Below are 144,179 nucleotides of genomic sequence, written 5' to 3'. Positions count from 1 at the left end.
AATTCTGGTTTGTGCCTTTGCGGATTACTTAATTGGTTTAGGTTTTGCGTTTGTACCCTTCCAGGATTAATGTATTGTTTGCAGGCAAAGCTGTTGGAAAAGCTAGCTTGGATCTTTTATAGCAGCTTGGAGGGTGATGGGTGAGTCGAAAGACCAACGAAGCGAGCTTGCCATATACTCTCTCCTCCGTTGAACAAAAGTATTTATTCTCTCATCCACTAATCTCAACCAATCGTACTATTCTCTATTTAATTTCTTAGCATACTTCCGCCGTGTTCGGCAGCTCGGGCAAGTTATCCAAATATCCTCGTTTTTCGCGCGTACACTTCCTAAACTGCTAAACCATGTATTTTGTGAAATTTTCTATAGAAAAGTTGTTTTAAAAATCATATTAATCTATTAATACGTTTTCACATTGACTTGTTAAACAATAGCAAGATTTTTTTAATCATCTTCACCTATTTTCTTAATCTCCATATTCAACTCTAAAAGTAGTAAAATTTTAGGACTACGTGAGTATTAGGTTTCAAACAAAGAGATTTACATTTACATACAAGGAGAACCGGGTTTACGGTTTTTGGGAAGAAATGATGGCCACGTGGAACATATACATTTTCTATGTACTGATATATTGTTACCACAAGGATAATGTCACGAAGTATTTATCTTAGTGGTATAAAGGAAATCATTAGGTTTCGGGTGGCTAAAATTTCTAAAGATCTCATTGGTGACGGCAACTCTGTGGTGATGATGACAATGTCCTTCCATGGTGATGGTGATGGTGTTAATACTCATGAAAAAAAACGATGATTTTAAGTTTCAACGTGGGGAGAGAGTTGAGATGGGAAGAGGGATAGAGGAGGAAGAGAGAGTTTTGATGAGCTTAGGGATAGCCTTGGGCAGCATGATGGGTGGTGGACGGGGTAACCAGAGGGGGCAAGGGAGGCCATGGGATTAGGATGGATGGATGGTGGTGGCATGAACAATGGTGATGGAGATAATGGTGTCATGGGAAAATGGCACCGCTGCCTAACTTGGAGCAAAGAGGGTGAGTGTAGGGGTGGAGGAGGTCGGTCGGAGGGAAGGGTCATTCGCACCGCAAGTTAGGGACATCGTGAGGGTGGGGAGGGCGGCTGCAGTGACCTCCATCGATGGATCTAGACAAGCTCATCGATCTCGGCTACGGTTTTGGAGAAAAAGAAGATCGCGGAAATTATCGTTCACACACAAATCTTGTTGCATTCGTATTTATCAAAAAGATGCCTAAAGTTTAAGATATTTTCAAATGATTGAAAACAAGATAGGCCCAAGTACAAATGATTTTATTTTTCTCGTACGGTTTCATGCAAGGGATAATGGTGAATTTTATGTCACAAAAGATAACATTTGCTCTACTGTACTATATTATGTATAGAGTTTGTTAGACCATTTCCACACACATGATTTTTCAGCTTGAAGTTTATATGCTCCCATGGAGAGTAACCTTTTCTTAACACACCTCTGTTGAACACATATGTAATTTAAATGGTTTTATGTGTACATAAATGAAAGGTTAATTTGTGTCGTGTGTGATCATGGTCGATGGTCGCACGTGTGGATATTGTCTCTCTATACATGAAAAAAAAAAGAGAAAAAGGGAAGGAATAAAGCTGTGTGAAAGAAATTAGAAACTTTCAGTATATAAAACAACAGTTCAATATAGTGAAAAAGTCTCTTCATTCCAATGAACATTAAATTGCCGCACATTGACATGCGATTCGGGTGGTAATATGCTCTTACTGTACAAAATCTAAACTTTGGACTTTAAAAAATGAGTTAAATTTATAGATTTGGATGCTTTTATGGCACATTCCACTTGTCTTGGCAGCAGTGTAGTAGAATCAAATCTAACCATTAATTTGGATGTCTATTTCAAATCTAACTATGTATTTTTATAATATATTAAATATTTTATTTAAAACTTCAATAAGATATATTTACTAATCCATCTATCTTAATATGATATATGGCACATAAATTTATCGTAAAGTTATATAGTTTAGTTTTAATTTTAACTTTATAATTTTTTTAATTACTGTGCATCAGTATTATAAAAAAATTAGATCCTTTAGATTCAAAGTAACGGACTGCATACCTAAAAAAGTCCTAGACTTTTGAGCTGAAAAAATAGCGTTGGACTGTGAAATAACATTACCATCTTGCCCCTTTATCATCCACGATTGGACGGACGAATCACAAATGCAAATCAAGTAGTGTAATCGATAGATAGTTATAGTTTGCAAAAGGAGGGCATAAATTTGAGAGATGCTATACGTACGATTTTACCGTACGTTCTCATACGAATACGTTTCACGTCAACACAGCAGACGCTATTGTTTTGCTTAAAGCATTCACGATTGCTGACGATCTCGTAGTTGTCCGGCGGTCCGACCGGCCGGCTATGAATCGTACTCTACGCATCATATGTATAGCATTTTTGCATAAATTTATCTTGTTATTGTGTCAGCTAGAAGGACGAGAATGAGACGATATATACTCATCTCTTTTTTATTTAACAACGTTGATTTTCGCATTTATATCTGATCATTTATTTTATTAAAAAATTATACTAAATAATTATTTTATTATAATTCATTATTATTAAAGGATTTTAATAATAATTTATAATTTTTTATATTTGTATAAAAAATTGAATAACACGAATGATTAAACGTAGATTTGACTGCTAAAATAAAAAAAATAAGATAGAGTAAGTTTTTTAATACTCAGGTAGAATATAATTAATGGTGTACCGGTGTACTATCAAAAAGTGAATGGTTAGTTTCTTTGTTGGTTTGGTCACGAGTTCACGGCCATTAATAATCATTATAGTAGTACTAATTTGTTTTCCACGCGAGTAGTATAGTAATAACTGGGGTGATGGCATGGACTGACGACTGGCCAAGTCCAGGTGGATGGTACGTTCCACACAAAAACTTTTTAAATAAGTTTTTTCTTTACAAATAAACAATATATACACTTATAAAGTTTGTAATACTTAAAATTAATTTATTATTCACTAATAACATGTCTCGTTTCGGGTGTCACGATCAGCTGGTTAGCTACAGTTGATTTGATTGAATGGACAAAAGCAAATTTGCCACTGTTTTAAAACTGACATTAGAAAATTACAAAAGTGCTACTATAAGTGTCATTCGAGTGATATCCTTGTAATTTAATAAAAACTAGTGGCAAAAGCCCCTTGATTTAAATACAGCCTTTGACCATGTTTGGCATAGCTCTCGACCTATTATCTCATAGAAGTTTTTATGTTAAATTAAAGTGGTTTCGAATTATATTTTAAAAAAATAGAGACAAAATGATTCCATATGTTTTTTTATGTAATCGTTGGTCCGAATTCGTGAATGTATGTAGCTATGACTACCGAGCTCTAAAGCATCTCATATCTGGAGCTATACCAAATATGACATTAGAAACCATGGTACATACGTAACAAACCATGGGGTACAAGACTCGATTTTTTTTGTCATTTGCATTTGTCGCACCAGAACTTTGGCTCTCATCGTTCGCCTTACAAGTCAAAAGTTAAATTTTAAAACTTAATTTTAAAGTTGACCATGTGGTTTTTTTCTTCATATCTATGGACATGCATATAAAAGTTTTAGCCATAAATTATTTTTATTGATAATAAGCCATATGGCTAATTCTTCTAATAAGTGGAATAATTGTATTAGAATTTGCTAAAGTGGGAGGCGAAAATTTACTAGAGTTCAAAAGGTGGAGGACAAATGCATTGGAGTTAACTAAAGTAAATGCAGAGTACTATTTTTAATTGTTTAGACTTGTGTTAGTATTTATCAGATCTGCTCTAAACTTAGGCCTTTTTAGATGGACGGAGTAGTGTTGTTAATGTGGTATAAAATCAATAATATTTGTTTGAAATTTTCTTCGGTTTCATCTTTGTTGTATGTTATTCTAAGTGTGATCATTTATCTACCTCTAATTATAAGTCGTAATGTTTATTAGCAACAAAATATAATATATATGTAATATGTATGTTCAGATACTTAAAGTCTTCTGACGCAAAATAAATTACGATAAAAAACATCTAAATTAAAATTTAAAATTTAGATATTGGATATGGCTAATAAGTTGAACAAGAAAAAAGATGAAGCCACTATAGTGAGATTACCACATGAGTGGGGACAACATGTGTTACCGTTAAGACAAAATGACACGACATGATATGCTTGTGCCGCCGTCCAAAGAAGCAATCGATGATATATATGGGTTATTGTATTCACATACTAGCATTTTTTTAAGTTGCATGTAATATTCAAAATGCCTCCATGACCAAACTAGATATAGATTGAGCTTTAGTCCTCCTAGAAATAAAGCAGAAATATTGTAAACATTTGTGAGAGATTTATAGAAATCCATGCGATCCCATGTGAATTAAAAAAAAAGGAACGTTGTGTGCTCTAAGATTGCTTAGATAAACCAGATGATATGGCTGAATGTAAATTCTATACCGACCAGCTTTGGCACAATGGAAATATGGACCACATGGGTGGTACCTATGATGTTGCAAGGTACATATGCCATTAGGTGATCTACATTTCTATAAAGTGAGTGGTCATGTCCAATGATTTGCATGGGCTAACAAGCAAGTAATCACTGGTGTATATGGCCCAAAATATGGAGGTGAGAAAAGTAAACGAATACATCTTTTGTTGTTTCCATATTTCGTAATAGATTTACTATTTATCAGTTGTCTAAGATCGTTGTCCATTGATCTCAATCTAACAGCTAGGGTTTAATTTATTTTTATCTTTAACTAAGATCCTAAACATACAAGAAACGGAGGAGGCTGCCCCGAAGGTGCTAGGTAGCTAAGAAGCTCACCATTAATATGGTGATGGGCTTTAAGCTTAGAAAGAAAGTACGATTTGATTTCCAAGCATTAGGTGAAGGTACGAAGGGGTTGGGATAGGACAACTATGGAGATGGACAAGGTGACATAGAGCCTACAACACAATATGATGCAGCACAAGGATCTAGAGATCTAACTATGGTGCACAGCAATGCCAAACTCAACCGCAAGGCAATATGAGGACATTGGACATGGTTGGAAACAACAATAAAAAATATCAGCGGTAGAGATAACAATGTAGCAGCGACAAATCTAATGGTGTAAACCATGACATTTGGAGAAAGAAGGCTACATCATTAAAGACAAAGAAGAAACGTGTGACCGACAATGATATGAAATGATAAAAGAAGCGGCGCATAGGACGAGAGAGGATGTGGCCTGGTTTAGTAGAGGTAATGCAACAACGACAAATCTAATGATGTAAACCATGAGGTAGGACATATGTTGGCAAGTGATGAAAGGGGCTCGTTAGTGAAAATAGAGTAGAAAAGAGCGAACAACAACCATGACGAAATGACAAAGAAAAGCGGTGCACAGAATAGGAAAGTGCGTGGCCTAGTTTCAAAGACATAGAAATCAAATTGAATCACATATATGAGCTACCAATAACCCCAAAGAGAGCCTTAGCATTTTATTAAAATAGAAATGGATCGAAATATCAATTCCCTTAAGCCTTCATATATATATCAATTAATATGAGGGCCAACACTAAAGGATCTTTTCAATTAAGAATTTGCTTTGTTATACATAGAGCAAAACAATCATATATATTTTGCAACCATTCAACAATGGATGGATAGACACAAAGTAAATACATGTAAATTTTATTTATTTATATACTAAAAATGCTTATGTGTTGCAACGGGTGAAGGAAATTTAAATGGTATAAATTAAATCGTTTGTTGCAACTAATTAGTGCTTTTAATTGTAAATTTTGGGGGAGTTTCTAAACACTTTTGTTCCATAAGCTATCTCATGAAGAGCTATGATCAACCTTCAAAAGTTTTGATATCATGAGATTGCAAAACATTCCAATGTCTTCTCCATACAGGAAAGATGATAGAATTTATACCTCCAAGAAATTGTGGTGTGCTATGCTTATTTAGATGATTAAGCGGAAGCCGGCCAATTAGTCAAGCTATGCAACTATTCACACCCATTACCTCGCTGGGCACTATGTGTGTAGACGAAAAGTGTATGTGCAAAGAATAGACTGCCAGCTTATGTGTTCAACTCTAACTAGGTGTTACGCACAGTGGGGCATCATGGAATGAACAATAACTTGTTCGTACCAATTAGGCTAGACCAAAAGCCCTAAAGGCTAGGATACACATTACGCATCGGAATCATTTGACGATGTAGCCAAGGGCATATGACGGCATGTGCGGCAACTGAACAACAATAGATATGACTTCAATTGGGCGAGACAGGCATTCATAGACCAACATGAAGATGTTTGTCAGAGCTTAAACCCCTTGAGTGAGAGATTGATGAACCATTTTTTGTGTTCAATCCCTTGAGTGCAGAAGAAATCAAAACTTTGAATTCAACGAGTGCTCTTGTGAAGATGTGGAGAAATCACACATGTAAATCATTTATACAGGTTCGAGCCACACATAGACGTAATACCCTACTCTTGTGGATGTTCTTGTGTTTTTTCATACAAATTGGCTGACTACCTGCTAAAGTGTTTAGTCTCTAGGGTTTTGATCGAACCGAATCTAACTTTGGAGATTCTTTCTTCTATTATGCTAGTTATTCTTTTATAGTGTCAAGGGGATGCCACAATAGCCCTCGAGGAGAGTATGACTACATGAGCCTTTTACTGCTAATAGGATATGATATGTGTCTGGTAACCCAGAAGTCGGTGGGTGACCCATAGGGCCCTGTCAACTCTCCACATGCCATGTACCTGAGATGGAGACCGAGTAGGTAGTCTCTCATTAACATTGTCGAATCTTTGATCAGTGTGACAGGAGGTGGTGTGTAGCCATCAATCGGCCTAACGCCGCACGTTGATCATCATGATCTAGGGTGATGATGGCGAATGGATTGAGGAGACCACATAGGGGTGTCCTATTTTTTTACGCATGCCTAAAAAATGACAAACATATTCGCATGTCTTTTAACACTGTTTTATGGAGCGAAAAGTGCTAGGGGCCACATGTTGTTGACACCACATGTGCCAAACATTATATGTGGTAATTGAGGGATCTTTCGCCTTAAGACATTCTCTTGCCCATACCCCCCACCCCCCGTGGCCATCAATAGTGTGCCATGTTGGTGGGAGGAGGGTGTTGGGCATTCCCAACGTCTGCTTGCTCCTCGAGGAAAGGACCACAACAGCTCGACCCCTCCCAATTGGGATGCCAATAGGCCTTAGGGCACTGTGAACCAACTAGTGAAGAAACCCTAGTTCCCATATCACTAGGAATGCTCCATACCATTTTTTTAAAAAAAACATCATCAATTGTCATAACAGTATAGAATAGTATAGATATATTCAATTGTAATTTTTCTTTAAGAAAAGAGGAATACCACGTCATGTAGTATGTGCTTGTGACTCATATCACTTGTATCACGTGGGGTTAATGTGCATGTGCTAAACTTGTCTCACGTCCTTTCTATCATGTGAAGTCCTATACGTGTCTTCACAATGAATCACAACATTGCAGTTTTCTAGAAAAAAGAGGCGTATAGAAGAACAACATAGCACTAAGTGAATAGATATTATTTGTGCATGCTAGTATACGGTATCATTGCTCTATTGCTTGTACTTGATGCCCATAACCTATAGGTATCACCAATGATACATGTATATTTGTATTTAATAATTATAGGTATCATCGATGGTACATGTATGTATCAAGTATCATCACTAGTACCTCGTACCTACATGTATCATCTTTGGTATATGATACTACCTCCGTTTCATAATGTAAGATTTTCTAGCGTATCCTAAATTCATATAGATATCAATGAATCTAGACATATATATAAACAATATACATTGGTTAATAGATGAATCTAAACATAGCTAAAACTTCTTACATTATCAAACGGAGGAAGTAGTAGATATCAGGTATGATTGTTGGTTCTTGCAAGTATTATCATTTGTTATATGGTAACCACATGTGTCATATTTGTACTTGTACGTATAAGGTATTATTGCTGATACCTAACATGTATCATCATGGTACCTGTAAAAGTATCATACTCATATCTAAGGTATCATATGGTACCATCTTTCGTATTAAAATTACAAATGTTTAGATTTCATACTAATACATATGTAGTATACATATATAGTATGTTACAAATATTAGGTGTCATATGGTACCATCTTAAGATTAGAAACATAATGAATTTATTGTGGTTATGCCAACCAACTAGCTAGATTAGTTCACATGTGGCCCAAAGACATAGCTATAGGTGTGGGCCCCACCTCATGGATTAGGCTCTAGTTGAAAGTGCATCTAAACCCCTAAGTGGGTTTTGGATAACTAATGAGCATGCTAGTTAAAGAACTAATGAGCTAATAAGATCTTGGGCATATTTAGTGCTCCAAAACTCAATATACATGTACGATCAACTTGTATGCGCATCGCAAAGACTTAGGAGTTGCAAATGTTTGTCTTATGTATACCATAGTATTAAAAGGGGTTGCAAATGTTTGTCTTGCATCCATATTTGCTCAAGATTGATAGGTGAGTTGGGTTCTATTGTTTTTAGTCCGTTTGGACCGGATGATTTGGTGGTAAGTTGGACAGTCCAATCATCTCCCTTGTAGAAATCCTAAGTGTTGGCCAGACAGTCCAGCTGAGCTGGTTAGACAGTGCGGTTTCTGCAACTTTCCAATAGAAACATGACGCAATGCAACTTTTATTTAAACCCACCTATGCCTTTAGCCATTGGTTGGCCACTCACTTCTAGCTAGAGGAGTTGTTCTAGGGTTTTCCTAAGACATTTTTGCTCCTCTCACCTAGTTCCTTGGTCATATGAGTGATTCTTGAGTGAATCTATGGATGTTGGGTTGACTGTTTCATGTGAGAGTCTTAGGAAAGTCTTGAGCAAATTTGTGGATGATGTTGGGCTAGTCTATGGAGCTTATTATTCTTGGAGATTCATCTCCTGGACAATTAGGTGTCGCCCATTAGCTTCTAAAACTCATTGTGGTTGACTCAAGAAGCTTGTGAATGTTTCACCTTGTCTCAAGAAGAAAAAGGCGGTAACCCCGTGATAGTTGAATTCCTTGATCTCTCCTCGAAAGTTGTTGGCTAGAGAAAATCGCACCTAGGATTGGAGTGATGGCTTGACCTTGATCTTGGTGGTCGGTTTAGGATCAATCAATTTAGAGGTATTGATCTGAAGACCCTTATTGACTTCGTGGCTAAGAGGTAGGTCAGGGAAAGGATTGAAAAGGATCCAACTCTCAGGAGCACCTCAACGGAGAGTAGGATTCTTGGATCCAAAACTTCGAGAAAACATGTGTGTGCCATTCCCTTGTGATTTCACTTATCTACTGTTTTGTACAAGTTCTTGTCTTATTACTACATAAATCTTCTCACCACCTCCATAGGATCTTCACATGAAAAGGGGTTCCCTGAATCCACTCTTTCCAAAGTTAGACGGTCTGGTGTTCTAGACTGGACAGCCTGACCAGCTCGCTCGGTCTTACCTAAGAGAGCCAAGCGGATAGTCTTGCCTATCTGACTGAACCGTTCAGTAGTTTTAACCGTGATTGTTTTGTGTTTTTTTAGGAACACCTATTCACCATCCATAGACGAATTCTCAGGGACACTAGTATACTCCATGCAATAGGTTGTGGCATGAGGCACAACTCCATATAGCAACATGTAGGTGTGGGGCCTAAGTTATATGGTAGATACGATTAGGCATAGAATTCTTCACTCGGTTATCGTGCGCGAGGACTCTGACACATGTAGTGTTCATCCGAAAAGCCTAATCCCCACGCATGCGTCGACGCCACACGTGACACTTTTTCTTTTTTCTTATTGTTTTACTTTACGAAATATGTTTTTTACTTTATATGTATAAAGTTTGAATGTATATTTATATGTATAAATATTTTTATATATCAAGTTTATACCTATAATATTTTATCTATATATAATATTTGTATATATGTAGATTTTCGTATGTATGCATGTATGTATGTATGTATACGTAAAAGTTTATGCGTATAAAGTTTGCATGTATAAAATTTGTATATCTAAAGTTTATTTGTATAAAGTTTGTATGTCCTAAAGGGTGCGTGTCCATATATAGGTGTGTACGTGTATATGTACTGTATACGACAGGAAACGATTGCATTAGACCCACCCACGTTCATAATCTATTCCGTGGTAGAACTAAGAGCCCATTCGGTAGATTTTCCGTTTAAAATAATATGAGTTCTCCTGGCTAACCTGAAAATGAACAGTAAAATGTACTATCTTCGTTGTATATGGTAAAACTTTCCAACTTTATCAAAATTCATTCATTAATAAATATATATATATAATTTATATATGTGTCTAGATTTATTATTATCCATATGAATATAGATAATACTAGAAAGTCTTACATTATAAAATAGTTGGAGTACTTTTTTTCTTTGAAACTTGAAAATATTCTAGGACCTTACTATGTAGCCGGAATTCTCTACTGTATCAGAATGTGTTTGGTTACACGTATGAATCGATTGGATTGGGTCACAGCCTTCATATTTTTTTTGAGTTTATTTGGTTCGTAGATTATGTGCGTTGGGTCAGACCATCTATGTAGGAATATACCCTATAGATACTGGTAAAGGCAAGTTGGTGATGCAACGATGTTATCTTCAGTCCAAGCACCGCTAAAGTGTTAAGTCGGCAATACCAAAACAAGCGGGCATCACATTATCTGTGTGCCATATTATATGCCACGTACCCATGCATGCTGCCACTTAATTGCTCTCTCCCCTTCTAGAAGCTTGATCGTATCATTGCCTTCTAGAAGATGACATATTAGTGGAGCAGATGATTAATTAACGGTCGAGATGGGTAATTGATTAATTCGAGGCCTCGTGGAGCAATGTCGTCGTACTATGTTAGTAATTTAATTTGTGAGCCAGCCGTGAAGCCATTCGAATTTGAAAGAAGAAGAAGTCATAAAAGGACGGATATTTACTCAAAGTTTGTGACCAATAAATGGAACTCGAAGCTATTGGTTTTTACTTACGCTTATAAGTCAAAATTTAAATTTTTAACCTTAAATTTAAAGTTTATTTTGATGTTTTTTATTGCAGTTTATTTTCCAGTCTTGCTTTTTAGATTGTTATAAGCAGCATATCAAAATTTTATTCATAAATTATTTTTCATTTACCAATATGTCGTTTGACTTTTTATGTACAGAAGCCAAAAGATGACCTCCATGGTAGCATATATAGCGTGCATAAGTTAGTGGCCGGCCACTGCATGCCAAGAGGAAACTGAAGAATAAAAGTTTGATCTCTAATTAAATTAATTAAGGCGAGAGAAATTGTGATGGTGTGTTTCTCATGGATCGATCGATCGTGCCGTCAAAATCACGGTGACCTAACAGCTGGCGTCGCTTTGATTATTGCCCATGGTTTGTCTCCACGGGAGGACACCGTGATGCTCAAGTAATTACTAATAATTAATTAGTACAACAATGAATTAATGGCCGGTGCGAGCAAATTGATACGTAGTAGCATCTTGTTTTCTTTTATCTATTGTCTTCTCTCTCTCTTTTTTTTCTTATTTCACCTTATGTTCCATATGCGTGTTTAAGCATGATAATTATAGTCAAATCCAATATGTTCCATCTGCAATTTTCCTCTTCTTCATTCTATCAGTTCTCGTGTTCCATCTTGCAAAATTAATGAATGATGAGGTAGATATATACAGACTCGTCGTACGCGTGTGGTATCACTTGCTCCCTCATTTTTGAGGCTTTTAATTTTTTACCACTATTTGCCACAAGCATTTAACCTCTCTCACAGCTACCGTGAGGGGAGAGTGGTAAATCTATTGCCAATTGGCCTGTAAAAGTAACAAATAGTTAAATTTCCTCTCATTTTTATGTGTTGCCATTGTCAGGCTCTGATAGCTCTAAAAGCATCAACTCCTTTGCCCTCACATGATCCAGACTGCAGCGGAGGAAAACGAAGAAGAGATATTGAGATCGGAGAAAAAATATATAATTTTTTTACCATAGTTATGAAGGTACGTATTTTTGAGATATTATATTTTTTGAATATAAAAATAATAGTACATCCGGATACTATCTTAAAAAACCGAATAATATACATGCGACGCATGGAAGCCAAGCGTTGGTACGTTTCCACGACGGAGCTGAGCTAGGCACCCAGCTGTTCAAGCCAATGTTGACTTTGTTCTTGCAAGTCAGAGGATCAAGTTTGCCCAAAACTTGCATTAGGTCAGAGGCAACATTATGCAAGGTGCAAAACACCAGGATTAATTATTGCAAATATATGTACGTATATTCGTTTTTTAAATGGTCTGAATCACAAGGTCAACCGTCGTATCTGTCACAAGCTGTTTCAACGCGCATATATACGGCACCGCAAGAAAAGAAAAGAAATAAATAAAAAATAGTATGCGAATCCAAGCGCGTGGCGTGCGCCCTCCTTTTTCTTGCAAATCCGCTGCGAATTGTTGCTTTCTCCCATACGAATTTTGGCCAAGTTGATGCCATATATCCACCGGGAGATTTAAATATATTTCGTTTCTGTCTCTTCCTCCTTCCGTTCCACGCCGTGCCACTTGTGCGTGCAAGTGCAAGGCCAGCGTGCCATCACTGTGCTCAAGTGTGGGCATGCACTCGGCCGGCCCGAACAGTACAGTCCAGTCCCTGCCAGAAACACATGGCGGAAAAGGGTTTTGAGATGCACCGCCACACCGCTACTCCTTGAGTTAATTAACCCGCAGCAGTACCCGGTCGAAGGCTCGAAGCCAGAGATTTAGTTTATCGGAATCACCACGGACATAATATACTAATCTTATTTATAATATTATTTAATTTTTAGTATTATTTTAGTTGCCTAAACAATATAACAATAGATTTTATCAGAGTTCGTTGGGTCAACTAACCCCCGACAACTGACTCTAGCCTTGCCCTGCGCCTAACGATCACATGAGCCAGGAGGAGTCCCCTGAGAAATATGATCAGAAGTTATGTTACCTTTATAGTGATTAATTTTATTATTTATAACATTAACCACTATTAATGAAATAAATAATATTTCATCTTGTAGTAACCTGACTCTAAAGAATCCTACTCCTTCATCCTAAAAAAGAAGATTTCTAGGTTTTATATAGTTTGAGCATTTGACAATCCGTCTTATTTGAAAAATTTATTAAAAAATTGAAAAAATTAGTCGCATGTAAAGTACTATTCATGTTTTATCATATAGTAACAATAAAAATATAATCATAAAAAAAATTTCAAATAAGACGATGAATTAAAAATTATATCAAAAACTTAGAAATTTATTTATTTTGGGACAAAGGTCGTACATGTTTTGAACAGAGGAAACAAAGAGGACATCTCTAGCGAGTAAGAGCAAGTTTTATAATAGAATTAGATGTCACTTTATGTCTACATTAATTAGCCAATCTACTATTTTATATTAATAATTTATTAATTAAGAGATGACACATATATCACATCATGTCTACATTATCTCTATTTAACCATTAATTAGCCAATCTACTAATTTTTGGTAACTCCGGCCCTGTTTAATTCTCAATATTTTTTTAAAAACATCACATCGAATGTTTGATAGAGTATTAAATATAGATGAAACAAAAAAAACTAATTGCACAGTTATGGAAAAAATCGTGAGACGAATCTTTTGAGCCTTAGTTCATGATTATCCATAAGAGCTACAGTAACATATATTTGCTAATGATTGATTAATTAAACTCAAAAGATTCGTCTCATGGTTTCTAAGCGAGCCGTGAAATTCGTTTTTTCATTCATGTCCGAAAACCCTCCCGACATCCGGTTAAACGTCTGATATGACACCCAAAAATTTTCTTTTCCCTAACTAAAGACCAATTCATTCCCTCTCTCGTTCCTTCTCTCCTGCATCTCACCATTTAATCCTACGTGGCATTTTGGGGTTTGTGCTAAGAGGCTTCACTTGCTCTAAGTGAACCCTGCCATAAGATTTATAACCTTATCTTTTCGCTTTTCTTTTGCTCATTAGGCAATTTAAATTTTCAACCTTAAATTTAGAGTTGATTTTTATGAATTTTTTCATCGTAATTTTTAACATTAATTTTAGATAGCTAAAAACAGGTATATAAAAATCTTATTCATAAATTATTTTATATTTATAATACGCCGCTTTGCTTTTTGAGGTTTTTTCCCTTACAAAAAGTCAAACAATGGCTCCATTACTTTGCTTGAGCCTGACTAATCTACATGCACAACTTCATCAGTTGCCTGCACATGATGAGGAGCATGTACAGCAGTACTAAACTATGTGCATCCACAATAATCATGGGATCTTAAAGATTCTTTTAGAGCATGTACAGTACATATACTGATGCTTGTTAATTTGTCCTGCCTCGATCTGATTTTCATGCCCTGTCATGTCGGAGCCCTTCTTCCCTCCTGACTAATCGGTGCGTGGTGGGGCCGTCGTGTTTGTGCGATTCAGGGCTATATATGATGTGCATGTGATCGGTCGAAAGGATTCTACGAGCGGCTATCTCATCCATCATCTGCTGCTTGCATTGGCTTATTATGCATTCTCTTTATCCCATCTTATTAGGAGTTGTTTAATTATATCTATAGCTAGCTAGAAAAATCTTTGGTTGACTTGTAATAAAATCTTTAACTCTAAAATTAAGTTGATTTTAGGATTTTCTAAGTAGTCTATTTTCCGAACCTTTCAAATCGGTAATAAACAGCGTTACATGTCACTTTGTTTTGTGCAATATTTTATCGGTTTATTAGCAACGGGTCAACCAATCTGAACCAAAACTAACATGGAATTAGGGCATGTTCGGATATTGGGGCCGACTCCGGTACATTCTACTTGGAGTAGAATTTAATCTACACCATCGATCTATTTTATACGACAGTAGTGATTAAATTATACTAGAAATTTGATGAGGTAATATCGTCCGTTTTATTGTGATCTCTATTGCCAAAAACAAAATTACAAAATACTATTAATAAATTAATTAACAAAGTAAAAAATATCATTTTAAATCAACGGATGAGATTAGTTCTACTGTTAGTATAATACTACCAGTAAAATACACCGGAGAGATATCCTCGGATATTGCATCCGCTCTAAGACAATTGCAGCCCATTGTTTAATTGTCCTTTTCGTGGAAAAAAAATCAAATGGTATATTTGTAAACGAAAAATAATTTACGAATAAAACTTTTATTTACGAGTTTCTTAGCTATTTGCTCTTGATTTCGAGCGGCCCCAGCATAGAGGATGCACCTGTCTCGCCTAGTGTACCTAGCTAGGTCAAGCCACGTTGAGCTGGAACATTTTGTAGAAGCTAAGCTAAGCAACAAAGGATCAGACATGAATGTGTGATGCACCCGTGGCACCAGCTCAGATGTTGACTCATGCATGGGGATAAAGGCGAGGAAGGAAGGACAAATATAGCGGAAAAAAGTGTCAACAAAGTGATGCTGATGCTGTGGAAGAGTGCAGCTTAGATGAGCTAATTAAAGACAATAATGAGTGGGTGTGTCCTCAAAATTAGGCAATTTCGATTAGTTAGTATCACGACACTGTCCACAGTTAATGTCTAGGTTAGTTTTAGAGGATCATAGGGTTGTGTTCTTTTATGAATAAAAATAAAAGATTATCTAATCTTTTGTTAGATATTTAATGATGTAAATGATAGAATTAACTATTATAAGATTAAAATATACTTTAGAAATATGAAATGATCATATATATATAAACATTTTATAGAAATCCCACAGTTCAGAAGTTAAGCAAAGATGTCCGTAAAAACTGAAAAATATTCTGCACTATAGCGCGACAAAAGAACGAAACCATGTGCAATATTGCTTGATCATACTTACTAAAATGTCTGAATAATAGTATGTGCTCAATAAATACTCCCACACCTCCGTTTTATAACGTAAGATATTTGACTTTTTTAATTATAAGGTTTAAACATTCGTCTTATTCAAAAATTTAGTACAAATATAAAAAATAACAAGTTGTGATTAAAGTTCTTTTGATATTAAAGTAAGTCACAAGCAAAATAAATAATATTTTCATACTTTTTAAATAAGACAAATGGTCCAATATTACAAGTAAAAAAGTAAAACGTCTTATATTATAAAATAAATAATATAAAACGAAGGGAGTATCTCCATTCGAAAAATATAAGTATTCGTTTGTTATTTGGCAAAAAAAAGTAAAGTTGAGAAGAAAATAATATATTTTCCCTCAATAGATAATAAATAGATAGAGGTGGTATTTTTTCTCAATAAATAAGAAATAGATGAAGATGGAGGGTACGTAAGGACAAAATAGGAAAAAATAAATAAAAAATTGATTGACCAATCATTACTACCAAAAATATTTATATTATAATATAAAATTTAAGTTACCTTTTGTTTATATTTTAAAACAGATCAAGTATGTGACATGGCAACTAAAAGATACTACTCTGCTTAGGAGTTAGGACATATTCAAAGGTAAAGCTCACTATAAACTCTTATCTGATCCATCTCAGTAATAAGAAACTATTTTATTAATATAAAAAATATTTTTATTATACTAATTTTCTTTATATTCACTTTTATACAACAAAGTTTCATTTAATAAATACATAACAATGATTTAATAATATTTTTATTATACTAATTTTCTTTATATTCCCAAATCGAAAGTACTATGCTTTGATGCTTCAAATGTGGAAAGAGAGAAAATTTACACATCTTAACACATCCATCAATCTTACTCCCTAACCCTTGTCGTCTTCGCTGTCTGTCTCCTCCCTTTGAACACTTTTCTTTACGGGTCCTTTCTTTACGTGCATTATCTTCGTACAAAATAATTCAAAAACCAAAAATTCCAAACAAAGTTGATGGATACTGATACTCCAGTTACGCAAGGACGACCGAGAGCTGTCCTACGTGGACGGATCGGAACGGCTGAGCTGGACACAGGTGTGGGGCCCACCACACCCCCAAACCTTTTTTCACCGTACATGGAGAACAACAGTAGGTTTGAAAGCTCACTCCAGTGACTCTACTGAAGTGGTGGGGCCCGCGATTGGGGCGAGGTGGGGCCCACCGGCGACCTTTGCACACAACGTGAGAGGCGAGCCCACCTGCCGGCTGCTGCCCATGTGGGCTGGGGCCCACCCTCGGAGGTTCGCGTTCTCCATTTTTTTTTTAAATTTTGTCCTTACCCGGTTTCGGATTCTATCGCTGATTAAGATTTTTATTTTTACCCTGTTTTTAACTGAACCAATCTGTCCCTCTTTTGGATGTAGGGACATAACAGTGTTAACTTGAGGGTTAAAAGTATTATTTTACCCTTTCTCGAGAATTTTATTTTTAGCCTTGTTTTTTGTCACTTGTTATTTTGTCCTCCGTTGTAAATCACAACAGTATATATAAAAAATAGGACAAAAGCAAATAACAAAAAACGTGGCTAAAACTAAAATTCCCGAGAGAGGGTAAAAGAGTACTTTTAACCTGTAAGTTAACACCGTTAGGTCACTATATCCAAAAGAGGGGTAAACTGTTGGTTCGGTTTAAAAATACAGGGATAAAAATGAAAACTTAAAAAAAGGGTAAAATCAGAATTAGAATCCAAAATAGGGGTAAGAACAAAATTATCCCTTTTTTCTCTTCCTTTGTTTTTACATTTCTTTTGATTTTAAAGGAATTTGTTAAGATGGTTGCCACAATCAACCATTCGAAAAATTAGTGTACAATTTTTTTATAAGTACTCCCTCTGTTTTGTAACGTAAGATGTTTGACTTTTTTGCTTGCAATGTTTGATCATTTGTCTTATTCAAAAAATTATGAAAATATCATTTATTTTGCTGGTGACTTACTTTATTATAAAAAGAACTTTAAGCACGACTTGTTATTTTTATTTGTACTAATTTTTATTTTTTTTAATAAGACGAATGGTCAAATATTATAACATAAAAGGTCAAACATCTTATATTATAAAACGGAGGTAGTAATAAGCTAAACTAAACCTTATCAATATAACATTACCAATATTGGGTAATTCAACAACTTATAATCATATAAGTATTTCAAAAATTAGTAAAATATCGAACTAAATATACCCTACGGATCTTAAGTTTGCCAAATTCTAGATTTGCTTTGTCCGGGCAACGTAGTGAACATGCCCCCAGACAAGCCAGTCATTTTCTTGCTGAAAAAAAATGTGATCCTATCCAACGTGTACTCCTAAAATTATGGAGGAAAATATTACTATATTACAGTTGACTTCACTTATATGTGCTCTAAGTCAACTGCTAATTAACCTTCACTGGTTCGCCCTGCCCCCAAGCCCACAATTGCAATTAATATCCTGCACATTTCACAACAAAATGAACAATTTTTCTCATTTTGCAAGAAACAATATTTGGAAAACAAAAGTAAAATAAGACATTACAATGATTGCGTAAATAAGTAGACGCAAGTGAATGCGGATTACTTAGGGCAATTATAAGAATATAAGGCAATTACAAGCGAAAGCACGTGGACACACGAGTGAAAGTGTTAAAATTATACTAGATTCAGTTCTATATATATTCCAAGATAAATACATTAAATATATATGAGAAAGTGAATGAAAAAAAATAGTAGGATCATTCTTACCGTTAATACATTATACAAGTTAGCTATAGTATAAACTTATAACTAGGTTAGTCCTACTGCTCCATCCGTCTCATGCTATAAGACTTTTTAAGTTTATTTAGATTTATTCATATATCAATATACGTGTGTTTATTAGTACACATATAAATTTAAACCAGACTAAAAAAATCTTAAAAACTAAAAGCGGATGGATCATTATATTATAAACATTCGAGAAAAGGACTTTTTGCTTGTTTAGTGGAAACCGGTGCATGGAACCGGGAGCGCTAACCAGAAACGAGCGCCCACCTTTTTCCTCTCTTTTCCTTCTGCTCATCACCCAACTTGCTGCAAGTTGCATATCCATATTGTTAGTTTATTTATTGCGTTCAATCCGAGCTTTACTGATTGATCAAGGTCCATTGGTCAAATTCATCGATGATCTACGAAAACAGCATAAATATCTTGTGTGACAGTAGAGTTACATGTAAATAATCATATCTGCAACAGGTTAAACCATAAAGCGGTTTTGTACATCCGGAAAATATAGAGGCTAGATTTATCTCACTTAGAAAAAAATAGTTTAAATCATGAAGCGTTTTCGTATCCATTCAAATCATATTTTCGCTTCTGCTTATATTTATAAGATAAAAATTAAATTTTTAACTTTAAATTTGAACTTGATTTTGTGATTTTTTATCAAAATTTATTTTACAGTATTGGTTTTTAGATAATTATAAATGAAAATACTTATATAAAATTTTTATTTATAAATTATTTCTTATTTATAAATATGCTAAACAATCACCCAAATAAAAATATCTCCATGGATCCAAATCTAGAACCGTCGTATGATGCATGCAGCCATAAGGATGGATGGACTTTTGTATAGCAAATTGCCTTTTCTACTATTTTTCCGAGCTGGATTCGTTTTCATGATGCCAGCCAGCCAGCAACCGCTATGGAAGTTGTCCATCTGCCATGATAATACAAAATGTTGCCGCAGTAGAGATCAAAGTCGTGACATGGCTATACAAACTACGATACAAATAATTAACCAACTGTTGTTATGGGTGATCTAACTTAGATATTTTTTTTAAATTATTATAAATATAATATATTACTATATATAATGAAAAGAGTAAAGTACACCAGCGGTCTTTTAACTTGTGTGCATGTGTCATTTAAGTACCCGAACTTTTAAAATGCATTTTTGGGTCCTCGAACTTGTCTGGTGTGTCATATAGGTCCAAACGGGCTCCGACCCGCTCCATTCGCTGACGTTGCATACCACGGTGGCGCCTACTGTTGGTGGGGCCACGTAGGTCCCACATATCAATATCTCCAGCGACGATGTCACCGTGTGGGACCCACATGGCCCCATCAACATGTAGGCGTCACCGTGGCATGCCACGTCAGCGGATGGAGCGGGTCGGAGCCCGTTTAGACCTATATGACACGCCAAATAAGTTCGGGGACCCAAAAATGCATTTTGAGAGTTCAGGAACCCAAAAATATATTTTGAAAGTTCGGAGACCTAGATGACACATGCAAACAAGTTTAGGGACCACTGGTGTACTTCACTCTAATGAAAATATAGAACTGATCAAAACTGCAATTTTTACGTATGCTAAAAAATAATAGTTTTTTTTCTCTTTTTTGACGGTTAAGCTCATTAATCATAACAATTGTACTTTAATTAGTATGATTGTGTCTCTCCCTCCAAGATACTCTACGATCCACAGTACAATATATACCCACCTTGCGTCCAATTAAACCTCTGTTTATATATACTATATGCTCTAACCGCTGATCGAGGGTACAGGAATGAAACTGTCACCAGCTGAGGATCAACTTAATTAAATTAATTAATTAACATGTTGGTGAAAGGCCACACTAGACCTTTTTCCATCTCCATCTCAAGAGGATGACAGCATATGATCAATGTTTTTGCTTGGGACAAGATGTAAAAAGTGCAGCACAACGGACACACTCGAAATATCTATCTATCAATCTATCTGTCTGTCTGTGTGCTCCTCTTATACATCTGTGTGCTATATTTAAAACCACCCAATGTGAGGATGGCTTCTGGAAGCTTGATCCCATCATGTCGTTGCCCTCTTTGCAAAGCATGGGTTTTCTTGAGGGTATCATCTTAGAGCATTCAGAGCATATTTAATAGTGCTTACCAGAGAAAACCGGATTTTTTTTCTTCCTCAAACCTAATCAAGGAGACACTAATCGTGTAGAGCCGATGCTTCCACAGGCATCGATGCCACAAAGTGATTAAATCATCAATGTGTTTGCTGCTGGAATTGGTTGCTATGACAAACCAAAAAATTTAGCATCCACTATGCCCCTCTCTATTGAGAGAAGAAACTCTTTAGTAAACTGCTTGATTTTTTCTCTATCTGTAAGCACTCGTACCAGTACTAACAGGTGAAGGTGCCCTTGTGGGGATGGCATTAAGGCGGCAATTGATTAACTAACTAGATGATGATATTCAAAATAGGGACAAGTTTCACTAGAGTTTTTAAGAGCGCAACCATACGGAGATGTCCCATGTACGGCGGAAAGGCTATTTAGCGAATGTTCGAGTGAAAGGTTTTCGTGCGAAGAGTTTATACATGTAAAGTTTATATCATTAATGTTTATATATATAAAGTTTATATATTTGACTCCAATTCAAACTAGGATTAGATTTGTAAGTTTAAATCCATATGTTTATATGTCTAGATTAGACAATATATGTACAAATATTAACTTGGAAAATCATTACATACTAGCAATATACGTAATCAAATGCAGCCGTATAGATGCTGGGATTTGAAAGACAGGTATTGGGAGGCACGGTTGCTGACTTGGGGTTCTCTTGTCTCCAACTATACGGCAGAATTATTTATTTTCTACAAGAAAGCGTCCTTTGAATTGTCACAATACCGTGAACTAATTAAGGTACCGTGAAGCCTACTTTTGTCGTGGAAGTTCGATTTTACATTTAGTTTGGACTAAAAGAATATTCCCTCTATTACTTTGAAATCCATCCATTCCATATTACAAGAAAAATTTCTAGTTTTATCTTGATGAATTAATTTATTTACTTTGTATATATGTCTAGATTCATTAGCAAATGTAAAAAAAAATCTTAAAATGTGAAATGAAAAGTGTAATACTTATTAGCAAGCATTATTCATACTTTAGCAATTTTTTTAACTTTTAAAATACTCAAAAAGATATTGTATTACCAAAATATGTTATTACTTTTGCTTCTATGACTGTTTAGTATTGATCAATGTTTATCATTTGTCGTGATCTAACTATTTAAAAATTATTAGGCGAAGTTGTAACAGTCTCGATGTGGCAATAGCCAACGGGTTAAAAGTAATCGGAGGAAGTAAATGAAAAAGGGAAATTTTATTATATTGTCTCTTTAAAATAGAGTTTTAATTTTATAATATCTATTTTTTATTATTTACACTATTAAATAGCTATGAAACAATCCGAAATTTTTTCGTCTTTCCTCAAAATTCTTCAAAAGAACGCAGCCACATCTGCAGATGCGGCATCAACCAGCAAACCAAACCTTCTGGTCCTTTGCACTTGCAGTGTCTGGAAATGCAAATTTAAGCTGGTGTGTGTGTGTTGTGCATGCTTGCTTGCTTCTGGAGACACTCACTCTCTCATGGTCACTACTGGTACTGATCTGAAAACGAAGTGGCAACAGCTCCAAAAGGTAAGGTAGGCGACAACTCACACCTCACTGCTGCCCTACTTGTGAGCTTCTAGAAGCGGTGCCTTTTGCTTTGCTGACAATCAGCTACTAGCTAGCTAACTGATGATAATCCGTTCATCCATTCATGCCCTTGGTGTGATCCATCCACTGATCACTGGTGACTGATGAGCAACTCCATCCGACCGATGATGAGCTAACGCTCCTTTTAGATCTGCCTGGTGTGGCCCACACGCGGCAAAAGGGCAAAGAGTGTCGTCTTTTCGTTTCTGCTTATTATTATAAGTTAAAATTTAATTCTTTTAATTTATATTCAAAGTTGATTTCGATGTTTTCTTGTTATATTTTATTTTCGAGCGTTTAAATTTAGATCGTCAAGAACACATATGTAAAAACTTATTTATACATTATATTTTACTTGCAAATATGCAGTTTGGCTTTTCCGCCGGTAGAGCCACACAGTGAGGCTGGAAAAGAACTGATCCGATTTTGTTCTAGGACTGATGTATTAGGACTGATGACAAAAATATTAGGACTGATGTATTCATATTAGGTGGTTTTGATACGATTGTTGTTAAGAATTATGTAAGTTGTGTGTATGTATATATATATATGTATGTATTAATTTTGATCAACATACAGTTATGAAACAATTATCATATTGACCATATCGATTCCGTAAGAAATAAATTCTTTTTTAGAGAGAGGGGCATTAAAACAAGAGCTAATGGAGTGGGATGCAGATGAAAGAATGAATGCCTGACAAAGAGGAGCACCCTCTAAACAGCTGAACAAAACCTGATAACCTCAACACTGAAGCAGTTGATGCCGACCATTCTCCTTCCACCTCCTCACATGAGCTGTCCTTGTTCTTGTCCAGGCTCCTCCTCCTCATCCTTATCCTAATCCAAATCCACCACCTCCCAGTGTTCATCTCAAGCCCCTCTCTCTCTCAGCCCCACCACTCTCCCCAGAAGCCTCATCACAGCCAATTGACTGCCAAATAACAAAATAAACCAGGGATAATCCTGGTTCAGATCACTGTCAGTGAACTGATCCTTGCATCAGGAGGTTCTTTAATTTTGTCATGGACTAAGGCCGTGTTTGTTTGATTTAGGTTGGGGGTTAGTTATCCGGTACGAAAAACGTAGTAATTGATTAGTACATGATTAATTAATTTTTAAATATAAAAATATTAAAAATAGATTAATATGATATTTTAAAGCAACTTTTCTATAAAATTTTTTCGTGAAAACACAACGTTTAGCAGTTTGAAAAGCGTGGACATACAAGAAAAAGAGTGGAATCTGAGTTAACTAGCTGCTCTGCCGAACACGGGGTGGAAAATTGGGGGTTCTCTGGGGTTTTCAAGATCAAGAAAGAGAAGCAAGTTGGAGAAAAAGAATAGGTCTTGGGCCATCTTTAGTCAAATTAGGGATAAGAATTTAGAAACATTGTGCTCTGCTGGTCTATATAGTGACAGCATGTGATTAATTAAATTAATTAGCTTTTGTTACGGGGAGGCAAGATTCGGATGCTCCGATGCTGGTCTGGACCTCATTTTAGGCGCGCTCAAGATTTATATCAGTGGAGTACCAAATGGAATTTTTCAGGTAGGAGAATACAGACTTGTTAATCTGAAGGGAATCATTATTGTTTTCATGCCAGGATGGACTAGCTAGTCTATCTAATTATTAATTAAAGTCATGGCAATTAATTTTGGAAATTTGATTTGCCTAGCTTGGGGGTTCACTTGTTCTCCAGCAGGCACACCCATTTATTACTTACAACAATTAATGAAAGTATCTTTTTTTTTCTTAAATTTAATGGTAAGAGAGTTTCCCAATAGTTAATTTAATTTACAGTTAATTAATTATAAGAGGAACAAAATGACATAAAGGACGCATGTAAAATAAAATGGAGGTGAAAACACTGAGAAAACAACACCCTCATCACAGGCATTGCAATAATTCATCACAAGAGTACAAGAACTTGTCATTGATTTTTTTCTAGTATTATTATTGCAAGGCACAGTGAAGTCTTTCTTTGGCCATAAAAAAAATAATTTGGACAGCAACTAATTTTTCAGGCAAAAAGACACTTACCTGTCAGCCTCACCTTTTCTATAGTTCCATCATCAAGCACACAAGATCAAGTTTTCCAGCTCACTCTTTTCCCTGTTTCTCTGTTCTGATCCACCCACAAGTCGCAGGCTCACCGCTCATCCTTGTAGCCAAAAAACAAAACAAAACAAATAAAAACAAAACCAAACAAGAAATCAATTCCATATGATTATCATTACTGTAATTCAACTCCCTCTTTATGCAACAAAACAAACTTTCTTAGAGCAGGTTATTATAAGCCAGCTATAAACATATTTTAAGGCTTCTTTTGATTTAAAGGAATTTCATAGGAATTTTAGAGGATTTCATTCTTATAGAAATTTTTCCTACAAAGTCCTTCGAATCAAAGGAATGAATTCTATAAAATTCCTATGGAATACATCTTTCTATGTAAGTTTTGGAGGAAATTTAACAAGAGGTTAAACCTCATAAAAAAAATCTTTTGAGTCTATATCTCTTCTGAAATTTCTGTGTTTTTCCTGTGGTCCAATAAATGGTCATTCCTACGTTTTTCCTGTGTTTTGCAATCCACTATTTTACATCTACGTTCCTGTCAGAATCCTATGTTTTTTCTATTACTCCGTTTTTCTATTCCTATAATTGAAAGGGGCCCTAAAAAGATAAGAGAGAAAGAAGATTAGTTAGCTACAGAGCTCTAACCAAATGCAGCATAGATTCCAAGACATAACATGTACGATAGATGTGACATGATAATATATTTTGTAGATACCTACTCCCTTTGTTTTGTAATATAAGTCTTTCTATCATTGCCTAGATTCATCTCGTTTCGTAATATAAGTCTTTCTATCATTGCCTAGATTCATATAGATGATAATGAATCTAGACACGCATATAAAGTATATACATTCATCTATCAATTAATTTAGGCAAAAGTTAAAAAGACTTATAATATAAAACGGACATAGTATTATATAAATCGGAGATTGATTACGATTTACGGCTATACTGGAGTATTATCGAACTTGTTCTCGAGGGACTGCAAGACTGCAGGATGAACCGGCAGAAAAACAGCAGCTTTTCAATTTTTTTAAATCAAACTTTTTAATTAAATTTTCGCTTAGCGGTGGAGATCCACCAATGACACGGCGCCACGTAGCGCGTAGTGAGCTCTATTAAAGCACCCCCTCTCCACTGAGAGGGGCGACCCATCCGTTCACAAGAAGAGGGAAAAAAAAAGGAAGAGGAGAAAAAAAAATTCGTGGAGATGAGGAGCCCGAGGAGCCGTGCGCTGGAGCGCGACGCCGCCGCCGTCGAGCACGTCGAGCTCATCCCCGGGATGCCCGACGACGTCGCCGTGGACTGCCTGGCGCGCGTGCCGCACGGGTCGTACAGGGCGATGCGGCGGGTGTGCCGCGGGTGGAGGAGCGCGGCCTCGGCGCCGGCGTTCGCGGTGGCGCGCGCCGAGGCGGGCGCCAACGAGGACCTGGTGTACCTGCTGCAGTTCGCGAACCCGGCGGCGGGGGCGGGGGGCGAGGGGCCGAAGGAGGACGGGGACGCGCCGGCGAACTCGCCGGCGTACGGGGTGGCGGTGTACAACGTGACGACGGGGGAGTGGAGGCGGGAGAAGGCGCCGCCGGTGCCGATGTTCGCGCAGTGCGCGGCGGTGGGGACGCGGCTGGCGGTGCTGGGAGGGTGGGACCCCGAGACGTTCGAGCCGGTGGCGGATGTCCACGTGCTCGACGCCGCCACCGGCGTGTGGCGGCGCGCGCCGCCGATGCGGTCGGCGCGGTCCTTCTTCGCGTGCGCGGAGGCCGGGGGCAAGATCTACGTGGCGGGCGGGCACGACAAGCACAAGAACGCGCTGAAGACGGCGGAGGCGTACGACGCCGTGGCGGACGCGTGGGACCCGCTCCCGGACATGTCGGAGGAGCGGGACGAATGCGACGGCATGGCGACCATCGCCGGCGATCGGTTCCTGGCGGTCAGCGGGTACCGCACGGCGCGGCAGGGCGGGTTCGAGCGCGACGCCGAGTGGTTCGACCCGGCGTCGCGCGAGTGGCGCCGCCTGGACCGCGTCCGCGCGCCCCCCTCCGCCGCCCACGTCGTCGTCCGCGGCCGCGTCTGGTGCATCGAGGGCGCCGCCGTGATGGAGTGGCTCGGCGACCGCCGCGGCTGGCGCGAGGTCGGCCCCTCCCCTCCCGGCCTCAAGGCCGGCACCGCCCGCGCCGTCTGCGTCGCCGGCGGCGAGCGCGTCGTCGTGACCGGCGCCGTCGAGGACGCCGACGGCGGCTCCGGCCGCCACGCCCTCTGGGTGTTCGACGTCAAGACCAAGAACTGGACCGTCGTGCGCCCGCCTCCCGAGTTCGCCGGCTTCGCCTTCTCCGTCGCCGCCGTCCGCGTCTGAAGACCCGAGACACTCCCCCACCTGCTCCGCCATTGACAGATCCTCTCCGCCTCCGGAGATCTACTACACAACCAGTACTACTCTACTAGTATGTGCCAAGAAAGAAGAATCCAGGTGAGAAGAGAGAACCGGAATGGGGAGAGCTCGTGAGCTTGTGGTGAGATGTGAAGCTTCTCTCCTCCTCTCTCTCGCCTCCTCTGTTGTTGTGAGGTTGATGATGATGAGTGTGGTGTTTTTGTCGCAAGAAAACCATGGAGGAGGAGGACGACGATCTGTTCTTGGATCTCCTCCTCCTCCATCGTTTAGCAATAATCCATTGTACATATTATCCCCTCCGCAGTGAGATGCAGATTGCACATCATCCTGTCTCCAAAACCATCCCCATCTCATCTCGATTTCTTGGATCTTGGCCGGCGCCGAGCGGTTGGCAATGGCGGTGGATCTGGAGCTACCCGTGTACTTGGGGATCAAATTTAATTTAATTTAATTTTATGGTTCGCAAATTGGGCGATGCGGGAAGCACGTCGCCGTCGGAGGCGAGCTGGCCGATGAAGGAAGAAGATAAGGTCGGCAGCGAGCTGAGGATGGCGGCCATGGTGGCGTGATTTGCGTGCGCCCCCCGGATTGGAGTGAGTGGGATGGCCGCCATTCTTGCGTCACACAACTCCCAAGCCCTCCTTGCTTTCTTCTCCTCCTCTCAAAAGAGTTGATTTTTTTTTTCTAAATTTTTTTGTCGCAGCAAAGGAGAGAAGAGAGAGATCTCTCGTAGCGTTTACTTTCGTTTTTTTTAAAGGAATGCTACTGTACAGTATACCGTTTATACCGAAAGGTACGGCGTTACTTTGTTTAAGTAACATATTACTTTTATGGTAATATGTTAATTATCAGGTAACATGATATCACAAATGTACGAGGCATGTACCATATCCAGGTAACATGGTATCTCATATGTATCGTGTATGATATTTCAAGGTAACATGTTCAAGTAACATGGTACCTTCCAAGTAATATGGTATCTCGCATGTCCTATGTATGATACCTGAAAAGTAACATATCTGGTACCAGTGGTATCATGAACAATATCATATCATCGGTAACGAATCCTCATCGTCGTCATCATCGTCGCCGTCGCAGCTACCGTTGACCGCCACTAGCAACTCCTGGCCACCGTCGCCGCCAGTCATGAGGCCGTCATCATAGTCGTCGAAGGAGCGGGCGTCATTAGGGTCGGCCACGTCGGTGAGGTCGACGGCGGAGACACGGTGGCTGGGAACCTAGGGGTGGTGACGATTATCACGACCGGTGTGCTGTTTAATGGTCCATGTGTTCGCTTCCATTAGCATTTCTTTGTTGTGATGATGTTAATTAAAGTTTTGGATTTGGACGTCGATGCGGAAGCTAGCCAGCTACGGGATCGAAGCAGAAAATGTCGCGCCAGCCAAACGTGGATCCAGGCCACCGCCATCGCCGTTGTTGCCGTAGTCGTCGTCGTCGCGGTAGTTGCTGCCATCGCCATTGTTGCTGCAGTCGTCGCCGTCGCCTTCGCCGTCGTCGTCGTCGTCGCCCGCACTAGGGTGCTCGATGGGGAGGCAGCGGAGCCCCGGTTGCCCAAGGTATCCTGCCTCGACAGCGTCTGGTCATAGGCGTAATAGCAACCATCGTGTCGTCCCACTGGCGTAGGAGCAGCATTGTGTCGTCCTATCAGCGTAGGAGCAGCAGCAGGAGGGAGGCGTCGCTGGTGGCCGCGGTCACGCGCGCAGCGGTGAAGCTCAAGGGGAGGTAGCAATCACTAGTTGGATCCCGTTTCAACGGGATCCCGTAGTGTAGTTTTTCCTTTTTTTTTAAACAAGTTTAGGGATGTATGTGGACATCCACTTGTCCGGAATCGTTCTCGAAACTTGTTGACTGAGATAATATGGACTATGGTTTTCCTCTAAAATACGTGGGGTTCTAAACAGGGTTTAGGATTTCATTCTGAGATAGACCTCGTTTAGTTCTAAGGGTCCCTTTGAATCATATGAATGAAAAAAACGAAGAAATAGAAAAAACATAGGATTCTGACAGGAATGTAGATGTAAAACAGAGGATTGCAAAATACAAAAAAAAATATAGGAATGACCGTTTGATTGGACCATAGGAAAAATACAGGAATTTGAGGAGAGATATAGACTCAAAGGATTTTTTTCATGAGGTTCCACCTCTTACTAAATTTCCTCCAAAAACTTGTATAGGAAGATGCATTCCATATAAATTTCATAGGGTTTATTTATTTGATTCAAAGGACTTTGTAGGAAACATTCATATAGGAATAAAATCCTCTAAAATTTCTATGAAATTCCTTTGAATCAAAGGGGCCCTGAAATTTTTTTCCCAAAAATATCACATCGAATCTTGAGACATCTAAATAGAGCATTAAACATAGATGAAACAAAAAACTAATTATACAGCTATGAAAGAAATCTTGAGATGAATCTTTTAAGCCTAATTAGTCTATGATTAGTCATAAGTACTACAGTAATCCACCTATGGTAATGACGGATTAATTTGGCTCAAAAGATTCGTCTCGCGGTTTCTAGGCTAGCCGTGAAATTTGTTTTTTCATTTGTATCAGATAACCCCTTTCGATATCCTATGTCACCTGATCACAATACCATAGCGTGTTTGCAGTCAATTCCATAACAATCTTCTCTGCTCCTCTTATTCTCTTCTATTCTCTTTGTTATAATAATTTTGGTTATCTCTAAATTTATATGGATGCTAACAAATCTAAATATATACTCCTTGGTTGATGGCATTGATTTTTAAATTTATATTTGACTATTATGATATGATTTAGTACTCGAAGAGCTTTCAGCATTACTTAATAGTTTTGCATATTTAAAAAATATAAATTGGACAAACCATTGAACATCAGTATGAAAGCCAACGATATCAAATAAAAACCAGAGACGGCATCAAATAAAAAAACTAAAGAGAGTATAGACCATATACATTAATCAACGAATCTGAGTAGAGTTAAAACATCTTGAAACTGAAAGAGTAGATAATTTAAGAGAGTCATCTTTTCACTTTTGTATTTGCTTATAAACCAAAATTTAAGTTAACACCCTTAAATTTGTAGTTGATTTTATGAATTTTATATCATAGTTTTATTTATAAATTATTTTTTGTTTGTAAATATATTATTTGACTTAAAAAAAAAGCTAAACAAGGACCATATAAGTTGGCCAAACGGTTAAGCTTTGCTAGCTGCTGAATAATTCAGAATAAAATCACTACATGCATTGCTTATGCCAATAATTTAGAGAAAAACCACCACATACATATTGCACCAAAGTACAAAAACCAGAGGGCAAAGGTAGTGAATAGATAGGTACACAAATCACAAATCAATAGTTCTTCAATCATTCAACCAACAATCACACACAAATCAAGCATGGCCACAGAATGCAGCATGCATGGAAGGCCTTCTGAATAACCTCACCAGGCAAATGAAGGAAAATCTGCTTGATGGTGACGGCCTGACGGCACAGTACCAGACGTCAAAAAGTGTTTTAGATACGAATGAAAAAACGAATTTCACGCGTCGACTAAAAACCGAACCGTGAGACGATGAATCTTTTGAGTCTAATTAATGTCATTAGAGTATGTGGGTTACTGTAGTACTTATGGCTAATCATAGACTAATTATAGTCAAAAGATTCATCTCATGATTTCTCAAATAACTGTGCAGTTAGTTTTTCATTTCATCTATGTTTAATGCTCTATTTAGGTGTCTAGAGATTTGATGTGATGTTTTTAGAGGAAAATTTTTAGCAACTAAACAGGGCCAGAGAGACTGCTCTCGGATGGGAGTATAATGTTCTCAGATAACATATCGAAAAAGTTTCCCTAATTATTTTATTTATTTGGAAATGAGAAAAATGCTAGATAAGTACAAATATGTATGGAGTGTATCCGATAAGTATATATATGTTGGCATATTTAGGCCGTGTTCGGCCAGGTGGAGGGGAGGGGTTAGTTATCCGGCGTAGAAAAAATAGTAAAAGATTAGTACATGATTAATTAATTGTTAATTATAAAAAAATATAAAATAGATTAATATGGTTTTTAAAACAACTTTTATATAGAATTTTTTTAAAAAATACACCGTTTAGCAGTTCGGGAAGCGTGCACGTGAAAAACGAGTAAATCGAAGGTTAGGAGGAGGTGTGCCGAATGCGGCCTTAGGCTACGTTCGTTTCTCCTTTGAGCTAGAACACATGAATTAAAGATTTTTTGATCTTTATAATAACTATTTAGTGGTATAAATAATTGAATTAACTATGGGCCTCATCGGATGATCTATGCTGAAAATACGCCAGACGGTACATTATTAGAAGAAAATAACTCATAGCTAAAACTTAACATTTGAGTTCTTAATGACTTAAACACTGATGCTAAAAAGAAACTAGGATGACAAAACATTGAATTTTAAAGTTCAAGTTTTGGCAATGCCACACACGTATTAGGCCAAAAGATGGGAGCACCGACACGTTTTCCACCTACGGAGGAAGAAATCATCAAAATATCCTCCTCCTCCAAAGGGCCTACTATAAATTTGAAATTCTTCTTTAGAAAAAATAAGATAATAAATTTATCGATGATTTTTTTTCATAAAACGTAGTATTTCATAGTTCAAAAAGTGGACATATAAAAGCTAAGGAAAAAACGGATAAAAAACCAGAAAAAACCTCTGAGTGATCGATGAATGCAAGCTCACGAGGTGATGAATTCTGCGAGATTTTGTGTAATTATACACGACCTTAGCATGTTTGGGCATCCAAGTTTGGGTGATAAAATCTTGATGAAATCATGAAACACTCGCTCCGAAGATTCTTACAAACCATTTTTTTTTAGGCTGCAATGAAAATTACATCGTTTTAAAATGTAACTGTATAACTTTTCAGAGAGACAATTATTTGAGCTACATCATATAAGCCACGGACAGTTTTAAAATTTAATGTTAATGCTATGTTTTTTTTCCCCATATTTCCTTGTAAACTTCTACTACTAGCAATAACATATACTCTCTCTATCTCTAAATATTTGACGTCGTTAACTTTTTTTATACACGTTTAACTATTCGTTTTATTTAAAAAATACATAACTATTAATTATTTTTATATCATTTTATTTATTGTTAAATATATTTTTATGCATATATATAGCTTTATATATTTTTAAAAAAGACGAATAGTCAAACGTATATAAAAAATATTGACGGTGTCAAACATTTAGGGATAAAGGGAATACAATTTTTTGCCTAAACTATTTTTCGTTATCCTGATCAAGTCAAGGGCTGTAGGAGGATGAGTTTTTCCTTCTGGTCCGAACAGATGTCGATAGACATGTACCGCTATCGAGCTAAGCAGTTAACCAACGAGAAGTAATCCAATGCTAGCTCTGCTTTAGGTGATAAGATATTTTAGGTACCCTTAAATTCATGAAATTTATGTGTATGATATTAAATTTAAACACATACAAAATTCTTTTATAGATACAAGAATAAATCTAAATATAACAAAACTATCCTGCAATATAGACCGGGGTGAATCACACTGTTTGTCCTTTTGCATATACCTAGGAATCAAAATTTGAATTTTTAACCTTATATTTAGAGTTGATTTTTTAGTTTTTTTATCATAATTTATTTTCGGACTTTTGTTTTTAGATCGCTAATACATGTATATAAAATTTTTATTTATAAAATATTTTTCGTTTGTAAAAATACCATTCCTATTTTCCAACAAAAAAACTAAAAGATTGGCAACCAATATTTAGTACGGGAGCTCGTGCTGTCTGTACTCTGTACGAGCCAACCGCTTCCCATCGAACTATCGCTTGGAAACGCAAGGAATTGAAGAGAATCTATTAAAAGGCCCTGCAAATAGCCAAGTGTCGCATTCCATGACATCAATGTGCTTCCTTCCTTCATTGACAAGTTCGTAATATCAACCATGATACCGCTTGTATGGTACGATCTCTCTTTGAATTATTCAGCCCCCTTTAGGGTGGGTTTGGGACCAGGGACTTGTCCCATCGAATATTTGGATATTTATTATAAATAGTAAATATAGACTATTAATAAAATCCATCTATAATTTTAAACTAATTCGCGTGACGAATCTATTGAGCTTATGTGATGTTATAGTAAACATGCTCTAATTATGAACTGATTAGGCTTAAGAAATTTGTCACGCAAATTAGCTCTCATTTCTGTAATTAATTTTATAATTAGTCTACGTTTAATATTTATAATAAGTGTCCAAATAGCCGATGTGACATAGGGTTAAAAAGTTTAGCCCCATCTAAACACCTATTAGTTCCTAATTATTTTCCAAAACATCACATCAAATCTTTGAACACCTAAACAGAGCATTAAACATCAACAAAAAACTAATTACACAGTAAGGAGAGAAATTGTGAGACGAATCTTTTGAGTCTAATTAGTATATGATTAGCCATAAGTGCTACAGTAACCCATATATGCTAATGACGGATTAATTAGGCCTAAAAGATTCGTCTCGCGGTTTCCAGGCGAGCTATAAAATTTATCTTTTTTCATTCATGTCCAAAAACTCCTTCTGCCATCCGGTCAATCGTCCGACGTCAAAAAAAAAATTTCTTTTCACGGAACTAAATAGGCCTCAATAACGAAGGCAAGCTGCTGTTGCTGATGATGGTCAGTGTGACGGTTCTTGTGGGGGTGGAGGATCGCGTTCATGGTTGACTTACCCTACTTACCGAGATCCCCACGAGTTTTATTTGGAAGGGTATAACTCAGGACGTACACGAACACACACTACAACACACGCACATACGTGTGCGCATCCTTACCACACGTTTAGGATTTTAGGGTGCGTATGCGTGTGAGGAAAAAATCTCCGTGTGAGACGCGCGAGTTGCGATCTGGATCGAACTCGCGTGGGCTGCTCGTGGGCCCACGCGGCTAGCCACTCGAGCAACGCTCGGTTCTCCGCGCGAGTTTTTGCAGTTCCGAAGGATGCCTGAATGGGTTGGAACAACGGATTTTTGGTTTTGTTCTTTACGACAGAAGAAGAAGACGAGAGATTATATGATTTTGTGATAGCTATTTAATAGTGTAAACGATAGAATTAGTAAATATAGAGTTAAAAGTTTATTTTAAAAAGATGAGACGACGATGAATTTCTATACATAAAATTTTTAAAATAAAATACACCGTCTATCTGTTCGGAAAATGTGTACTAACAAGCCGAGAAAAAGTTAAAGAATTGGATTATTGGAGGATAAGAACACAACCAAATGTGGGGGATCATCGCAATTTGTGAATGAGCACGACTACACGTACGACTATTTTTGTACGATGTTTGCATGATAAAACGTTTCTCTACTAAAGGGCTTATGAGCGCCATTACGTTAATCCCGTGCCCTTCGAGCCACTATGTTTGATCATACCAATATTGAAAGAAAATATCATATGCATAGCGTTTTTCATTCGTGAACCGTGATGTCACGGTGTTTAAATTTTAGCGCTTGGAACATTCCATCGTCGGAACGGGTCTTGGATTTCAGAGAATTTAGGCTCGTTTACACGCTTAACTAGTTTAGACCGGGCGAAAGTTTTAGTAGCACCTAAGGTTTTAGATTCGACTCCTGGTTGAAGCAAATTTTCTAGGATTTTCTAACGGCTTTATGCTTTCAGGGTAGGCGCCGTTCTCTAGAAAAAAACTAGTGTAGACTGGGATTAAACTCATGAGGACGAAAGGCTAAAGGGCGTGGTCACCATCACGCCGTTAATTTTGCTGCTCTTTTTGTATTGCCATGACTGGTCCAAGGAATTTTAATTTTCTCCCATTCCATGCTTGGTCCCAAAGAAAAAAACTCTGAATTTGTGATCTACCGGAGGATGAAATGAACCTTCTTGCCAAGAAAATGGAAAAGAAAGAAGGAAAAGCCAAGGATAAGAACGACAAGCACGACGGCTTCCATAAATTTTGGCAGCTGATGCTGAGGCACGCAGTTTTGGTTTGTAGCGTCCAGAGAGAAGCGACGACTTGGCTGCGAGGAATCGATGCTTGGTTTGCTGACGGCAGCTAGGGATTTAATTTGTTGAAAGCTCCGTGGAACAGACTGGATTGATGATATGAGCAGGTTCCCCTTACCGTTTTTACCGGAAAACCGCGGTACAGCGCTCCCGTGGATCCCGCAAGATAACTGCAAAAACCGTAAAAACCGCAACGAATTTGAAAACAAAAAATTTGAATTCAAAACCGCGCGGTAAACGCGGTTACCGCGCGGTTTTGCACGGTTACACCGCGGCGCGGTGAGTACGTGCTGAAACAACACACCAGAACGGCGGAAACTGTGATTTCCCACACGGTTTTTTAGCCGAAATCGTGGTTACCACGAGGAAATCGCAGGTGTTGATGTCAAATACAAAAATACATTAAAAAAATCTTAAAAAATACATGAAAAACAGGAAAATATTTTGTGACTATATTTGTGAGTTGTGACATAGAAAAAAAAGGAAAATAGAACATGTTTTAGGAAAAATAAGAAAATTTTTACATGACTTTTTCTAAATTCTTGATATTGCAACATACAAACATACACCGTCGTATGACTCATATCGTCCTTCACCACATAACTCACACCAATAACAAGTAACAACTTCATTTTGATTGATACATCACAACTATACCTACTACCAATTATTATTAAAGTGCACGTATAATTTTTTTCTATACATATTTTCCATATATCTATCGTTGTATATTTGTATTTTAACATTACGTACCCTAGTGTCTAGTGTAAATTAATAATGACTTAATAACAAAATATTCTTAACCATCTTCCTATGAAATATTATTTGCAATAGGCTATTTTTTGTTTTGTTTCTCGAAATTCTCGTTTATGATTTTTAATTACGCCAGAAATACATTTTTTTCATGAATTTCTTTGACAAAACTACATTATATATCCACATATACAACATATATTTTTTTATTAAATTTTCTCAAATTTTTTAAATTTTTCTCAAATTTAAATTTGATTACCGCGGCTTACCGATCCCATCTCCCTGTGGACCCTGCGAAAACCGCGGTTACCGCCGCGGTAACCGCGGTTTTGCCAACCCTGGATATGAGGACCAAGGGAACAATGTCGTCCGCATCGTTGGGCTTTTTTTTAAAAAAAAGAACTAAATGATATATTTATAAACAAAAAATAATTTGTAAATATAATTTTTTTAATGTTCTTTAATGATCTAAAAGTAAAGACTGAAAAATAAACAATGGTGAAAAAGCATTAAATACCTCCAAATTTAAGATTGAAAATTTAATTTTTGGCTTATAGACAAATGCAAATATAAGTTTATGTGGCTGAGCTAATCCTTGGCATGCCAAGCGAGGGGAGTTATTAAATACAATTAATTATGTATAAATTATTACAAACATGAAAATTTAAAAGTTCTGCTGGAAACATATTATGCTTAAATAGTTTGGAAAGCATGGCCACGAAAAATAGGGAACCGACTTAGCCATTCGGTATATTCGAACGCACCTGAATTTGAGAGGACCAAAAAGAATAACAATATTACAATAATAAAGGCAAATTAAGGTGATCCGTTAGAAAATAATCATTAGTTTTTTTAACTTAATAAATATGATTTTTGAAAGCAGTTTTTATAGAGTTTTTCAAAAATAAAACAAGAAATGTACCCACAGGAGATGAGGGACTTTTTTCCACCTAAACCCTCTATGCCAAACACTGCCTAAGAACAAGATAAATAATATAGCTAACTATTGGCTCTAAAAATTAACACATTATTTATAACCAATCTAATAGTTAATTTATATAATAGTTGCATATCGATTCTGTATAATATTTGTACATGACTCATAGCTCTTTTCCATAGTATGTTGGACCTTGTGTGGTACAGATGGCTATAAATCCTCTCCATTTTTCCTCTGTACTTTCATCTCTCCTTTCATTACCCATTTTGTTTCACTTGTGTAGTATTCAGAAAAATTCATGTGTGTGGTGAGGCTCACCGGACTTGCAGGTTAAGTGGCTGTTTGGTCTGTTGTCACACTAATGAAACAAATGAAACCTGAGTTGAACTTTCACCATTACCAAACACAGGGGAAGTTAGAATCTGGTTAAAAGTTCAGTTGGAGTTGAAACTTGAGAGGAGCATTTTCTTCACTCCATGAAAACTGCATCGAACTGAAAAAGTCCATAATTGTTGATCCAAAAAAGAGTACATGTTCATCAAGCCGTATAATCTAATGGCTTCCGTTTCTGTTTTCTCCTCGACACATTGGCATGGGAGTTGCAACAAACATTGATTGAAAGCACAAAGCAGCACGCATCCTCATGTACAGTTTTCTTTTTTAATTTTCTCCTTTGAAAAACTAAATAATGTTATCGAGACCAACTAACGGTAGCTATCAAATTATTTCAGTTTGTTCAGCATTCCAAAAACACATTATGTATTGCATGTTTTCGCAGCAGGTGGCATTAATTAATCGGATCCTCTATAAATTTGTGTATCTCCAAAGTATACTATTAGTGATAGTGAGTTGCACCCAGCCATCTTCCTAATTACCTGCATGCAAGTTCCAAATCAAGCTAACAAGCAAATTAATCATCCACCCCATGCAATCTCATTATTCTGCTCCAGCTTATAAAAAAATAAGCTTATATCAATCTAACCAAATGAACTTAAATTATAATAATTCTAAGCAGAAACAAACATCGCGTAATTTACCAACAAGTTCCAAATTAAGCCAACAAGCAAGCAATCATCCACCCATGCACTGCACCCTGCTGATCAGTAGGCAGCTGCTCACTGTAATCGGTTGCTAGGCAGGTAAGCCTGCATTAAAGTTGCAATTAAGCTCATTAATTTCGTATAGTAGCTAGTTAAAGGGGAAATTTAGTGGTTCCTGTACAAGCAGTACTAGCCCGTAGTGGTAGTGAACATTTCCAGAGCCTTTCTTGAAAGCTCCACGGAACAAACTTGGCCGCGTTCGGCAGAGAGGGGAGGTAAGTTAATTTACCCGGTATGAAAAACGTAGTAATAAATTAGTATATAATTAATTAATTATTAAAAATATAAAATAAGTTAATATGATTTTTAAAACAACTTTCCGATAGAACTACTTTGGAAAAAATACACCGTTTAGCAGTTCGAAAAACGTGCACGCGGAAACCGAGGGAGGCTTAGTGAACTTATCCCCATGACCGAACACGGCTTTAATACAAATAATTGTTGTACCTCTTATGGATGACACCAGGACGAAAAACATGAGATTCACCTGATGATGACACTGCTACATAACCTCAAATCTCTGACAAATCGTACATGACAGCTCAAAGAGACCTGCCATAAAGGATTATTCACAAAATTTGGATTGCTTCATGCATTTGGAATGGCTCAACAACTTTGTCAAGCGAAAACCTTGGTGTTTGTTTGGTTTGTAGCCATACGAAGCATGTGAAACACTTAAACCTAACCTGACCTTTGGCATTACCAAAATCAAAATGATTGAGAAAGCCATGTTCGAAAAGTCTGTTAGAAGTTAGCAAAATGGAGGCGTAAAGAAGCATAATATTTCGGAAATTATTGCATCATGTTAAAATGGACATGAAACAGAGCAATATATGATTTTCTCTGGAACTAGACATAGAGCCATAGTTGCTATTGGTTGTTGAGTTAGAGCAATTGGAACTAAACAACAGTAAAATTTCTGTAGCCACTAAATTTGTATTGCCTTGGTCAACTAATATAATGGATTCTATATTTCTTTTAGACCGAGGATAAAAAAAGGGCCATAGTGTATCTTATTAGAACAAACTGTTAGGAACGAGAGAGTGATTGGGAATAATTTCATATGACAATACAATAAGAGATGGTTGGATGAATAAAGTAGTACTCTCGTATGTATTACATTTACAGATAACATTTCAATAATCTCTTATATTTATGGACAGAGACAGTGACAGACGTAACAATTCTGCCTTGTAGGTTTAGCAGCTGCCTACATGGAACCCTAGATGTGCATGGGCTGGTCCCTGCAATTGCTAGGCTCTGGGTCTGGGTGGGCCTCCTTGCTGCCCAAGTTAGATACGGCTAGCCCAAATTGATGGTCCATGCCAGTGTGATAAATCATCTGAAAGCAACTCTTCACCCTTTTTTTCAGGTTCTTGTCCCTATTTTTGGCAGTTGATGAACTCATCAGATTAGACCTTCGTTAAGGTTCTTGATGGTGTCCCTATTCGATCTGGATGATGAGGTAGAGGATGAAAGGAACAAACATGCATAGAGTTTCACCTCTTGTGTTTGTTAGTACCTAGCTAGGGTTTATAGGATTTAGGTTGCTACCTTAGCTTCACGCATGTAGGAAGGCTCATCGACTCGTGGTTTTAGAGGTTGTTTGGTTGGTTGTCACACGTAAAGTATAGGAAACACATGAAACCAGAGTTCAATTGTACTATTATGTTAGCAAAGTCAAGGGCAACGAAAAGTTTGTTAAGGGCTCGATTAGAGTTTGAGAACAAGAGTATTTCCATCAATCCATGAAAGCTGTGTCAAACTAAAAAGTCATTAAGTTCGGTTAGGTGATGAACAAAACAAGAGTTCATGCTCTCTATGTTTTCTACTCGACAGATGGGTGCATGATGGAAGTTGGCGCCAACATTGAATGAAAATATGCACTATTTTTTAGTTTCTCCTTCGAAAAACTAATAATGTTATCGAAACTAACTAACGGTAGCTATAAAATTATTTCAGTTTATTCAGCATTACGGAAACATATACTCCCTCCGTTACATAATATAATATAAGATGTTTGACTTTTTTACTTGTAATATTTGACCATTTGTCTTATTCAAAAATTATGAAAATATAATTTATTTTACTTGTGACTTACTTTAATATAAAAAGACTTTAAGCACGACTTGTCATTTTTTATATTTTTACTATTTTTTTAAAAAGACAAATGGTCAAACTTTACAATAAAAAGTCGAACATCTTACATTATAAAACGAAAAACGAAGGTAGTAATATGTATTGGATGTTTGCACAGCAGCTTGCATTAATCAGATCCTAGCATATGTCTGTATCCTTCGTTCCAAATTTAAAATAAAATCCATTGTACAAGTTTTCTTGTTTAAAATTTGAGCTTATATTTTTAGATAATGGATTAAAATCTAGCCTTGACTTAAAACAAGCTAAAATCACTTATTACAAAGTTTAAAGTTACCGAACAATCTTGGCCCATACATAAAGGCAAAAAATCCACTAAACAAGAGAGAAACAACAGTCATTTATTCAATTATATTGCTAAATCTCCAACCAAAGTGCCCAAACACTTGCATAGCCAAAATCTCCATGTTCTGACAAGCAATATAGATGACTTCCTTGTTCTCATCATGCTTTTATAGGATCATCCAAAACCGCAGCCAATACGTCACTACGAAAAGAACCTGCAAATATAATTTTGGATGGGATTTGTCAAACACCGCCTCATTCATACTTAGCTAAAGAGCTCAGCAAATTATAGATATTCCTATTAACATCAGATTTTTAACCTTCACCCTCTTTCCATCCAACCAACTTCCTCCTAAATCATCCAACCTATAAGGTACTCTCACCCAAAGCTATGAAAACACATCTCCATATAAATTAAGATAATGACAATCAAAGAACAGATGTCGTATAGTTTTATTATGCATAAAAAACAACACTTCAAACTACCATCTCAGTTCCTCTTAGCTAAATTGTCTTTTGTCAAAACTACACCCTTAAATAAGTACCATAAAAAACCTTTATCTTGAGGGGTATTCTCAACTTTCATATTCCTTTATTCCTAAAAGAATGACCTCAGGTTTTATTCTACTAGTTCTGTGTACCTGTATCACAAATTCGCAATGCTAAGATGCATATGACAAGGCTATTAGGAGAACTATGGTGCGTTTACTTGGTTTTTTCATTAAAAAAAGATAAACAACATATTTGTAAATAAAAAATAATTTATGAATAAAATTTTTATATACGTATCATAGCGATTTAAAAGCCAAAGATAAAAAAATAAAGTTCAGTGAAAAAAATCATAAAATCAACTCCTAATTTAAGATTGAAAATTCAAATTTTGGTTTATAAGCATAAGCAAAAGAGATAGTGGTGCTATTGCATATATGATGGTTGGTAAGACATGTTAGGCCTGGATTAATCACCTACGTGTTCCAAATTAAGCTAGCTAGCAATCAACCACCCAATCTAGACATGAATTCCATGTCCATACCTGCAGATAATCAGTTGGCAGCTGCTCCCTGCAATTGAGTGGTTAGGCAGGTAAGCTTGCTGCAGAGTTGCAATTAAGCTCATCTCATAATAGTAAAGAGAATTTGGCAGCAATAGAGTTGTTTCAGGGCCCTGTCTAGAAAGCTCCACGAAACAAACTTGATTGTGAAACTCTATGGATGACACCAATGGATGAACAGTAACCAGCCCCCATTAATTTCACCTAAATACATTTGTCATCTAGTATTCACAAATTTTGGATTGCTTCTTGCATTTGGCAAGGCTCAACAGCTTTTGTCTTGTGAAAGCTCTTGGTGTATATGTTGTCTGGTCCGTGCAGCAAATGAAACCTGACCTGAACTTTGGCATTATCAAAACTGGCTGCTAAAAATGCCTAAAAGTGGGCTAGAAGGTTGAATTGGAGACGTAAGGATGCAGAATATTTCCAAAATGTTAGCACCATGTTAATATGGTCATCAAGCGGAGTAATATATGAATTAGAGACAGCCAAAGTAGCAAGACATGAAGTTAAACGAACACAACACGTCCAAGTTTTTCTATTTCTCTTCGAAAACTAAATAACTTTTATCGATACTAACTAATGAACTAATGTTGTCAAAGCTATTTCATTGTCAGCAATCCAGGAACGCATCCTTGTATTGTACTAGCGTGTTTTTGCAGCTAGTATCACTAATCAGACCCTAAGTGGGAACCAACATGAATTGAAGTATATATCTCTGAATTAACTGGGAGACAGATGTACCTGCTCTTACGGGCAAGGATATTTTATGGTATTTTATCAGGTCGAAGAGGAACAAACCATACATAATACTAGGAAGTACCAACGAATGTTATTAGCTGCCTTGGCACCGTCAAGAGATGCCACCTTGGTAGGTTTGTGGATAAAGCTGGATATGAAGGTATAGAAAGATAATATTCTATAAATATGTTGGATGAGTGTATCAGGCCAAATTAGTCCAATGAGCTCATCCACCTTCACTAACTATGATCACTAGCGATTGTTTAGTGATATTTAAGTATATTTTGTCACTAATTAGTAATTAACAACTTTAAATTAGTGTTAATGAGTGATTATTGATTTATTTTTTTATTAATTATACTAGTTATGCTAAGATCTATAAAAAATAATTTATATTATTATGTACTAGTAATTTAATGTTCATCCATCCTTACTCATCCATCCAACCAAACAAAAAAATTGGATCATCCTATCCATCCAACTAAACATAAAATTAGATCATCATATCCTTATAAATATGAATCGTCATTTCCCATCTCACCTTGACCGCCAACCAAACGTACCGTAAGTTATTCAGATTCCCTCGTTTTTCGCATACACGTTTCTTAAACCACTAAACGATATATTTTTTGTGAAAATTTTCTATAGAAAGTTGCTTTAAAATATCATATTAATTTATTTTTAATTTTCTATAACTAACAATTAATTAATCATGTTACGTTTTTTCGCACCGGGTAACATCCTCCCAGCCAAACGTACAAGGCCTAAGTTGAACACCAAGGCCTGGAGTTTAGCTGCCACATCTATCAGCGTCTTCGAGATCTCAGTAAGCCATTTGCAAATGTCGGCGATCTTGAAGCCCATGGGCACGGAACCAGGGACACTCTAATACCAAGATCTTGTTCAATTTTGTTACCAAAATCAACCATTTCAAATATTGACAGTGTCAAAATTTTGGCAAGTAACAAACTAAATTAGACCTTGGCATCATAACCTTACCAATATTTGGTAGTTCTAGAAATTTTTACTCACAAAAGTATGCCAAAAATTAGAAAGGTATTAAACGTAAACATAGCCTACATATGATGACCTTGTCAAAATTTTGGAATAGATGGTAAGGTTTATTTAGGCAACAAAGATAACGTAGCCCAAGTTATCACGGGCAACCATATTTTGGGATTTTTTTTGGGAGGTAGGGGTAGAGACACAAGAGAATAACTCAAATCTAATGTCTACCGTGGCCGGGACGGTGATTCCTAATCACATCCTAACAAACTCTATCCTAACCAATTGAGCTGCAAATTCTATCCTAAGAGATTCTATCCAACTGAGCGTGCACCAAAACGACCGTACCGTTTCAGGGTACCTACCATTCCCGGACTAGGGCTCTCGAACCATGAATACCCCATTTTAGCACTCCTGCAATAACAGATCACATATTCTTGCGTCCAATCAAAAGTTCACATATTCTTTCTTTCTTTAGACATGCAACCTTCTGCAGAACAATAGCAATGAGCCAATGGCAATAACAAGTTAATTACAACCTGTACAGTCGTGTGATGCATTTTTCTATAAACTGATTCAATTGGAAAGTTGGAAAGGCACCTCATGCAGCAGACATATGGCTCTGATGTTCAATTTATATACTGAATGGATGCAAAACGCCTGCATCCCATCCCTTCGCAACACGCTTGAAGCATTGTACTCCACCGTAATGTCACCCATTCACGATCCATGAAGAAAGTTGACCTGCAGAAAAATAAAACCATGCCTTTTTTCTGCAGCAAAAACTACAATTATCACCATGCTATTACTGGATTCTGGAACTGTCAAGGAGATCTCTGAAACTAGACATGATGCACAATACCAGGAACTTTTAGGACTGATGCTGAAAGATGAAACTTCAATTGTACGTCATGAACAATGTCTTTATGAAATTAGCAGCAGCACAACTCATTTTACCCTTAAATTTCGATTAAACAACCAGTACATACAATACAAATACCCCAAGAAACCAAAAATCAAAGAGTGCCAAACCACAAACAGCATGCGGCAGATTGTCCATCCTGTAGCTTCCTCGGGTAAGTGGCTATCCCATCTGTATCTGACAGGACCGAAACAGCACAATGTTAATAAAACTAGAACTAAATTAATTAGATATCTAAACACATGGAGAACATGATGTTTTTAGTGAATATTTTTTTACTTTAATAGCACAAATAGAGGGGCAGCTATATGTGCTATGAGAAACTAATTTGTTGATCAAACACTAAATAACAGAACCATTTATTTACTTCATGTTTTATTGGAATTACATCCGGATGCTTTTACTATCAATATTATTTTCGATAATATGCTTACACGAATAAATTTCTCAATAAAATAATAGTGAAACATAGAATATTATTATTCTGTGCTTTGAATACATATCAGTATACACATACTCCCTCCAGGCAAATTTATTTGAAATTGGGAGAACTTAGTTTATTTCCCTCATCATCCAATACTTTTTACTAGAGGGAGCATGCATTTAGAGTAATTAATTTGAAATTTATGTGTAGGAAATACATGTCTGAATTAATTGGCTAGCCTACAGAACTAGACATTCTGAAGTTGTTATTACTTCTGGAATTTGGAGCTTCTTTAATGAGATCACTGATTTGAAATCAATGGTCAGAAAATTGTACTTGAAAATGACTAAGGAGCGTTAATAACTGCAAAATTCACACAATTTCTGGCATGGTAATTCATAAATTCGCAATCAGCAGTTATGTTGTTACGATTGAACTATTCTGGAAAACAATTGATTCTCCAGTAAGTTACAAGACCATAAGGCTTCATTTATCATTTTCTGGTAAACATGCTCAGTTATATCTCCTCAGTTTTAAATCTACAGCAATTTTACTGTCCTTGAGAAGGTACCAGGAGGTAATAAAATTTTAGTCTTGGTACCTAGGTACTAGGAGATACTAAATTTTACACTAAAATTTTGGTACCTCACAGTACCTACTCAACGACTGTAAAATTGCTCTTAAATCTAACGTACACACATGACACATAACAGTGAGACATTTACACACATAACAGTGAGGCATCTACTATTTAGGAATGATCTGAAACATAACTGTTGCAGCTATAAATGAATTGTAACTTACAATGAATGACATTCCCGCATTGCTATTGGACAACTCAAACACCTTCCAATGGATGTGCTCAACCTTTCGCCAGTTTTCTCCATTAGGTACCTGGCAGGTTCTTTTCAAGCACTCGCAGCCTCGCACTTCAATTTGCTGGAGGGAACTAGGGAAAACTGGTAAACATGATAAGTTCGTGCATTGGATGAATGCAATTCTCTCCAGACAGGACAAGTTCTCCAGACATAACTTTAGAGTCACTGAACTCTGGAGACTTGATAGACGTCAAATTTGTGGAGCTTTCAAATTAAATCGATGGCTCATCGTAATGTTTAGACCAGAGTTTCTCTGGGGAGCGTACTTCCCATCCTTGAGTAGGTAAGGTATCAAAAACAGTGGTACCTCCTGATACCTTCTCAAGGATGGGAAAAATGCTCTTCTCTAGAAGCTTGAAATCCTTTATAGAGAGCATAAGACTGAGCATTGCAGAGCTACTAATAGCAAGTGATTTCCATGCATGGTGCTGATAGAAGGACTCCATAGTAAGCTTCGGAACATTTATCAGATGTACGTCTCAGAGATGTGGGCATGATAAACCTTCAATGACACACAGATCTGGCATGTTATTCATTGAGAGCTTTTGTACAGAGGATGGCATGGTGGCTACTCCATTTCCCTCCACCAACTCTAAAGAAACACATGAATCTATCTCAATTTCAGAAAGGGAGGTTGCCTACTTGCCTCTCGTAAGCTACCCAAGGCACCAGCAAGAATGAATATCCAAGTTAAGTGCTGTTAAGCACTGCAGCACCTGTGGTGACCGAAATGAAGTTAAGCTCATGATCTATGCTATAGACAACCGTTTCAGTGAGTCAAGTCCTTGAAGGCAACAGCTAAAGCTCCATTTCTGAGACTGCAGGAAGAAAAAGTGAGATAGCGAAGTGATGACGGGAGAAGCAACATATTCTCAGGCCTTGCTTATATGAGTTCTCTTCTCTGCTCCATGGTATTTTCATCCACCAATGCCTTGCCTTTTTCACTTTGTATAGCACTTTCCATGGTTTGGAGTTGTGCTGAAATGTCATCATTTATCGATGCCATCAATTTCTTCATCGATCCCTAACATTTTATCTATAATTGTTTGATCCTCTGTTTCTCTCAGATCTGACAAATTGTCCGCTTTCATCGAATTTGCATGCTGTACGTGCAGTTCAAGATCTTTGTTAGAAATACCCAAGCACCTCCCGGTAAGTGTGGTAGCATCTTCAGGTTTGGGATGTTCTAGAGGACTATTGTATTGAAATGCTTGATGAGCTGTACACCGGATGGTAAACCTTCCAGGGTGATGCAATTCCTGAGATAAAGAGAGTTTGAATTAGCAATACGAGAATTTTCGAGAAACCAGCTTGGATATACAGGTGATCTATAGCCTATAATTCCAAGGCTACATGCAAGTTCACGAGTGGCTTCAGACCTTGTCAAACGTCCAAATGCAGACTGACATCTACATGCAAGTTGTCCATGCAACTCCAGATAAGTTACAGAGACTGAAGATGACTTCTATTATGCAGCCTCATCCGTATTTCTGGCATTCTCGAGATTTTTAATTTCTAAGCAGAGCAAAGATGGCGTCGCAGGTCCTTAGCGAATTGGCAGGCCCTCACTATCACAAATATTCATAACATTAGAGAACATAAAATTCAACTTGTTTCGTTTGACTGAACCATTTATGAGAATATGAGCATGCATTTCCTAGGGAGAAATTGTGATTTTGTTGCCCCCAATAAAATATCATCCAGGGAAAAAAACGATTTTTATATTGCCGACTTGCGGCACGCAATGTAGGCAGCAGTATACAATCCAAGACGAAAAGAGTGTTGTTAGGAACTAGGTTGGGCTGTAACAGGGCGGATTGCCATGTTTCAAGTCAGGCCATGCTAGCACAGGGAGGATAACAATATATAGACAGCATAATCAAGCACAGGAGCCATCGAACAGATCAATTGGAGCTAAAGCTCTCGGCGGTGGCGTCCTGGTTTCTGGCTTGGAACCTTGGCGATCTCTTCCTACATCCAGCCGCCACCTTTGCTTAAAGAACCTTATAGAGCTTGTATTCTCCTGCTTTATTTCACCTCAGAACAGCTGGTGTATTCATGAACTGCTTGAGGAGTTCGGTAGTTTGAGTTGAGTGAATTGGGTTGTTAACAAAGAGATGTACCTCTGTTACAGTTTTTCCAAAGTGGCATTTGTGATGAGGTTTTAGATACTCAGTGATTCTTGCAGCGTTTATCACAAGGATTCATTACCAGTGTTTGATTATTCATTGAACACTGATACACAATTACTTGGTTTGTGCTTTGCACGGACAACAGTACCACACACAGAGTATATACATTATAGTTTGTATTGGTTCAGCACTGCAACTAGAGAATATACTGGCCAGTGAATTCTTATAACATGATAAAGGAATATATTTACCTATATTTCACATAATTCCTACGTGATCGCACATAACAAAATAAGCCTTTCTCTCATACCAAGAGATATCACAAGTGCTGAATGACAAACTTACCAGGAGACAGATTGTCCAGGCTGTAGCTTCTTAGGTAGGCAGCTATTCCAAGTTTCCATCTCTATCATACCTGTGTCTGATAGGACCAGAACAATAAAATCTTAATGGAATGAATAAAAATTCTCATAGCAAATTAATTAGATACTACCTTCGTCCCACAAAGATTTCATTTTTAGTTTCCCTCGTTTGTCCTAATAAGACTTCACTTTTTGAGCAATATTGCATTGGAGTTTGGTATGAGGGACAAATGCATTGAAATTTAAAATTATGAAGGACATTATAGTCTTTTGGTTTTGTATTGATTTGTATGAGATAGATTAAAAATGAAGTCTTGTGAGGACAGAGGGAGTACTATTTTCTTCGTCCCAAAATAAAATCAACTTTGTCCCCTCATGTTTGTTCCAAAATAAATTCATTGTTAGCAATCATTGCATTAAAGTTTATGAAAGTAAGGCATATGTATTGAAAGTAGATAAGTAGAGGACAATTTCATTGAGATTTGATAATGTAGAGGGTATTTTAGTCTTTTCGCTTTTGTATTGGTATGTCCGATATGGGTAAAGTATAAAGTTATCTTGAGATGGAAGGAGCACTGGTCATTAAACCATATCAGCATTCACATGGAATATTAATATTGCAAAATTTGCATAATTATTTCAGGAATAACCGTGTCCATTAAACATTCATTAGTGTCACTATGCAAGCATCAGTAATTGGAATTAATAGTCATAAAAATTGAACTTGATAAGGAGTGTTGAAATTATTTCTAGCATAGTAATCCAGAAAATAGCAATTACCGATTTCATTGTTATAACTGAACTCGTCCAGAAAACCCATGATTAGTCCTCCGGTGAATATTATCAGTTATATCCTCCCAATTTCAATCAACCATTTGCGCATAGTATTGAGGCCTTAAGTTTTTTAGGACTGATCCAAAACGTAACTATTGCAGACATAAATGTACTGTAACTTACATTGCACCACATTATGCTTTCGTTGTGTTTGGAAAACTCGATCAGCTTCCCAACGGATGTGCTCAATCTTTGGCCAGTTTTCTCCATTAGGTGCCTGACAGCTTATTTTCAAGCACTCGCAGTCTTGTATTTCCATTTTCTGGACAGAAAGAGGGAGATCTGGTAAAGATGATAAGTCGGGGCATTTGATGAATTTGATTCCCTCCAGACAGGACATGTTCCTCAAACTGCTTGGCAGGGACATGACTTCTGAGTTACTGAACTCTAGAAATTTGATAGATGCAAATTTTGCAGAGATTTCAAATGTAATGGATGGCTCATTGTATTGTTCAAAGCAGAGTTTCTCCGGAAGCATGATATTATCTGTAGAGAGTATGAGACTGAGCATAGCAGAGCTACTAATAGCAAGTGATGTCCATGCATGATGCTGGGAAAAAGACTGTGCGGTAAGCTTTGGAACATTTATCAGATGTATGTCCTGGAGATGTGGGCAGGATAAGCCTTCAAGGAAACACAGATCCGGCATGTTATTCAATGAGAGTGATTCCAGGGAATGCAGATGACCAATGGAAAATGATGAAGAGCTTCTACAGGATGTGATGGAAATGCTTCGCAGTCGTGGGAATTCAGTAGTGAGGAAATCAGCTCCCAGCACACACCCAGATATAGAGAGCTTTTCAATAAAAGATGGAATAGTGTCTATTTCATTTCCATCCACCAACTCTAAAGAAACACATGAATCTATCGTAACTCTTGAAAGGGACGTTACCTTTCGCAAGCCACCCAACGATCTGATGCACCAGCAAGAACGAATATACAATGTTTGAAGGGCTGTCAAGCACTGCATCACCTCTGATGATGGCAATGAAGTTAAGCTCATAATTTTCTCTATACGCAAACCATACCAGTGAGGTGAGTCCTTGAAGGCAAACAGCTAAAGCTCCATCTGTGAGACTGCAGGAAGAAAGAGTAAAAAGTCGAAGTGATGATGGGAGAAACAATAGATTCTCAGTGGGCCTTGCATAGATGAGTTTTATCCTCTGCTCTTGGCAATACAGCCATGCTTTCATGGTATCTTCCTGCACCAATACTTCGTCTCTTTCACTTTCTGAAGCATTTTTCATGGTTCGGAGTTGTACTGATATATCATCATCCATCAATGCCATCAATTGTTCCAGAGATGAATACTCAGACTTCAGCGTGTCCCTGATATTGTATCTATATATCTGTGATCCTCTCTCTGTCTCCCACATCATTGAAAGCTTGGATGACAAATTGCCTGCTTTCAACAAATTTATATGTTGTTCATGCTTTCCAAGCTCCTCGCTAGAAACAAATCTAAGCAGCGGGCAACCCATAATATCTAAGGATTCGAGGCCTCCTGGAATGAGTAGTGGTGTCTTCAGGTTTGGGATATTGTGGAGGCTTATACGAATAAATTGCTTGACGGGCTGTACCATGGATGGTAAATTTTCCAGGGCGGTGCAGCTGCTAAGGTAAAGAGATCTTAAATTAACTAAATGAGAATCTTCGAACAACCAGCTAGGATATGTGGGAGATCTGTAGCCTTCAATTGAAAGTTCATGAGGTGGCTTCAGACCTTCGAGAACATCCAAATGCAGACTGTTGTCCATATATGCAAATCATCTGTGCAACTCCAGCCAAGATGCAAAGAATGGAGCCGACCTTTATCATGCAGCATTGCTTCCTGAACCTCATCCTTGGTTCTGACATTCTCTAGATTTAAAATATTCAAAGTGAAGCTAAGCTCTCTCATATCCCTTAACTGCTGTACTTCATGTCCCTTCTGCTTTGCTACTAAGAACTCCAACAAACGTTGGACTGTGGTCAACTTGCCTATATAAGGAATTTGAGGCACGGGTAGTTGACCAATGAACCCAGATGAGCTTCTAGAACGAGCACATCTTTCAAGATGTCGCAATTTAATTAAGTTGCAGATTTTTAACATCTTGATGTACTCGAAGGAACTGTAGATGGTAAAGAGTACACAATTCTCCAGGTAATTCACTTATTGAAGTTTTGTGGATGTTCAAATACCTTAGGTGCTTGAATTCACCAATAGATTGAGGCAACTTGCTACTGTTGTGAAAGCACAAAAGCAAGATGCGCAACTTTTTCTGGTTACGTAGTACCTCATGAAATAGTTTATTTGCATCATCCATTACTGGCTCCATGCAGATAACAGTGCGCAAATGAATCAACCTGCATATGCTTTGTTTATGATGATCCATTGTATCAACATAAACAGACAAATGCCGAACAGTGTGGGGGTATTTCTCTTATACCATCTTCAAATAATCTGAAACAGTCACCTCTGGAAAGTGCTTCTGCTAAGTCATGAATAGTATCATGCATATAGTATGATGTATTCTTAGAATTTGTACAAACTTCCTGGAAGAAAGAAGCATGTACCAACTCCCTGAAGTAGACCCTGCCAATATCTTCTAATTGTAAGATCATAAGCATGATTAATATTTTCTGATGAACAATTGGCTTGTGATTTGGTTTATAAATTGAATTTGGTCTGGAAACAATTAAGGTGTTGGTGCGAGTGTGTGTAACTAATGTGAGTCAGGTTGCGATATCTGTGCTCGGAAACGGTTGGTTTGTCTCTAGTTGTGCAGGTGACTTGAGATCAATATCGGTCAATGACGGTGGGATCGTGACTAGGCTCAGGGAGGAGCTGAGGTCCGGACGATCGAGGATGACAGGTGACGATATTGAATACGAGTTGGCACATGGTGGAGCAACACCGTGTGGGATGGAATCGTAACGGGCTTCACATGTTGTGTGTGTAAGCACCGAAAAAATCAGGAAGTAAATCGGATCAAAACTGGATGAGAAAAGGAAGGGAATTTGCTACAGGTTCGGAAACTGTAGCAGCGTCGGATACTGTAGCAACTGGATTACTGTAGCGCGCGGCACTGTAGCAACCGGATCGGATTACTGTAGCGCGGCGGGTACTGTAGCAGTCGGACTACTGTAGCACGTCTGATTTTGGCATGTTGGATTTGATTAGGAAAACTAAGAGATGAGCCATATTAGTATAAGGAGTTCTACTCCTATTTGGTGATAGACTTTTCGATATAAATAGAGACCGAGGGGTATGCCCCCGGTGTGTTTTTGTGAGACTTAGTTGTTGATTCTAGATCGACGATTTTGATAGGAATGCTGTTGGTGCACTTTGTAAATACCAGTTGATGCAATAAAGTCAAGATCATTCAATCTACGTTTTCGACTTTCATCTACTGATGATTTTTTGGATTCCGACGATCCGATCGACGTCATAGGAGTGGCGCGATTCGATGATCTGCTCGGCGGCACATGAGCGGCGCTCAAGATAGCGGCGACACAGGAGCGACGCGATCAAGGTAGCAAGCCTGCGTCAATTTCTTCGACAGAGGTAATCTTTTATTCCGTGAAAGATTTTTGGGTTTTGTTTTTCCCTACCATTCACCCCCCCTCTGGTAGGTTTGTTTGATCTTGTTCGATCCTACACTAATGTCCTACTCTGATTAGACGAATCAGCAACAAACCCCTTTGCCACCCAGAGATGAACCAACTCGGCGACTTCATACATATGACCTTTTCGAAATAAGCTGCAATACATAAAGCACCTCTGTATGTTAGGATCTAGATTCTGATAACTCCACAAAAGAGCTCCCCTGGGCTCACCTAAGTTATCACTCTTGAGAGAATCTTCCCAAGCAGAGACATTCATGTTCCTGCTCAACTGGGAACCCACAACTTTTGCTGCCAGAGGAGACTTGCAAAGCTTCTGAGCTATTCGTCCTGCAAAATCTTGTAGTTTCTCATGTTTGTGCTGCTGCTCTCCTGCAAATGCAAGGTATTTGAAGAGTGCCAAGAAATCAGTGTCCTCCATATTCTGCAAAGGAAAAACTTGTTTACAGCGAAGAGGAGCTGGGAGTCTCCTCGATCGACAAGTTACGAGAACTTGGCTTCTAGGATGTTGAGAAACTAGTGGAGCTAGCAGTTTTGCCCATTCCTCTTCATCCTGAAAATTGTCAAACCACACATCATCCAGCACAAGCAGGAACCTCTGTGATTCCTGTAGGACGCCCCTCAGTGCACAATGGAGATTGTTAAGGTTGTTAAGGTTAGGAAACTGCACACCTTGATTCTTCATTGTGGCAGACTCCACCACACCTTGATCCTCGGTTGTATGGCGATGCACATCGAGTTTACGAGAGATGCAGATCCACATCCTGACATCGAAACGATCCACCACACGCTTGTCATTGTATACATACTGTGGCAGTGTGGTTTTCCCTGCTCCATGTCCAACAATGGCTGAGGTAGAGTAGATTATGTCACCACTAGCCTCGGTGTCATCTGGATTGCAGAGTGTTAGGAATAATAGATCAAGACATAGGATTTAACGTGGAAAAACCCCTCTAAAGTAGAGAGGAAAAAACCACGGGAGACAAATCCACTAATAAAGGTACGGGATTACATGTACAAAGGTGGCCTATATTTATAGGCATGGAATAAGACTAGCACTAGGACTAGAACTAGTACTACGACTAGGATTAGGATTAGATTATTTGAGTCATAACCCAACAAACCTCCCCTTGAATCAAAATCCCTATAAATATGAACTAGAAGAAAATGTCTCCAAAACCCCAAAGGGTAGCTAAGCACCATGAATACCTACTAAGTCCAGGCAATGCTTGAACTTAGTATTGGAAAGTGACTTCGTGAGCATATCTGCAGGATTGTTCTCAATGTGTATCTTCCCCACAGTAACTTGCCCTTAAGCAACAATATCACGAATAAAGTAGTGCTTAATATCAATGTGCTTGGTCTTGGCATGAAACATTTCGTTCTTGGTCAAACAAATAGCACTCTGGCTATCACAATAAACAACATTAGTACCCTGTCGAATACCAAGTTCAGAAACCAAACCTCGCAACCAAATAGCCTCCTTGACACCTTCAGTAGCTGAAATATATTCTGCTTTAGTAGTAGAAAGAGCAGTAACAGACTGGAGTGAAAGCTTTCCAACTGACAGTTGAACCACACAAAGAAAAGATATATCTAGAAATAGACCTCCGTTTATCAAGATCTCCAGCATAATCAGAATCAACAAACCCAATAACATTATTTGTCTTCACTCTATTCTTATCAAACATCAAGCCAAAATGAGAAGTACCTTTCAAATAACGAAGAATCCACTTTACAGAATTCCAATGTTCTTTGCCAAGATTATGCATGAATCTGCTAACCACACTAACAGCATGAGCCAAATCGGGTCGAGTGTAAATCATAGCATACATAAGATTGCCAACGGCACTAGCATAAGGAACACGGGACATGTAATCTTTGCCATCTTCATTAATAGGACACTGACTTGAAGATAATTTAAAGTGTGAAGTAAACAGTGTTGCAACAGGTTTGCAATTACCAAGATTAAATTTCGCAAGTATCTTTTCAATGTAACTTTTCTAAGAAAGAAACAGTGTACCAACCTTACGGTCAGGCTGAATTTCCATGCCAAGGATTTTCTTCGCAGGACCAAGATCCTTCATCTCAAATTCATGACTAAGTTGAGCCTTCAACTGATCAATCAGTGACTTGTCATGAGAAGCAATGAACATATCATCCACATAAAGCAGCAAATAAACAAAAGACCCATTAGAAAATTGTTTAAAGTAGACACAACTGTCATAATTACTGCGTGAATATTGTTGTGCAATCATAAAAGACTCAAACCTTTTATACCACTGCCTAGGAGCTTGTTTAAGACCATAAAGATACTTCTTCAAATGACAAACTAAATGCTCTTCACCAGGAACAGCAAAACCCTCAGGTTGTGTCATATAAATCTCCTCATCTAAATCTCCATGTAAGAAAGCAGTTTTAACATCAAGTTGCTCTAACTCTAAGTCAAATAAAGCAACAAAAGCAAGCATAACCCGAATCGAAGAATGGCGCACAACAGGAGAGAAAACTTCATTGAAGTGAATACCTTCCCTTTGGTCGAAACCTTTTACCACTAAACGGGCTTTCCATCTTGCAAGTTCAACTCCAGAAATACCCTCCTTCTTATAAATTCATTTGCACTTCAATGGTTTTTTATCTGATGGAAGCTTTGTCAACTCCCATGTATGATTTTTATAAAGGCACTCAATTTCTTCATTCATGGTAGTCAACCACTTAGAAGAATTTGCACATGAAATAGCTTCAGAATAAGAAGAAGGTTCAACGGTATCATGAACATCTTGGGCAGCAAGAAGAGCAAAACATGTCATACCATCAGTGTGACGATATCTATTAGGAATAGAAGCATTCCTTCTAGGTCTGTCTCGAGCAATACAATGATCATTGTTACTAGAAGATGTAGAACCAGAAGCTTGTTCTGTAGCAGGGGAACTGAAGAATCAGAATCAACATCAACAGTAGGTAAAACTATCTCAAATTTTGAATTCCTTGCAACAGCTTCATCAATTTCAGTTTCAACTGGGGGAGTATGACTCCCCGATGAAAGGAAAACATCTTCATGAAAAGTAACATCACGACTAACGATCAATTTGTGAGCTTCAGGACACCATAGACAATATCCTTTGACACCAGAACCATAACCAACAAATATACACTTTCTTGCTCTAGGCTCCAATTTTCCAGTGTGTTAACATGAGCATAGGCAGGACAACCAAAAATTCTCAATTTAGAGTAATCAACTGGTTTACCTGACCAAACCTCTTCAGGAATTTGAAAATTTATGGCAGAATTTGGAGAACGATTAATCAGATAAGATGTAGTAGAAATCGTCTCAGCCCACAAAGCACGCTTATTCCACAAGCCTGCATTAGAAAGCATGCAACGAGCTCTTTCCAGAAGAGTGCGATTCATACGCTCTGCCACACCGTTCTGTTGAGGACTTCCCGGAACAGTCAAGTGTCTTGCAATACCATGATTAGCACAGAAAGTATCAAACTCACCACTACAAAATTTCAATCCATTATCAGTTCTAAGCTTCTTTATTTTCCTGCCAGTTTGGTTTTCAAACAACACTTTCCACTTCTGAAACACCGAAGAACTTCATCTTTATGTTTCAAGAAGTAAACCCAAACTTTACGAGAAAAATCATCTGTGAATGTAATAAAGTACTCACATCCACCAAGAGAACGAAACTTAGATTTACCCCAAAGATCAGAATGAACGTAGTCAAGAATTCCTTCAGTCTGATGAGTAGCAGTACTAAAACTAACCCTCTTCTATTTGCCAAAGACACAATGCTCACAGAAATCAAGTTTGCCAATGTTGCTCAAATGACCTTTCTTGCAAAATAAATGTATACATTTCTCACTCATGTGACCCAAGCGCATGTGCCAAAGCTTGGTGGTGTGAGAATCTAATGCAATACTAGAAACAGCTGCAACACCTGTAACTTTAGATCCTTGCAAGAAATAAAGACTGTCAATTCTGTTGCCTTTTAGAACAACAAGATTGCCTTTTGAAATCTTAAGAACACCATTGTCACCGACATATTTATATCCCAACGACTCCAAAGTGCCCAGAGAAATAAGATTTCGTTTCATTCGAGGAACATGGCGAACATTTGAAAGGGTCCTAACAATGCCATCATGGGTTTTAATTTGCACAGAACCAATACCAGCAATTTCAAGAGGAGAACCATCACCAATCACAACTTCACCAGTATCAACAGAATCATAAGTAGAAAACCAATCCTTATATTGACATATATGAAAGGTGCAAGCCGAATCAATAAACCAAGCAGTTTGATTCTCAATACTAGTAGTACTGATTAGAACCTCCCCATCAGAATCAATGGTAACAAAACTAGCCTGAGCAGGTTTCTCCTGAATTCTACTCGTTTTCTCTTCCTTCCTTTTCACTTTAGGGCATTCAGAGATATCATGACTATTTTACTTGCAATAGCGACAAAATAATCTAGACTTACTATCTCTTGATTTAGATCTGGACTTTGATCTAGAAGAATCACCCTTTTGAAAAGATCTACATCTAACAATTAATCCCTCAGCTTGATATCATGATTACCATAAATCATAATCTCTTTGAAATGTTTAAAGGTAGCAGGTAACGAGACAACGAGTAAAATAGCCTTATCCTCATCATCAATTTTCACATCTAATTTCTCAAGATCAATGATGAGAGAATTAAACTCATTAAGATGAGATCGAATAGAGGTACCTTCTGCCATGCGAATTGTGGACAGACGTTTTTTCAAACGTAATTTGTTTGCGAGACTCTTTTTCATATAAAGCGCCTCCAATTTCTTCCACAAAGAGAACACAGACGTCTCGTTAATAACTTCACGCAAAACATCTGTAGACAAACTGAGTTGCATGGCAGACAACGCCTTTTGATCTAAATCCTCCCACTTGTCATCAGTCATACCATCTGGTCTAGTCCCCAATGCCTTCCGAACACCAACTTGGGTGAGAATAGCTTTCATCTGAATCTGCCATATGTTGAAACTGATCTTGCCATCAAATTTCTCGATATCAAATTTGGACAACATATTGAAGAGAAAAAATATGGTAGATTAAAAAATATACGGTAGATCTGAAGAAAGAGAAAAAAATTCCCTGGTATGAAAGTTGTGTGCACGTAGCTGAAAAATCTCCAAAGAAATTGAAAAATAAACGGGTGCTGGTACGATGGTTGGTGGGAGCGTAGCAAATTCCGCGGGAAAGTCACAGATCAGAACAAAAATTGATGCTTGTTCCTTTTCTTTCTCGTGAAACGTGCGGCAAGCTGCTGTTGCTTCACCGAGAGGTGGCCGTAGTACAGGCTACGGAGGGAGGGAGGTGCTTATCGCCGCTGCCGCGCCCGTACGCACGGGTGCGACGAGATGACGCCGAGTCGCCGAGACGCAGTCGGCAAAAAAACGCGCGAAGGACGAACGCCGCAGCCGGAGTAGATCACGAACGCCGCGGCCGGAGCAGATGGGATTGGTCTGATACTATTTGTTAGGAATAATAGATCAAGACACAGGATTTAACGTGAAAAACATCTCTAAAGTAGAGAGGAAAAAAACCACGGAAGACAAATCCACTAATAAATGTACGGGATTACATGTACAAGGTGGCCTATATTTAGTACAAGGGAGACAAATCCACTAATAAAATTTAGTATAAATATAAAAAATGACAAGTCATGCTTAAAGTTCTTTTGATAATAAAGTAAGTCACAAGTAAAATAAATGATATTTTCATATTTTTTTAAGACAAATGGTCAAACTTTGCAAACAAAAAAGTCAAACATTTTATGTTATGAACGGAGGGAGTAAAAATAATCAAATGGCCAGCATGTGTATCAAGAAACAATTATGTTATAATGACAAAGTTTCTATTTCCACCTGAGGTCATCTTTTTTTTTGAGGGGAAGCATAAATATATTAAATATGGTCTATATCCTCTATCACTGGTTGTGATATAAGGTTACAAGAGTTGTCGCTCTAAAACATACAAATATCCTGAGTTCTAGCATAATTGGCGAGCTCATGGCTCACTCTATTCTGGGAGCGATTAATCTTCCGAGTACTATTTCCCTGTCTCCATCCAGGATGCATTTGGCTTCCTGAATTACAAACGCTAGTTGCGACCTATCAAACTCCCTAGAGGTCATCAAGCTAACCACCATAGAACAATCAGATTCCACCACCAAGGGAAGCAAGGTCCATTGGAGGGCCTTGGTAATTCCTTCCTTGAAAGCAAGAATTTCAGACTCAAGAGCACTACTACTCTGATGAATGGACTGGCAGGCTGTGAAGATCGGCATGCCAGAAGAATCACACAGGATCATTCCTATTCCTGCCCGCTTATCTCAATCAGCGAATGAACCGTCAATATTAAGCTTCATCCATCCTTGATTTGGCTTAATCCATTTAGGTCCTGACTTCACCAAACTAGCTACCCTCGGCTTACTCCTTTTCCATTTCTGTGGGTAGTAGTTTATAATTTGCTTCCCATTTTGTATAGAAACATTGGGAAATTGCTTGATTAGGAGCAAGCTGTCAACATATGCCGATAAAAATCTGCAAGAAGATACAATTGGGCACGCCTCCTTGCCATGTGTTAGTTCATTTCGGATAAACCATATTAGCCAAAGGAGCATCAGGGTCAAGGTAAATTGAGTTTCAGAAAGTTCCTGTAGATAAACTAACAACCATTCCGAGCCTACATTTCATGGCCTAGTTCTTGGTAAAGCTCCCCACTCCTTCTCCATTGCTGCCCACAAACTATGCCCATGATCACACTTACACAAGGCATGAAAAGCATCTTCATCCTCAATGCCACACAAAGAACAACGTCCAGTCTGTAGAAGGCCTCGACGTTGTTTATTAACATTTGTAGGCAAGCTATCAGTGGCAATTTTCCATGCAAAAGTCCGTACTTTATGAGGTACATGACACTTCCATATTGCATCCCACACCTTCCGTTGACCATCACTGGATATCGACGATGAAGCACCTCCCAACTCTAACTCACGGAGATTAACAGCAAGCCTATATGCACTTCGTACAGTAAACTGCCCGCTCTCCTCTGGATGCCAAGCCAAACAATCATCATCTCCTCTATTTGAGATTCTGATCTGCAAGATTTCAGAAGCATCTACTGGCAAGAAGGTGGTATTAATCTTGTCAACATCCCAAGCACCATCTACACCAATCAACTCTGACACCTATTTCAACCTACATCTCCCTCTCATACCAATCAAACTTCTTGAATGATCTCTAGGAATCCATGGATCCCTCCAAATTCTAATGGCTTTACCATTACCCACTCGCCAAATTAAGCCTTTCTTCAGTAATTGAAGGCCATGTTCTATACCTTTCCATCCCGGTGACACATTTCCAGTAAAAGATGTATCACCAAGACAACCATTAGGACAGTATTTTGCCTTCAAGACACGAGCACAGAGGCTATTCGGGCAAGATATTAGCCGCCAAGCCTGACGAGCCAACAAGGCCTGATTAAATAATCTCATATCTCTAAAACCCAAACCTCCACTTCCCTTCGGCAAGGTGAGTTTATCCCAAGATACCCAATGAATTCGACGCTAACCTTTAAAGTGAAACGTGCATTAAAAAGTCAATAGCGTCAAACATTTAGGGACAGAGGTAGTAAAATACCACTGGGGTTATTAATTATTTTATTTAGAGTGAAGTGCACCAGCAATCCTCAAACTTGTCGAGGTGTGTCATCTAGGTCCATATACTCTCAAATTGCACTTTAGCGTCCCTAACTCTATTATGTGCCCATTAGTGGTCCAAACTAGCGTCAGGATAACTTTTTAGCCAATATGGCATCGTGACGTGGATGGTGGTAGACAGCTGCGGGGATAATATTGCAAAGGGGCCCTCTAATATTTTTAATCGTCACACACATCTCCCCTATGTCTCCTCGAGTTCTTCGCATCAGAGAGAAGTGGCGGCGAGGCAGGCGATGCAAGGTGGCGGTCACCGGTGAATCTCAGCCCTTGCTCCTTGCTGCTGTCGAATCCCTAGCCAAATCATGCAGCCCCAGTAGGACCTTTCGTTGCCGCCATGGATGGGGGATATACTGCATCGGTGTCATCTCGATGGATGGGGAAGCCAACGCTCCCTCTGATTCAATGCCCTCAATGTGAGTTGAAGATGATCGTTCGGCGTAAGGCGAATAAGTCTGAGAACTACGAACGCATCTTTTACACCTGCCCAAGTTACCAGATCTGCCAATTAGGTTTCATTTTGTTCAATTGGGTGCAGCGGGATGGTACTAGATGTGATTTTTGGTATTGGGAGGAACTGTAGGTCACAGAACAAACTTCCTGAGACCAAGTACACCATCACCGAGATCGATGGTACTTGAACACCTGTAACACCTAAAGCCGCGACGAAGAAGTTTGCTAGTATTTGCGACATTCTAGGCCAACAGTACTTTAGCGTAATCCACAAACACGTGGACCAGGTGACTCTGGCGAAGAAAAATAAGGCCTGGGAAAGGTTCAAGGGATGTTATGACTTTCCCCAAGAAGCGGAGAGGGCCCTAAAGGAAAGAGCAACGTAGAAGATGTGTATGGCGGAAGAACCTAAAGTATAAGCTACACACTGAGCACGTGCTCAACCCGAACAACCCAACCCTATTTGATGAGTACCCGCACATCACACCCGAAGTTTGGGAAGAATTTAAGCAATTGAAGACCACACCGGAGTTCCAAGCCATTAGTGAGGCTCACAAGCAGCTGCAAGCTAGGAATGAGCATCTGCACCGGTTAGGAACGGAAGGATACATTGGGATAATGGACCAATGGCAAAGGAAGGACGAGGCCGCCCGAGAGTCTAACATCCCGGCTTCTTTTGCCGACATCACGGATGAACACGCGAGAAATTGGGCACGAGCGTGCGAAAAATCCAATGCGATGGGACGGTTTCCTTCCCGAACCCCGCGGATGGCCAAGTCTACCAATAGCTCATGAGTTTGCAATTTGATAAATATCACATCCTCATAGACATGCGCCCTTGAACTCCCATTATCTAACCAAACTTGTCTTGTGTAGGTTGCTCTAGTTACAGACCTAGAGTCCTCACCAAGCGAGGTCCAATCTAAGCAGAGAGAGGATGACCTACTCACCAAAGTGCTTGGAAACCCTGAGCATCGAGGCCGCACAAGAGGAATTGGTTCGACCGTTCCTTGGAAAATTGGTCTCGCTCAGTATAGCTGGTAGTATAAGAAAAGGAAGGTAAGCAAGGTGGACAAGGAAATCTGCTTAAAGGAGCAAATACGAGAGGAGTTGCGGGAGGAATTTAGTCAAGAGCTTAATGCAAAGATGGTTGAGGTCGAGACAAGGATAATGCAGCAGCTTGAACAGAGACAAGTAGTCCCAGTAGACGAACCACCTCCCGCCGTTGCAGAAGAACTATGCCCTTCACAATGGAGAAGCAATTGTGCCTCAACAGAAGTTGGGGTCGTAGCTCCTGCGGTGGCAGCCGTAGTTGATCACATTGAAGTAAGTAGTGACATATTCGAAACTTGATCAATTTTCAATATGTAGATCTATCCTTACATTAATACATGATTGCAATGCACACATGATCCCGTCATGTGTGTCTTACGAGTTAGGGTGACACCCACCTTCTGCTGTGATGCTGCGAAGGGCCAAGCATACAAGCCAACTGATACCACGAAGGTGCACGACGCGAAGGTGCACGGCGCGGACTTGGTTGCTGGACAAGCAAAGGTCCAAGTCGACATGGTTAAGGATGACTGGCTTACATGGCCGTTACAAATCCCTCCCAACGACGAGATCATGACACTAGGGGCGGCTCGTGGGAGTTTCATCCAATGCCCCAAGGACCTAATTGTCATTAAGTTGGCTCCTAGATCTACTAAGCCATCGGCTAAGTCTACTACTCCATCTCACCCGTCACCTTTAGCTCCTACCGCTGTACAACAACTGCAGACACAAGCCACAGTGGAAGCTAACATTGATTTTGGCCCTACATCCATGGTCAATTGTCGTAAGGAAACCTAGGCTCAGTCATCGCCTCCAATGGTTGCTTCTAGAAAGGGCTGTAAAGGAAAAAGGCAAGGGGAAGGCGCTAGGATCGTTAGCTCCCAAGAAGCTTAACCTAGACATTCCAGTGGTCAACCGACAGAAATTCAAGTTAGGCATGCCTTTGGTTGCAGACAACGTCCTTGGCCAAATGGGTCCTCATTCCCGACAACTACATGGGTATTACATGGAGAGGACGAACGCGTCAAGGACAAACAAAGATGCATCCATAGTCGGGTACCATGGTCCTGAGCCATTCCCATTGTTGCCCGCGTACTCTGTAATGGGATTCGACGATGTATGCGACCTTTTTCGACAACGGACGATTGATACAGGGTTGTTGAAGTGTTACTCCTTGTAAGTATCAATACCCTCAATACAGATTAATTATGCGACTACAATGCACCGTACAATGCTAATTGTAGCTTCTTCACTTACAAATTGTGTTGGAAAGAGGTCCGACGGACAAGAAGCCAAGTCGGTTTTCTAGACCCTTAGCGGATTAATGACACGCAGTTGAACAATTCTTTGGAAGCGGTTGTCGAATATATTAAAAACTGCTTGTGGGCACACCAAGACAAAGACTTCATCGTGTATGTACACAACCAACAGTAAGTAATCCATCCATACTTAGAAACTATTTCAAAACATATATCCACGATTTCTAACCAAAAAATACATTAAGAACGCAGATATCATTAGATTTTGGTGTGCATTGTCCCCAAATAGAGTAGGGTTTACTACCTGAACTCTCAAAAAAGTGACAAGTACAACTTCTCTCATATAACCTCTGTCTTGGACTCTGCATGGGACGAGTATGTCCTAAAGGGGAGCAAGCATCAAAGAGGAAAAGCAAACCTACACCACCACCTTGACTTCCCTATCCAACAACAGGTTGGCGACAGGTGTGGTTTCCACGTGTTCCACCACATGCGAAATCTTATTATGCAGGTGAAGAATTCAAATCTTGAGGTTGTGTAATGTTCTATTACTAGGGGTTTACTTATAGCATTCTAACCACGTTATGCAATTTTCTAATCTTTCCTCGTTATGTCTATTACAAGCAAATATAAATAATATTTCCTTGCACAACTTTGGCAATATTAGAGAAGAATTAGCTTCCTTCTTGCTTTCGGAAGTAATATCACCAAAAGGAACTTTTCATGTCACTTCAAAGTAGTGCTACTTCATTAAAGATTGCGAGTAGTTGTGTGTGGTGTAATTAAAGTAGAACAATTTCCCTCTAGCTTGTGGTGTAAAGCTAAACAATTTTTTCGTACCTTTCAGCTAACTGTCTGCTTCACAAATATTTGCAATTAACATGTTGTATATGTTAATTCTTGTATATATTTATAGATGATTGCTCAGCAAGTATGATATTTGCAATTCACAAATATCTGTTGTGACATTATACATAGATCTATTCTATTAATTTCTGGGATTATATGCGTGTATTTCAGAGAGCATGGTTAGCAATTTAGAGGCTAGCCGAAAAACAAATTTCATTTTTTTGTGTATTTTATTATCGCTGACGGGCTATAGCAAAAGCCCGACATGAGTGCATTGTCCGTGACTAGCTTAGAACCTATCGGTGACGGGCTGTCAAAAATAAGTTCATGCCCATCCTGCTAAATCGTCTGGATGCCTATCGGTGACGGGCTGTAAATTATACCTATCACAGATGACTAGTATCTTTAATGGGCTCTATTTCAAGCTTGTCACTGATATGGTATCCGTGACAGGTTGTAACGCCTTCTTTGACGGCCCTACTTTTTAAGCCTCGTCAAAGATGCCTACGATCCGTGACGTGATTTTGCCCGTCAGTAATGTATCGGCCCCATCAGTGACCACTCAACACTGACCAGGCCTTTAGGCCTGTAACAGATGTCAGGTTTCGGTGTAGTGTATGCCTCATACAAGAGATAATCTCTACACAATCTTCAAGAGAAAAGGAGAAAAAAAAACTAGATTGGCTAATAAATTAGTGTTCTAGAGGTAGTATAGAGGTGATATGTTGTATGTGTCAACTCTTAATTTATAATTTTCTTAACTGCACAAAATCAGACGTGGCATCCAAATAGGTTCCAACAACAAACATGACAATTGGTTCTGTATTTATCAAGTCCCTATGATATATAACACTAGGAGTTACCATATTTTTTATTATAAAAATCGGTACTTTTGGATGTAATGCATACCTTAAGGTATGCTTTCACAAAAATCATAAAATTTCTCTTATTGGTTAATTATTATATACAACTGCCTGTGTTCACTTGTCTGAAACCAAATGTAGTAACTAATAGCAAGGTACAGTACATAATGACACATCCAAACGGAGCCGGCAATGCATGTCCTCTTCCATTCCAGCCGGCTGATTCCCCCAACACGTACGTACTCCTCTCTATAATTGAAATTAATCAACGAGAACCTTAACATTTAAAAATTACGCACTTATTCCCTGCGTTTCATATTATAAGACTTTCTAACATTGCCTAAATTCATTTGTGAACTAATGAACCTAGACACATATACAAAACATACGCATTGATACATGAATGGAAATAAGAAAACCTAAAAAGTCTTATAATATGAAACTGAGGGAATACAATTCTAATGCGATTTGCGAAATAGCTGTTCTTTGTAGACAGACGTGAATTTCTCTGAATCTGTTTGTTCACGACAATTTTAATTGTACTTCTGGCATTCACATACATACTATGATCGGCTTGTAAGTTGGAATATGCAGATCGAATTTAATTATCCTAGTTTACAGATTTTTATAAGATAATGAAAGTTTTATTGATATCAACCAATTACATAAGGATACCATTGTTCTGAAAACACCCCTAGCCTTCTGACCACGAAAGTGCACACAGCCAGAACACTCTCATTCAGTTCATTGGTCTTTAATTCCATTTCATTTCGAACTTTGGTCTACCAAGGAATGTGTCTCATATGTTTGGGTCTTGGATTTCGAGGCTCTCCCAACAGTTCAAACCACTTTTTGTGTGATGTGGTTTTTGAAAAGAAAAGGTTCTCTTCTCATTTGCAGATTATCTGGTTAATTACACACTGCCTCCGATCATGGATTATTAGGGAAGACTACATGACTGTTTGGGAGAGCTTAAGTTCTGAGAAGCAGATGGTGAGAAACTAACTTCTCAGAATCTAGAAAAGCTAGGTTTCTCAGCTTTTAGCTTCTAGTTCATTTTCTGGATTCTATAACTCCAGATTTTATAAGCTAAGTACTGTTTGAGAGAGCTTCTGACTTCTAGAGATTCTATGAGAAGCTGCAGCTACTAGAAGCTCTCCAAACAGGTCCTATGTTGCAGGGTTTTATTATGATTGCTTGTCTACGATTGGATCATTTCATCACCGAGCTTTTTTAACGTTTACAGATATGTTCTCCGATTTTTATTTTTCAGGCGTAGACTGCATATGTAAGGAAATCAAGGTATTGACACTTGTAATCAGCGCCCAGGAAGTCAGTGCAAGCAAACATGGACAGTGACAAATCCTACAAAACATGTACTTAACCACTGGACGGCAATCCAACGTTAGTGCAAATATATAATTAATGAATCAAGCAACCAATTATCAAAGAACACATCTTTGACAGCAAGAGAGACAATTCTTGTAACCAGATACAGATTCATACATACAGATGTGACAGGCTCCAATTTCCATTGATACGAGAATCCATTTCTAGGTTCAGACATAGCTCAGGATCATGGACAAGGAGCAGCAGATAGCCCCATCAGCTGGCCAGAAAGGTGAAGAGCAGCACGCCATTGACGTCGGCACCGGCGAGCATGGAGACGGCGGCGGAGGCATCGCCGGTGACGCTGCAGAGGCGTCGGAGAACGAGCGGTTGGCTCTTGTGGAGGAGCCTGGGAAGAAGAAGAGCACGAGGGTGGCCGCTCTTGATGCCTTTAGAGGGCTAACCATTGTGGTATACATTTCCCTTTCCATCTGAACCGTGAAACATGAATAATTTTATTTACTTCTAGTTAAAATTTGGTGCTTACGCAAATGTTTTGCGATAAATGTAATTGTCGTTTTTATGATGTGTAGAATGTAGAATCAGTTTTCATTTACTACCTCCGGTTTATGACAACATGTTGTTTTGGATATTTTTCAAGACAATCTTTAAAACTTTTGAACATGATTTTTTTTTATAAAAAGACTATGTAGATTGGCAGTATTGATATGATATCTGCAGATTTGTTTCAAAAATACTTTCATAATATTATAATATTATTTATTTGTAAAAAAATTGCAATAGAGATTAATTGTCAAAGATGTTTTTGCAACCTGAGGGAGTAGTAAAAACATAAATTAGAATCCTATGAATGTTTACATACATGTGGGCATGTGAACTGTTGGGTTACCTTGTTCAGCTGATGATACTGGTGGATGATGCCGGTGGGGCTTACGAACGGATGGACCATTCACCGTGGAATGGATGCACTCTGGCAGATTTCGTCATGCCATTCTTCCTCTTCATCGTCGGCATCGCAATCGCCTTCGCATTGAAGGTTACTACACACACTTGCACAAGAGCAACCTCTTCTATGAATCATGCTACTGGTAAATTCTGGTAACTGATTGTATGGTGTACATGGTTGCAGAGGGTTCCAAAGTTGGGTGCTACCATGAAGAAGATCACCATCAGAACACTGAAAATGCTCTTCTGGGGCCTGCTACTGCAAGGTAACTGAATATTCAATGGTCATGTCCACTGTCAAAATGTGCATATTGAGGAAAATTAGTTTCTGTCATGCTGTTTGAATGCTGTGACAACCTTTGGTGCTGTCGAATTCGATGTTTCGCATGGATGAAGGTGGATACTCGCATGCACCGGATGATCTGTCTTATGGAGTGGACATGAAGAAGATAAGATGGTGTGGCATCCTCCAGGTTCAGTTCTTTTACTGAAAGAAAAAAATGTTCAGAGTCTATGTTCTGTTTATTTCTTCAGAATTTATTAGCTCTGTTTAACAATGCAGAGAATAGCTTTGGTGTACTTTGTGGTTGCTCTAATAGAGGCATTCACAACAAAAGTTCGGCCTACGACAGTTCGGTCGGGTCCTTATGCAATCTTCCACGCATACCGCTGGCAATGGTGCGCAAATATTACCATGATATTTGGTTAACTGTCACTGCAAAAACATATGCTCATTTCTGAAAATGGTCAGCATTTCTGGTGCTTTCTGTTATCTGACAGGCTAGGCGGTTTCATTGCATTTGTCATATACATGGTCACAACATTCTCTCTATATGTTCCGGATTGGAGCTATGTCTACCACATCGATGGCGATGTTAACGATGGCAAGCAATTTACGGTACTTGTAATTTTCCCCTGATCATGTGAGCAGAGCTGCAATTCTGTATTTGCTACAGTACTGACTTATCCCTGTAGATACAATGTGGTGTTAGAGGTCATCTAGACCCTGCCTGCAATGCAGTTGGTCATGTTGATAGGATGGTTTGGGGAATTAATCATCTCTATATGCAACCAGTTTGGATTAGATCAAAGGTAGAAATTGTGATCTTACAGTGATCAGGTTTACAGTATTTGTACTTCTGTAATCAATTCCAGTATTTATATTTTGTTAACCTGGAACCTGCAAACTCTGAAACTTTTGTGCACTGCAATAATCTTGATCAGGATTGTACATTTAGCTCACCGAGGACAGGTCCTCTCCGAACTGACGCTCCATCATGGTGTCTTGGGCCTTTTGAACCAGAAGGCTTATTAAGGTTGGTAATTGATAGCATGAGTTAATTGCAGTTCAAGTGAAATTTATCTTAGATGCTTCTTTGTTGTAAGTAATTCAGATGTCTAACAAATTGTTGTTATGTAGTTCAATTTCATCAATTCTGTCAGGAACAATTGGGATCCATTACGGACATGTTCTCATTCATTTCAAGGTTATTTTCCGGTAACTTCTACTGTTGTCATCTTTAGAAAGTACAGTTTTGAAACAAAAGTTTCTGAATTTTAGACCCACAAAGAGAGACTGAAACACTGGCTTCTGATGGGTTTTTCTCTCCTTGTTCTCGGCATTCTTCTGCACTTCACAAATGGTACTCTTCTCACAAAACCTATTTATCATAAATGAGATAAAAAGTACAAACAAAGGATTTTACATACATTCATCTTCCTTGCAGCCATTCCAATCAACAAGCAACTCTACAGCTTCAGCTATGTCTGCTTCACGGCTGGTGCAGCTGGAGTTGTTCTCTCAGCTTTTTACATTTTGGTATGGTTTGTCTTTAGTACTTTGAGGCCCATCCAAACAAGGCCTTATATGGAATTTCAGCACTCGATTTCATGACTAATTTTAAGTTAGTTTACTTCTTGGGTTATTTTATCAATAGATTGATGTCTGGGGGTTTAGAACACCATTTTTGTTCCTGGAGTGGATTGGCATGAATGCCATGCTTGTGTTTGTTCTAGCAGCACAGGCTATATTTCCAGCATTTGTCAATGGATGGTACTATGATTCACCAGGAAATACTCTTGTAAGTAACGGTTGCAACTTGCAAGTTATCTTTTTCATCATGAAAGCAATGTTTTCCTCTTATTTTTTTTGTTCTAGAGGCTAATTTTTTGTGATGAATTTTGTTTAATTTATCTAACCTGCAGGTTAGTTGGATCCAGAAGCATGTGTTTATTAATGTATGGCACTCACAACGGTTGGGAACTCTGCTGTATGTCATATTTGGAGAGATTGTCTTCTGGGGTGTTGTGTCAGGCATCTTGCACAAACTAGGAATTTATTGGAAACTATGAGGATTTTGGATGAAAGTGTAACAGCTAAGGAGAACCAATCACTGTTGCTTTTACAGCTAAAAATCTGATTTCTGATTTGAATGAAATATTATTTTGTATGGTACTATTGTTTTTATAATCGACCAGACAATGAGATATGTTTTAAATTTCAAGCATCCCTTAGCATGTTGAGGTTGTCTATTCGTAAGTCGCGATATGTATTCTTGTTCAGGGTTACAAAATGTTATTCTCTCTAGTTTGATAATTCTTATTGCTTTGGACAATGACACGGTCTTCTAAATTTATATTTGACTGCGATTTTCTATTAAAATATATACAAAAATTAAATAAATGTTTACTTTACTAAAGTACTATTTACTACTCATCTATGCATATTGTCCTAGTTTTTTAAATTAAAAGTTATTAATAATAGTTAAGTTTTAAAAGTTTGATCATACCCTTATTCAATACGACAAAAATTATGGAACTACAGAGGAGGGTTCTTACCAAGCATCAATATGTAAAATCATCTAATGATTATGGTGGAATGATCCCAAACGTCTCCCTTCCCAGAGATCTCGATTGATTTGATCATGTTACAGTGGGATCCCATTCTTGAAAGCAACCAGCCAAGCCAGTGTAACTTCAGAGCTAGAATCTTTGATGATCTTCAAAGCCTTCAAACTGAAAAAAAAAAATCAGATCAGTCACAGAGACTGAGTGACTGACTGCAGTATCTGAAGAACATGGGCAACTTGCAACTGTGCTCAGGGATCCTGAGACAAGCCTGCCTGTCCTAGCTATCCACTGAATGTTCAGACATCTTCTTGCAATCAACCAAAATGCCCATACAGAGATAGCAGCCAAAGGCTGGCAATGACCAATTGGCTGCAGAATCTAGTCCCTCGATGAACAAGGTTATGCCTTCTTGCCCATTATCTGCATCTCCTCACATCATTGGGCTTCATTTCGTATGCACTGTATCAGACATGTTCAGCAAGCATGGCAATGCCACTTCTGCTGCATTTGTTTCCCTGTCTTTTCCTCTTTTCTTTTTCTCCTTTTTGGTGAGGAAACAATGTGAAAAGGCGGCATCCATGGGTTGCTCCATTTGTATTTGTCCTGGTTTCTTATCCTGCAATAAAGTACATGTTTGTATTTATTTTGTTTTTGATATTTTTAGTGCTGTTTTCGTGCTATGATGTGCTGTAATGTTCTCCATAAGAACACAAGAGAAGTCTTCTCCCCATACTTGTCAATTATGTGCATATTGTCGTTTTTTCGCCTGTGATTTGTCATGTTCTTTGGTAAGAACAAGAAGGCCCTGTTTATTAAGACAGTATTGAGTATTGGTCTCATGGGACTTGAAATTTTTGGCAGTATTATTGAAATTTTTTTTACTCCACCAGAAGCAAAATAAGATTCTAACTTGAAACAAGTAGAGCGTTACAGTTTGGAAAAACTGGTTCGAAGTTGCAGGAGTTTAGACAGTTGAAGAGGAATGGTAGGTAGATTATTCTGATTTCTGATAATTATTTAAGTGTACAAGTGAATGAATTAAATAATAAAAAGTTAACAGAATGGATTTTAAAAAGGTATGCAATAAATTTTTATATAAAATTTTATTTTATAAAAATCACATTGTGTTTAGCCGTTTGGGAAATACGCCCCATGATAATATTAGAAGCTAGTGGCACTTCAACAGGAATTTCACCATACTTCAAGCCTGCAACATTGTCTTTGGTCTTGATCTGCCATGCAACCAGCAAACACCATTGTCAGAGAGTCACAGATCCAGTCCTCAAAAAAATGGGGGAAAAAAATCACAGATCTCTATAGCATTGATGCATGCAGCATGTATGTATCTTATTATCTGTCAGACTGGTATGCTTCTCACTGAGCATAATGCATTGCCCATCCATGAACGTTGTGAGGTCAGAGAGCAACTGATCACTTAATCAATTGTACATACATCACACATAGAGATCATGGATATAATTTATATTCCAATGTATACTGTTATTAAAAAAGAAGAATAAAAATGTGTGGTCAATGTTCTTCAAGGAGGAAACAGGGAGTAAACGGCTACGTAGATGCATAGTTATATTTAAAAGAAAAACAGAAGCATATAAAAACAACAAAATTACATGGACCAATGCACAATGCATTAAAAAAATTATCTGCTCCTGCAACTTATTAACTAATCAATCAGGTATTGCATACTTATTATATTAACTCATGGAGTCGTGGTGTGACGATGCCCTTATCTCTTCACTTGCCAATATGAGCATATACATGAGAATCTACCACAATGGTTGACATTATAATAAGCAAAAATTAAGAAGATGAATAACAACAATTTTAGGTGAAAAAATTGGCTCACATAGGGTGACTACACGAAGGGTTTAATGTGTATATATATCCGTTGTAGTATAAACTACAGGCCTATGATGCTCTGCGCATTCATATGTATTACATAATTACTTGTTGGATACCGTAAATACTTGCAAAATAAGCTGGCATCTGTGGAGCATTATTGTCCTAATTTTATCATATTCTTAATTTCCTAGATAAAACCTCACCGTTTTCTCAAGAAATGGGCACTATTTATCCAACAATGATTATTTTTTTATACTTATGTTTCCTAATTAAGTCCAACAAGGGTATTCTTTGGACCAATGGATTTTTGCAGATGATATTTTACACATACAAATTAATTTTTCGTTTGGAGTCGTTTGGAATTTGGGAAGTGATTTCCAAATTCTGAACAACTATTTCGTTTTTCTACTTTACTAAAGATTCTTATTGTCATTTTGGCTTTCTTACAAAGTTGGATCTCATGATCTTTGATCTAAAACCAAAATTTTAGGTATGATTTCGGTTTCAATTCATGTGTTTTTCTATATATGCTTAACTTCTTATTCAGCAAGGGGAAGGAACACATCCCCCATGTCAGTCCTTGTGTGGGTGACTCAGGCCGTGTTCGGAAGGGGCAGAGGTAAGTTAACTTATCTGGCGCGAAAAATATAATAATAGATTAGTACATGATTAATTAATTATTAATTATTAGAAAATCTAAAATAAATTAATATGATTTTTTAAAAACAACTTTCCTATAAAAATTTTTTGCAAAAAATACACCGTTTAGCAGTTCGAAAAGCGTGCGTACGAAAAACAAGGATGATAAGTTAACTTATCACCCCAGCGAACGCGGCCTCGGGCAGGAGCAGAAACCCTATCCTTCACTACCCCCTTCTTCCTCTCTACCGCCAGAGTAAATCATGTGGCGAGTGAGTATAGTGGTAGCAGGGCAAAAGCCTGAGGCACGACCGAATTTGGCATGAGGGAGAGGCGCAGCACACAAGTGGTGCTGGTATAGAGCGATGAGGTAGGGAGGCAAAGAGGCCTAGCGTGACGGTGTCTAGGCAGTATCGGGTCAGATATGTTTGGGGGTAGGGGTGGTGTGCACGAACCCTGTGACGATGTGGCCATTGGCGTCCCGTGAAAATATGAGGCCTAGTTCAAAGCACTAAGTGAAGGCCTAATATCTAGTACCAAAACCGTACCAACAAAAAAAAAACTAATGGCAAATATCAAACAATATATTACTTATATCACTAAGTATAACAACATAACAAAGAATTGTATACTATTACTTGAAAAGCAATATTATTTTAACATTCTTTGAAATGAAATCTTCAATGATATATTCATAGTCAATCTTCTCCAGCATTCCACTCTCAAGTGCTATTAATGCCAATGCATTAAGTCTTTCTTGTGAAATTGTAGTTTGCAAGTAGGTCTCCAATAGCTTCAATTTAGAAAAGCTCTGCTCCGCTCTGCTAATACAACAGTCACTTGAATGGTCAATAGAATTTTGTATGCAATGGTTGTGTTGTGAAAACACTCATTTCGCTTCAAGAGATTTAGAATTTTGACCAGACCTTTATTTTCTTGTGGGATAAAATCTTGAAAAACTAAATTGTTATATATACTTAGTATAAAAGACAACTTAGGCTAATTTCTAATTAAAAAATCCTAAAACTATTATATATACTTAGTATACTTTGTAAATATTAGGGCCGATAGTTTTTGGGGGCCCTGTTCGGTCGCCTAGCCCACACGGGCCCAGGGACGCCCCTAGATGTGGCCTTTGATGACGAAGATGGCATGAGTAATTGAGAGAGGTTAGTGGTGTTGACTCTGTTGTGGTGGATCATTGGGGTCATGTTGGCGGCGACATGATGGCTCCGTTAGAACACGGTGGTAGTCAGCGGTGGAGCCATGGGGTATGAGGTTATGGACGCCAGCGGCATCATGTGTGCCAAGCAGAGAAATATCTTAGTAGAACCATAGCAATATCATGGATGATGTTCGGATAAAGGTGGGGCTCCCTCTATGCTGACTGGCCACAGTGGTGATCAAAGAGTAGTGATGGCATGGAAGTGTCCACGGGTGATCTTTTGTCCTTGATGCCAACCAAGTAGTATTTCTTGGTGGAGCTTCTCACCTCCTATTAGAGTGAAGGCAGTGACAGATAACAGTGGAAGGCTCAAGCAACTCAGGCTCATGACTCATGAGGCGATGCCATGTAGACTGGGGCTCTCGTTGATCTGATTCAATGAGGATGCAGGTGGGCAACAGGTCAAAGGAGGCCTAAGACACCACGTAGGGGAGTGAGGATAGTGTAGAGGGCACTAGCGATGAGACATATCATCCCCATTGATGCCAACTGCGCACCCTCTATCTTTGTTGAGTCCCTCCCCTTCTTTTGCAGGGAGTTCTACATGGCATAGGTCGTGGCTAGTTAATACGGAAAGGCTTGGATGGTTGAGGCAACACCACCCAACTTAAGCCTCTCGTTTGATGGATCTGACAAAAAGGTTGGTGGACGGCAGGGTGGAGCATCCCTAAGCTATTGTGTGGGGGAGTGGCAGCAAGGTAGAGGGAACTAACGGTAGGACACAGCAGCAATCTTATTGGCAGCTTGACTAGTAGTTAGCCAAAGAAGTAACATTGATCCGCTGTGGCGGAGGTCACGCTCTACTAACGTTTAAATTGTTGTAACTAAGATGGTGGGTGACAGACCGTGTACAGGGTCGTAGGTGTTAAAGGCAAATGTTAGTCTAGTGCTTCTAACGACCGGACCGGACGGTAGAAAAAGGTTGAAATAACTTAGGCAACACCAATATATGACACAATAAGGATCCTCTTAGCCAGCTTTTAGCATGAGTACATTTTAGAGGAGAAAAAGACAAGATAATTAAGCTCCAATACATGGATTAAGCATATATCTGGCATAAGATTGATTAAGTTGCTCATTTTTTGAGTCAAGTACTTGCAATGTCAACGACCACATGGAGAAGGTTGATCGTCAGTTACACGTCCACTCCCCCCCAAAAAAAAAAGGTCAACCTGGCTATCACCAAATTAAAAGCGATTATTGCAAACAGCTAGCTTCAATGTACTACTCACATAATTCACCAGTCAACCACTTTAGCTTTGCCACCAACTAACGTGTTTAGTCAACGCCGCATTAACTCAAATTTGATCTTCCACTGCAGATGCTGCATCATCGGATCTAGTACAGCCTTTTGAGCTGTTCCTCTGTTTCAAAACAAAAAAACAAGAAAAAATCTCCAATTTAAAAGTGTATGTAGTTACCTTAAAAATATTAAACTTTGATTGGTATCATCAAAAAATTTCAAGAAACACAAATGCTCGATGCAAGTAAAAAAAGGAACAAAGAAAAGCTTTATACCTGTACGGTGAAAAGGCCAAGGCTGAGTAACAAAAAAAAAACGAGAAAAATCAAATTAATTCTAAAATTTAGCCCTGAAATTTAAAATTTGCGTGCGAGGTTATCCCAAATTTCACGGGAGAGAGGAACATGGGATGCCTCAGTAGCTGTTGCCACGTGGCATAGTAGTGCTTGATAGGTGCGGACCAGCTTAATTTTTGGTTAGCTGAGACGCGTCCGGTCCATTAACTAACTGCAGTTGTTTCTAGTTGAATAATGGAGCTGCCGGCCTGGATATCACACACTCAATTTAAGTGGACACTGTATGTCTGTGTGGTGCCAATTAATCAAGCAAAGAGAATTTTCTTTTTTTTTGGTTCAGAAATATGATGACATTTAGAGTCGAAAAGTTATCTACAAATGTAAAGATGTCCTCACCGACAACCTCTCCGCTCGACGCTGATCGCAACAATTCGATACTTTTGGTATTAATTTTTAGAAATGTTTATATATGTTTTAATATTGTTAAACGGATAGAGTATATGATTAACTTCGTTATAACTTATATTTTTCACACCTATATCGCGTACGTGTGTGTTTTGAGTATCTCATATTCGTAAAGCCCTAAACAGCTCGCAGAGCAGAGGAGGCTATCTAATTTATCAAATAAAATAAAGAAAAAGGGTATGTTTCTACTCTTTTCAAAATAAAAACAGTAAGAATTCCTGACGTAACGAAAACAAGAAAAATTCCTGAAATAATGTTTAAACCATTAATCTCGATTCTCAAGGACCTCGCAATTCAAAGAGAAGGAACAGAATAAGGAATAAAAGTGAACTTGTTTTATAAGAGACAAAGGCTGTGTTCGAAGGTGGCTGTTCAATAAGAGCAGGTACAATAGCAGGCTATAAGCTGGTTGTAAACGTATTGTGGGCTATAAATTTATAACCAGCTGCTGCACAGACTCTAAGACGCAATGTGTATGATAGGTGGGACATAGTAGTATATGTTTTGTAAGTAATTATTGTATGAATTGGCTATTAGATTGATTATAGATGTATTGGAGCTAGTAGTTGGTTATACTATTGAACTTGCTTTAAGCCAATTAGCCGTACGGAAAACGATAAACGTAATTAGTATATAATTAATTAAATATTACTTATTGAAAATTTAAAAAATAGATTTATTTGATCTTCTAAAATAATTTTCTATATAGAAAATTTTTGTACGAAATATACCATTTAGTAGTTTGAAAAATATGTTAACGGAAACCAACGATTAGTTTAGCCGGACAGGCTGAAAAGAACGCACCCAAAGAGAGTTAATTTAGCAATGACTCAAAACTATTTCAAACGATTTTTTCTTTCCTTCCAAGCCTGGTTTTGCTTCGTAACGAACCAACTAACCGAACACTTCATCCAAAGTAAAGACAGTGAACAAACATGTCCTGGTTGCTTCTGTCTCTGAACTGCTCAACAGCACATCCACGTTATCGTTGCCTTGCTCTGCAGCAAGCATTCAAGGCAGGCATCTCAAGTCCAAAGAAGAGGAACAGGTTCAGAGTAATTCTAGACCAAGTCATCACCTGACCTACCAAGGTACAAAGAACAGTGCCTGCAGCAGCATGCAACTTGAACAGTATCTTGAAAATTTTTCTTTTGTTATGAACCTCTTGAAAAGCAACCTCCCTTGCCCTCTTGCATCATTGAAAGACTTGGGTTGTGCTCTTCTTGGCTAAAGATGAAAGATAAAAGATCATCTGATTTTTATGATAGTGTAAATGATAAAATTAATTAGTACAAAATTAAAAATCTATCTTAGAAAAACAAGATTATGAATTCCTATATAGAAACTTTTTTGTAAAAAAATAAACAATTTAATTGTTTAGAAAGCGTGCGTGCAAAAGCTGAGGAGAAATTTGAGAATAATTAGGGGAGAAACGCAGACTTGTAACCTTTCACAGCATGTAGATATTGTGATACTGGCCCCATTGGATATAGGACTGTATGGTATGGGTGGCATTCATGATGGCCATATAACCAATGGCCTTTGCCTACATGCTGCTTGAATGATGCCATTTAATCTGTCTGAGATCTCTAGGAGGCTAGGTGTCGAATTGTGTGACAACCAGCATGGATAAGGATTGTGCTGTTTGTGTGGGGAAGCTCATGAATTTTCATGGGTTTGGTTTTCATGGCAAATTAGTCGTTTTTCATTGATTTCTAATTAACCATATATTTATATGTGGGGATAAGGGTGAGTGTATGGTTCATTCAAGGAAAAGGTCAAACAACATATTTATAAATAAAAAACAACTTATAAACAAAACATATATATATATAGCGATCTAAAGCCAATGCTGAAAAATAAATTACGATGAAAAAAAAGTCAAAATTAACTTTAAATTTAAAACTAAAAATTCAAATTTTCTCTTATAAGTATAAATAAAAGTGAAAAGATGAGGCTGATAGTTAGGACCAGCCACACTATCGAGTTATATAGTTTTATTTCAAAATTTAACATAAAACTATTTTCTGATTTGCTAGAAAGCACATCCAGATGTCACGTTACTATATGGATCATGGCTAGTTTAGAGGACATTCATCATTTATATAACCTTATCTGCAAAACCATATCCCAGTTCACCTTTTCTCCTCAAAAGCAACTAATGTGTCACCTGCTACCCTACTACTTCTTAAGTACCTTGAATTTGAATATTACAATCAACTCTAGATAAAAAAAAAGGTCTCAATGGTCCTGTTCCTTCTGATGTGGCATGATTATTTCCCTTGGAGCTTGGTTGGCACATCTATGTGCAATGAGAGCATATTATGCCATAAACCCCACAAAAAAGAAGGACAAGATAGTGCCCCAAAAGACATCATTTTAACCCTCCCTTTACACTAATTCATCACTTTTATCTCACTTAACTACAATTATTATTATTTTTTTGGGTCCCTTAAAGAGCCCCAATTCTTTCCTTTGGAGAGTAGGCCTGCAGCCAAGTGCATATGCATGCCCAAACATGCCATGTGCACAAACCTTCCCCCAGCATCTTCCTTTGCTTCATCTCTTTATGATCTCCAAAGGAAAAGAATCATTTTCCTTTTTGCAATCACGCTACAGTTACAGCATGCAACCACTAAACAGCCTTACAAAAAATTAACAACTTCTATGTACAAGCTCTCTTCTTTTTTCTTTTCTGAATTGAAGGTTAAGTTTTGTACAAATGTTGCTCTCTCCAACAACCTGTTGATGGATCTGGTCATCTGGGAAGATTATATAATGGATGCAACATATCTTCAAACCATGCATAGAGACACCATCTGCAAAGCATTATTCTTCATGGGTAACAAAACAAAATGTAAATATCATAAAAACAAGTGATCTGGCATCTATAAATACTTGTTTAAAAGAGGAATACATATCCCATGACAGCAGCTTTCATGTGGTCATTCATAATTGTTGTTCACCATCCTCTCAGATTGCCTCACCTATATTGTAGTTAAGCATGCATAGTCAATATCATAGTTGTATTTGTGTGATTTATGTGTTTTCCATTAAAAGAATCTACAAGCAACCATAGGGTATTTTTCTACACTGCTACAATTACACAGTACCTTTCAGCAAAAGCCGTTACATACCCCTCACATTGCAGAAAAATATATAGAGGGAGCATTGACCGGCATATCGATCTAGCCTACACTTCAAATACACTCTACAAACCATATAGAAACTACATGACAACAACCTAGATTATATATAGGACAACAACCCAGATTATTTTACGACATTTGGTCGGTGCACGCATAACCTCTCCCACACTGATCCATTGAGTAAATATAATGTGGACACGATGCACATTACCCTCCCTTTGATCTCTTTGGTATATATATTCACACATATGTATGTATATGCACGAGGGCAAGCATGTAAGCTAGCTCCACCACACCACACCACACCACCTCCCCTCCCCTCTCTGTCACTGGCATCTCCATGTGCCCCAGTGACTGCATGTGGTGTGGCTCCACCCCCCCCCCCCCCCCCAATTTCTTCTCCTCTTAAAAACCACCCCTCTCCTCTCCCCCCATTGTCCACACGCATAAACAAGCAACCAACACCTACTCCATCTAACTAATTGTACACCATCTTTATATTTACACACACACAAACACACCTCCATCTCCGTTTCCATTTCATCAAGAGGCAAAGAGGAGGAAGAGAGCAATCGAGCTACCCCCAATCCATTAGCATATACTCACTCACTCAAGCTCATCAAAGGTATCATCATCATCTTCATCATCATCATCAAGAGAGGCAGGACAGGTTAGCTAGATAGATAGCCAAAAGAGAGAGATTCAGTCTGTACATCTTTGAGAAGGAAGAATCAGAAGCAGCAGCAGCAATGAGCAGTGGTGGTGGCTCCTCTCCAACATCATCCCCTTCTGTCTGCTCCAGATCATGGTAATGCTGCAATTAACTCTCATCACCAAGGCAACAAACTATCTCAAATTCTTTGTATATATGTTCCCCCATTTTGTTTCTTTAATTAACCAGGCCTATGTTCATAGGTGCATGTCTGTCTAGTATGTTAATCAGAGGAAACATTGTGAAAAAATGTAGAATAATGTAAGCTATGAGCAATAATTAATCACCTAGCTAGCTAGCTATATGAGCAAGAAAATCAGTGAGATTATATATATATAATTCTAGCAGGTTAAATTGCCATATCTATCTGATGATCATGCATGCTGTCTCTGCAACGAAGGTCTATCAGTGAGGATTCTCTGAAGAGGTACGTGAGCTACGCGAGCGAGAGCTGCATCCAGGAGCTCCTCGCCGCGTCGGACTCCGGCGCCGGCCATGGCGGCGACGGCGGCGGCGGCGGCGGCGGCGGCGACGACGGGTGGAAGGTGCTGGCGTACTGCAACGGCGTGGAGATATCGAAGCGGCGGGCCGGGGCGGCGCACGTGTTCCGGAGCCGGTGGCTGCTGCACGCCGTCTCGCCGGGGAAGTTCATGGCCGCCGCCAACGCCGTCGACGCCGCCAAGGTACGTACTAATGAACTAATTAATGTACTATATATATTCGTGCATATTTAATTAATTACTTTTACTGTTACTTTTAATTAATGGATCATTAACTAAAGCCTGGGAAAGCTTTGGTTAATTAATCACCATCACTAGTTAAAGGAGAAAATTTAATATAATTAAAGGGGTTTCGTCGTCAGCAGAGAGAGATTAAGAAAAAGGTGTTTTTGCAAAGAATTTCTTTGCAGGCTTTAGATTAAAGTGGACAATTAAGGCCTTTCCAGATTTGATTTCCTTTTTTATTTAGTGAATTTGTACTTAAAAACTAAACCAAACCTACTCGCTTTCTCGAGTACTTCTTAATGCGTCACCTGCCCATTTTTCTAGTCAGGTAAATCTTTCGTACATTACATTCCTTTCACGTTATAATATGTTTGAATCCTCTCTCAATTTATATATATTCTAATATATCTAAACATATATATAAAATATATTTATTTATCTACGGATGAATATAAGAAACATTAAACTATCTTATAATAGTAATAGGTAAGAGAGGAGTACTAAATAATTAAATTGGCCTGGAGTCTAATAAATTGGTACAATTTCGGTACTATATATAATTTATAATTGATAGAAAGCGATCAGCGTTCCTCCGTGCCTGTGAAACTAAGTACATGGCACAGGTACACGGTGAAAATAAAGACTCTCTCCATCCCATGATATAACAGCTTTTTATCATTTAAAATTTATCCTAAAATACAATAATTTCTCTAGCTACATATACCCTCTTACCAACCAATCACAACATCCCATATTTAATCTTCACGCATATATAATTTCCCATCTCAACCAATCCACGCTGTTTTGATAGTTTTCGGTAGCTATTTCTTATATTTTGGAACGAGGACCGGTGGTCGTAATAAAGGGTACCTAGTGGCGATGAACAGTGGGATCGATTAAAACGCGGTGTTACCATTGATGGGTAAAGTTAATTAATGCACGGTGTCTCGTGATCCGACCGCCGGCCCTAACCCACCACCGTACTGGAGTGGTATAAAGGTAGCTAGCTAGCTTTTGTTGCGCTCGTGATCCATCCTGTTTGCACGGTATAAATCTACCCTACATTGCATCCAAGGTAATTTACCAACAGTACTTCTGGCCACGGTCTCCTAACTTTGACGCTGCATCTGTTTTATAATATAAAATGTTCTGGATATATTTAGACTAAAATCTAGATATATATCGATCTGATAAATTTAGTTAGGGTAAAAGATCATAAAGAACATTATAGAATGGATGAAGTAATCATTAGGTTACTAATAAGCCTATTACTTTACTTTCCAATAACTTTGTGGAGACTGTTCAAACCGGGGGAATAATTAATCTCTCTAGCTTTTTACTGTACTCAATCTGTATATAAAGAAATGTGAATGTAACAGTAGTCACAACCCTACCTAGCTAATCGAGTGGTTAATTTGGTGTGGAGTGGATGGAGAACTGGTGCCCCACACTGCTCCGCGTGCATGGAAGCTAGCTAACAGATTTCGTGCCAACTTGTCGCCATGCATGACACCTTCAGAAATTGTTCCCAACAGAATTATTACTACTGCCATTACTTTTGTATATGAAAACAAAGCAAGGGTAACTAATTACTTACAAGATCCGTTCTAAATCATAATGATTGTACGTTGTTTCTAATAGTATCTCCAATAGTATTGCTATTTTTGGCTCTCCATTTGCCCATTTGGTCACTCTTTATTTTATTTATCAATTCAGATTTGTGATTTACTCCAACAGTCTCTCAATCAATCCTCTCTATTTTAAGTTGACACTCAATCAATCCTCTCTATTTTAAGTTAACAGTGGCAGCCTACATGTCAGCCACTTTTCTTTCCCTCCCTCTGTCCCTTTCTCTCCCTCTTTCTCTTTCTCAATCTTTCTTTCCTTTTCTTTCTCTCGGCTGAGGCAGGCAGCGTTGCACTGGCGCGGCGACGATGATGACCCAGTGACAAGTGATGATGGCTTGCTCTCCGGCCTGGGATGGGTAGGGTAGTAGTGCAGCGTGGGCCCACAGATGACAAATTTAGCTTGGTTGGCCAAATTTAGCAAGTGGGAGGGCTAGTTTGGCCATCTCGATGGCAAGCCTGTTGAAAGACATTTTTTTACCAAACTCTATAAATTTTAGTTTAGAGAGTCAAATAGACAGTTTGTTAGAGATGCACTAAATGTGTGAATGTGCATGTGTTTATAGAGAATGTCTAGAAATTCTTATATTTTAGAATAGAGATAGTATCTTCTATTTTTTAAATAGAAAACATTTCAGAATTATCTGAAACAATTAAGTATACAGTAGCTTACGTTGCACAACCTTGTATATTATGAACATTTTAGAATTATGTATAAGAATTAAGTGAATACTAGCTTGAACAAAATGGAAAACATCGGAAATCTGTTATTCCCTCTGTTCCATATTATAAGACTTTCTGACAGTACCTCAATTCGTACGTTTGCCAATGTATCTAGACACATATAGAAAATATATACATTGATATATGATTGAATCTGAATAAGCCCAGAATGTCTTACAATATGTGACGGAGGGAGTAGCATTTATGTGATAAAAGCGAAGCAAAAGTATTGAGGAAAAGATTTTTTTTAAAAAAATAAAATCTCTAAAATGACTTCTATTCTGAAAAGAACTGGAGAATGCTGAAGAGGATCGGCATTTAAAATCAGAGACAACAGTACTATAATTAAAGGAAGCTCAAAAAATGAACGGGCAGTGCTCCTGCCCACAATTCAAAAAAAAAAGAAAAACAAAGAAAGCTCAAAAAGATATCCATTTGAAAATCGGAAAGATCACTATAAGTACTTAGAGTTTTTAGTGAAATTTCTACTACTGCTACTACCACTTCTATCCGACTTTTTTATTTTTTATTTTAATAAATAATTTTATAACTAAGCGTGAGCCTGCGAGCCCACAAGTACAGGCCAAATCATTTGGCACATCGAGATCACCAAAAAAATAAATGTTAATTAGACAGAGAGATGGGTATACGAGGATGATTAATTAGACACCATGCATGTGTCTGCCATAATCAGAGAGAGAGCTAATTAACCGATTAATTAATTAGATGTGGGTATATGCTGGTTTAATTACGCTCTAATTAACCCGTGGGTTGGCACTGTCAGGGGCAGGCAGGCATGCACACGCTGCCAGCATGCATGTGAGGTCACGTGGAGACACATGCCCAAACCTTAATTAACGTGAACATAATTGTGCCTTAACGGCTAATTAAGAAACGCAGCCTGTCAGATTGTTGTGACATGGAGTATTTTCAGTTTTTAATTATGGGGTGTTTGTTGGCCGTTTTTATGGAAAAAAGCCAAACGGCTTATTTGCAAGCGAGAAATAATTTATAAATACAAATTTTATATACATATTCTTAACTATCTAAAAGCCAAAGTAAAAATATAAATTTTGACTTATAAATATAAACGAAAAGATGGGACGTATATATTGTGGAAACGGACAATTCTACTATTCAAATCAGATACTCTCCATCTCAAAATACAACTACTTTTGGCCTTCAAACTTACCAAAAAAAATATAACAACTACTATCCTACTTGTTTTCTAAACCAATCACAAGCTTCAGTTTCTCAGCTACTTTCTCTTTTGAACTTATTACAAACTTTCTTAAATACACATGTCCTCCTCTAAATCTTTTCTCTTCTGAAATGGAGGGAGCAGAAACAGCATGAAAAAAATTATCAGTACAAATTACAGTAGAATTTAAAACGATGAAATAGGGTGGGAAAAGGAGGAAATTTTAAAACCTCATTGGCTAGCAGTATTCGGCGAGCTTTGAATTACGCGTGAAATTAATACAAATACATGATGAATTGATTGATCCCAATCAGACAATTTGTAGGCTTAACTAATTGGGCTGGACGGCCGGCAGCTAATTAAATGTACTTGGCGATTTAATTAGTGCCAAAATTACGTACTAGCCCGGGCAGTCCAATAGCTAATTAAATATTGAACTAGTTCCCAAATTTTTTTTCCAAAAACATCACATCAAATCTGTAGACACCTAAATAAAGTATTAAACATAGATATACGGAAGAAATCTTGAGACGTATCTTTTAAGCCTAAAGTAGAAAGTGATTAGCCATAAGTGCTACAGTAATCAACATGTACTAATGACGGATTAATTAGGCTAAAAAATTCGTCTCTTAGACTACATTTAATACTTCAAATATGTATCCGAAAACTTGATGTGATGTTTTTAAAAAAAAATTTGTAAACTAAACACAACCTAGGCCTGTGCCAACATCTTTATTTAGTATATATCCCTCCTACAACAACTTTATTTATTAGGTGTAGTTTGACCGAAATTATTTTTAAAGGTGCCATTACTAGTTAACTCAAGAAATAAAGGAAAAAAATAAGTGTATGGAAATACCCTGAAAATTTAAATACTGTGATTACACACTCGGATAATGGGCATTTTATTCTCTATTTGATGTTTACTATGAAATTGAGTTAAAATTTTAAAACTTTTATAAATAATTATTTTACTGAAATAATTACTTTATGTAATTAAATAGTTACATATATTTAATTAATTACACATATGGTATAATAAAAAATTACTATATGTAATTAAAATGATAATATTGCAGCAGTGGGAGTCAGAGCTGGTGGATGCGAGGTACATCAAGGAGCTGGGCGACGACCTGAGCATCATCCACCTCAAGCTCGGCGACGCCTCCAAGCGGCCGGCGGGGCTGTCCCGCCGGCGCGACGTGGTGGTGTACGAGCGGCGGCAGACCATGGACGACGGCACGCTGGTGGTGGCCGTGGCGTCGCTGCCCAAGGAGATCGCGGCGGGCCTGCTGCCGCCGGACGCCAGCTCCAGGGCGTGCGGCCGCGGCCTGCTGCTGCAGTCCGGCTGGGTCGTCGAGAAGCAGCCCGACGGCGGCGACCCCTCCTGCTGCGTCGTCACCTACGTCGTGCAGCTCGACCCGGCCGCCGGGTGGCTCCCGCGCTGCTTCGTCAGCCGCCTCAACAGCAAGCTCGTCATCATGATCGTCGCCAAGCTCAAGAAGATGGCCCTCGCCACCATGCACTCCGGCGGCATCATCGCCGCCGACGACGAGGGCGACGAGCTGCCATGCATGAGAAATTAAGCAGCTTGATTAGCCTGATGTGTCGTCGTGTTCGTTGTTACGTGCAGTAAATACGATTTTGTAGAAGGGTGATGTCTTCACTGCTAGCCTTGGAGCTGCCATGCCATGCATGAGATCAGCGTTCGTCTCTCTCTATATAAATATATATGAACTTAATTAATTTCGAGAGAGTGTGAGATCAAACTGTTGGTGTGTTCTGTAGTGTATGTATATATAAATCAATTACTGTACCTCAATTTTGCGTCTTGCAGTAGGAGGAGATATCGTATGTACTACGTATCTGCAGTTTTGTCAAATTAAATGTGTCGCAAGTTCGTCATGGATCGATCGAGTTTTAATTATGGTGAAGTCCGGTGCTCACTCTCGATCGCATCTATGCGTAAAATCATATGAAAGAAAAGGACCATATGCAAATTGAAACAATCTCTATCTGTCAAATGGACAATTTGTTTCCAAAATTTCCGCCGTCTAATTTGGGATGGACATGAGGACTTGCTCCAACATTATCCGTGTAATATTAGGCAACAAAAACTTAGGAAGTTTGGTCCTGCCCGGCTCAATAGGGCTGGGCTTCTTAGCACAAAATGGCATGGCCCATCTAGAGCAAGACCCAGTTTGTAACTTCTCATTTTGTAGCGGGAAGAAGTGCATTTTGTGTTTCCCTCGGTGATTTCGATGATAGTTTCATCTTGGGGCAATTGCATATCTAATCCTACTTTAAAAGCAAACTACCGAATTGATTCTTCTTTTTCAGCTTTACAGATTTGACCCACCTTTCAAAAATGAAGCAGTGGAGTGACCATGTCCCGTGAAGTGTATTTAACGGTGTTATCTTGACGATAAATTGACCAATTTGCCCTTGTTTTTTTTACCCCGTTGTATGTGTTTATTCAGACATATTGGGATACAAATTGAAATATTTGTTGTGAATTTTGGTATTTATTTGATAGATTTTGGTACAGTAATAATTGAAATATTTATTTGAAGACAAACGAGGGTCAGACGACTGCTACATTTTTAAAAAGAAGGCAAAACTAAAAAAAGATCCATTCGGTAGTTAGGCTCGAAATTAGGGTCAAATAAACAATCGCCCCTTTCATCTTAAATCCACCGATACACAGCACGGCAGCAGCTGCTGGTTTGGCCGGGCTTGCCCTCATCCTAGCTGGGCTGGCTTGCTAGGTCGTGAAAAATGAGAATAGGCCCAAAGCCTAGGTGGGGAGGATGGGGGAAGAAAAGGAGAGGAATAGAAGGGAATGGAATGGAATGGAATGGGTCAAATTGGAGGAATTAGGCCCATTAAAAATAGAAGATTTGTTATTTTTGTAGGGATAATTTGAATAGGTTTCAAAGGAGATAAAATTTTAAGGAATTTATCTGTGGACTATTTGAATTTTGGAAATGAAACTAAATGAAACTTCGTGGACTCTAGAGATGTGGGATCTTGGAATTATTTTGAAAGATGTTTGAATTTAAATACAAGTTTTCTAAGGACAAAAACTCAAAAAAGCTCAAAAAGTTTTATAAAAGACCAAGGAGAACAAGAATAAAATATTTTAAATATTCTCTGAAAATTTGGATATTTTTTGGTATGTTATACCTAGCTCGGCTCCACTCGTTAAGGCTGGAAATTCGAGTCCACCGTTGTCTGAACCACGAGCTTTAATTTTCTTTTGTCCATCCTAACTCATCCAACCTACATCGAAAAAGTTTGACAATGACTAATTGCCGACCACCCCATGCCCAAGCTTTATACTGTTGTTACGATAGAGTAGATCAAGGTTTCTTCCCCATGCTTTGTACTCGTAAGCCTAACCGGCTCCTGCTAGGGTGCTCCTTACTCTGCCGTCAAGATCCAACATCACCTATGCATAGGTGGTGGCGCCATCATTGCTTCCATATCCATTCCTGGTAGAGAGGATGCCAGCCTCTAGGTCGAGCGGTTGTGGAGGCTTTTGTAAATATGTGATTTTTTATGGTCTTTTGTGATTTTTCATCTATAAAACTGTGGATGATTTTTATGATTTTGCATCTATGGAATTTTGGCCATAATCGATACTAAGACTGAAACTCTTGGTCTTTAATTTTGATGAGGATCGATCGGTGTTGATTTTGTGACGACCGAATTTCCTCCGGAGACCGAAAACCAAGACCAAATTGATTGGTATGACTGCATACTCAATCCTAACTGTTGCGGCAGTGCTATTTGACCACCACCATACCAATAGCTCATGGCATCAAATGGTGTATATTTAGATATAAGTTGTGAAATGATTTTTAAGAATAAATATGAAAAGGTTTAACAAATAAAAAGACAGTATTTTCGGATCAGCTATACTTTAATCAAATAAACTCAATTTCATTACCTAAGTTATTCATCGGTAAATCCATGCCCACTTAGAGCATCTTCAACAATCTCTACATCTCACTCAACAAGCTAAAATTTAGCAATTATGAGAAAAAAATATCATCCAATAGCCTCTTCAACCGGATGGTCAAGGCATCTCACTGGCCAAATTCTTCTTCTTCGTAGCCAAATTTGATCAGCCTGTTTGGATTGCCAAATGAAGGGCTCCATCTTAGGACCCACCACTTTCTCTCTTCCATGTATTTCGATTGAAGAGTTTAACAGAGATACTGTTAAAGTGAAAGACAATTTTGATTTTCTATTTTTCTTTGATAAACTAACTAAATAAATATCTATGGAGCGAAATTTGAAGAGATGGTTAGAGATGCTCTCGAAAGAAGACACCGAAAGAATTAACTATTGAAAAGAAAAAAAAAAGAGGAACTCACTAAAACCGCTCGCCGTTCGCTTCTACACCTGACAACCCCCGCCGTGCCTCTATCGACCCTCCCTCCTCCGCCTCGAGCCTCCGCCGCCGCTCAGCAGTTGCGGACCTCTCTCTCTCTCTCCCCGGTGCGAACCGGCCGTCACCGTCGGGAAGGATGGGGTGCGTGCCATGCCGGCACTCACCATCTCAGCATCCTAAGTAAGTCCCCCTCCTTATCTGCGGTTGATTACGAGGTTGCAGAGGCAATCAGGTTTTTTTTCTTCTTTTTTTTACTCCATTAGGTGCTGATTCGGTTTCGAGGGTTCATCCTGTTGCACTTGACGAAGTTTGTTTCTTTTTGTGTTTTTGTGGAACTAGATACGTTTGGGGATTGGTTGTACACATTAGTCGATTGGGCTTATCTTCCCAGCCTGTTGCATTTGGGGAAAAAAATGTTCTTTTTTGCAAACTAGTTACTTCTGGGGACTGATTCTGATTGCACATTACTCATTAGTGAAGTAGCAAAATTTCCCAATCCACTTAGCACCATTGAAATCGTTAAACATATATGACAGTGAGTGACCACTAAAAGATTCCTATACAAAAGCACTACCAAGACATGAGATTTCTACCACAGCTCACATCACACCCCAGGTGGTAACTATTTATACAGAAGTTCTTCAAGAAACCAACTATTTACAAAGAAGTTCAGAACCTTGATGAACCGTAAGACAAACAAACAAGTGCGCACCATTTACATGGACAACAAACACTGTGAGCAGACCAACCGATCATTTTGGTTCAACCCTCGAAGAAGATGGGATGCCACCACTGTAGTCAAATTGAGACTCCCCATTGTATGGATGGCGCGGCGACCTGCTGTTGTAGCTCAGTGAGTTAGATGCCGAGTCGGCCGGGTTCATGCCCGCGACCTTCATGATCTTCTCAATCTCCGTCACGACCTCGCTCATCGGCGGGCGATCCATCCCTGCCTCCGCCACGCACCTCAGAGCCAAGTCGACGTACTGCTCGAAGCCGGCCAGCGATGTGGGGCCTAGCATTGGGTCCAGGAGTTCGTGGAGGCCGCAGAGGTCCTTGCTCCTATCGGCTGTGCCTTTCACCTCACGCACGACGTACCTTCCCCGCTCTAATGGCTTCCTCGCTGTGATCACCTCAAGTAGCAGCACGCCGAAGCTGTACACGTCGCTCTTCTCGGTCAGCTGCTGCGTCATGTAGTATTCGGGGTCCAGATATCCCTGCATGAGAAGAGCGTTTTAGAATCCTGAAACAGCTCTGACTGAGCATGCCATCTTGCAGAGTTCGTGAAGAATAGCAGGCTGTGGTGGTGTTGCCATTTGATCAGGGTTGTGAGACTCACTCACCATTGTTCCTTTCACTTGAGTAGTGACCTGACCCCTTGCATCCTGGTTCAGAGGCTTGGAGAGGCCAAAGTCAGAGACCTTTGTGTGGAGGTTTGTGTCGAGAAGAATGTTGCTTGACTTTATGTCCCGGTGCACTATCGGAGGATCTGCAAGCTCATGCAGGTAGGCTATGCCTTTCGCTGCGCCAAGTACTACTCGCAGCCGTCTTCTCCAATCTAGGCGCACCCCGGACTTCCCTGAACAAGATGCATGCAGAGTATGTTTTTTTGCTCGCAGAGAAGATTGCAGGTTCAGCCTCACATTACCGAACAGAAAGACATACCTGTGAGGCTGTCCTTGAGTGTGCCATTGGGCACATACTCGTAGACCAGCATTTGCTCACCCTGGTCAACGCAATATCCCACAAGGCTGACAAGGTTCTTGTGATGAACCCTGGATAGGAGTTCTATCTCAGTTCGGAACTCTAGGGTGCCCTGCAAGGACCCTTGTTCAGATCTTTTCACTGCAATGAGCTGCCCATTTGGGAGGACTCCTCTGTAGACCTGCAATTGATCACTTGATCAGCATTGTCGCTTTTGAGTCAGGTGTTACAGATAGGCACATAGCCACATACCCCAAGGTAGGAGTATATATTACCTTCCCATAGCCACCAGTTCCAATGTCATTGGCATCTGAGAAGCTGTTTGTAATTTTCTTCAGCTCATTGAACGTGAACACCCGTGCACCTTGGAGATGGGGGCTGCTGATGCTGCTGCTCTTGATGTCCCATGAAGCTACAATTATTTAAGTAAACTTAGTGGCCAGCTCATGAACTGGTCAACTCAAAAGGGTGTAGAGCATGAATATTTTTTAACCAAATTTTCTTACCGTAAGATGGGCTCCTTGGTTGTGGCTGCAGATTTGGTCTTCTGTTCCTCATGAAAAAGAAAACTGTGAAAACAAGAAGCAGTGAAACAACAACAAAGGCACCACCAACTGAAACACCAATGACGAGAGCGCGGTTGCTTTTCGTCTGTCCGGGTGCTGATATTTCTGTGTAAACAGAAAGAAATCAAGAAATCAGTAGTGCCTATTCTTGAAACAAGAAATAAGCACTGGATTAATTCTATGGTACTTGAGAATTTTGAACAGCCGTCTTACTCTCAGCGAATGGGTAGGATTGCCCAATGAAATAGTATGGCCCGTAATTTATACCAGGAACATGAGGTTTATAGGTCTGGTTGTTGAGCATGAACCCAATGTAGGAGATATCCTCTTTGCTGAACCGAATCTTGCCACTTGGGAACACTTTCAAGCTTATTTCCAAGTTGTTGGTAGGATCAAATGCTGGGTTAGCCAGAGCAATGGACTCAACAGGAAGCTGCTTGTCCAGGAACACTTCTTTCATGTTTTCCTCGAGGAGTATAAAGTAGGTATCATTGTTCAGGTCAGAAAACGACGGTGACCGGAAGTGCAGAGTGCCCATGTATGGCACTGCACAGTTGCAGTTGGGGCTGATGTACTGGTCCGACAGGCATGTGGGCTGTAGTCCAGGACAATTGAGATGAGTGGAGTAAGGACTTGCTGCTGGGTTTGCTTGCTGTGAAGTTTTGCAGTATGATGCCCCGCTGTTCCCCTGATCGCAGATTGGGTTCCCAACAAGTCTGAGATGAGAAGAGAAGAGAAACATGGCTGTGTGAATTACAGCATATCTAAGACCCCTACTTACTGAATTGGTAGATTGATGGACCTACATGAGATTCTTTTTGTATGGTGTCCCACTCACAGTGAGAGCGGTGATCTGGTTGTCTTGCAAATCAATCAGTGAGAGCGTACTGCTGTAGTCTGATCCGATGTTTAGAGTACCGTTGAAATTATTGCCCCTAAGACCCCTGCCACCATCAGTTCACCTTGCTAGTTAGTGCTATTCAGTCTGACCATTTTGATACCTACTGACGTGTTCAATTTTCTTTATTCTTTTTTTTGTTCATTGAGTGCATAGTTGTTATATCTACATATCATGAGCAAAGATAGCACTACTTCTACTCACAGTGTCTGAATAGCTGGGAGTTTGAAAAGAGTCTGTGGAAGCTCCCCAGTGATGTGTAGGTTCTCAAGATACCTGTGCATTTTCCGAGATTTGGAAGAAATTGTAAAAAGGAAAAACCATTCTTGATAACCTCTGTGTTCTACAAAAAGTACATAGAGGGGCATTACAGTGTAGTCAAGGCTGACAAAGCTGTGAACCAGGTTGGAACATTGGATGCGCTGAAGTTGTTGTTGCCCATGGAACTGTAAATATGTTGTCAGATTAGTTGTACTTATCAACCAAATAAACCAAAAGTTCCAATGTGCCAATTTCTTATGAAAAAGCTTTTAAGTGCAGTTTACCACAATTTGTTCGACACTTACACAACATAGAGTGAATCCATTCCTGTCAAGTCTGGCAGAGGGCCTGTCAACTTATTGTTTTCCAGTTGCCTGACAAAGAGTAAGGCTGTAAGGGTGATTATTTGTTAGAATTGAAGGCTAGCACATTCAATACTGATCAGAGTACCAGAAACTTACAACTCTTGAAGTTTTGTTAGATTATTGATGTTGGCAGGAACAGGCCCAGTCAATTGGTAATTTCTGTCGAGACGCCTGTGCATATCAAGTTGTATGGATTATATACTGAATGATCACTCCCATCAGAATAAAGATGGTCATAAAAATCCTTAGAAAATATATGCACTTACAGGACTTCGAGTTTGGTCAAAAGGGTCAATGTGGGAGGAATGCTGCCAGTGAAATTGTTGTTGTCAAGCAACCTGTACGACAAGAACAATGGATAATCTTAAGCCATGACATAACAAGGATGAGACAGTTTGCAAATATTATCTAGGTTGGCTTTGCCTTACAGATGTATCAGCTTCAAATTTGAATTGAATAGTTGGCTTGGTATGGTGCCTGATAGTTGGTTGTCCCCAAAATGACTGAATAAAAGGCAGTCCAAACATTTTTCTTAGCAAAGCCTTGAACAAAGGCAGAACTTTGCTACTCCCTCCGTTTCACAATGTAAGACTTTTTAGTCTTACCTAGATTCATATCGATGCTAATGAATCTAGACATATATATAAATTATATACATTTATCAATAGATGAATTTAGGTAAGGCTAAAAAGTTTTACAATATGAAACGGAGGTAATAGATATTTTAAGAAATGCACTCACAAATGCAGAGCATTTGTCAAATTGTCCAATCCAGTATTAGTTCCATCAGAGACAGGAAGTGATCCGGTCAGATGGTTTTCACCCAAGTCAAGCCAGTACAAATTTGAAAGGTTGCCAATTGATGGAGGTATCTTTCCATTAAACCTGTTCGTGTTCAAAGATCTGCAGGGATACAGTCCATCAACTCTTATACCATGGTAGAAGAAATAATATACACTGTCTATTCTCAATTAGTATTTTAATGTTCGCTATATCCCCCCAAAACAGATAAACCTATCTTTTTTGTGTTTTACCAGAAATGAAGTGCAAACGATTTCAACCTAACAAAAATAAGTCAAATGTGACAAAATGGGTTTGCAAAATAAAATTTCAGCATTGTCTAAATTACTGTCTTCATTACCATCCAACTTCTAATAACATATAAAAAGAACTGAGTAGGTGTATCAGGTCTCTTGATAAGGTATTTGCAATATTTTCAGTATTGAGATCATTACAGGAACCGCAGTTTTGGGAGCTGGCCGAGTTCTTTCGGTATGTCACCAGAAAATTGGCAGCCAACAACGCTCCTGACATGCACAAGAAAAAGTGAGAGAAGCATCTAATTAACAAAACAAAAATTAATATTAAATAGAATAATATTTATCTTTACGAAAAGCATGGTATGAAACCAATCAAGAGATCAATATTTATGCCTTTTGAACAATCCAGCTTCAATTTAGACTTTGTTGTGAATTAATCAACCAGCAAAGAGCTAACATAGAATTTTATTTTTGTGCTTACAGGCTTTCAAGGTTACTCAAGGATCCAATGGTCGATGGAAGTGGACCGCTCAAGTTGTTGTAAGATAAGTCCCTGCAGATGATCTTAATAGATTTATCACAACCAAACAAGGTAAAAACTTTCACAGGTAGATTCAGCAACATTAAGGAAGAGTCCATGTTGCAGCTCTTGTTTATAACACTCAAAAGCTTTCTGTAAAATTGACAAACTTGTAGTACATACAGGTACTGTAGTTCTGACAATGACTGTACATCTCCTGAAAGTGACCCAGACAATCCAAAACTTGACAGCCTACTGTAAACCACAAGAAAAAAGACATCATTTAAATGAACATAGAAGAAACAGCATCTTGATTTAATGAAATATGTGTGTGTGTGAGAGAGAGAGAGAGAGTTGATTCAGATAAAATGGTTCTAACATCGAGGTGACACGATTCTGGATGCAGGATACTCCTGGCCATTTTTGTCCACAAGGATCATTTCCAACCCAATCCGATAGCTTGGACATGGCGTTATCCCAGGAAGCTGCTATGCCTTTGAGGGCAGAGGCTGTAAGGCAATGAGAGTGAAGAAACATCATCATGCAACAAAAGCTAGTTTTTACAGCAAATTAACTGGAAAACACAAGGAGGCTGATGAAACACTTACTATCTTGTGGATCTGTATCTGCTGATATGATGAGAGCACGGTGAATAATGATCAGGGAGACTAGCAGATGGATGATCCTCCAAGAAGTTGGAGGATGCGCCATGGTGAACTTTATTTCAGGTTGCTGAGAAGCCCTTTCTTGTGTTACCAACTCTCCACTACTCAATTCTGAGCACTTGCAGTGACATGATGTTATGAAGGCTGAATATGCACATCAATTGTGAACTGGTCAATGGAATCAGTCAAGAATGTGGCTTTCATCTCCTCTCAATGGATTGCCTTTTCAAATTCATCCAATTAATGGTGAAGTCCCAGATTTTAAAAACCAAGAGAGAGCTCACAATGGGAGTCAACGGTGAGCTATTGGTTGGCAGGGAGCATGAAGTTCTCTCCTATGAAATAGGATCCGAATGATTCAAATTATTTTTACCATGTTTGAAGTATCATTCCAATTGAATATAAAATAATTGCTGCTCCTTCTAAGACACTTGAATGTTTATTGCATGCATATTATGTTTTGTTGAATAGTGTAGATTTTAGTTGTCGTATATTCATGGTGGGATTGACTTTAGAAAACTATTGGGACCATTTTGTTGTGTACATGTGCTGAATCTGAGGTTTATTCGAATGATTTGCTAAGAAATGGTCTGGTTTGAACACAAAACATCTGATATTTCTAGACATATTTACAGTGCCCTTTTTTAGCATGCTTTCATTTAATGTACAGTTTATATTGTATAGATGATTGAGGTAATGATGCAACTGTTTATGCACAAAGGTTTGATGTGCAAAACCATGATGCATGTGTGCAATTATATGTTGTTCGGTTGATAACTCATCCTTGCAGACCATGTAAGTGATAACTCAAGGAATGTAAGAATACCTCATATTGAGAAAAATAAGGATAGGTTGCATCAAAGTCCAACCACCTTGAAATACCAGTGTGTGAAAAATCATTTTTATGTCCATGTCAGATGTCATTATTCATCTAATCAAGTGGCGTTTCCCCCACAATGATATAAGCAATGCACAGTAAAAAACAGTGCAACATCCTAGCTATATGATTTGGTAAGATGTCATATTCAAAACTCAGCTTACCTTGCTCTGTAACCACCTCTCTGTCCAGTGGCAGAAAAGAGCAAGTCAGGTAATTATTATTAGCCCTGCAAAAGCACAGGTTAGATACTAAAGCCCTGTTTGTTTTCATTTAGCATTATTATAATCTAGATTATTGAGTTAAATTATTATAAGCTGAAGTAGGTAATAGGTGATAAGTTGGCTAATACTGCCTGATCTTTTAACTACTCAATAATCTTGAAAAAGCACTACTAGAGGAGCTTATCATATTACAGTAAACTGAACTCTAGATTATAAGCGTATCTTTAGTGTATATTTTCTTAATAAGTTCTAAGGATGATATGTCATAACGTGTTAGCTTGGTCAAGTATGCTTTAATGGTTAGACTTATGTAGCTTAGACTACGGTGGGGCCCACTAAGATAAAAAGATATCATTCTCTCACATTTACCACCATGCAACATTAAATATTTAGCTAAGATATTTTTTAATCTAGACAATAGTTGCCTAAATAAGCCATGGGTGCTTAGAAAATTTAGCTTAGCATCCTTCCTCCAATGTATAGCATTCATCCCATGCATTTCTCTCTTCTTTATGCAATACGCATTGGAGCTGCTCTAATAAATTGTCATAATAATCTAATTGTTTATTTTAGATTATAATAAACTCTAGATTATTTATTCATAATAATCTAACGGTCTATTTGTTTGCCAAACAGTCTCCTTTTCCTTTCTCTCTAATTCAGATTATAATAATCTTAAGTCGAAAGAAACAGGTTCGGTGGCACTGTTGTAAGCAAGACTGGAACAACGGCCTTGCGTCATGGGGCTAGATCCCCAAGAGCTCAGAATTAGCTGGTGAAATTCATTTTACAGAGTCAAATAGCTATCGCCCTCGTGCATGAAAGCTGAAAGTAAAGTGAAGAAATGACTCTCAAGATTGGTTTAGAAGTTTACTGAGATAAGATTTTGAGAAACCGTCCTTGCTTTTGCTTTTTAGTCTAAGAAATTTTCAACCATTGTTCTTTAATGATAGGGCAAATTGGTTAGACCGAGGATTAATCTTCGGTGGAGTGGGAGAAGATTAATCTGGTAAATACTAACAAAGGGAGGATGATAAGGGGGTTCCACCCATGTGGGACCCACGGATAACAATTTTGCTAGTAGAGAAATGAGTTATCAAATTTAGTCATCGAGGACTCAAGTTTAGCTATTCAAATGGCATGGCAAGTCAAATAGCCACTCTCTTGGAGGATATTTTGTGTACAAAATTACTAAATTTAAGTATGACAAGTGAGATGATCATTCTCTAAGATGCTCTTAGAATTCAAGTTGCCAAAACTAAAAGAAATGGCGAAATGTTGATTTGAAGATTTAGCCATTCTCTTGGAGATGCTATAACACTAGTGAAAGAGTATATCAAGGCCTAGAGGGGGGTGAATAGGCGATTTAAAAATTAAACCTAAAAAGCGGAAGCTGAGACTTTCGGAAGTTCCGGTCAGTGGCTTCGGAACTTCCGGCCTTCAGAAGTTCCGTTGATCTTCGGAACTTCTGACAGCACCAGATCTAGAACGAGAAAAGAGTAGATCTAGCCAACCAAACCTCAAATAAGCAAACCACCTTCAAGCTTTGCACAAACAACAATTAGAGTACGCGTGGCAACCAAAAGCAATGCTTAAATAACAAGTTATAGAGATTTCACCACAAGTGTAGACGGAGACTTTTTACCGAAGTTTAATCCTTGAGGGGATTGTACTCTCCGTTGAGGAGCTCAAACTTGAGCCGGGTTCGACAACCCTTTCCTCGGGGTTGCACTCGTGCACTCCCCCTCACTCGAGGTATCTCTTCCCTTTCGGAGGTGAGGTCCAACCTTCACAAACCTTTTTCCGGCGCACCACAAGAGCTTCGATGGCTCGAGGAACGACGTCTAGCCGTCTAGTTGTCCTCAACCACCAAGAGTAACAAGCTAGCAAGGAGATCTTGGGATAAATCTAGTGCTCACGAAATTTCTCACGAAGTCAACACCAAGCACTCAAACCAACTCAAAACAACCAACTCTCACACACACAAAATCCAAATCACTTAGATTCATGGAGAGTAAGAAGTGAGAAAGCAAGACTCAAAAGTTAATCTCAAGAAAAACAAGCCAAGGGCATAGAGATGGACATGTGAAGCAGCAATCCTAGCTTGAGGGGTTGGGGGTATTTATACCCCCCTCTCAATTTCTGCCCGTTGGGGGCAAAAGATTATTTCTTCGGAACTTCCGGAGGTCTCCTTCGGAACTTTCGGTCAGTTTAAAATAGCAGCCCCCAACACTTAGAAAATTCAAAGTCAACTGTGAAAAGTCAAGTCAACGGAAGTTCTGATCAAGACCTTCGGAACTTCCGTGAATCTTACAGAACGGATTCTGGCTCCTTCGGAACTTTCGAAAGTCTCCTTCGAAACTTCCGTGAATCTTACAGAACTAATTCTGGCCCCTTCGGAACTTCCGGAGGTCTCCTTCGAAACTTCGGTGAATCTTACAGAACCGATTCTGGCCCCTTCGGAAGTTCCGATAGTACCTTCGGAACTTCCGTAAATTCCAGCACAACTTCAAAAAGATAGCAAAAGATTCACTTCAAAATATTTCCGAGCACCGGATTCATTCCTAGATTTCATTTGCACACCCCTTTTTATAGTACGGCATTCCTAGTTGACTCAAATTCAAAGTAAATACACACGCCAACACGAATATACCGACTTTACTTCTCTTTTCACGTGGGCGGCGCAAAAACAACATTTTCATGAGGACTATTTATACCTTCACATTCTCACACATGTCATTAGTCATCATCATTTGATTATTATTAATCACCAAAACAAATTAGGGGCCTAAATACACTTTCAACTAGATCGCCACCCATGCCACCAGGTAAATAGTCTACCTAAGAAAAGTGGTCGTCTCCAAATACAAGTACTCTCCTCCCACTATTCGCTATACTGGTGTCTACCTGCAGTAGAATTGCTCTAGACTCTCGAGTTATTTCAACTATGGGCTTGTTTGGAAGGGCTCAGCCTCCTATATCCTTGTTCAGTGGAACTAAAGCCCAATGTTTCTTATTTTTTTTATGAGCGAAATAGGTGGATTTGCTCTAGAAAATACATGAGAATGGTGAAGCTACCTTTTATCAACTCCGGAACTTCATATCTAGTATTTCGGATTTGAAGGAAAACCAAACAGACCACCACAAAAGCCCTTTCCGGATAAAAAAGGGTAGCTGCCGGTAAATTAACTGATCCATCTACACAGACAGGGTGATAGTTGTGGCTGGCTAGACAAAAGATTTGGTAATATAAACCTTCCACAGGACATTGTTATCTCTATTCAGCTTCACATCACCAACTGGTTAACGGATGGCAATATCCAACTATTCATAATGAGGGGTGGAGAAGGAAGAGAAACTTCCTGGCTTCTCTTATATTAATGTAATAATATAATATAACTAACAATATACGCGTGCTAACGTTCGGTGTCATAATATTTTTATTCATATATTATTTAACATAGTTAAACTAATTTTCCTAAAATAAATCTAACTACACCTTAATTCGATTCAAGTAGTATATCAAACTTACATGTGTTAACGTAGGATGATATTTAATAATAAAAATCAAATAATTAAAATAAAGTTTATGTTTTAGATATTGCACATTTTATCTATCCATAGTGATATTCAACCAAATGAATTTTATGGTCATATGTATATCATCCACGGTGCTATTAAGGCATGTCTATACTAAATACATACTAAATAGAAATCTTTTTGAAGACATGCGCATCGGCCCTTAATGCTATTAGGATCTATCTTTCTAATTCATGTAAAATAAAGTATTTAGGTAAATTTGTAAAATCCCAGTGAACAATGTTATTTTATCACAATCTAACAGGAATAAAAAAAATCATATATACAATTAGTAATAAATCTTGCGTGTATGTGTATATATAACATAATTATAGGAGCTATATATTATATAAATTTATATTTTATAGGAAGTTTCTAATATATAAAAAGATTTTGTCTATGCATGACATATACAAAGCTTCTAATATAAGTTTATATTTCATATAAAGTTTCTAATATATTTTATCACTGTAGGGTAGATTAGATGATACATGCACATATATATTAAATAAATAATTTAATTTGGACCCAAACAAGTTGTTATTAATTTATAATGACTTGTGGTATTATATATGTGCAATAAAATTTTGAAAATACACACGGTCAATCATAGGTGCAAAATTTAACAGTGCCTAAAACATAGGACGGAGTAGTACAAATACTACCGTGTCAAAAAATAGCTCCACAATTTCCTGAGTCAATCTGAACACACATGTTTATACTTTAAATAATATATGTACATATATATTACAAAATTTATTTTATAATCGTTCCTTTTTTATTTGATATTGTTGATTCGTTCGTATTGATATATATATATATAGTTGATATATATGTGTGTGTGTATATATATATATATTATTTATTTATAAAGTTGATTCATTATTAGTAAATTGACTATAAGAATGACGTATAATATTCCATGTTTGCATAAAAATTTTAAAAAAGACGAACGATTAGACGAATATTTGACCGACATCTGACATGATGATATTTGTAATACCCCTCCGGCATTTTTACGACACGTTGAATTTTGGATCTATATTTGATCGAGATCTAATGCATTAAATTTGATGTAGGGAGGATAGATGAAAATTGTACGTGATTTGGAAGCCGGTAAATAAGAGGGTAGATGGAACGTGGACCGTCCGATTTGATGCAAATGATTTCAGCCATTGGATTGCATTATAGAATAGATTAGGTCACAGGATTACAATAATTCCAATAGTAAATGTTTGAACAAGCTGGGAAGATACAAGCAAAACAGAGAAATAACATCTCAATTGTGCTGGATTTGCTACAGTTTGGTGCAGCCAGACTAGAGGTTATTTAGCCATTCCAAGTATGAGAGATCTGTTTCATTTTGAGCCATGGACTTATATTTAATCCTACTATATGTATATGTTTCAATGTAGATATGATCAGAACTCAGGAGATGAAGGTGCATCCGGTTGCTTCTCTGGCAGTGCGGCTTGGAAAGCTGGATGTTCCATGTACGCTTCATGAAGCCTGGCCAGGATAGGGTAATTTGACTGCGAGAAAAGAAAAAAAAATGCATTTCAGTTATTTCTCTTGAGATTTGGCTGCACAGAAACCTCATGTGAAGAGTTTTTACTGAACATTCTCTGTAGTACTATGACTATGGTCTAATTTTTTTATTTTTTAAACCTTTTTAAGAAATAATTTTATTACTAAACCTCTGAGAAAAATATTTTCACCGCCAAAAGGCTTGCCACGCCATTGTTGGTGGCGTGACAGCATTGTCTTGCCACGCCACTGACATTGGCGTGGCAAGACTGCCACGCCGATTAGGATGCGCTGTCTTGCCATGCCACCAGCACTGGCATGGTCAAAAGGTTCAGTTTTGGAAATAATTTACCCGATGGTTCAGTAATAAAATTACTTGCTAAAAATGTTTAAAAAATATAAAAAAATTCATGGACTATGGTGAGATTTCAATGCTTACCATGTCTATCCCAAAGCGCTTAATGCCACCGTATATTTGGGGTTCTAGAAAGAGGTCTCCCTGTGCATTATCAATGAGTAAAGAAACCTAAGCGTTGAGTAAGCAACAAAAAAACTGAAATTCTCTGGAAAGAGTAGTACTTGCACAGTGAAATCATATAAAACTGTTCATGTCAATTGACAAAAGATCAAGCATGTTGATTAAACCACAAACCAGTTGGATTTCATCTCCAGTGGCATATGTAGTTGTGCAGCCTTTTAACAATTTCTCAAGAGCTGAAATTCAGTAAACAATCATGACTCAGATGGGTTACTAGGAAATGAAATTATCATAATTGATTATAGGGTTACAGTGATTAACAGAAAATTGACTAATTTATATCTGATTTATACTTGCTCCATCTATCACGTGCAGAAATAATGACAGAGTACAGAACCTGTGAATCCCCTGTTGATGTGATATTGGGTCCACTTAATTTTCTCCTGTGAGTCTAATTTCTCCTCAATAAAATTCTGCAGACAGATCCTGATTTTATTTCAGAACATAATTTCCTTTTCTTTATAATATGGAGGAAATTATATATGTACTGAAAATTGTAAGAACACAGATTTCTATTCATGTGAAATGTAACCAAAGTCCAAACTCACAAGGACAGGATAGTTCTGAAGTGGTTGAATGCTTGAACCAACTATGCTTGCAATCTGCAACAAAAACAACATTTGTCTCATTCAGAACCCCAAGAACATAAGATGCATAGAGAGTGGCAGACTAACTAAACATGTTGATTTCCTACTCACTCATCACTATTGGAAAAGTACTAACTTGCATTAATTATTGTAAGTGAGGATTAAAATAGGATATTGATGAGATTTGCTCCGGTCCAATAAAAAGTACCTCGAGGTACCAAATCATTTCTCACCATTAGATCTAGCTGAATAGGATGTGCGTTGTTAGATCCTATGATCAGAAACGATTTGGTACTGCGAAGTATTGATATCTTGAGGTACTTTTTGTTCCTTTTTATTGGACTGTAAAATTACTCGATATTGATACATTTGGCTGTAAACCATTACACATTTTTTCTAGAAATTGACATGCATTTTTTTTCCAGGATGGGCATAACCCAACCAGTAATGGCTAATCCATGTACCTAACCTGGATATTGAGTGCCTTCTTTGTTGGGTCTTGTGGTAACAGAGCATGCTGAGGGTACTTGTCTTCAAGATACTACCACAGATTGAAAGAAAGTTCATCACATTCACATCCACTGTGACATTCAGGCTGTGACACTGAAACCCAATAATTCAGGGAAGAAGGATTCATCTACATGCCCTCACCAGCAAGATTGCAAAGGAATCCGCGACGACGGCGTCGCCGTCGACCAACGCCGGGACATATTTGATCGGGTTGAGCCTCTCAAACTCTGACGAAATTAATCAAAGATTGGTGTTACGATGTTAGTAAATCTCGATCTGAATGAAGCTGATGGTGAGGTAGAAAATGGGAGGAAGGTTACCTGGGTCTGACTGCTCGTCTGCGAGGAGATTGACCGGCTTGTACTCGTACTCCAGTCCCTTGAGGTGGAGGGCTATCCGGACGCGGTGCGAGCAGGAGCTGCGCCAGAACGAGTAGAGCTTCAGCCTCGTCGCCATGTGGATGTTGGCGGGTGGCGGCGCCGGCGAGGTCAACGGCTTGGTGTTGGAGGAGGCGGCCGGAGTGGGTGATGACGACTGAGCTGGACAGAGTGGTCCAGCGATCGACAAAAACGAGGTTGGCAAGGTCTACAACCTTTTGCTAAGGCGTTGTTTAGATTGTAAAAAGATTACGTAAAAACGTCACGTCAAAACTTTAAACACATATTTGAATTATTAAACATAGTTTAATTATAAAATAAATTTTAGATTTCGCCTGGAAACCACGAGACGAATCTTTTGAGCCTAATTAATCTGTCATTAGCGCATGTTGGTTACTGTATCACTTATGGCTAATCAAGTACTAATTAGGCTCAAAAGATTCGTCTCACAATTTCTCACATAACTATACAATTAGTTTTTCGTTTTGTCTACGTTTAATACTCTATTTAGGTATTCAAAGATTTGATGTGATGTTTTTAGGTGAAAATTTTTGGGAACTAAACAGTCCCTTAGTTCCCAAATTTTTTTTCCAAAAACATTACATCGAATCTTTGGACACCTAAATAAATCATTAAACATAGATGAACCAAAAAACTAATTGCATAGTTATGTAAGAAATCTTAAGACGAATTTTTTGAGCCTAATTAGTCCATGATTAGCCATAAGTGCTATAGTAACCAACATGTGCTAATGACGGATTAATTAGGCTCAAAAGATTCGTCTCGCGGTTTCTAGGCTAGCGTGAAATTCGTTTTTTCATTCGTGTCCGAAAACCCCTTCCGACATCCGGTCAAACATTTGACGTGACACTTCTCCTAAAAATTTTCTCAATCTAAACACCACCTAATTTAACGCTCAACTGTCTGTGTTTGATGAGCATTTTTTCCATTGTAGATAACGTAGCATGAGATACCACTATTTTTTTTTGTAAAATTTGATATTTTCTACTAGTGGTATTCAAGGTACCAAAATATACCAACTTTTACGTAGAAAACGGTGATATTTTTTGGTATCTTCTCAGGACGTAAAATTGCTCGTATTTAATACCGCAGGACTTTCTGTTCTACGTATATTTATTACTCCTTTCTTTCCTGGAGTTTATGTATTTGTTTGTAGAGGGAGACTATAGCACGGTATCCCATGCGTACGGGATAGATTAGTGAAACTTAAAAAAGCACATCTCCGCGCACGTCTCATCCCGACTGCATATTCCCGCTCAAGCTGGCTGGTGGGAGTAATGGGTAGTACTAGGACTGGTGTCGGTGTGACAGCTAGTAGCTGCTTTTGGCTTTTGTCTGCTGCTGCTGCAGCTGCGCGTGAAAAGGAGGAGAGTGAGAGCAGCAGCAAATCAGGAACATTTTCTACTCTCTTTGCCAAACCTCACCGCCACTCACACGGATTTCGCCCAAATTTTCACTTGTTACTTCACCGCCGGACCATATGGAACAACATGTAAAAACATGTTATACTTTTTAACACTGGATGATACCGTATGAAACAAGTGTTGATATCATTAGTATCACAAGGTATCAGATAATACCAGATAATAATTGATGGTATCATTGAGTATAAATTTTGACATCATTAGGTACTTAGTGGTATCACATGATACCACAAGATATCATATGATTCAAGTATGTATCAGCAAGTTATAATTTTTAAACTGGATGATACCATATGGAACAAGTGTTGATACCACTTAGTATCACTAGGTATCATATGATACCAGATGATATCTGATGGTATCATTTAGGTATCATATAATATAAAATTTGGTATCAGTAGATACTTGTGGTATAAAATTTGGTATCAGTAGATACTTGTGGTATCACATCGTACCACAAGGTATCACCCAATTCCAACATGTAGACACATGTTATAATTTTTACACTGGATGATACTATATCGATACTTGTTGATACCATTTAGTATCAACAAGTATCAGATGATACCGGATGATAACTGATGGTATCAATCGCTGTCATCGACGACGACCCCACCGCTTTCTACTACTCCTCCTCCGGCGGCCATGGCGTTCAGCCAGGACAAGTCACCGCACCCCACCATAGCGTAGTACACTCTGCAGTAACTAGCAGCTACTCGTGATTAGCTAAGGTCTCTTCCATCTTTTCTCTTGTCATTTGCTAGCTACCTCTCTCTCATGTGTCTTGATTTCAATACTCAAAGTAAGTAGCGTGTGGTAGGTCACCATTGACCGAGACTAAATAAAAGAAAAACATAAAAAGAAAAAACTTCATTAACTGTCCCATCCGAACGAAACTCCGTTCCGTAGCTTTTCTGGTATTTTTATATATGTGTATAGATTTATTAGCTCCATATAAATTTAGCCAACAATATAAAATCTTACCTACAAAATGGAGAGAATAGTATTCATATGAATTTGAGCAGCAAAGTTTACCATATGCAATGGAGGCTCTTCAGTTTTCGATAAACAGTGTCATCGGTTTTCTTCCACTTATCTAATCATTCATCTTATTTATAAATATCCTCAGGTTTTTAATAGGTAGCGTTATTGGTTTTTTTACGTATTTAATCATCCGTCTTGCTAGCAGAATAATGCAAAAATGTTAAAATATATATTGTGTTTTAAACATATTTAGTAATAAATATCATAATAATTAATAATTATTTTTATAAGATAAATAGTTAAATGTGCATATAAAAATCACGTCGTTATCTATTTAAAACTTGAGAAGAATTAGAGCGATCCTTATCCAAGACACTGATCATGGTTTCTATACCCTTCACGTCATAAACAAAGTACTAGGCATCATCCTTACAATACAAACATAGAAACCATGTCTTATATAAGACATGATTTTCTTTTATTTCTTTATCAAGAGCAAGTATAATAGCAGGCTATACGTCAGCTAAATGCTGATGTGGAGTCGAGAGTGGAGGAGAGAGAGGAGAAGCAGGCTATAAGCTTATAGTCAACTCAGACGCAAAAACCCAGAAACTCTGTAAGAGAAATATGTGACTCATGCATTAATGATACAAAGCTAACAGTGAGCTATATTATTAGAGCAAGACTATAAGCCAACTATAAATATATTTTAAAGAGATAAGAGAGGAGATTGAAGAGAGTGTGCTACTAATTTGTAGCTAGCTGCACAGGTTCTAAGACGTCGTGTGTATATGACATGTGAGACCATGTACTAGACAACTGTTATATGAATTGACTATACATAGATAAATTAGAGCCAGTAGTTGGATATACTGTTAAACTTACTCTTAGTCCCTCGCTTGTCACGGCATCTTGATGACCCATTTAACCATCTTTATATGAATGTTGTTAGAAATAGTATCCCATCTTGTCTTGAATGCCGTGTATGGGGCCGATCGGCGAAAACGAGGTTTGCAAAGTTAATAATCAATATTCTCAACCAGTGCATATAGGCAGCATTCAACTTTTTACCGCTTCCCTCAAAAAAAGGAGGAAAAAACTATTTGCTGCTACGCACAAAATACGTTTAACCACTCTTTAAACTGATATATCACTTGTCACACCCTATTGGAGTGGCAAAATTTTGATATCTCCATGGGGTCACCGCCAGTGTTTTTATACTCCATGTCATCTAGAAAATATTAATATTACATCAAACTCTCGTAATGCATGATCCCTCCATCTAACAATACAATAACATTCTTACACACCTATCATCTTAATCGATCCCAATCATTTATCATTTTATTTTCTTACTAATTCTTCATCTCCACCAACCATAACACTGCATTCTCTTAATCTTATTATATCTAAAAAAATATCCTTATATTGTTGGAGGAAGGGAGTACATCAGTAGTTTAATATGCAAATTCACTTTCTTTATTTCTTTCTTTTATATTATAAATCACTTTAGGGTTTTTTAATCAAACTTCTCCAAATTTGACCAAATTTATACAACCACAACACTAAATTAGTCTCACTAAATTCACCAACAGATATAGAATAATATGACATAGTATAGAATAATACACAACAATCTAACCATAATTCTGAAATTTTGAATGAAAGTGACTACAATATCAATAAATATCAAATAAAAAGTTACTATGCCATAATAAATCGCACAGTAAATATCACAATGATAGTCTCTTATATAGTGTTCACAGGTATTTTCATTCTTCTAAAAAGTCATGGCCCCGCGAACCGGGATTTTTTTTCCCTCGTCCTTGAACGAACCAGTGTCCCGCCTCCGGTGGGGAATATGCCGAGCCTAACTAGAAAACTAGCTTCCTATTTATGGCACTCAGCGTCTTACTGTTAGTACTCATAGATTTCAAAATATAAATTAGATGCCAAAAGGTAGAAAACCTAAAATTTCCAAATCGTGAGTTAGGCCGTGTTTGGCACCACCAGTTAGTTAACTAAGTCACCCTCGTTTTCTACATGCACGCTTCCTGAACTGCTAAATGGTGTATTTTTTGTAAAAATTTTCTATAGAAAAGTTATTTAAAAAAAATCATATTAATCTATATTTTTTAATAATTAATAATTAATTAATCATGTATAATCTATTACTCTATTTTTCGTGCCATGTCCCTATGCCTAACGGAGCCTTACTAGGGGGCTTGTTTGGGGAAGCTTTAGATTCTGAGAAGCAGCTGCTTGGTAGCCAACTAGGGGTGGACAGAAAGCTCGTGGCTCATTAGCTCGTTCGACTCGTGACAAACTCGACTCGGCTCGGTTTGGCTCGTTTTATTTTTCTAACGAGCCGAGCTAGCATTTTAGCTCGTTAGAGATAATGAGCTGCTCGTGAGCTGCTCGTGAGCCTAACGAGCTAGACAAAAGATACGCGATTCGCCGGCATTCATTGATTCCACCCTGAAAAGCATGTGTTCAATACTTTATAGGTTCACCATGTGATTTGTTGGTTCAAACTTTAATATTTAGATACAATTTCATATAATTTACATGTTTGAACTGAAAATTTGCTTGTATAATCTATTAAAAAATTGTTTAAGTTAACTTTTCATGCATGGCTCGGGAGCCTAACGAGCCAGCTTGAACTTTGTAACGAGCTAAGCCGAGCTGGGTTTTTAGCTCGTTACGATAACGAGCCGAGCCAGCTCGTTATCTTAACGAGTCACACCGAGCCGAGCCGAGCTGACTCGTTATCCACCCTATAACCAGCTTCTAAGAATCTGGAAAAGCTCCTAGACCCAGTTTCTCCAGATTCTGGATTCTTACTTCATTTTCCAGAATCTGTAACTATAGATTCTCAGAAGCTGTGGACCGTTTGGGGCAGCTTTTGGGAAAAGCTACAGCTAGGAAAAGCTCCCCAAACAAACCCTAGATTCCTCTTCATCTGCTTCTTCTCATAATCTTCAAACCCATAAACGGAACAAAAATTAGGAAAATGCCAGCTAGGGAGATGACTCGACACTATCTTCATTATCAATTTAATTATATTGATACCCATTTTAATTATTATATCAACATCCGTAAGTGACCAGCTTCTTCCTATGAAATGAAATCATCCAAGATTAAATTAAAGCCTAAAATGTGACCTCGACAGCATGGTTTCCTCCAGGCTTTTGGGCTCCGATTTGAAGGGCCAAACGGCCCATCGTCGCCGTCCCCATTCCACTTCGTCGCCGGCGTGTCGTTCTCTCTTCTAGCCTCCTCGCCTCGCCGGCACCGCCGCGAACGCCCCCTTGCTCTCCCCCCGCCGCGGCGCGCGTCCCCCACTTCGCCCATGCCGCTCGGCGCCGGCGGCGAGGCGGCGGCAGATTCTTCCGCGGGGGCGGCGGCGGAGGAGGAGGAGGAGCTCCTCCCGGCGGCGGGGATGGAGTTCGCGTCGCCCGAGGAGGCCCGCGCGTTCTACTGCGCGTACGCGGCGCGGGCGGGGTTCCGGGTGCGGAGCAGCAAGTCGTTCGCGTCCCGCATCGACGACGCCATCATCATGCGCCGCTTCGTCTGCACCCGCCAGGGCCTCCCCTCCCGCAAGGACACCCTCGACGCCTCCAAGAAGCGCCGCAACCGCGCCTCCGCGCGCGCCGCCTGCCCCGCCATGCTCCAGGTCAACCGCCGCCCCACCGCCCGCTGGGTCGTCTCCCGCTGCGTCCTCGACCACTCCCACCCGCTCGGCGCCGCCGCCGCCGATGCCGGCTCCCCCAACGATCGCTCCAACGATTCGTCGGCGGCGCCGCCGCCGCCGCTGCCGCTGCAAGCGGCCGAGCAGAACGGCGGCAATGGCGAGCCCTCCCACCACCGCGCTGCGGCGCTGGCTCCCGGCGGCGGCGTCGCGCAGGGCCTGCTCGACCATTTCAGGAAGATGCAGCTGGACAATCCGGCGTTCCGCTATGCCGTCCAGCTCGACCGGAGCGGCTGCGTTGCCAATTTCATCTGGGTGGATGCTCGTGCAGGGTCACTGTACAGGTGGTTTGGGGACGCGGTGGTGTTTGATCTCACCTGCACGAGGAACCGCCGTGTCGTGCCGTTCGCGGCGTTCACCGGATTGAACCATCACAGGCAGATCATCGTGTTCGGGTGCGCTCTCATGACAGATGAGAACGAGGATTCCTTCGTGTGGTTGTTTGAGACTTGGCTTGCTTTCATGGGTGGGAAGAAACCAATGTCGTTCACAATTGGTTACAATAGGGCTGTTGAGATGGCTGCCAGGAGGATCTTCGGCGATGTTAGATGCCGGTTTTGTCGACAGGACATTTTCTCCATCTGCAAGCAGAAGTTGGCTGGTTTGTATTCGGAACATTCGACGCTCAAGCAAGAATTGAAGGAATGTGTAATTGAATCGGAAATGATCGATGAGTTTGAGTCGACTTGGAGAATGTTGCTTAGTAAGTACAATCTTTTTGGGAATGAATGGTTGCAGACGATTTATAATATCCGTCGTCAGTGGGTGCCTGCCTATCTTAAGGACAGCTTCTTTGGAGAGCTCCTCAATGCCCCAAAGTTGGAGGTGATGTTTAAGTTTTTTCAGAGGAACTCCATCACTGCCACTACCCTACGGGATATTGCCTTTCAGTTTGATAAGGCTATAGCAAGGGATTATCAAAACGAACTCCAGGAAGACTTTGCAACTTTCAGTAGCAAGCCGGTAATGAAGACTTCACATCCAATGGAGAAACAAGCATCAGAGCTCTACACCAAAGTTATGTTTGACTTCTTCCAGGATGAGCTTATTGAATCATCAGAATTTTCAGTGCAAACTGTTGAAAGTGGGGACATCAGCAAATTTGAGGTAACCAGAGCTGAAAATGACAATAAAAGATATTCTGTTGTTTATAATGAACCGGGTGCGAGTGTATCTTGCAGTTGTCACAAATTTGAGTTTGTTGGCATGCTGTGCCGTCACGCACTAAGGGTTTTGATGGCTATTGGCATGCCATTGCTTCCTGAAAATTATATTTTGAAAAGGTGGACAAGAAATGCCAAGAGCAACATATTATCTCAAGTTCCAGAAAACACAAAAGGGCCTTTGGCTTGGCGCTGCAATGATTTGTGCCGTGATGCTATGAGATTTGCCGAGGAAGGTGCAACATCTGTGGAGATTTACAAAACTGCCAAGGAGGCTTTGCAGAAGGCATTTGCTGAGATTTTGCTACAAAGAGAAGTCCAGTGAAAACAATCAGGTATCAGTCATCTGCCATCGTATGTGTTGATAGTTCGTCTTACTCAGATTGGCAAATCTGAAATAGTTTGATGTTCTGAACTGTTATATGATGCCATCTCTTTGGATTTTGTCAACATTTAAATAATCACTTATATGTAAACAGGATAATTCATTTGTCTAAACTGCAGCATTGTTTTGACTATGCAGGCATGTAGCAGACATAACGAGATCATGAACTTGTCCTGTCGCCATTCAAGACTACACTGGAGCTAGATGCACTTTGTAAAGGGTAAGTGCACTGTTTTCCATTGTACATCTTTTTATCCTTTTCAGAAGTATGGCGAATCAAGTTTGTCATCGCTTCGTGGTATGCATCAGTTTCTTTTATTGGATGTACGTATCGTGCCGAATACTGTATTGGCATACCATTGCCTAGTTTATCATCACTCTGAATGAGCAGAATTACAGGAAGCAACAACATAACAACACTACAGTTGGCTTCCTCCATTAGCAACCCACAGCTTCACTTGATTACCAATGAAGAACCAAGACCATCTGCCAGACTGCCATGGTCCTTTCTTGGGCTACATGGTGCACAAGAGAGAAGCAGCAGCAGGTAGAATTAGAGGTAGGGTCCAGATGGTAATTAGCAAGCGCCGTTGCTTCAAGTACTATCAGAGAGAGAACTTGTGTTATCTCCTACTACAGCTTAGAGATAGTCTGTACTATCATCAATTCAGAATCAAGAGCATGATTACCTGTCTTCCCCCTGTTTGTCTCTCTACCTCTTTTCTGTTGTTTCACTGAACCCCCTCTTTCTCTGTCTTGTCATTGCAGCTCTCAAAGACCAATCTTTCTCCAAGACTCAATTTCGTGCACCAGCTACCACCATCTACCCAAAAGTCAGTCCTTAACTAACAACAGTGACTCCCATAACATCCACTCCATGTGAAACCAAGATCTGCTGCTGCATTTTGGCCTGCATGAATGGCAGACCTTCCTGCATGATTGTAGAAATTGTCTGCTTGCAGCTATGCTACTGTGTACAAACCTCACCAGTTACCCCCCCCTTTCCTTAGCACACCTCATGGCAACACTATTTGTGGCTGCAAGATCTGTCCGTCCACTCTGCTGCTTGGATGTCCGCAACACCATTTTCAGCAGTGAAAAACATGACAACAACAAAAGGGGATGTTCTCCCAAAACCAGGATCTGCTTCTGTTTATGATGATGATCATCATCATAATCGTCACTAAATGAAGCTTGTGCAAATACTGTCTTTTGTTTTGCATTACACTACCTAGATTTCCTGGAATGGCTGGAATAATCCAACCACGATGGTACATCATAGTTAGGCCTTGTTTAGTTGCCAAAAATATTTGTCCAAAAGATCACGTCGAATGTCGGAAGGGATTTTCGGACACGAATAAAAAAAGAATTTTATAGCTCGCCTGCAAATCGCAAGACGAATCTTTTGAGTCTAATCATGTTGGTTACTGTCTCACGATTTTCCTCATTACTGTGTAATTAGTTTTTATTTTTATTTATGTTTAATGCTCCATTTAAATATTTAAAGATTCGATGTGATGTTTTTGAAATTTTTTTTGAAGAACTGAGCCTTGGGAGCTACTCTATTCAGCTGTCGGAAACTTCTCTAAATAACACTCATACTTAAAATCTGTAGTCATGGAATCCAAAAAAATTGAATAAATAGAAGTCAGAAGTTGAAAAGAAACAGAGCTTTTCACTGGCTGTTCTCCAAATTATTAAGGACTTGTTTAGTTTTCAATTTTTTTTCCAAAAACATCACAACGAATCTTTGGACATATAAATAAAGCATTAAATCTAGATTAACCAAAAAACTAATTACACAGTTATGGAAGAAATCGTGAGACAAATCTATTGAGACTAATTAGTCCATGATTAGCCATAAGTGCTACAGTAACAAACATGTGCTATTTGGAGAACAGCCGGTGAAAAACTCTGTTTCTTTTCAACTTCTGACTTCTATTTATTCAATTTTTTTGATTCCATGACTACAGAACAGATTTTAAGTATAAGTGTTATTTAGAGAAGTTTCCGACAGCTGAATAGAGTAGCTCCCAAGGCTCTGTTTAGTTCTCCAAAACTTTTTCCAAAAGCATCACATCGAATCTTTGAATACTTAAATGGAGCATTAAACATAGATAAAAATAAAAACTAATTGCACAGTAATGGGGAAAATCGCGAGACGAATTTTTTGAGACTAATTAGTCCATGATTAGCCATAAGTGCTACAGTAACAAATATGTGTTAATGACGACATAATTAGGCTCAAAAGATTTGTCTCGTGGTTTCCAGACGAGCTGTGAAATTCGTTTTTTCATTCATGTCCGAAAACCCCTTCTGATATCCGGTCAAACGTCCGATGTGACATTTCTACCAAAAACTTTTGCCATCTAAACACCCCCTAAAGCATCCATACCAAGATCATTGGATGCAAATTCGGCAACTGTTTTGTTCTCTCCAAAGTTTTCCCAGCAACAGCATGATGATCCTTCCATAATTCCATCCAATCAATCCAGTCAGAAGCAAAGCATTGCCATGACTGAAAAAAATAGCCTGTGCCCACACCACTACTCCCCCATTTCTGCTGATTTGTTCACGTGACCTGCAGTCAGTCACACAGCGGCCGGTGGGCCCCACCTGTCAGAGGCCACGGGCCACGCGCCCCGACCGTTTTTCCTCGAGGGGTGTAGCTGAGAGAGACAACTCTTTCGAGGGGGGTAAACCGAAATTTCGCCGGTGAAAAGGAAGAGGAGAAAAATTTGCAGATAGGTCCTCGGGTGGATTCAAAATACGCGGTCTGGTCCCCCCTCCCGCGTTTGGTCTTTGTAGAAGAAGAAAAAAAATCATCCATTTCTGATTTCTCCCCTCTCCTCTCTCCTAAAGCTTTGTGCTTTGCTTTGCTTTGCTCTCTCGCTATCTGTCTCTCTCTCTCTCCTCGAACCCTCCAAAACCCTAACCCTAGCGAGGGGAGGCGGGCGGGCGGAGCGCCGGCGAGGCAGGCGGGAGGGTGGTGGTGGTGGACTGGTGGTGGTGGGAAATGGACGGAGGCGGGGCGCACCGCACGCCGGAGGACGTGTTCCGGGACTTCCGCGCGCGGCGGGCCGGGATGATCAAGGCGCTCACCACAGGTATGCGGGTGTGCTACCCACGTCACGCGGGATGGCTCGGTTGGCTGCTTTATCGGTTTGCTGATTTGGTTTGGTTTGGTTGGATTTGTGATTTTGGTTTTGTTTTGTTTTTGCAGACGTGGAGAAGTTCTACCAGCAGTGCGACCCAGGTGAGCTTTTTTTTTTCCCCCTCTCCCTATGGGGTCCGGTCGATTCGATTCGCCGCTCTCGGGGGCTCGAATTCGTGGTGTTCTTGCTGTTTTGGTTCGGGGAAGGAGCGGTTTTTGAGCTGTTTTCGTGGGCGATTTCTGGGTGTTCTGCTTGTTTTGAGGAGTGTTTGCTGGCTGGGAGGGGAAAATCTTTGGGTGGGTTTTTAGTGTTCTAGGCACTGATTTGGGAGCGATTTTGCTCTCTGCCTTTGATTCTCGCGTTTTATTTTGCTGGAATTTTTGTTTCCTGGGTTGGGGATTTTTACCCTTTCAGGAAAAGTGCTTCGTTTTTGCAGAAAAGCTGCACTGGAATTATTCTCTTTAGTGTCGGTCTTGTGTTCCTTGCTTTCGATCTACTAGCAGATTAGTTGTCGTACTAAAAAAAATGATATTATGGTAGGAACAGGATATGGGAGAGAGCGAGAGAGAGAGAGAGAGAGAGAGAGAGTGTGTGTGGGAGTGAGGGGGATAGAGATATGAGGGGAAAGGAGGAGGAAGTTGAAGGGCTTGTTTTCTTGTGATTGGTTGACGAGGGCGCTCCTCACAAGAAAAGGATGTGTGTTGCTTGTACTGTTTTGGGGCCTGGTAGTGTCAAATGACCAAGATGTCCATCGCACCAGGGGTATATTTGGGAATAGATTTTCTTTATACACACTGATTGTAAAAGAAAGGTAATTAGGGAATGTTAATGAAGTGAAAGCTGGATGTATTGGATCTGGTCATCGTATGGTTTACGCTACCTTTCTAGAATTCCAACTGTTGGAACATTCCTTTCGTTATTTTTCGTCATTTAGTACAACGGGATATTTTCTTGTCTTAAATTATCAGGGATACCTGTCAACAACAACATGGTTTAACCATGTTTTGTTGAAATATGGATCTGTCAGTCTTGTTTTATTGCCTGTCACGCAGTGTAGATAATCATTTTAAACTAGCACTTCCGGTTCAGTTTTCTGTGGGCGCAGTTGCACTTGCAGTCGTTATGAATGTTTCTTGGCCATCATTTATTTCGATTCAATAACTTCCATTAAAAAATCCAGAAACTGATCAATCTTGCATTATCATTTACATTGCAGAGAAAGAGAATTTGTGTTTATATGGTCTTCCTAATGAGACATGGGAAGTGAACTTGCCTGCTGAGGAGGTTCCTCCAGAGCTTCCAGAACCAGCTCTTGGAATTAATTTTGCCCGGGATGGAATGGATGAGAAAGACTGGCTATCACTTGTTGCGGTTCATAGTGATACCTGGCTGCTAGCAGTGGCCTTTTATTTTGGAGCAAGATTCGGGTTTGACAAAGAATCAAGGTACTATATTTGTTTTTCTGGGGCATACAATTTTGATCGTCAGTTGCTTCTACTTCTTCAATGTCGTTTTCCACCATATATTTAATCACATTGTACTTTGAATTTGACAACTGAATATACTTCTGTTTGATGTTGGCTTGCAACCAGTAGTTAAGGCTACCAATCTTGATAGTGCAGTTCACTTACCATTTTCATGGTTTGTGCAAGTTAAAACCATGCAACTATTTTGGCTAGAATGAATGTTTTCAGAGCACATGTTTTTACGAGAATCCACTGTGCCGTTTAGAGCACTACAGAAAGAGCATTTTTTTTCCTGTTGATTCTATAAGCTTCATTGCTTGTAGTATCACAAACTTGTTAGTTTGCTCCTTCACCATGATTTTTTTGTTAGGGAATAGGAAATGCACCTGTAAAGTATGTTATGTTATTACAAGGTGCTTCTGGCATCAGTCAGGTTTTGTTTTCCATTCAAACTTTAGTTCTGTCACTCATCACATATTTCTTTTGAATTTTGATTGATTTGCATACAGTCCAATAATCTCTTTGCTTTTTTCTTTCACCCTATTTTTGTTAGATACTATATCCAACTCATAATATTTGGCCCTTTTTGTGTTTGCTTGTCGAACTTTTCCAACTTTAGTTGTCAAATGATCATCTCTACTTTGGTCTTTGTTCAATTTTAAGTAGTTCTCTTCCATTTTATTGTTCATAGGTAGTATATCTGGTCCAAAGTATTTGGCTTTCTTCTATCTGTTTGTCAGACTTTAAATGATCAAATGCATGTCTAGTTTGGTCATAATAGAAATGCAACTACTTTCATGATAACATTATAATACAATTATATACATTCTTTTGTTTTATCATGGTGAAAATTAACTGAACCATGTGAATGAAAAAACTGGTACCTTGCAACCGAATCCGTAAATCAGAGAGAATGCCACAAAAATAAGAATGGTCCCTTATGCGTTGAATTCTTTACAGGATGCAAAGGATCACTTGGAACTACCACTAAAATGTATGATTTAACTTACTATACTGTTGATGTAGCATTAGAAAATGTATTGTTACTCTTGCTACCAGAAGGAGAAATCTGGCCCTTCCTAAAAAGGAAGGAAAGAAGGAATAGGCTTGACGCACATATGCTGTTCGGATTGGATGTCACAATATCAGTTGTAGTATTCCCACTTTCTATAAGCTAAGAGAGATGTCACATAATCGGTTGTTAAAGCGATTCTCTCATGTCGCAATATCTGCTGTTCATGATCTTAGAATTCATGGACCAAAGTCACAAATCCCTTGTTCGCATTCAAAAACTAAAAAATGGCAGTCCAATTCTTTTCAGTGCCACTGTATGGAGAAGAAAAGAACACAATACATTCAGGAGAATGTGGTTCAAGCAAATGCCACTTGGACATGCTATTGGTTTCCTGGTGAATAAGTGTAGATATTTAATCTCAATCCCACATGGTTACAAAGTTGCAAGGGATAGTTGTGTCTGGTTTGATTTGCAAACAGTTTTTGTTGTAACTTGAGAGGAATGGGGAGGATGTAATGATGCAAATCTGTAGTCTGAACACCAAATGTGTCTATGCTTTGGTGTTTATAGTCTATATATAATTGGAAATGGAAACACCTGGCACAGTGTGGCACTGTCAAATTCCAAATACAAGGATTATAATTTTCCAAATTGTTTCAATAATCAAAATATAAGGCATGCATGGGGCTTTAGTCTTTTGTACCTTTCCCAGTCGAACCTTCTCTATCTTCAGCATTTAGCAGTAAACCCAAGGCACTAATAACATGTTTTTTCCTTTGTTTGTTAATCTCCTTATCTATTTATTCCCTATGCCTGAACAAAACACATCTTATAAAGGGAAATGGAAAGATTATCGTATTGCTGAGTTAAAATAATTATGATCTTTGCCTTTTATCTGTCTATATTCATAGTACAGTGCTTCCATTGTAGTGTTAGTTCAGACATACGCTGCAGTCTAAATTCAATAATTCATGCTATCAAAGTTAAGGCTGGGTAGTTTTGTTTTTTTTTTTTTGAGATAAGTCAAGGCTGGGTAGTTGGTGTAGTGTTTATACTACTCCCTCCGTCCCAAAATATAGCTACCTAGGATGGGTTAATTATGGACAAGCCCATTCTACCTGTACAGATTCGTAGTCCTAGGATAGGTCTAATCTCATCCTAGATAGCTATATTTTGAGATGGAGGGAGTATGTGGGACAGTGAAAACAGTGGTTTCTATGTGTCTTGTTAGGCTGGGTTGGGTTGTGAGTGGGCCCAGTAAAGGCTGAAACAGTAAAAAGGGTCTTAACCCCAAACTGGCAAACACTAAAGTCATCAAACCTCAGATAATACTATTTCAATTATAAATAATTTTTAACAATTGTAAATAACTGTGGTATGGTACTGTTGATCCATAATTATGTTAGGTGTTTATAGACCATGTATATATGCCAAACTGTTCAAGGGTTTACCAGTTTACCTGGCACTGTTGATGGCAAGGGTGAGTGACATTTCTCTATAGTTATGTTATTCTTCTTGCAGAATTGACTGCTTGGGCCTTTTCCTTGCTGAGAATTTAAATTTTAGAAACACACGTAGTGATATATAGTTATAGACTAATTAAACACTGTTCGTTACCCAGATCTGGGAGATAGTAGCAGATTTTGAGATTATGGTTACAAATATCTTGCAACGTTTCTACCCTTTTTATGTGGAAAAAGTATATTTCTTTTCCATCAACTCTTGACTTCTTTACTTTTTACCCTTGAACTCCAAAACCAGAGAGAACTTGTCTCTGAACCCCCAAAACTGGGCCAGACTGATCTACCCATCCACCATTAACCATGTGTCAGGTGGCAACAGAGCCCATGTGTCATGTAGGTGTCCTTAGGGTTGACAATTCCTCCAATTGCTTTCTCCTATGTTAAGCTGATCCATTGCTACCTTGGATACTACTTGTACAACACGTCAGTCAAAACAATATGCACGTGGGTGGTGGTATTGATTTTATCCTGTTTTGAGAAATGAGTACTCGGGAAACAATTGTTAGTTGAGAAACAACATTAAACCAAGTCAAGGAGTGAGCAATAAATATCTATGGGCCCTTACTGTTGTGACCACAAACACATCCTTTAATACAAGTAAAGTTGCACCATTCTGATTATTTTGTCACGAAATAGTGTCTTTTTGTCTACTGGAATCTTGTTTAACTTGTCTATAGTTTATTGTTGCGGATTAATGGTACAGGATGCTATCCAGCTGAGCCTATTATATTGGTATTGTGTTGATAGTATGCCCCCATGTAGATCTTGTTCCTGATGCGGATTAATAGTGTACACTTATTTCAATTCAGTTTAATGCATAAATGGCTAGTGGAAGATGTATATACCATGATAATCAAGATAATTTATGTGCAAATCTTTAATTTGGAATATGCATATATGCAAACGCAATTGGATATATTGTTTCAGTGTAAATTGAAGTGATTTGAACAAGTTGCAGGTAACTGAGACAAAAGGTGACCATTCTTATAATCTTTAGTTTGGGATATCAGTCAGTGCCAAGATGAGATTTTGTTTTAAAGATGTGCTTCCGAGTAAAAGTTAGGATGCATGAATATATTCAATGAACAGTTATGCTTCATAACGAATTGTTTGGAGCTGACACTTCTATGCCTACTTGGCATCCAAAATGCCGGCCCCTGTTTCAACATCTAGGTAGAGCCTTTCTTAAGGTTGATTAATTGGCATATTTATTTAACTTTTTAATTGTTTTATTTTCCAATAGTGGCGATAAACAGGATTTTCTGGTATGTTCTGTCATGCAGTTTGACTTTTCTATATTGACCATGAGGTAGATATTCTGTGGACCTTTAATAGGTGTTGTTCTCTTTTTAAGACAGCTTAATAATTGTATTCCTCTCTTCTGAGGCAGGCAAGGGAGTGAATGGGTATCGGGGGACAAGGACCTACCCAGGGCTAGGGTGATGTCACTGATAAGAATTAATTAACTTAAAGCCTTAACAGTTCAGCCAGTTGCCCTAACAGACTAGTTATAATATTAGTCTGTTGAAAACCAACAAAACATATACAGGAAACTAGAGGTAAAAAAATCCTAAAAGGAAGTGAATTTAATCCAGAAGCTGTATAAACTGGCTTGATTATGAACACCTTTACTGATTGTGCTATATGACAATATCTAGATTCAAGATATATAATGTTTAGAGCAATTGAACACCCATTGTAAATAGATAAAAAAAGTTGGCCTCAACATGTGACTAATAGCAAAAAAAATGCATATACTATTTGAGGAATTCATTAGTATTTATCAAACTAATGTATGGTTTAAAAGCACTTTCTCCAGTACATAGTTGTGGGTTGAACTTGAAGCGGTGTGCCATGACTCAAGATGGCAGGTCCCCCTGTGATCTTGGCTTGCTTGGATGTTATTAATTATGCTGTGCAAGAGAGGGGTGAGAGAGCAGGGCTGATTAGCTGCCCCTCAGTGTTAGGCTGCTTATTGAAACTGAAGCTGTTGCCACCGACTTATAGCTTTGTTAGACATGATGGGGATGGAGGGGCAGCAGCGCTAGGTTTGGTTTGCTAGATTAGGATAGCGAGGCTTTTGTTGGCCTACTACCTTCCCCCTTTCCTTTTTTTCTGTATTTTCCTTCATCTTCCTATTTGAGGCATCGGGATCGTTCTCAATGTCACCGAGTATGAACACTACCTCCCTTCAACAATTCAATCCACATTTTAGCCACCCACAACCTGCATCTCATGAGTCATGACCCTGTTTTAGAACTGGGTTCTTGTTAATGATGATTTATTATTTATATTGCACATCCAATGTTTGTCTTTTGAATTGTTATACTTTTTACTAGATTGAAATATTCTAGTTTGGTTACCTTCATGTGTAATGTGTATGCATTCTCTTTCTATTTATTCTTGTTTCTGCTCTTTTCATGACATGTTCATGTTTCTTTTTATGTCACTGATTGCTGCTTTGACATTCTAAGCTTCGTTGATGCAAACTGTAAGAGATGTTCCTTTTCTTGCAAATTGATTTTAGGTGTTCCAACTAATATATATGTTATTAAAGTAACAAGATGTTTTTTCGTTTTATCTATTTGTAGCATCAATTTAGATATAAATTTGTTGTGTGATTGTGTTGCAGGAAACGGCTTTTTAGCATGATTAACAACCTTCCCACAATATATGAGGTTGTTACGGGAACTGCAAAGAAGCAGACCAAAGAGAAAACCCCCAAAAGCAGTGGCAAGAGCAACAAATCTGGCACAAAGGTAATGAATGAATCCTTTTAGTTACTATGGTCTTTGTGGCATGAAAATGAGCTCATAACATGCTAGAATTGTGCACTAAACATTCCCCAGCCATCACGCCAACCGGAGCCCAACTCGAGGGGTTCAAAGATGCCACCTCCAAAGGACGAGGATGATAGTGGAGGTGAGGAAGAGGAGGAAGAAGAAGATCATGAAAACACACTGTGCGGCGCGTGCGGTGACAACTATGGACAGGATGAGTTCTGGATCTGCTGTGATGCCTGTGAGACATGGTTCCATGGTAAGTGTGTCAAGATAACCCCTGCAAAGGCCGAGCACATCAAGCACTACAAGTGCCCGAACTGCAGCAGTAGTAGCAAGAGAGCCAGAGCTTGATCTCGGATCTCTTATGGCTCATGTCTCTGAAGAACCAAGAATTTGACTTGCTGTAAAGACCCACATGAGATAGAATGCCCAATGGATGTGCATTCAGCTGTTGTTTTCAGTTTAGGACCAGCCTTAGGGTCTTAATGTTGTTGTTTGGTGTATGTCAGTGGCATCATTCTAGATTTTCTGTTAGTAGTAGAAACTAACTGTAATAGCTTATGCTTCTTCAAGCCTTCCTCGGTGCACCTGTTGTACTGGACTCTAGTGTCTTAGATTTGAATTGTGTATTGTGTCACCCATGTACTCGTGTAGTTTGTTAAAAATTGCTTGTGATCATTTTATTCTCAACCGCATTATTCATCATTTTTCCCCCCACTTAAAAAAAATTACCAGGAAGGCACAGTATTATTGTTGGGATTTTTTGTCAACTCATTAAATTACAAAATCACTTTGCTCTTATGCTGGTTTTGATATCTTATAAAATCAGTGGACTTTATTGATGCTGCTTGCCCCAGAAGTCTACTTAATTTGTTCTTTGTGGTTTCCCCATGTGGCTTATTATCTGTAGTATTCCAAACTAATGGAGTCATCAAGTTCAGCTAATGCTGCCTAATCTTGCCATCAAGCAACTTTCCTCTGCTTTTGAGGCTGCCTATATGTTAATATATCTGCGTATAATTTAATTGGGTTTGACTCTGTAGTGCTCAGCTTTTGTCAAATGGAACAACATATAGATTGGCAAGAGGAGTAGACTGCATCAGATGCCCCTGTTAGTTTAGATGCATATCTGCATCAATCACCATCTGCTTTTTCTCTGCTACAGCTCTACTCTTTCTTTCCTTTCTTTTTTTTTTCTGGGTTTTTGCTCTGGTTTTCTGTTCATGTCCCTGTCCTAATTGCAACCTGTCTGAGCTGCTTTATTTTCCACTCTGCCTTTTTTGACTTGCGAAGTCTATCTGTCTCTGATTCTTCTTTTTTGGTATGTTTTCAGCACTTTCTTTTCCAGGCGTGCCAAATCCTGGCGACAACAATGTGTTGCAGATTTGTGTACAGTTTCAGGGTTCTGGAGGCAAGGCGATTTGTCAGGCCAGTCACTGGGATATGGATGGATGGATGCATATCATGGATTGGTACAGGTCAGATGCCACGGTAGCCTCACTCACTCACTCAGCTACATGGATAGATATATACTGTCTGGCAATCACCTTTTTTTCTTTCACCTTGACTGCAACTTCACCTCATGTCCACTTCATGATGGTAAGACACTTTCTTTTAGCTGTTGAATTTTCTTCTAGTATTTTTTTTTTGGAAATTAGGTTGTGTTCAGTTTGTAAAATAATTTTGCAAAAACATCACATCGGATTTACGATCACACATTTGAAGTATTAAACGTAGTCTGATTAAAATAAATTTTAGATTTCGCCTGGAAACTGCGAGACGAATCTTTTGAGTCTAATTAATCCACCATTAGCACATGTTGGTTACTGTAGCACTTATGGCTAATCATGTACTAATTATGCTTAAAAGATTCGTCTCACGATTTTCTCTATAACTGTGTAATTAGTTTTAATGTTCATGTATATTTAATACTTTATTTAGATGTCTAAAGATTCAATGTGATGTTTTTGGGAAAAGTTTTTGGGAGCTAAACAATGCCTTAATAAGAAGGGTTGGAATTGTCATCATATACGTTGGTTGGGAGAATATCTGACTTTAGTCCCTCAAATTCCATCGGAGGCTCAGTTTTGTCCTGGAATGCTTTTAACCATGCCAACCATAATTTGTTAAACCTGGAGGTGATCGAACCGGTGAGTTTACCGGTTCACTGATCGAGCCGCCAGTTCACCAGTTCAGGTGCTGCTTCAAGAAAAAATAAGAAATAATATTTCTTAAATGATGCTTTGGTTGAATCAAGTGTTAAATACATTAATTTTGTGTATACAACCAGGTAGCCAATTATAGTACTCCCTACATCCCATTATAAAATTATTTGTGTTATACCTATATCCATGGATCAATATATATACTTTATATATGTGCTCAGATTTATTAATATTCATATAAATATAAAGAGAAAAACATCTTATTAATACAAAACGAAGATAATAATCAAATTCCATTGCATATGCAACTTTTGCCCCTTATTCTCATGGTTTAGAAACGGAGAAATTAAAAAAAATACATTTTCTTTCAGAAATTGGTTTTAATTCTGTTTGTTTTGAAAATAAGAAAGGCACGTTCTCATCCTACATTCAAGTGTCAGGACAGAGCACTTTACGACCCCCTACTTCTCGACATCACTATATTTGCATTTTATCTACTATTTAGCACAAGTGTCTCATGTTAAAGCCAACATTTTACATGCTCTTTTGCCTTATCTTATACTCCCTCCGTCCCTATGTTTGACGTCTTTAACTTTTTTATACATGTTTGATCATTTGTCTTATTCGAAAATTTTATATAATTATTAATTATTTTTTATATCATTTCATTTATTGTTAAGTATATTTTTATGCATATATATAGCTTTACATATTTTTGTAAAAAAATTAAATAAGATGAATGATCAAATGTATATAAAAAAGTTAACGGCGTCAAATATTTAGGGACGGAGGGAGTAATTGTGGACCATGACAAAGAACATTGATCGCAGAGAGATTAAGGGGGAAACATGGAAGGATATATACAATAGTGATAAAATGTCATGTGCAAAATGTCATGTGCAATAATTCTTATCCAAATGTTATAGCAAATGAATATTTGAATTTCCTTTGGAACTTTCGTAAAGTGGTTTTTAAGCATAAATGAGTAGTTTAAGCATAATTAGATGGAAGAAATAATGCCCGATTAAAAAATTGAGTAGGTCATATTCTAGTGAGAGAATTCCCAAAACTAGAAACATATCACTTTGGTTTTCCTACATTTCTTTCCAGAAAAAGGGAAAAACAAGGGAGCGTGAAAAAAAAATCTTTTCTATGTGATCCCAATTGTTTAGATATATCTAATTCGAATAAAAAGTAAAAATATATGTAATACCGCATATTACTCCAGCTCAGTTTTATGCATATATGTTATATCATATCGTCAATTATTGGGACATGCTTTGGCCGGATTTAGAGAGGATTATTAATTAACAAACAAATCAAGTTCCTAATTAATGGTCTTGGATCTGATGCTGTAGCAAAGCAGCATCAACTTGAATTATTTTAACCACCACGATGCCAGTTTAGTGTTGCATGCACCAAAATGAAGAATGTTCTTAGGTCCCTTGGAAAGAATTATTTAAAATCATTTACTTTCGTGTGGAATTTTTTTTTGTTCATGCTAAGGCAGAGGCCAGGACACACACAAGCAGCATAAAAATTCCCAAATCCACCGTTTGCTTCTATTATCATCAAACAGAAGCACTGCCTTTGCCTTTAGTCATGTCAAGTACACCTTTTTTTTTTCTCACTTTCTCCAAATGCTCTCTCTCCCATGGAATTTATGTTCTTTGCAAGGCAATATCATGGTGCATGCCAGGGCATGCCACTAGCAGAAGAGAGGAACCAACAAATGATCAGATGAGGGTTTTTGGTTTCTCTGGAATTTTTGGCAAGCTTGGATCATGGGATATGTGAAAGGATTTCCCAAAGATGTTGCTATCAACCCCCATGTGACCGATCCTCTACCGAATAAGAATTCAAGCATGGTGGACCGAGGCAAGTGGCGTCAAAATGTCGACATTGACATACAAACTTGTTTCACGGGTTTACTATAGCTCCTTCTTAGTAGTCGCGCGTTTTTTCCGATCGACGACATTTGGCCAGTGAAAGCGTACTTAAAGTTGTACATAAAATTGCATAACACCTCAATTTTTTTCGCATTATTCCCTCTTTCTCTTCATACCATTATAAAAAACAAATTGTAATTTTTTAAAAGTAGATTTTCCTAGCTATAACCACTACTGCCACCAGCAATATAAACATAGAGAATATATGTGGGGTTGGATTGTTTCAAATGGTCAGGGATCACCCACGCCACTAATTTTCTCTCCCCTGAAAATTATCCTCTTGATAGAAAATAATTATTCAACCTACACTTTTCGCAATCCGATTCGTCGACACATCCGGTGACACACTTTGTCCTACAAAGTGCCTTGAAACAACAACAACATCAAACATAGCACAATTAAACTACCACTATGAGAGCAAGTATAACAGTAGGTTGTAAGCCGGCTAAATGCTAAGGTAGGGGAGAGAGAGAGGAGAAGCATGTTGTAAGCTCATAGTCAGCTCAGATACAAAAACCAAGAAACTATATAACGGAGACAAGTGGGTTCTACATTGCTAACTACTATATGGGTAGGCTAAGAGAAGACTATAAAAAGTCTTATAGACGACTTGTTGGCTATATTATTAGCCTTGCTATGAGCTAGCAGTTCAAAAGCTTCCATTGGTTTCATGTCAAGCATATATATATATCAATGTATATCCCCCTGCAAATTAAAGTAATTAAGCCTAGCATTAATTATCTCATCACCTAGGTGTATCAGCTAGGAGGACAAAATTAGGACTGCAAATTAAAGATGTGTGTGTGTGTTTGTGAGAGGGGAATATATAGTATGACTTTCTTCTTCTGTTGGCTTAAGTGTGGACTTAAACTGTACCTTGCCTTTGTTTAGTTCCCCAAACCCTACATTCCTCTCATCAGAAAAAAAAAAAAAGCAGCCCAAAGCTCTCCTTGTGTTGATGTTGATGTGGAGGAATCCATACCAGTACTAAATAACTGATTGTTTGAGTCAAACCTATTTAGTTGAAGCCTTTGATGCATGAGAAGCACCTCATTCCAAAGGCATTTGATTCCCCCACCCAAGAGTTGACCTAGCTAGCTCCCAATATTTTCCTTGTTCTCTCTCTAGATTTCATTTCATTTTAGAGAGAGAGAGGGGGGGGGGGTAGTGGGGGTGTAGCTTTCCTCTTGCTACACTCCTTTTCTTCAAGTCATAGGGCTTATTTCAGTATCCATCCAAAGAATTTTTTTTTCTCTGTGAAGATGACACTCTTGATCATGTGTGAGTGTCTGAACATGCCCATGCACACACACATGTATAGGCAGATCTTTTATGACCGTGTTCGGCACGAGCATAAGTAAGACGCACAGAAAAGATAGTAATAAATTAGTACATGATTAATTAATTATTAATTATAAAAATAAAAATAAATTAATATAATTTTCAATACAAATTTTCAATAAAATATAAAAAACGCACCCATTTAACATTTCAAAAAGCGTAGTATGAAAAAAGAGAATCGGGGTTAACTAGCTGACCGAATGAACGCGTCTCTTTAGTTAGCTGCCCATGTGGGTCCCACCTGTCAGCGAGTGCATGGTGAGGAGGGGGGGTGTGCTATAACTCTCATGCACCATCTCCCCTCTCTTGCCTTTCTCCCCTCACTCCCTCTCCTCTCCTCTCCTCTTCTCTTCTCTCTCAAAGCTAGCTCTCATGAGGGCTTATAAGACATGAAGGTGTTCAAGGGCAAGATTTGGGCTGCGCTAGGCTCACTCATGGACCATGCAGCCGCCGCCACGGCGTCCGGGAACACCAAGGCCTCATCGGCGGCGGCGCCGGACAGGGCGCTTCTTGCCGACATCGAAGCGGCGGTGGAGCGGTGCACCGGCGGCGCCGGAGGAGGAGGCGGCCGCGGCGGAGGTGGTGGTGGTGGTGGAGGGGACCATGACGACCGGCACGTGCACGAGATACTCTTCTTGGTGTCCAACGCGCCGGGCGCGATCACCTTCCTGTCGCGGCGCATCACTGCGCGGCTGGAGGCGGCGCGCGCCCCGGCCGCCGCGCTCCGGTCGCTGCTGCTCGTCCACCGCCTCCTCCGCGCCGGCGACAGGTACTTCGAGCAGGACCTCCGCGGCCTCTGGGCGTCCCGGGACCTGCGCATCGACGCGCCGCGGTGCAGCTGCTCGCCGCTCGTCTCCGGCGCCGCCGCGGGCGAGTACGTCAGCGCCGGGCCGGCCGCCGCCACGGGCACGTGCTCCTTCCTCCACGGCTACTCCGCCTACCTCGAGGAGCGCATGCAGTGGGTCATCAACCAGGCGGGCAACCTCGAGCCCGCCCGGCCGCGTCCGCCGCCGCCGGACCGCCACCACCACCATCACGACGACGGTGACCCGCCGCGGCCGCGCTCGTCGTCGTCGTCGTCCCACGACGCCGCCGAGCCGCTCATCTTCAAGCTCGCGATGAGCCAGAGGCTGCTCGACCTCGCCATCCAGCTTCTTCCCGACAACAACACGAGCGCCGCCAGCGCCGCCGCCCGGTCGGCCTTCGGCATTGTGCTCCGGGAGAGCTTCAAGGTCTACGACGCCTTCAAGGACGGCCTCGACGCGCTTCTCCGGTCGCGCGCCGCCGGCGCGATGGCCAGCAAGGCGTCGAGGGCCTCCGCCCACGAGATACTCAAGAAGGCGTGCGCCCAGACGCCGGAGCTCAAGGAGTTCTACCACAAGTGCAAGAGGAGCAATGTGAGCAAGAGCCTCGACTACCCCGTCGTCAGGGTCGTCACGTCGGCAATGGAGCTCATCATGCCGCCGGTCGACGAGGAGGCCGACGCCGACGACCGGTGCTGCGGCGAAGAAGAGGCGCCGGGCGGCGACGACGACGACGGCGTGTCCGCTGGCGGTGCACCGTTTGCCACCAAGTTGGAGACGACGATCAGCACGGTGTGGGTCGAGTTCGACGACGGCGACGACGGCCTGCAGCATGACGCGGCGGCTGCCGGCGGCGGCGGCGACCATTCCTTGCAGCCTACCTATAGTTTGTAGCTGCATTCACGCAGCTCATGCAATGCAACATGTTGCGAGTGTATACTAATTAATTTTGATGGCCGGATTGCTTGTTAATTAATTTTCTCTCTAGCTTCTCTATCTCTTAGTGTGCAAGGATTTCATGCAATTCTGCAATTGTTATTGGAGGATTTGAGTCTTGATTAATTCAGCTGACAAGATCAAGCTAATTAATAATATATTCACTCATTATTTGTTCACCCCCTTTTGGTTTTGGTCTACTATATATAGTAGCTCGTTAATTAATCTGTTTAATTGTGTTTTTTTTTGTTTTTAAGGGAGCTTGTCTTGTATATTATTTGATTATATATAGTCATAATACATTCTTTTTATACCGTAGCATGAGCATGTACGCTCTAAGTTGTAACTAACCCACTTAATTTGATGTCAGAATGCAAGAACTAACGTTTGGGTGTGCTTGCAACTTTGAATTGCATATTTTTTTCTGGTAGTTTTGTTTATTGATTATGGTGGTAAGTTCTGATATAGAGCTAATGATTACGTGAATCACAGATATATTTGTATAGGATATGTATGAAAATGGTGAAACCTATTTATTTGAGGTCACATGATACACACATACACATATATATGTTAGTAGTAGTATTGATTACAATAATGATTTATGTTTACAAACATACAAGAGTAAAATCAATCTACAACAATGTACAGAAACAAAATTAGTAAAATCAAACAGCAAATAGTACCTGCGCAAAATGCAAATAAATTTGTTATTTTTATTTCTTGATGTATAGATTGAATTCATACCTGCATATTTGTACAGTGGCTTGTAACACATTGTGATCTAACTTATCAAATCTTATGACATTAATTTTGTCATAACTATTTAGGTTGCATATAATGATAAAAAGAAAAGAAAAAACTCTGCCTAGGAGTTGTTTTTGATCAACTTCTAGCCACGATGAAGAGCTCGCCGGTGACAGGTCTCCTCGAACAATGATGATAGTGGCAATTAAGGAGCAAATTTCCCAAGTTTTAAAGGAAGATTGTTTTTCTTTTCTTTTGCAATTATACATAAGACGTGTGCACACAAAACTACACAAGTAGAGCATTTTTTTCATCCTTGAGGAGGTATATGAGGTACAACTGTTTCTATATAAAATTTGGTACCTTCTGATATCTAAGGTATCAAATTTTACATAGAAAACAGTGGTACCTCCTGGTATCTTCTTAAGGATGGTAAAATTACTCACACAAGTAACTCTGCACTCACACACATAAAACAAAACCAATAGTATATCCCTGGTCTCACTATTAAAATTATGTTCAAAGTCCATTTACGTATGCGAAATATTTGTGGGCACCAAAATTTAAACCCTAGTCATGTACCCATCACTCTACCATCACACGACGACGATGATTTCCCTTTAAAAGGGAGATTGTGATGTTGGCAATGGGAATTAGGAATGAGGTTGCACCACTACTTGACCTTGATAGTGTACTCCTTCTGTCAATTCAGTCTAAAAATCCAACCCTCACATACCGAGATATCTTTATAGTGATGAAAGAAAAAAATATAATATCACTCATTAATAGGAATATAAGTATTGTATTGGTAGTTAGGTCGATAGTATTAATGTATTATTGAGGGAATGAAATTAACTTCTCAATTATTGGACCAAGGGTAGATAAGAAGTTGGAAACTAATTTATTTTGGAATAAAGTTTAGAAGTTAGTTTATGTTAGGACCAAGAAAGCAGGGTATAGTCGGTTGATTTAGTAGTCCGATAAATATTAGGGCACGCGTAAAACTAGGTCAGACTTCATGTCAAAATCCTATATATAGACTTTTGCTACTCCAAAATGCTGGTTAATTATGACTAATCCGAATTCCAGTTTCATCATATCTGTGCTAATTTCAGATCACACTGCTTCATTTAGAGTTAGTAGTTCTAATTACGGATGATGTACCGTCTGTGCAAGTCATTTACAGTGTGATTTGCAATATTTTCAGCCCGGTCATTTCGTTTGTACTTATTATAAGCGAAGCAGTTTATTAGTGATTAAAAGTAATTTACATGAAAAACTTTTATATATGTGCCTTTAGCGATTAATGCTAGAAAATATATAAGGCTATGATAAACCCAACATGACCTCCAAAAAAATCGAGCCAAAAAATAACTTCTAAAATTCAAAACTTTAAGCAGTGGGCTGATTAATATTTTTGCAATCTAAATAAATAACTAGCTAGCTTACACCCGCACTTTTTTTTTTGAGATAACTTACTCAAATGGTAACATGTATTCTGATGATGTTTGGCCAATATTAATTTGACTAGGCGGGCTTGATTGATATAGGGCCTGCAGATCATAGTTTGAATAAAGTCCATACTTCCTTCCTCTTTGGGCAGTTTAGACTCTTCAGCCAACGTGGCTCCTACGGAGTACATGTCAGCTAGGGTTAGAACAAGCCATCTCCGTCGCCGCCACTCGCTGACGATTCGGATCTGTCGGTTTCGGTGGAGATTGTCTTCGGTGAGATAGGATAGGAGAAAGAGACGAGGTGAGACGAGGGAGGGAGGGTTGACATGCGAACCCATGGTATTTTTTTTCTTCTCTTGTGACTTATATGTGGGAGTTTTTTTAAAAAAAGTTTTTTCCTGGTAGGATTGTAACATAAGCGTTATGTCAAAATGTGTGGACCAAGTTAAATATGTCGTGTCAGATAAACTCGGTAACCACGATGTCGCGCAAGCTCTGCTTAGGACAAAACAATTATGTTATGCGATAGACAGTGTCGCATGGGGGATAAAGTCCTTCGGACGAAGGAAGTATCTCAGTCTGTGTAATTTTCTTCCTGGCCCAACTACCATCGTGTCTGAGCTGTGTGAGGCCCAATGTTATTCATGTGTTCCCAAGCTAGCACCAAGGATCTATTAGTTAGCATTTATTCTATTTAATAATGCAATTGTGAACATTAATACAGTCTCAAATAAGCACATTTACCATTTATTTTTCGGGATTACCTAAGAAACGCATAAAACACACCACTTATACAGCTACGAATGTGCCCACCAATACACACTTAAAGAGAGAGATACTGGTGTTAGATCTCTAACCTCACGAAATTTTTATTCAAAAGCCACTCACATGTGCTTAATAATATTCATGGTCACTGAAATTTAAATACCGGTGGGTATAGTGATGCACCACCACGCCACAATTAAGTGCCTTTGCTTGCCGTTTGTTTAATTCACATAAAGTGTGACTAAAGAACTCTCTGATCGTTATACATGATTATATGAAGTATTTTTTCACTGAAAAAAAATCTATACCATATCTATCTTTTCGCTTCTGTTTATGTTTATTGCCAAAATTTAATTTTTAACCTTAAATTTAGAGTTGATTTTGAGGTTCTTCCACCGAAGTTTATTTCTAGCATTGGATTTTAAATTAACAAATTATTTTTTTGTTTATAACTATGCGGTTTGGTTTTTTCAATAAAAAAACCAAAGGATCGCTCCCTAATTTTTCACGACATTTAGTTGGTTAAATACTCAAAGTTCAAAAAAACAAACACGATTCGGACAAAATGTCGAATATCTCGGAACTGAGGAAGGGGGATAAAAAAAAAAGAGCACAAGCTTGCAATGATAACCACATCAAGTAGTGAAGTACTACTAAAGCTAATCTCCCCCTCATCAAAACAGCAACATGTCCCCAATTGCCCTACCTTTCTTATTTAATGGAAGTACACGATGGGTGATGATAATTGGGACATAATAATGCAAGGGAGAGAAGAAACTTAGAAAGGCCTGAAATGAAGGCCGGCATGTTGGACCAAAGGGTTGTCCTTCCATCCTTTGGAACAGAAAAAGAAACAATTTTTACCCCAAAATTCTCTCCTTTTTTCTCCCAACAAGGGAGTGTGTTGTGTGTCCAGCTCAACGCATCTCTAAACTACTACCCTCTAGTTTTATTTTTTTTAACTTAGTCCATGTTTGGTTCTATAAATTAAAATATTTAGTACGTACTGTTTAGTTAGAGAGACTAATAGTGTATTAAATAAGTTATGCTGCGTGAGGGGTTGGTGTGAAAGTTGGTGTGAAAGGAAGTTTAGTCCCAATAAGTATCTTTGAAAAGGACTAATAAACTAATACAATTTTAGTCTTTTTTAGTCACTCTGGTTTGGGTTATTAGGGACTAAAGGTGATTAAAGTGGAGGAACTAATAGATTAGTCACCTAAACTAAACATGGCCTTAATATCATTGATTTTTAGATTATGTTTTACAATTTATCTTATTTAAAATTTTTATGAAAGTTTATAAAATTATAAGTCAATGCTTAAAGTGTCTTTTATAATAAATCAAATTACACTAAAAAACTTAATAATCATATAACCTTTTATATAAATAAATGATAATACGTATATAGAAAAATCAATAATATCAAATAAAAAATAAAAAATATTGTTTATGTATTCCACGCTGAGTCAGAGGCACAAGTAGAGATGGCAATGGGGACCCACGACCCGAGACCCGATGGGTATTTACTCTATTAGGGTATGAGTATGAGCTAAATATATTACCCGTGGGTAAGTAATTGGGCAATACTTCTACCTGATGGGTACGCTGTATGGAAACGTTCTTATGACCGCCATACCCGTTTACCCTTGGATAATAAATACCCGCAAGTTTAAATACATGTCATGGCCTAATATCATATTAGGCTAGCCTAATTAACCAAAACCACATGTATTTAAACCATCCATATATTTTTCATCACAATATATGAATGTGTGATGTCCTAAATATCTAGCATCTATGCATATACTATATGGAAACTGTGATATTTAGATTGTTTTGAACTTTTGCGGGTATATGGGTAACCCGATAGGTAAGGTTTACCCAAACGGATATGGGTATGGGAAAATTTTCTGACCCGTGACGGGTATGAATATTTTAATGGTACGAAATTTTAATAGTGGGTATAAGTATGGAATAGTAATACCCGATGGGTATTTACCAATGGTCATCCCTAGACACAAGAGGGTGTGCATAAAAGAATCCAAAGAAAAAGAAATGTAAAAAAAAAAAAAAAAGGAGAGAAGAGAATAAAGGCGGTGGAGGAGCCCAATTCGTCGTCCAAGCAGCAGCAGCGGCGGCGCGGCACTGGACAAAATCCACCCCGCATTGCTCGAAATCCGCAGCGGCGGTGGGCGGGATTCCGGCGAGCTCCCTGCACGTGGAGCGCGAATCCGCATTGCTCCTCCCGCACCGCCTCGTCGTCCTCCCGGCGTTGCCGTTCGGTCTCAGTCTCGCCGCCTGCGCCGATCTTGTCCCCTCCGGTGAGCACCCATCCCTCTTTCTCATCCGCGGAACTTTTTTTTTATTATCTCTTCTGGAATCTGCGTCATGAACCAAACCTAGATAGGTTCTCCTCCAGATCTGCAAGTTCTTCTCTCTTTGCTTGCCTTAAGCTTAATGCGAATAGCATCAGTGTTTTTGTTGCCTTGACCTTAGCACTAGGTTAGATCCGCCACTGATGTCAAGTTAGTGCTTTTTGTCTTCTCCCTGCCTGAAAAATGTCACCTTGGTGCTCCTCGATTTATACTGATTAACTGAAGGAAAGAGATTATTCAAAGGAGGAATTACTCCGTGTTGACATATCACCAACTATGAGAATTCGTTTTACTCTATTATACTATTGAGTTCACCACCTTTGGCTCTATCACCCTCCCATTACTGCTAAAAAAATGAATTTACTACTCCCCTAATTTTCCCATGACCAACAGCTGGTTACTCCAGAATTGATCACAATAGGAATTCTTCCTGACTTCCATTTTAGATCTTTGCTTTCACCAAGAGTGGCATTGCTCGCTCGACCGTGCGTGCTGGAGACTCCCCCACTCGCATACGCCACATTGATTTCACAGTTTTGGGTTCTGCTCACCTTTAATTGGGAGGATTTGTAACTGCAACGTTTCTTGTTTTAGATAGTCGAGTATATAGCTTCCCACCCACTAGATAAAAGAATTGAAGATATGTCCTCCGGTAGGCTCTAGATGGGAATTGATAAAATACGACACACTCCACTTACTCTTCCTCAATTTGTGAAAAGGGTTAACTCAAGTATTGAAATCCGAGGACATATTTTCTCTGCGCCTGTCCATTACTTCTAATAGATTATCGCATGCCAATATGTTGCACTTTATGTTTTTTGCTTCTCACTTCATCATGTAATCGATTGCTCAATTGTTTGAGCGTTGTTGTTAGTCAAGTAGACAAAAGATTGGTAGCTTTTATGCTTGTTATTGGATTTTTTTACTTTGCGGATGCCTTTTTAGTTGTATCAGGCTTTGACAAATACTAATTATGGATTTATCACAGGCTGCATAATTACATTCTTTTTACTTGGACAGTGGTTGCTTTTGAGTTTTGACTGTCACTATTTCTCTTGCTCCTAAGTTATGGCAACTGTGGTTGAAGGGTGTGTTGGTCCAAGTGAGCTTCACTTAAAAAAGGAACTTACTGCACTGCGAAAGGCACGGTTCTTGCGTGATCCTGAAACATGCTCATCCTGGAGATCGCCTTTGAGTTCTAAATCATTCATGACAACATCATGTGTTATTCATCCCAATGAGATTGGCAGTAGTGTATCACAAAAGAACATTGAGCCAGCTGCTGCACCTCCAAAAAGTGAAAAGAAAAGGAAAAAAGTTTATCTCTACAATTGGAGGCATCACTCTAACAAATCCAGTGAAAGTGGGATAAAGTTAGATGATGACGACAGGCAAGCTTCAGCAGACTGTAGCTTGGAAAGCCCATGCATTTCTAATGGTGTGGAGTCTAGGAGTGAGACAGGCCTGGAAGTTCCTGTCAGCATATACAGTGTCCAGGGATCCAATTCAGGCACTCCTGTTACAAGAACTGTTAGAAGGGTGAGGAGGAGTTCATTCTCAAAGAAAGGAGCAATCAGAAATTCAACAGTTTCAAAGTTGCTAGAACTCCATGTTAATTCTGGTGAGCAATCTGAAGACACTGACAATTATAACTCGGAGAATCCTGAGTTGCTTCAGAAGGGGGGTTACTTGTCTCGCTCTACATCACCGCTGTTTGCTGCATCTGGGTGTCTCAGCTCATCAAATCCCTCTAAGCTTTTGAAAATACCAAGAGAAGGTTCTTCATTTTCCTGCACTCCAGTCTCCACTAGCTCTTATTACAGGTACAGAGGGAGGAATCCCAGCACTGTTGGTTCATGGGATGGAACGACTGCTGCTTCACTTGATGAAGATGGGCTGAACCAACCTGAATTATTGAGAAGCCAAAGGTGTGGTATTCCTTGTTATTGGTCAAAGAGGAACAAACAAAAAGGATCTGAAAGAAGTTTTTCTCCTTCGCTCTCTGATACACTTAGAAGAAAAGGGAGCAGCCTGTTGTGTGGAGGTCAGACAATGCACAGAAGGAAGAGGTCATCTGGCTCATACCTTACAAAATCTTCCCAAGGCGTGCCACTCTTGGATGACAGTTGTCATTTTGCCTATTCATCATTTGATTCAGCAAGTGATGAAGTTTCAACCATCTATGGAGAGTTAGATTTGGAAGCTTTGAGCAGGTTGGACGGCAGAAGGTGGTCAAGTTGTAAAAGCCAGGATGGTATTGCACTGCCTGTGAGTGGAGCTGATCATGCAGTTTCAGAACAAAGAAGCTTAAGCCAGAAATACCGACCAAGGTCATTTAATGAACTTGTTGGTCAGAATTTTGTAGTACAATCACTTAATAATGCCATTATAAGAGAAAGAATAGCTCCAGCATATTTGTTACATGGTCCTCGTGGGACAGGAAAAACATCTGCAGCAAGGATATTTTCAGCAGCTTTAAGTTGTGTTGCTATTGGGGAGAACAAGCCATGTGGGGCTTGTATGGAGTGTACAGACTTTTTCACTGGAAATGGAATTAATCTAATTGAAGTTGATGCTAGCAATAGGAAAAGTATAAATAGAATTAGGCACTTGATTGAGAACATACCAGCATCTGCAACTTCTTCACGATACAAGGTTTTTGTAGTAGATGAATGCCATATGGTATCTTCTAAAGTGTGGTCAGCATTTATGAAATTTCTTGATGAACCATTACCCCGTGTTGTATTCATATTTATAACAATAGACCCTGAAAACCTTCCTCGTGCTGTCATATCACGTTGTCAAAAATACATGTTTTCCAAGATTAAAGACATTGACATAGTATGTCGGCTGAGGAAAATTGCTATGAAGGAAAATCTTGATGTTGAATTGGCTGCTTTAGATTTGATAGCACTAAATTCAGATGGATCACTAAGAGATGCAGAGACTATGTTAGATCAGTTGAGTTTGCTGGGGAAAAAGATTACACCTTCACTTGTAAATGATCTGGTGAGTTACTGTTCAGGTTACTGGCTATTGAATTATCATTTATGTTATTTTATTTGAAGTTGTGCTTTCTTATTTAAGGTTTTTGTTGAGGTTTGTACATGTCCAACTGGAACTTATATGTATTGGATAGGTTATTGTATTCTAGTTTAACCAACAGGCAAGAGACCATGGACCATGGCAACATGATTGTCAGATAAAAAAAAGAAGACCATTCATGATGCATGACAATGTGATGATATGATTATTGTACAACATGTAGATATGATGAATAAGTTTGTTGATTTTATGAAGTCTTGGTTTCTCAAGGTCTTGTCTTTTTCCTACAGTGAGTATTAGCTTTCCATTTTGTCTCTCATGAAAATTTGCAATCTCTTTGGATTAAACTGTCAAATCTTGTATTACTAGTACATTTTTGTTGGACTATGCATTGGGCATTTCTAACTCATCTACCAAGCTACGTTGAATCTCTTGTGTAATCAAACAAGTGCTAATAAAATTGCATATACTTTCCATTCTCAAATAGATACCATTTTAGAATGCATAGAATGTGAATAAAAGAATAGTATGAAAATCGTAAAAACTGAGAAGGAGGGTGCATTCAAACCTTGATCCCACTTCCTGAAGAAAAATGTAACTCACTGATATATGCAAAAGAAATTTGATATGTGAAAATATATATTTTAGATATATCTTATGAGTATACGATTAGAAGGAAATGATGAAACAGGTATATGGGAGACTGTGTTGATGTCATAAACAACAAGTAAAAATAACAGAGGAGTAATCACTACCAAGCTTACCTTCAACGGTTGGCTTAAGTTTTGTGATGGGTACTGTCATGGTAAGCAGAATCCAAAGATTCTCCATGGAAAATTTAGAGCCAGTAACGACAACCCAAGAAAATAGACAACCCACCAGGCGCCAGCTAGTTGATATTTAATTGAGTAAATTGCAGTTTGGGCCACCTTCTATTGCAAAAGTTTCACTCTGGACCACTCCTTATTCAATTTTTTTGCTATTTATTTTAATTGTACTTATTGATCAGTTATTCAAATCCTGCATGAATAAATTGGTCTGTTTTTCCACTATCTGATATTAACAATCCAGTATCCAAATTAGTTACAGAGTTTTGAATGTATTTTGTAGGTTGGGGTCGTGTCTGAAGAGAAATTGCTTGATCTTTTAGAGATCGCCATGTCATCGGACACAGCTGAAACAGTGAAGAGGTCCAGAGAACTGATGGATTCTGGTGTTGACCCTATGGCATTAATGTCTCAATTGGCTGGGCTCATAATGGACATCATTGCTGGTACCTATAGACTAGCTGACCCTACTTGTGGTGGAGAAGGAATTGGTGGTCGCAATAGTGAGTATTTCCAATTTACTGGTGTAATACTATCAAGGCATGCTGTTTTATTGAATTATTGCTCATCCATGGTTATTTTTTTACACAGAAACATCTACTTTGTATCATTTTGATTGGGTTGATTAAACTGTTTTATGTTGTTTTTTCATATTTAGAATGTGCACTGCTTTTTTTGAAGTTTGTTCCTATTTATTATGGTAGGGCTGTTTTATACTTGTGGTTCTTATGCTCCCGCTCAAAGGCGTTGAATAACAGATTACTAGTGATTAACTGTTAGACACAAAAAATGATTACCTTAGGTGCTATACTAATACACAAACCAATTCATCAGGCTTTCTTTATTATTAGTATTATGAATCTGCTTGTTGCACTACTACCAATGGACGAATGGAAATGTTAAATTACTTTTCTTCAATACTTCAGTACTAAACAGCATGGAAAAGTGACGATTTTAGGTCACTAAACTATCAGTCTATCATTGTAGTAATTTTTACCCCTAAACTTCAACACAGTTTACATCATCAAATTTCAAAAACCAGATCAAATCCACTATTTCAATACTTATGTTGGTATTGTTAGTGCTTTTGGCTACAGTCACCCAGTTGACATGGATATGGCACCCATATGTATGTTTATTGCTCAAGCATGTTCATGATTTTCTTATCTTTGCTGCCATTGTGATGCCACACCATCATATATAGTGGGTTTTCATGGTAAAAGTCACCATGAAATATGAATACCACCATCAAGGTTGCACTTGTTCCTGTTCAGAAGTTAGGGACATTAAGTTGACGAATTTATGGAGTTCAGGCCATTATGGTGAAAACTGAACTGTAATGATAGTTTGAGGGACCAAAAATAGACATATTTGATTGAACAAATGAGAATATGAATATAACAGTCACTTGCTCAGTATAGGCTATATATTCACCAAAAAGAGGGTCAATACTACATACTTATAGTGTATACCACCACACCTCATTATCTATCTTGCTTGGAATCCTTGTTTGTCTGTATCTGCAATTGCCCTATTGTTGAAGGGTATTTTTGGTATTTCCCCTTAGCCCAGTGGTAGTGGTTGTCTGATGGCCTCTTTGCAATACAAGCTACATGCAAGACATCTTTATAGTTCTATCTACATGAGGTTCTCAAACACATTTTTGTGCCATGCAGTTACTGATACTGAGTTGGAAAGATTACAACAAGCTTTGAAGATTCTTTCTGATGCTGAGAAACAGATAAGGCTTTCAAGTGAGCGTTCGACATGGTTCACTGCAGCTCTACTCCAGCTTGGTTCTGGTCATAGTTCAGATATAGTCCAGTCAAGAAGCAGCAGTAAACAAAGTGCTAAAGCAACCAGTGAGACTATGATGGATGCAGTAAGAGAATCCTCTGCTAGCAGGACTACAGCTCATCCTCTATTCACTTTGCGTGGTTCAAAGAAAATAGTGGACCTTAGAACAGCCAGTGGGCACTCCAGTCCTCAGGGTGTTGTTTCAGTGTCTTCCAGGATGAGGGCTAAGGACAACTTAAAGTATGGAGAGTGCAGGTCTGCTGATAGAGTTTTACAAGATTCTGCTCAAACAAGTAATTCTTCTGAGCGAAGGCCTATGACTAATGGAGGCTCGGATAATCTTGCTCGAATTTGGAGAAAATGCATAGATAACTGTCACTCCAAGACATTGAAGCAGTTACTCTGTGATCATGGGAAGTTAGCATCTGTCAAAGACTGTGGAGGTAAATCCATATTATTTATATGCTCTTGTTCTTGCACCATTTTTTATCCTTAGTTTGTCGAGCTCTAGGACCTACCTTCTGAACTAGGTTTAGAGCTGCGGTATAGCTCCATTGCAATTGCATGGGTCTAAAATTGAGTATTGACCAAATGCTAGTGTCAAAGGATGGATGTTTTGAATTGAGTATTGACCTAATTTTAGTATCAAAGTAGTTGGATGTTTTACATTCCAAGATGCTGTACAAACCAGGTATTAGTAATTGCTCAAATGTTGTTACATAGTTTATTGCTTGCATCAAACAGGACCTGCCACTGAGTACCTGGTTGATCTAGTGCCTGCAGAATGCAGATAGACAGCTTAAGAACACATGGATCATATTGAATTCTTTTCTGATGTTGTCATGTTAGTATGATTAATGAGGTCCATGTAATACAACTATGCAAGATATTTGCTTTGATCCAAAAATAGTCAAATATTGGGCTGAAGCCTAAAATGGTAAAAGATGTGCAACCTGTTTTTGATGTATGGAGTTGAGTTCAGTGGTTAGAAAATTGAATAAAAGCTGATATAGTCGGAAACAGAGTTGAAGTTGGAGTATCCAATTAGCAGCTGAAGAGGGCACTAACTAATTTATTTCATGCAAAGACACAAATGTTATCTAATGCAGTATTGTCTGATAAACAAATGATTATTAAAAAAATATTGCATCACATTGTCAAGTGCGTCAATGCAATGAAATCATAGGTTATCTTCTCATTGCCTTCATAAATGATTTAATAATTTATCTTCGATATCAACATCTATAATTTCGTTAGTTTACATACAAAGAAGTATCAACCTTTTACTTAGGTATTTGATTCAAAATTCTTTTTTTTGTAATAATTATTTTCAGGATATTATATTGCTTTCATAGCATTTGAGGGCAGTGAGATAAAGTCTCGAGCTCAAAGATTCACGAGCAGCATCAGAAATTCTATGGAGACAGTACTGAGATGCAATGTAGAAGTCAGGATCGGTTTAATGCCAGAGTTTCTTGCTGGAGGACTAAAACTTCAGGAGGACTTGGATGAAAGAGTTGAGTTTGATGTCTTGAGTTGCTCAACGAACAGTGATCGACTAAAGGGAATTCTAAACCCATCAAGAAATTTAGATTATTCTGAAGAGATTGAGAAAAAACTGGAGAAATTCAGCTGTGCCTCAGCTGCTAGTGGAGGTTTGCAATCAAGCACCACCGAAGGAAATACTGGAATGCATAGAACTAGAGGAAAAGAAATCCCTGTCGAACAATCAAAAGCTGTGACTGTTGAGGAGCAAAGGCTAGAAAGTGCATGGCTTCAGGCTGTTGAAAAACATACACCAGGGATTTTGAATCAAATGAGACCTGAGAGAAATCAAGTTGTGCCTCAAATAAGTGGTGAACAGTACCACAGGAAGTCCTCAATGGATACCATTCTGCCCTCAAGGGAATTCGACAAGGAACTGAGCAATGGATTGAAATCCTTAAATATCAGCAGTCATGGTCTCCACCAGAATGGACAAATGGAAAACGGATATGCCATTTCACCAAGTCTCTTGCATAGCAATAACCACTTGGCAAACTGTGACAATGAGAGTGTGTAAGTAGCAAACTCATCTTAGTTCTTTAGTTTTCTTCTGCATAATAAACTAATGCATATAGCCTTTATAGAGTAAACCTATATTCATACAACATACATATGTTAGTACACGAACCAAGCTCTAGTTTTCTAGTCTCATTATTTGGAACAGAGTAGAAAGTGGATACTGGCATTGAAGCTACTTGTTCCTTGTCATATTGGTCAATGCTGATACAGTGCTAGTTTTGGATTAAAGATTATTAGGTTAGCTTAGGGATTTGGAATATCCCTCTTCTCCATTTGGTGGTGCAGAATTATTTTGACTAATTTCCCTGTCTAGGACACTGAGTTTATTGCTCGAAAATAGGAAATGCTCCTTTTCTACATATTACGTGTACTATTACGCTGCCTGAGCTTAGCTTACCTATATGTGATTTGCAGGGTCTCCGAGTCTGGAGCACCAGGCTGTCATGGTCTATTCCCCTGCTGGAAAGCTGAAAAATCAAAAAGAAGGGTAAGTTATAATTTGGTAACTTAATTATGTAAGTTTATTTTGATTGTACTATCTCACAACACGTTTGATTTCACTATGTGTTTTCAGGCAAAAGGGCAAACTCGTTTGAAGTCATCTTAAGCCGGAAATTTGGTTATGATAAAATGAGTATTGTGGTCAGGAATGCAGAGAAGAGCTCATCCATTGCAAAGACAAGTCAAATCATTATTACAAGACGATTTAAGACACGTACCCATCATATTTGCCTCGCATTTGGCTCCCATTCCAGAATATAGTGAGTTCGATGGCCTGTGGAGTCTCAGCCTATTGTAGAGGGTGATCAAAGCTGGGTTATTCAGAAGAAATCTGGATGCGACTCCAAATGTCAACAAGACAATTACAAATTTCATGACCAATTTATGCTTGTACAGACATTTTGATCTGAGATCCCCTTGCCTACCTGAAAAGGTGACGCGCTGGGGACAGTTAGGATAGCATCCATTTCTGATTAATTTTTTTTTCTTGATTCCATGCGTCATTTACTGATGATATTTGCTTCAGTACATTTTGTAAGTGACAACATTTTGCTATATTTTCCCTTTGGTTTATGACACCAAATTTTTCCTCTTCTTTTTTTTGTTAAAAAGAGAATGCTTAGAGCTTATGTTATGAACCTGTGATGATGTACAAGAACTGGTAGCGCTTGCAAGTGTGTAGATTTCTCATTGATTCTTATTTTATCTTTCGTCATCTTGAATCTTGTGGTTACGTTGGTGAATTCTATTATTTTCGTTGTCTGCCTTCCGAACCTCTGTACCCTGTTCAGTTTCTATGAGGCATCTATTATTTTATACCATTTCAGATCCAAAGTAAGTGTGCTTTAGCCAACCAAAATGGTACGTACTATTGGGTTTGTTCGTCGTTACGATCATAGTTTCGTAGCTGTTGACATATACTCTATGAAATATATATATATATATATATTTATTTATTTTATCTTTCCCCCCCCCCCCCCCCCAGGGGGGCATAGGGGTTGATTATTTGGGCTTTTTAAGAGAAAGGTAAATGACATATTTATAAAAAGAGATTATGAATAAAAATTTTATATACATGTTTCATTGATCTAAAAGTAAGTTTGAAATAAACTACAATGAAAAACCTTAAAATTAATTTTAAATTTAAGGTTGAAAATTTAAATTTTGTCTTTTAAGCTTAAAGAATCAAAAAGATGAGGGTGGTAGAGAATTTCAAAGAATTCATGAAGCAAAATTATAAAATCTGTATGTCTGTCGCTTTAGTCGGCCTAATATACAACTTCCTCCTTCCAGCAACATAAGAATGTTTAGGGTTGTTTAGAGGGATTAAGGTTGAGAAGCAACAAATGGTTACGATTGATTGAGCAAAACAAGAAATACCTTAATTCCATAATATAAGAGATTTTGGCTATACAAATGTATAACTAAGAAATCTTATATATTATAGTAGGTGAAAAAACTGATTGATGATCATAGTTTCGTAGCTGTTCACATATACTGTATGAAATAGATATATATATATTTTATCTTTTGCTTTTTAAGGGAAAAGCTAAATGACTATTTGTAAAAAAAATATGAATAAAACTTTTATATATGTGTTTTAGTGATCTAAAAGCAAGTCTGAAATAAAATACGATGAAAAAAACCTTAAAAACAACTTTAAATTTAAGCTTTAAAATTTAAAATTTGGCTTTCAAGTATAGGCGGAAGTGAAAAGATGAGGATGATAAAGAATTTCAAAGAATTCATGAAGCAAAAATTGTAAATCTGTCAAGTGTATGTCGCTCTAGTCAGCATAATATACAACTTCCTCCTTCCAGCAGTAAGAATGTTTGGAGTTGTTTAGAGGCATTAAGGTTGACAAGAAACAAATGGTTGTGATCGGTACGTTTGTTCGGGATTTTTTTCTATAAAAATGGATAGCTAAAATATTTTATATATTATAATAGGTCAAAAAATTAAATGACGGTGGGTTGTGATTGGTTGAGATAAGGAGATAGATCAAGATGTACTAATAGTGTTGGATAAATTTATTCAAACTCTAGATTTCCTTATAATTTTGGATGGATGGAGTAAATTGAACATCTACTTGTAAACTTGACTCCAACAAGAGTATATTTATATCTTAAATTACACAAGTGAAGCAGTGAACAATTTTGGAATCTTTATTTATATACTCTAAATTCCACACTAAACATTATTTTTTCAAAACACACTCACCTCTATGAATATCACGTAGGCACTTTTGAAAGCTATTACTATCATTGAAGTGGGTGAAATACGTCGCCTATCAATAAAAGAATAATTAACCATAAATTTGAACACCTATGTTAAATATAAAATGTAGAACTTGTATCCGGTGGCTAGATTCCACAAGGATGAGCTATGCCCACCTTGCCATATCTGAAATATTAGTGCTCATTGTTTTGTTTTTTTGGAAAAAAGCAAAACAACGTATTTATAAACGAAAAATATTTTCTAAATAAAGCTTCTATATACTCTATACTTAATATTAAAATAAAACTATGACAAAAAATCGTCAAAATAAAAATTTAAAGTTGAAAATTTAAATTTTGTCGTATAAGCATAAGTAGAAACAAAAAGATGAGCATGTTCGCCTGTGAACATTTCACACCATTGAAACCATGTAACGCGCTCTTTGGAACATAACTTTTATAGAAATGTACTAGAACTGATTACTATAAAAATATTCTTAAATTCTTGTGTTTACAAAAGAACCATTCTCTCGGGCATCCTTTAATCCATCTCATGTTACAAAAGAGATCTTTCACGCGAGGTGTAAAATAACGCAGCCTCCACCCCAAAAAATAAAGCTTAATTTTGACACATATTGTTTCACCAAAAAAATAACACAATCTTTTAGGGTATAATAATAATAATAATAATAATAACCACTGGTCATCCAAATGATGCGCACACAAAAATTGATGGCGCGAAAACTCAGCCAAACTTTTGAATTTTTCTTCATTACAGCCCAAACGAAACCTGCTATTGGGCCCAACCTGCATTGAATTCTCGGTCAGGCGGTCTTATGACCCGGCGCGCGCGTGCTTGGCTCCTCGACGTGGGACTAAACTTAGGACTTGTTTTGTTCCTAAATTTTTTTTTAAAAATATCTCATCAAATTTTTAGATATCTAAATCAAATATTAAACATAAATGAACCAAAAAATTAATTACGTAGTTATAGAAGAAATCTTGAGACGAATCTTTTGAGCCTAATTAGCCCATGATTAGCTATAAGTGCTACAGTAACCAACATGTGCTAATGACATTAATTAGGCTCAAAAGATTCGTCTCGCGGTTTCTAGACTAGACGTGAAATTCGTTTTTTCATTCGTGTCCGAAAACCCCTTCCGACATCCGGTCAAACATTTGACGTGACACTTCTCCCAAAAATTTTCTCAATCTAAACACCACCTTAATACTCCATCTGTCAAAAAAATCAACTCTCCAGTTTCCATGTCTAACGTCCGTCTTATTTAAAAAATTTCAGAAAATTAGAAAAAAATAGTCACACGTAAAATACTATTTATGATTTATCATCTAATAAAAAAATATTAATCGTAAAAAAATTTGAATAA

The 144,179-nt window shown here is 38.6% G+C and overlaps 9 protein-coding genes, 1 long non-coding RNA gene and 2 pseudogenes across 14 annotated transcripts; 8 read left to right on the top strand and 4 right to left on the bottom strand.

Moving 5' to 3' along the window:
• Positions 1 to 25,787: 25,787 nt before the first annotated feature.
• On the top strand, positions 25,788 to 27,088 carry LOC121055791 (F-box/kelch-repeat protein At2g44130-like). The gene has a single exon (XM_040529051.1). It carries the CDS (start codon positions 25,862 to 25,864, stop codon positions 26,999 to 27,001), a length of 1,140 nt encoding a protein of 379 aa, XP_040384985.1. The 5' UTR covers positions 25,788 to 25,861; the 3' UTR covers positions 27,002 to 27,088.
• An 18,103-nt stretch (positions 27,089 to 45,191) lies between these two features.
• Positions 45,192 to 46,068, bottom strand: LOC121055747 (annotated as a pseudogene).
• Positions 46,069 to 46,311: 243 nt separating this feature from the next.
• LOC121055746 lies at positions 46,312 to 49,653 on the bottom strand (annotated as a pseudogene).
• Positions 49,654 to 66,069: 16,416 nt separating this feature from the next.
• LOC102704845 (heparan-alpha-glucosaminide N-acetyltransferase-like) lies at positions 66,070 to 69,138 on the top strand. The gene is made up of 13 exons (XM_015842470.1): positions 66,070 to 66,291; positions 66,740 to 66,877; positions 66,971 to 67,052; positions 67,183 to 67,259; positions 67,349 to 67,464; positions 67,567 to 67,684; positions 67,762 to 67,878; positions 68,011 to 68,102; positions 68,207 to 68,273; positions 68,348 to 68,429; positions 68,514 to 68,605; positions 68,724 to 68,867; positions 68,992 to 69,138. Exons 1-13 carry the CDS (start codon positions 66,070 to 66,072, stop codon positions 69,136 to 69,138), a joined length of 1,494 nt encoding a protein of 497 aa, XP_015697956.1.
• A 9,792-nt stretch (positions 69,139 to 78,930) lies between these two features.
• Positions 78,931 to 85,480, top strand: LOC102704565. Of its 2 annotated transcripts, none has more exons than XM_040529150.1 (3): positions 78,931 to 79,321; positions 79,626 to 79,908; positions 84,582 to 85,480. In XM_040529150.1, the coding sequence occupies exons 1-3, from the start codon at positions 79,263 to 79,265 to the stop codon at positions 85,083 to 85,085; spliced, it is 846 nt and encodes a 281-aa protein (XP_040385084.1). In that variant the 5' UTR covers positions 78,931 to 79,262; the 3' UTR covers positions 85,086 to 85,480. The 2 variants fall into 2 exon arrangements, with proteins under 2 accessions (XP_040385084.1, XP_040385083.1); XM_040529149.1 differs by having other exon boundaries at positions 84,579 to 85,480.
• Positions 85,481 to 87,872: 2,392 nt separating this feature from the next.
• Positions 87,873 to 94,546, top strand: LOC107305249. Its single transcript, XR_005812777.1, has 3 exons — positions 87,873 to 88,078; positions 92,930 to 93,018; positions 93,216 to 94,546. It is a non-coding gene; the product is annotated as an uncharacterized LOC107305249 (long non-coding RNA).
• On the bottom strand, positions 88,268 to 93,963 carry LOC102709214 (leucine-rich repeat receptor protein kinase HPCA1-like). The gene is made up of 19 exons (XM_015842278.2): positions 93,861 to 93,963; positions 93,632 to 93,761; positions 93,436 to 93,507; positions 93,214 to 93,285; positions 92,928 to 92,999; positions 92,434 to 92,595; positions 92,121 to 92,195; positions 91,959 to 92,030; positions 91,789 to 91,863; positions 91,633 to 91,701; positions 91,438 to 91,512; positions 91,271 to 91,342; positions 90,975 to 91,112; positions 90,382 to 90,884; positions 90,109 to 90,273; positions 89,878 to 90,014; positions 89,564 to 89,783; positions 89,242 to 89,477; positions 88,268 to 89,115 (listed from the first exon to the last, which is right to left on the bottom strand). The coding sequence occupies exons 1-19, from the start codon at positions 93,961 to 93,963 to the stop codon at positions 88,651 to 88,653; spliced, it is 2,913 nt and encodes a 970-aa protein (XP_015697764.1). The 3' UTR covers positions 88,268 to 88,650.
• Positions 94,547 to 99,755: 5,209 nt separating the features above from the next.
• Positions 99,756 to 102,303, bottom strand: LOC102704289 (glutathione S-transferase zeta class-like). The gene is made up of 8 exons (XM_006663267.3): positions 102,080 to 102,303; positions 101,901 to 101,986; positions 101,719 to 101,790; positions 101,211 to 101,264; positions 101,000 to 101,075; positions 100,777 to 100,838; positions 100,564 to 100,623; positions 99,756 to 100,129 (listed from the first exon to the last, which is right to left on the bottom strand). The coding sequence occupies exons 1-8, from the start codon at positions 102,213 to 102,215 to the stop codon at positions 100,019 to 100,021; spliced, it is 657 nt and encodes a 218-aa protein (XP_006663330.1). The 5' UTR covers positions 102,216 to 102,303; the 3' UTR covers positions 99,756 to 100,018.
• A 6,185-nt stretch (positions 102,304 to 108,488) lies between these two features.
• On the top strand, positions 108,489 to 111,214 carry LOC107303378 (protein FAR1-RELATED SEQUENCE 9-like). Of its 4 annotated transcripts, none has more exons than XR_005812812.1 (3): positions 108,489 to 109,814; positions 110,003 to 110,084; positions 110,633 to 111,214. XR_005812812.1 is itself a non-coding variant. In XM_015842125.2 (2 exons), exon 1 carries the CDS (start codon positions 108,497 to 108,499, stop codon positions 109,802 to 109,804), a length of 1,308 nt encoding a protein of 435 aa, XP_015697611.1. In that variant the 5' UTR covers positions 108,489 to 108,496; the 3' UTR covers positions 109,805 to 109,814; positions 110,003 to 110,625. The 4 variants fall into 4 exon arrangements, 1 of the variants encoding a protein (XP_015697611.1); XR_005812810.1 differs by having other exon boundaries at positions 110,003 to 110,423; XR_005812811.1 differs by lacking the exon at positions 110,633 to 111,214 and adding an exon at positions 110,264 to 110,625.
• A 1,507-nt stretch (positions 111,215 to 112,721) lies between these two features.
• LOC102708749 (PHD finger protein ALFIN-LIKE 8) lies at positions 112,722 to 120,534 on the top strand. Its single transcript, XM_006662789.2, has 5 exons — positions 112,722 to 112,971; positions 113,088 to 113,120; positions 114,236 to 114,464; positions 119,656 to 119,782; positions 119,873 to 120,534. Exons 1-5 carry the CDS (start codon positions 112,881 to 112,883, stop codon positions 120,155 to 120,157), a joined length of 765 nt encoding a protein of 254 aa, XP_006662852.1. The 5' UTR covers positions 112,722 to 112,880; the 3' UTR covers positions 120,158 to 120,534.
• A 5,112-nt stretch (positions 120,535 to 125,646) lies between these two features.
• LOC102704011 (putative clathrin assembly protein At1g33340) lies at positions 125,647 to 127,140 on the top strand. The gene has a single exon (XM_040529081.1). The coding sequence runs from the start codon at positions 125,651 to 125,653 to the stop codon at positions 126,956 to 126,958; it is 1,308 nt and encodes a 435-aa protein (XP_040385015.1). The 5' UTR covers positions 125,647 to 125,650; the 3' UTR covers positions 126,959 to 127,140.
• Positions 127,141 to 132,037: 4,897 nt separating this feature from the next.
• Positions 132,038 to 141,363, top strand: LOC102708472 (protein STICHEL-like). The gene is made up of 7 exons (XM_006662788.2): positions 132,038 to 132,287; positions 133,330 to 135,350; positions 136,497 to 136,716; positions 137,890 to 138,453; positions 139,345 to 140,068; positions 140,489 to 140,561; positions 140,649 to 141,363. The coding sequence occupies exons 2-7, from the start codon at positions 133,410 to 133,412 to the stop codon at positions 140,679 to 140,681; spliced, it is 3,555 nt and encodes a 1,184-aa protein (XP_006662851.1). The 5' UTR covers positions 132,038 to 132,287; positions 133,330 to 133,409; the 3' UTR covers positions 140,682 to 141,363.
• The last annotated feature ends 2,816 nt before the right edge of the window (positions 141,364 to 144,179 follow it).

The sequence above is a fragment of the Oryza brachyantha genome, chromosome 11 (assembly GCF_000231095.2).
Source record: "Oryza brachyantha chromosome 11, ObraRS2, whole genome shotgun sequence".
Taxonomy (NCBI): Eukaryota; Viridiplantae; Streptophyta; class Magnoliopsida; order Poales; family Poaceae; genus Oryza; species Oryza brachyantha.
The sequence above is the reverse complement of the archived record's forward strand: the minus strand, read 5'-3'. Positions and strand labels throughout refer to the sequence as shown.

What these genes read in the sequence shown, in the direction of transcription:
- LOC102708749 (XM_006662789.2), top strand. Translation starts at nt 112,881, where the DNA reads ATGGACGGAGGCGGGGCGCACCGCACGCCGGAGGACGTGTTCCGGGAC. An exon ending in GATCAAGGCGCTCACCACAG is followed by an intron (nt 112,972 to 113,087) that starts GTATGCGGGTGT and finishes TTGTTTTTGCAG; the next exon opens with ACGTGGAGAAGTTCTACCAG. An exon ending in GCAACAAATCTGGCACAAAG is followed by an intron (nt 119,783 to 119,872) that starts GTAATGAATGAA and finishes AACATTCCCCAG; the next exon opens with CCATCACGCCAACCGGAGCC.
- LOC107303378 (XM_015842125.2), top strand. Translation starts at nt 108,497, where the DNA reads ATGCAGCTGGACAATCCGGCGTTCCGCTATGCCGTCCAGCTCGACCGG.
- LOC102704845 (XM_015842470.1), top strand. Translation starts at nt 66,070, where the DNA reads ATGGACAAGGAGCAGCAGATAGCCCCATCAGCTGGCCAGAAAGGTGAA. An exon ending in CAATCGCCTTCGCATTGAAG is followed by an intron (nt 66,878 to 66,970) that starts GTTACTACACAC and finishes ACATGGTTGCAG; the next exon opens with AGGGTTCCAAAGTTGGGTGC. An exon ending in GATGGTGTGGCATCCTCCAG is followed by an intron (nt 67,260 to 67,348) that starts GTTCAGTTCTTT and finishes TTAACAATGCAG; the next exon opens with AGAATAGCTTTGGTGTACTT.
- LOC121055791 (XM_040529051.1), top strand. Translation starts at nt 25,862, where the DNA reads ATGAGGAGCCCGAGGAGCCGTGCGCTGGAGCGCGACGCCGCCGCCGTC.
- LOC102709214 (XM_015842278.2), bottom strand. Translation starts at nt 93,963, where the DNA reads ATGGCGCATCCTCCAACTTCTTGGAGGATCATCCATCTGCTAGTCTCC. An exon ending in TTGACAAATGCTCTGCATTT is followed by an intron (nt 92,196 to 92,433) that starts GTGAGTGCATTT and finishes CCTTTTATTCAG; the next exon opens with TCATTTTGGGGACAACCAAC. An exon ending in CTCCCAGCTATTCAGACACT is followed by an intron (nt 91,113 to 91,270) that starts GTGAGTAGAAGT and finishes TGATGGTGGCAG; the next exon opens with GGGTCTTAGGGGCAATAATT.
- LOC102704011 (XM_040529081.1), top strand. Translation starts at nt 125,651, where the DNA reads ATGAAGGTGTTCAAGGGCAAGATTTGGGCTGCGCTAGGCTCACTCATG.
- LOC102704565 (XM_040529149.1), top strand. Translation starts at nt 79,263, where the DNA reads ATGAGCAGTGGTGGTGGCTCCTCTCCAACATCATCCCCTTCTGTCTGC. An exon ending in TCTGTCTGCTCCAGATCATG is followed by an intron (nt 79,322 to 79,625) that starts GTAATGCTGCAA and finishes TCTGCAACGAAG; the next exon opens with GTCTATCAGTGAGGATTCTC. An exon ending in ACGCCGTCGACGCCGCCAAG is followed by an intron (nt 79,909 to 84,578) that starts GTACGTACTAAT and finishes ATAATATTGCAG; the next exon opens with CAGTGGGAGTCAGAGCTGGT.
- LOC102704289 (XM_006663267.3), bottom strand. Translation starts at nt 102,215, where the DNA reads ATGGCGACGAGGCTGAAGCTCTACTCGTTCTGGCGCAGCTCCTGCTCG. An exon ending in ATTCCTTTGCAATCTTGCTG is followed by an intron (nt 101,791 to 101,900) that starts GTGAGGGCATGT and finishes AATCTGTGGTAG; the next exon opens with TATCTTGAAGACAAGTACCC. An exon ending in CATCAACAGGGGATTCACAG is followed by an intron (nt 100,839 to 100,999) that starts GTTCTGTACTCT and finishes ACTGAATTTCAG; the next exon opens with CTCTTGAGAAATTGTTAAAA.
- LOC102708472 (XM_006662788.2), top strand. Translation starts at nt 133,410, where the DNA reads ATGGCAACTGTGGTTGAAGGGTGTGTTGGTCCAAGTGAGCTTCACTTA. An exon ending in CTTCACTTGTAAATGATCTG is followed by an intron (nt 135,351 to 136,496) that starts GTGAGTTACTGT and finishes TGTATTTTGTAG; the next exon opens with GTTGGGGTCGTGTCTGAAGA. An exon ending in AGGAATTGGTGGTCGCAATA is followed by an intron (nt 136,717 to 137,889) that starts GTGAGTATTTCC and finishes TGTGCCATGCAG; the next exon opens with TTACTGATACTGAGTTGGAA.